General features: G+C 42.3%; 1 protein-coding gene across 3 annotated transcripts; it reads right to left on the reverse strand.

Moving 5' to 3' along the window:
- Window positions 1-633: 633 nt before the first annotated feature.
- USP22 (ubiquitin specific peptidase 22) lies at window positions 634-102952 on the reverse strand. Of its 3 annotated transcripts, none has more exons than XM_082199776.1 (14): window positions 102782-102947; window positions 74259-74391; window positions 61398-61511; window positions 60858-60902; window positions 56507-56608; window positions 26978-27147; window positions 23397-23544; window positions 20536-20641; window positions 19585-19743; window positions 12583-12709; window positions 9176-9267; window positions 5407-5469; window positions 2750-2899; window positions 634-1269 (listed from the first exon to the last, which is right to left on the reverse strand). In XM_082199776.1, the coding sequence occupies exons 1-14, from the start codon at window positions 102905-102907 to the stop codon at window positions 1227-1229; spliced, it is 1578 nt and encodes a 525-aa protein (XP_082055902.1). In that variant the 5' UTR covers window positions 102908-102947; the 3' UTR covers window positions 634-1226. The 3 variants fall into 3 exon arrangements, with proteins under 3 accessions (XP_082055902.1, XP_082055904.1, XP_082055903.1); XM_082199778.1 differs by lacking the exon at window positions 102782-102947 and adding an exon at window positions 72335-72407 and having other exon boundaries at window positions 74259-74393; XM_082199777.1 differs by lacking the exon at window positions 60858-60902 and having other exon boundaries at window positions 102782-102952.
- Between the last annotated feature and the right edge of the window lie 12228 nt (window positions 102953-115180).

Here is a 115180-nt window from a genome sequence, read left to right on the forward strand (position 1 = left end):
AGAATGGGAGTGATGTATGAGAAAATTAATATATCTGAGAGATAAGGGACCAATAAAAGCAGAGCAAGTGGGGAAATCCTTTGTTTACTTAGTGTCTGGTGTTGAGACAGAGGTGTCCAATAGTTGAAAATTAATTGCAACAGTGGCACCCAGTTACCAGAGTTAGCAGATGGCAGGTTTTTCGATTCCAAGTGTCTCCCGAGTGCAGTATTTCTTTGAGAGGGTGGAAAAAGACCCAACAACAACACCGTCCAGAGAATTCCAACTTAATCCCCAGGTTCCCCGCCCCCCACAAAAAAATAAACAATCAAGACCACTTTTACAGTATAAACACGCCAATTCATTCATTTTACTGATGGTTGCAAATATGAATTTCATTCTCGTGGGGAGGGTGAACAAAAGGGTGTGGAAATTAAGAAAATAGCTATTTATAGAAAACAAAAAAAGGGGGGGCTCAGACAGAAAAAGAATCAGTGCTGACACTTTTGATGAGCAGTCCCAAGGTGTCAGAAGGTTACCTGTGCAGTAGCAGCAGCAGGAGGAGGCATGCTGGGAAGCCTCGCATAGCATCGCGACTTCGGTTCCGCATTTCCGGACTTCCTTTTAATGCTTGCCGAAAAACAAAGAGCCCAGTAATTTCATACTGTATTTATTTAATAACTAAAATTCACAAATAAAAAGGTACTTGCAAAGTCCATATCATTGCGTCGTCCCAATTCTCCTCCATTTTACTGCTTTCAGACCCATAGGCATAAAAAAAATGGGCTTGGACTTTTTTTTTTTTAATTATAACTGTTGTATGATTGGTCAGTTGGAGCTGAAGCACCAATGGAGAAGATGCTTTATGGAGATGAGAGTACACCCCCCGGCCTTCCCACACACATTTTGGAGGAACGGAGGGAGATGTGCCAGCGCTTGGATTCCTCTGCTCCTATTTTCCCCACCCAGAGCAATCTTTGCGTTATTATATTTCTTCTTTCAAAGTCACTGACTGTAGCCTCTTTTACATTCCCCCCCTCTTCTGTCCCTGCAGGACTGCGTACACGATGGACATTGTTCGTTTCTTACTCCTCTAGGCCACGAGCCAGCGGCAAGCAGGTCCTGTCGCAGCTCAGTGCTAGATGTCGAATGGGTGTCTTTTCATTTCAGGTAGGTTTGTGTGTCTTTTCAGAAGGCTGCCATTCATTTCACTTCCTTTCATTTCTCTCTTGAGCTGCTGAAGAAGGCTACTCGTACTCCAGGAACTGTTTGTGATAGAACAGCAAATATCTGCAGGAAGATGACAAAAAGAGGAAGGACAAAGCACCATTTTAATGCTGTCTGCAGCAGCTGACTGACATTCCCATACAGCTCTCTCTCTCTCTCTCTCTCTCTCTCTCTCTCTCTCTGCCATGTTAAAAGCAGGACTACTTCTCACAAGGCAGGAATTATTCCAGGGAGGCAGCGACGCTAGCTCTCTTTCGTGGTCATACTGTGAATCTCTAAATAATTTAAAGCCAATGACTCATCATGGTATGTGCCCATTCTATTCTGGATCTGCACTAGACTGCTTAATGCAGAGACTGGTCTAGTTTGGTACCCAGAAAGGAGGCCTACAGGGCGAGCTACACAAATGATGATGCTAAGCCAATAGGGGGCATCCAGATGGTTAACATTGTGGCCATCAGGCTTCTGGTCTCTACAGTTGTTTCACTCTGGATAAATAACCAGCATTTCTCAAACCTCTAAAAGCCGTGGTACAACATTTCTGAATTAAAAACCAGCTCAAGGATTCACTTTGAGAGATACCGAGAGAGTAAAAAACGCCTGCCTTCGGAGGAGACCGTTCCCAAGATTTCAAATGAGTTCTTTTTTAAAAACTTGCAAGCTCACACATCTACCCTTTAAGCAAGCAGTGGGGAGAAAATGTCAGGTGTAATTAAGAAAACAAGAACAGGATGATGGGATCAATCTTATCATAGCCAAGAGCGTGGAATGCCAGAAGCGGAGGCAACTCCAGATTTCAAACTGTCATGCTTCTCCACCCCCACTCAATCCACCCCCCAAAATAGAATGCAGATCTACAGTGATAAACAACATCACAATATTTTGCAGCCTTAACAACATCTAGCAATGGATAGTGGCAAGAATCATATGCCAAACCAGTTACAGGCCCTGGATGTGACATGGAGAGTGGCAACCCCTGGGTGTCTTGTACAGAGGGCTTTGTATGTCACAGGTCTGCAAAGTGCAGCTTTCAGCTTTAATTTTTTAAAAAGCCAAACACACACAAAAATACAATTTCTACTGACATCAGCTGCAAAGACAAGCTTGCAAACGCATGTGATCAATGTGCATCAGAATCTTATTAACAAAAGGGGGCAGGGTATGACTTTTGGCATCTGGGGGGCGTGGCTTCTGCATTCTTGACAAATTGCAGAGTTTATATATAGGGACCTTTATTAGGTTCCCTGCGCACAACCTTTTAAGTTCCGTCGAGTATGCAGTTTGGATTCTGCTGGACAGAACAAGCTCAACCCAAGACAACATATGTAAGGGAAAGGCGCTAGAATCCCTGCTGCCTGTCCCTTGTGAGTGTATCCAAAAGGTCAGCCTGAAATCTGACTGCACAGGTTCCTCTCCATTTCTCCTCATCTGGAGTCTGCTGCACTTTACACTTCATGAATGTACCGAAAAGGAAATGATCGAAAATGGCATTTTGTGGCTTAAACAGGAGGCTGCCCTCCTCTGTGTTTTGCTCAAGACGTACCCTTCGCTGTCTAGTACATCCTTAATGCTAGCCTTGGTGATGATGGCGTCGTCACATTTGAACCACTGGTCCTTGTGTTGCCGGATGAAGCTGGTATAGTGCCCGCTCTCCAGGGTTCCTTGGTGATTAACTACTGCAAACAAGGAATACCTGGTGGCAAAACAAGTTGGGAGAAAGCACTTAGGTCAAGAGGAAATGCAGCAGCTATTTCAATCAATGTTACTTGAGTCTTTATAAAATACTTGCAAAAGCGGGGCATATCCACAAGGGTGCTTCCTGTGCTCTGCACCCGGAACTTTGGGAAATGCCAAGCGTTTGAAACCAAAACTATAAGAACAACTATTAATAAGAGATATGATGTGGAATATAACTCTCAAAAGTCTCCTTGTAAGTAGTACACATTAGAAGACTTCAGCACTGACTTGTTAATCCATGCAAAATTAGGTCAGCACAGCACTTACTCTCCTACAGTGGCCAACTGAATGACTCTGGGAAACGCATAAAACAGGACATGGTGGCACAAGGTCTCCATGTGTAAGGGGTCTGGGTCTTCAACTATGGGCTGAAGTAAATGGACTCAAGCATCTCACCCTCTGCATTGCCATTGCAGTTTCCAGAAATGGGAGCTGCTGCAGAGATTATCTGATGGCGCAAGGAATTTTACTTGGGCCTAGAATTCCACAATAATATACCAAATTATCTCCAGAGAGAAGGTCAAGTTGTTGTCAGACTAACCTATGTGCTTGTCTGGTTTCGTATCCCAGACTGCCTACCTGGCAGAAAATCAGCATTTTGCTCACCTGGCCGCACTAGACCCACCAACATTGATGCCTGGGTTGCTCCCAACATATAGCAGTTAAGAGGAATATTGCCCCTAAAGAATGAGGTGCTATTTCTTGCTATGGCTTCTAACGAACATTAATAAACTGAGGCGACACACATTTTAAGTTAATTATTTTTCACAGCCCCCCCCCACGCTATGAGAGGCAACCTGTGAGGTGAATTATAACTACTGCAACAATTCTAAGCAATACAGATAATGCTTATTTGTAATAAGGTTCTCCAAAGAGCACAACCTCACATCCTGTATCAAAAGCATTCACCTCTTTGCATTGTTGATAATGGGCTTAAAATGAGTTGGTTTCGAGTGGGATTAACATTGGCTACAATCCACAGCTAGACAGTGGTGTAGCGTGGGGGGTGCCAGGGGTGCCGGCCGCAACATTTGGGGGGGCGTGTTTGGCCGGCCCCCCTCGAGGAAGCGGGAACCTCTCCAAGGCGCAGCGCGCCGTCGGTGGAGGAAAAGAGCCACGCAGCAGCAGCAGCAAAGCCGGGAGGAGGAGGAGGTGGAGCGAGCCTGCTAATTGCTCGCTGGGAATTAAGCGGAAGGCTGCTCCGAAGCCTGGCGGCGGGAGGAGGTCTCTCCGCCCCACCACCAGCCTTCGGAAGGCTCCTCCGAAGCCTGGCGGTGGGGCGGAGAGACCTTCTCCCCGCGCCAGCCTTCGGATGGCTGTCCTGAAGACTTGTGGTGGGAGCAGTGGCGTAGTGTGGGGGGTGCAGGGGGGGCCTGCCGCACCTGGCGCAACATCGGGGGGGGGGGCGCGGAAGAGACTCGAGTGCTAAAATCCACGGGTTAAGGGGCGCAAATTACTTGCCTTGCCCCGGGTGCTGAGAACCCACGCTACACCACTGCAGCTAGGGAAGCACAGAGGCCAAGATTCATTTTACACAAAGAAGTATAACGATGCACCCAGCTTAGCCTGTCACTTGCAGATACCAGTCTCTACCCATTTACACTGCTTTCCTTTCACCTTTTAAATCTGGGAATAGCAGCTGTAGTTGCATTGCTCTGGTGGTCAACAGTGCAAACCCTTGCTTTAGAGGAGTAGGTCAGTCATTGGGCTAGTGCATGGGTGGGCAAACTAAGGCCCGAAGGCCAGATCAGGCCCAACTGCCTTCTGGATCCGGCTCGTGGATGATCCGGGGAGAAGCCAGCACACGTGTTCTTTCCCTCTTCCTCACACGGCGATGCCGCCGCCTCCTCCCTCCCTCCTCCTGGCTTCTCCCCGCCCTGCCTAGAGGAGGAAGGGGGCTGGGCTTTGCTGGTGCCAGCAGCAGTAGTGCTCAAGTGGCCGCTATTTTAAGCAGCCCCTCTCTGGAGCCCTTTTGCACGCTGCTCATCGTCCCTCTGCTGCCGCCAGCCCCTGCCGCTCGCAAAACACAGGTAAGCAGCCACCGGGGCTCGTGGTGCTCTTGCATCATCATTATTTTTTTTTCAAAATATAGTCCGGCCCCCCACAAGGTCTGAGGGACAGTGGACTGGCCCCCTGCTGAAAAAGTTTGCTGACCCCTGAGCTAGTGGGTAGACAATAGTGGTAGAGGCAGATACAGTACAGATGCTAAAATTACATAGCTGATAGAAGGATTTGGAGCCAACTGTAGAATTTGGTAGGTGGCAATGGCAGAGGAGGCAAACGGAAAAGGAACAGAAGCAAACTGAAGCATAAGACCTAGCTCTTGGATTTTTATTATCAGGGCTGGTATATAATGCTACATGCTCAACACACCCACGCCTTTCTACACCTCTGCAGGATACAGAACAGATTTCTAGTCCATCTCATCCAAGAGGGAGAGCCACAGAATTCAATACTACTTACTTATTATCATTGTTTAGACTATCTGCCGGCTGCTGGTACTGCCCATTCATTCTGCTCTCTTTACTACAGCAAAAAACAAAAACACACACAAATATTCAGAATCATTTAAAAAGACAAAGGGTTGTAAATAGTTCCTTGGTTTCTCTCAACAGAGTAGATTCCAAACGTTTATTTGTATTTATAAGGTGTACATCATATAAGAGGGTTAAAAAAATCTTCGTTCGTACTTATGAAGATGCTTCTCAAAAGGAGGAGGCAGGGGGCTTAATATAAACAGCCATCTGGAACTGGCATCACCTACCCATGTATCAACAGAACTTGGTATTTGCAGTACTAATAAAAAAACACCTATTGTGACTGGTGGGCTGTGTGGGAGGGTTTGTGTACTGCAAGGACCTGTACACCTCTCTCCACCTCTCCCTCTCTCTCTCTCTCTGTGTTACACCTTTCTGTATGATCTCTGCCATTGAGGGTTGCACAACTTAGGGTTGAGGATGGAAGGCATTGTGCTACATATGGGCAATACTTTACCCCCCCCCCGGAATGAATGAGAAATCATTTCCCTATACAGGCAGCCGCCCCCTGTTTATGCGGGGGTTCCGTTCCGAGGTACTGCACACGTTGGTGAAATCACATATAACTGAAACCCATTGAAAAAGCCTGCAAACACTCAGCGACACCCCCACCCCGTCCCTGTACTGCCCTTTTAGTGACGTTTCACAGACATCTTTATGACGTTTCTGGGTCACTTCCAGGTTCACTGCAATGTGCGTATATTGTGTGTATTGAACGTGCATAAACAGGGGGGCTGCCTATACAGAGGAAACAAAGGAGCACTACCAGGGTGGGAACCAAGTCTACTCCTGGGCCCACAGTGATCTCAGCCAATCAGAATAAAGCCGCCTCTTAATCGGCAGGGCAGGGGGAGAAATCATAATGTGCCCATTTATTTCCAATGCTTGCTCTGCTCACCAAAGCTTTTGCCTTACAAAACTGAGATGGACAGTGAAGGCTAAGACCCTAGAACAGCCTTTGCCTACCTGGTGACCTCTAGATTATAGTTCCCATCCGCCCCAGCATGTTGACTTATAAACCTCTTGCTGATGGAGAAGATGGGACACACTAAAAAGGCTAACACTGCTTCAAAAAAGAAAGAAAGAAAAAGTCAAAGGTTTTACAGACCGGGGATAGAAATTCATGCCAATGCCCCATGGTGATTTTCAAAGGGACAATGCCAGATTTCAGACTGCCTATGTAAAAACTAATCAACGTAATGATTTCATTTTTTAAAAAAGCAAGCACAGGTAAGTGAAATGCACCTGACATAACGAACCGTCTGATGAGGATATGTGTGTCTGGGAGATAAAATGCTTGAGGCCAAAGTACAGCCTTTTTTTACAGGTAATGTCCCCTCCTTATCTTTGAGGGAGGGGGAAGGACTGCTCCATATCCAGAATGTGGACTGGAGTCACATGGAAGCATCCTGAAGTTACCGTATTTTGCGCCCCATAGGACGCTCCAGCCCATAGGACGCACCTAGTTTTTTGGGGGGGAAATAAAGAAAAAAAAAATTATTCCCCCCCCCAGGTGCGGGGCTGGAAGAACCAGGTCGGGGAACAGTGGGAAGGCACGCTCTGCCTCCCCGCTGTCCCCCGAGCTTGTGGGGCTGGCGATGGGCAGGCAGCTCTGCGCCACCATCCAGAGCAGGGTGGGACTTCGCGCCCCGCTCTGGATGGCGGCGCAGAGCTGCGCTGGTCCCAGGACTGCAGGCAGCTCTGCGCGGCCACCGGGAGCGGGGCGGAGCTTAGCGCCCCGCTCCGGATGGTGGCACAGAGCTGCGCTGGTCCCAGGACTGCAGGCAGCTCTGCGCGGCCACCGGGAGCGGGGCGGAGCTTAGCGCCCCGCTCCGGATGGTGGCGCAGAGTTGCGCTGGTCCCAGGACTGCAGGCAGCTCTGCGCGGCCACCGGGAGCGGGGCGGAGCTTCGCCCCCCGGCTCCCGGTGGCCGCGCAGAGCTGCGCTGATCCCGGGACGGCAGGCAGCTCTGTGCCGCCATCCGGAGCGGGGCGGTACTTAGCGCCCCGCTCCCGGTGGCCGCACAAAGCTGCGCTGATCCCAGGACTGCAGGCAGCTCTGCGCAACCCTTGGAGCCGGTCTCCCGAGGGTTGCGCAGAGCTTCCTGAAGCCTGGAGAGCGAGAGGGGTCAGTGCGCACCGACCCCCCTCGCTCTCCAGGCTTCAGCAAAAGCCTGCCTTCGCCCCATAGGACACAGGCACATTTCCCCTTCATTTTTGGAGGGGAAAAAGTGCGTCTTATGGGGCGAAAAATACGGTAAATTCTAAAAAGCACACAGTGGGTTTCCCCCAGGGCATTTGGGAAGATCTGTAGATGTTGGATTACAATTCCCATCAGGACAAGCCAGCATGGCCAATGGTCATGGATGATGGGAGCTGAAGTCAAGCTGCATCTGGCGGTCCACTCACTAGCCACCCTTGTGGTAAATATAGGCCTCAAGAGGTTCCCAGGGTGCTCTGTTATTACCACAGAATCAGAGTTGGATGTTGTTTGTACTGTCTGGAAACGACAGGTGCTGTAAGGGTGGAAAATATAGTTTTGACCAATTTACACTCATTTAGATTTCTTCTTTTATGATAGGTAAAAGCAGTTCAGCAGGATGGCCAATGGATGGCTCTATCCACTCCAAACATGCCTCTCTCATTATCCAATCACAATGTTGTCATATATTTGATGCTTTGCTAAAGAAAGGAGCCCTGGGAAGCCTTTTGTGTTGAGATCATCCATGACAGATTTCATGACAATCTAAGACTAAGGATACTTCTGTGGAAATCCCAAAACTGAAAGGAAGAGAAAATTAATCCAATTCTTCACTGAAAAGAAAACCTTAATTGCATTAGCTCTCTTTACACTGCTGAACCACACTTGCTCTTGTTCATTAGCATATTTTATGTTTTCGACTATGGCAATTGGATTACTCTGTTTCACCAGTGAAACTAATTAATAAAGCTCCCTATGTAAGGGGTAGAGAAACCAATAATTTCAAACTTACGATAGATATGTTAGCTAACATCTAAAATGTTATTTTAGTAAAATAGGAATAGGAACCCAAAGATTTATGTGAACTTAAGTATCAAAACACTGACTAGTTTTAAAATGCAAAGTTTCTATCTACTTCTTCAGGAAATGGCTTTGAAATTGTCAGTAGTAGACAACAAGTGTCAGCTGCCACTAAAAAGAGTTTAACTTTCACTTCCTATGGGGCAAGTATATTTTGACGTGTCTAACAACTTATTAGCCTGAGCTTGTATGGCAGGAGTAATTTGTGAACATGCCTCTCCCTAAAGTATTCCAGCAAACAGAAGCATCAAGGAAGAGAGAATATATCTTGGTTAATTAGGATTAAAGCTAAACCAAGTATTCCACAAGTGGAAGTTTAGGTACTGATATTTTATTTAAATGACCTGAATGACATCTATGCCTTAAGGAAAGCGGGGCGGGGGGGGGGGCGGGGGCTGAATCAGACTCCTTTCAGTTCAGGAGTACTTTCACTTAATCAAGTTTTGAAATAAGTTTAAATTTCACCACCATAAAAACCCCAGTAACCAAATCATGCTGCAACTAGTTTCCAACCGGAAAGCGACATTTACTCATTTCTTTCTGCGTGCTGTTCCACAGAAGGGGTTCCAAAACTCTTTTTAAACCGTCTCCCCACACGAGAATGCTTTCTCACAAGAACAGGCCCTGGAACATACCTGGAGGCCATGAAAGGCGTCATGTCCAGCTCCAGCGGAAAGGAGACATATGTAGTGATCTTTCGTCTCAGTTTGGCTGAGTGTTCAAACCGCTAGAATAAAGAAATTAAGCATGACTTATGTAAGCACATCTCACTGGATAGTATCATTTCTATCTACCCAAGTCAAACCAGCGGACAGTAGGAGTAAACTACTGAAAAGGTGAGATCAAATGAGCAAGCCGCATTCTATTTCCACAATGTTTCTGTAGCGTCTCTTTTTCCAGCAGGAATTGTGACGGACGATAACAAAACGCAACGGCCTATGTACAATTCAAGTCTGTGCAACAAAGCGTACAGACTTGCAATATACAACCTTTAGCATGCAAGGAAAGATGATACATCTTTAAGATCTCAATCATTAGGTCAATAATGACAATTTGAATTTATCGTTTATCAAGTGCCGGGGCCAGCAATCCAAGTTTCACCCATTCAACAAGCTAGTAAGAAGTCATTCACTGTAATCAAGCATCTGTTTCATCTCAGATACACAGGTCAAGGAGACGAGAGCCAGTGGCGAAGCTGCATGCTCTGGCACCGGGGGCGTAGAACAGGCAGGGGCATGGCTGGTGTGTGTCCCGGGGGCCTGGTGCCCAGCATGGTGGGGTATGCACAGCGCGTGTCCGAGGGGGCGGCCGCAATAGTACCCCCCTCCCCGATAGTGCCGGGGGCGATGCGCTCCCCCTGCCCCTCTGCCAGTGAGAAGAGCAGCACCGGCTTCATAATACAAGTCTTGGGAATAGAACAGACGGTTGGTCTGCCATTCACACGTTTGTGTAGATGCTTCTCCCGTTATGAATATTAATGAGCAGGCTGGATTACTGCAATGATCATTGCTTTTGAAAATTCTACAGAAACATCAGCTGGTCCGGAGTGAGGCAGCAGGAGTTTTGTTGAGTATCAGCCCTTGGGAACAAGCAACGCTCAACTGACCTGCAGCTGCATTGGCTTCCAATTTGCTTCTGGGTACAATTCAAAATCCTAGATTTTAAAGCCTTAAACTGGACACAGGATAACTTAAAGGATCAGCTACTCCCTTATGACTCTGCTCACTCTAAGATCTGCAGGGGAGACTCTTTTCCACATCTCAACAATAGCAAAGGCATGTTTGGCTGGAACACACGGGAGGGTCTTCTGTGTGACTGTGCCCAAATTATGGAATTCTCTTCCCTGAAAAGTTCAGTTGGCTCCCTCTCTCTTGACCTTCTGCTGTCTGCTAAAGGTTATTTTATTCTCAAAGGCATTCAACCTATTGGGTTGAGTAGTTTTAATAAGCTGATCTGGTTCTCTAGGTTTTCATCAATTGCTCCCATCTCTGGTTTTGAAAGTTTAATTGCTATCGGGAAGTTTTTAATTCTTGATGTTTTACTATGTTTTTATATATGCTGTAAGCTGCTCAGAGTGTAGATGGGTGGGGTATATTAAATAAAATAATAGTGTTCCTGTGGATACTGCAATGAGAAAGCAGAGTATATAGAAATCAATCAATCAATCAATCAAACCATTTGTTTTTTGACAAGGGTTGAATTTTAATAGACAATAGCCCAGGTGCTACCCAGTGTGTCTGTATTGGCTTATAATTAAAGGTTTACTTCAGTATCAGTAAGGGGGGAAACGAAGCCAAAAAAGGGAAAGAAAAACAGAGAATTCTCCATACTGAAGTGCCACATCCTGACAAGAAATAAACAGAAAAGGAAGGTGGAAAGAAAGAGACAAGGAGAGATTAATTTCTGAGACAATGGGAAGTGTGATAAGCGCCACACTTTCATCATCATTTAAGCAGAATGCCACAGAAGAATGAGAGCAGGGAGCAAAAAGATGAATGAACTGTTCTTTAAGAAGGTGGCACCTCTCTCCATTTCTCGGAACTCCTGTCCTATTTACACTCTTTGTTAATTATTCGCAGCTTACAGCACCATAACAATTCCCTAGCAACAGATCAGGCTGTTTAAAAAAGAAGAAGAATCACATGGACTAGATATCCTTTTGCATTTCTCCTCATCTTTTTTCACAGCATTATTAACACTGTCAGAACATATGCCCCTCATAATGACTTTGTTATCATTAGTTAAGCTACAAATAACTTACAGTTTCATAATTAAACAGCTGGTGGAATTTAGCAAAATTACTTTCACCAGTGTCTGAATGCTGTTCTGATGCATGAAATATTAAATCTTAATTTTGGAAAGGATGGCACAATAGCTTGTGGCAAGAGAGCCTCCTCTGCAATTCAGCACAGATCTACGAATACTGTTTCAGTTTGAAACCAGACTTCTCTGTACTTTAGGTTAAGCGGGAACTAGGTGTCTGCACAACTATGAATACACCTGAAAGTGCAAAAAAAATAAAAAAAAATAAAAAATACAAAGGCAGGTTCCCTACTGTGGAATCTGCTAACTATCACAAGCATTTCCTCTTCATCCTATGACAAAATCAGGACATTCTGATTACAGTATCGGGAAATGCTGGCAAGTGCTGGGAGCTACTTGAAGCCCATCACAGGTCTGTTAAGAATGTTTTAAAAGCATATACCTTGCAAGGTGTACATTAAATGCTTAACAGACCAACATCCTTGTGGACACCCAATTGTGCATGTATGTTTGCTTGTCATTTGCATAAATCACACAATGAAAGGCAGAGAGCATAGTTGCAATAGCAAAAACCTCTGCCCAGTAGGGTCCTTTGGATCTGAGACTGGACCAGAAGTGGTTACTCCAATCCAGGGATTTTACAGCCAGCTGCTGGAAACCTTTGATTACGGCAGTCAAAAGATGTAGCTCTTTTGACCCAGCAACAACAGAAGGCCAGATTCCACGTATTTATTTTAGGTCTGTGGATGGCCTAGCCAATGCAGAGGCATCCTGCTGCAAAGGGAACCATGCTGCACATCCAATTTTCCACCTGTTCTTGGAGAGGGCTCTGAGACTTGAGCATGCAGAGTCTTGGATGGACTAGACTTTCATATCAGATCAGTGGTTCTCAAAACTTTTTTTTCTAGGCCACTCTTTCAGTATAAAGATTTGCTTGCTCAACACGGAATGTTTTATTAGAGATACATTGGAGAACACAACTAGGATTCTCCTCAGTTGTGCCTGCTCTCATTTTTAAAATATATCTATCCATACTCCGCAAAAAACAAAACAAAAAAAATTGGATACTATATACTATACTACACCAAAATGCTTAAATGTTTGATTGTCCTTGAATCTTCCCACACTTGCCATCCTCTCCTGCCATATCCACTGAGAACTATTGCCTTAGATCTTGAGGTTCTTAGATGTAGACTCAGATGTCTTTGGCACCCCCCAAAAATCTATCAAGCCTATAAGGGCAGGATTCTCTACCTGAAATCATGATTTGGTAACTTACTTTGAGATGAAAACAGGCCACAATGGGTAATTTCTTCATAGTGAGTTGTTTGGTAGATTCCTGGTAGCTATGGCAACCACTACATTTGATTTTGGCACTGCTTCCTAGATGTTCTGGCCTCGTAAACCTAAACAAATATTTTAAGAAAAGAGTGAACGACCAGCACCAGTAAATCATTTCTATTGCACCTTGAGTTTCCACTTACATCTCCAGCACAATTGTCGGCATGTTTATTCAGAAGTAGGTCCTATCAGATTAACTGGCTTACTCACAAGTAAGCATGCATAGGACTGTCAATATGGATGCTTACAGCAAATGGGCCACCGTGATCAAAGAAAGGCTAGCACTTGGTCATCCATAAAAAGAATAGGTAGCACTTTCAGCTCTTGGTTTCTCAGCAATTTTCCAAAAAGCCCTCAAATCCTGTTCCCCAATACATAACTGGCTCTTGGCATACGACCTGCTACTAAGATTAGTGTTTTAGAAAGTATTGGGGGAAATTATTGATATCAAAGACCTTTGTACAACCTTATGAAAAACTTAAGTTTCTTTATGGAGACATTTACCCACACTGCTAACACTCATGAAACCATAATTTTAAAACCACATGGATTCAATTTTGGTTCAGCCTCCAATTTGGATGTTTATCACCATGTGGATACCATGAGGAAGGGGAGACCAGCCGTTGGTCATCCGCAAAAACTGACTATGATGCCTCTTGCATGGCTAAGTCAACTCTCTTCTCCTTGCCCATTACTGCAATAACTGTGATGCAAAGTTAATGATGGGCAGGCTTGTGTTCGGTTACATGGCTACTATTACTATGGGATACTATCCCATAGTAGTTACTATGGGATTCTATGGGATTCTATCCCAAGTCCCAGCCCTGCAAAAGAGACAAGTGTTTGAGAAGGGGTGCTCTGCAAGAAGAGATAATGCATATAAGCATGGAAAATTGTTTCAAAATTTCATCTCGAGCTTCTTTTTCATGGTCTAATCTACAAACCCAAGACAACATGCTTGCAATTTTTTCCACTTACTCACACTGCAATAAACAGAGAACCAAACCAATCTGCTTACAAATACAGTTGCTCAAGGAGTCTGTAGTTACTAAAACACAATCTTGACAATTCCTACATGGGTGTTGATTACATCTGGGGTTTTTTCCTTTAGACTTTCCACTCAATGACCTTCTTCTTAAAACAGCCTTTGCCTTCTCATATGCACGCAAACTCTTTCTAAAGAGATGCAACAATTACCTTTCTTTTAACCTAAGTATATTTTAAAATATGCTTAGTATTACCAAACTTTATCTACCTTGTCTGGAATTTACTTCTGCTGAAATTTTAATTCCCGACTTCATAACCAGGCTACTTTGGTTGTTACTTTTCCTGACTCATTCTTTAAAGAAGCACATATAATATATAATAATAATAATAATTTATACCCCGCCCATCTGGCTGGGTTTCCCCAGCCACTCTGGGCAGCTTCCAAGAGAATATTAAAATACAACAGTCTATTAAACATTAAAAGCTTCCCTAAACAGGGCTGCCTTCAGATGTCTTCTAAAAGTCTGGTAGTTGTTTTTCTCTTTGGCATCTGGTGGAAGGGCGTTCCACAGGGTGGGTGCCACTACCGAGAAGGCCCTCTGCCTGGTTCCCTGTAACTTGGCTTCTCGCACAAGCCTTTATAATGTCCAAACTGTAAGACACCACTCAGATGCAGTCCCGTCTCTCAATGAAACAGTGGGGGGAATTATTCGTTTGCTTTTGTTTTTATTACATATTTTGTGTTTTTTATCTTGTATTTTTATGTTGTGAATCACCTTGAGATCTATGGATGAAAGGCAGTATACAAATTTAATAAAAAGCCTGCATCTGCAATGTATCGTTTCAGACTAGAGATGGGGCCTCTCACACTGAATGTTCCTCCTTCCCTTTATATGTCAAGATGACCAGACTAGAGCCCCTTTCTATATGGAGGGATTTTTTTTTTAACTCTTCTGATTTTGCAAATGTGACAAGGTGCACTTAACGCCTGAAGCACCTTCTCTAAACTGATCACTTGTACTTCTGTTCTGAAGTAACTGTCCCAAATAATGAAACGTGTTCGCCCAATCCACCGTGGAACTTGAGAATGAGGTTAACCCATGAACCTGCAGAAAACGACTTGATGGATATAATAAAATTACTCTTTTTCGGCAATGTGCTAGTGCAGTTTTGAGGTAACACATGATTTAGTGCTATGTGAAGGAGTATCAAAAAGCCTGAGCAAAGCATTGGGCTTGCATGCTCCTCCCTCATTTCTCCTCTTCCTGCACAGCTGAGAGGACAACTTCTGATGAGCTTTCAAAGATGTTGGGCTTAGTGTTCCGTGTGATTCAAGCCTCCTGGTTAATAACAAACAAGTCAGTATGATAACTTATGGTATGAAGTTTGCATCTAACCTCTGTCTGTTTTAACCCATGATTCCTGGCTCATGGGTAACAATGAGATCTTTGAAATGGAAAGTGATCTCAGTAGTTGTCCTTCTGGCTGCGCAGGAGGAGGTGGCAGCAAGGTTTCCATGTGCAAGCCTGGCACTTCCCTCGGACTTACTAAGGCATGTCTACATAGAGCTAAGCTGTGGTTTAATGTTATGCATGAACCAGTCTTACGGAACTTGCTTTGTCCAAAAGTTACCAGATGTACTCAGCTGAAGGTAGGCAGGTATAGAATGTCAAAGTTTTTAGATTTACCCAGCTAGAACTTGGTATTCCTTGCATTCTCTAGCCCAGAGGTTTTCAACCTTTTTGAGTCCATGGCTCCCTTGACCAACTACATTCTTTCTGCAGCACCCCTGTGGGGCTTAGGAGCCCAGTTATGTCAGCCCTTGCCTGCAGAGTTGGCAGCCTCTCACCCTTTTTCAAACACCCTCCCTTGTGGAGTGTTCCCTCAGCCTCCTCTCCTCTCTACCTGGGAGTACTCTGGGCAGCTGCTGCTGCCATCCCTGGTCTCTGAGCTGCCCCGCTCCCAACAAAGAGGTGCCTCCTCATGCTGCCCCACAGGGGCCTAGGCAGAGGATGCCCCCAGCCTTAGTGGCCCAACAGAGACTGGTCAAAGGTGAACGTGAGGCCAGGACCTCACCTTGGGAGGCAGCAGTGGCGGCAGCAGCAGGGCTGCTACAACAAACAGCTGTGCAAAAGCCTTTGAGAGGCAGAGATGTGAGTGGGCATTACAGGAGAGAGGGAAGGAAAGAGGGACAGAGGCCAGTGTTGCCCACAGCACCCCTGACCATCATTCAAGGCACCCCAGGGTGCCACGGCACACTGGTTGAAAACCACTGCTCTGGCCAATGCTGAAGTGGCTTCATGTGAAGCCTAATGATGATGTGGCCAGCATCACAATGCTGTTATAGAAGTATTTGGTGTGGGTGCATTCGAAATACTGTGTACAGCATTGGTCACCCATTCTCAAAAGGATACTATAGCACTGGAAAAAGACGGGGGAGTAACTAAAATGGCTAGGAGTTTGAGAACCTCCTTCTAAGTAATGACTAAAGCATTTGGGGAGGGGGGTTAAGTTTGGGGAAAATTATTACGATAGGGGCATAATAGAATGTGTGAACTTATTTATTTAAAAAATTAAAGAAGCTCTTCTCTATATAGCAAAGTTCTGATGTCCACTGCCATAGGACGTGGTAATGATAGTGGCATAGATACCTGTTTAAAAGGGCAGATGATCTCTTAAAAGGTATAGATATGGTTTTAAGTCATGACAACTAAATAGAATCTCACATGTTCAGATGCTGTGTACCTCTGAATAGCAGATGCCAGGGGAATACAATGGGGAAAGCTGTTGCCTTCAAGCCTGCTTTCCAGAGGCATCCCAACAGCCATTGTTGGGCATCGGGTGCTGGACTAGATGGAGCCTAAATCTTATCCAGAAGGCCTGTTCTTATATTCTTAGCTACTATGAAGGAGGAGAACTGAAGACCAAGTATTTCATAGAACTGACTAATCTGATGACTTGTTTTGGAATGTGCACTTGAGAATCCTGACAAGTGAGCAGGGACCTGCAGAAGGGGAAAGTATGGATATCTGTTTGCTAACACAAGTAGTGAATAAAGCAGAAAATCACCATCATACAGCAGTGGAGCATCTCTTTGGAGTGACTTTCCTGTAGCTACAGCAGAGAACTGCTTAGTGATGTCTTGATGCGGAAAGCCTAAACAGAAGGACTTCTGCAGCATTCAACCCGAGCTATGAATAATAATATGATGTCAGGACTAAGCCAAGGAGATATATGGAAACACCTCCTCACTCTCATTATTGAAATGGAAAGCTGCGGAACACAGTGGGGAGAATTTCCTGGATTGTAACCATGCAGAACTTGCTAAGACATGTAAGACTCCTCTGACCCACCACCTTATTTGGAGGTCAAGAAACTCCATGCAGTATTGCCTACAAATTCATGTATGTTGCTGGACAAATTCTTTGGCAAGGACCTTTTGAATCTCCTTGAGCAGTAGGTGGCTTCTCAAAAAGGGATGGAGATATAGCTGATTAACAAATTCAATAGTCTAGGCCTGGATTAATTTCTCAGCTCCATTGTTCAATGGTACAATCATCAGGATCGCTGGAATAGTGTGCCTACTCTGAAACCAGAACAAAACTTGCTTCTTGTTGGACTCTCCTCATATGCTGGTCTTCATTACATTTACATGTACAGAGAAGCAGCTTATGTTAGGCAAGGTGAAGCAATGTTTTCTTTTTCCATAACAAAGCAATCAATGGGCAGCATCCAAAAAGGTAGGTGAAGTTATGGGTCCTGCTGGCTTTATCCTCTTCATACATTTCATAGTTCTTTATGAAAGACTTGGCAATCCTAAAGTAAGGAATAAACTAGGATGGTTCTTCCTCTTTTAACTGCTCTGGAAGCTGTCAGCTGCAACGCTGGACTGCATTGTTGAGCTAAAATCTAAAGACTGTCTTGGTAGACAGATTTTGCTGCTCCCGTCTTCAGTACATTTCCAGCTTTTCCCAATAACTGCAGTTGATCATTACTGCTAGACTGTAAGGCTATCGGAATGACAGAAACATTGCTTGCAAACAATATGGACTTATTTATTTTGACAGGCTTCTGGTTGTTCCAAAGATGGCTATGGAATATGGGCTCCTATGAAAGAGTCCTATCTTTTCTCTCCTGTGATCATCTACACTTTGAGCTTCTAGTATTGCATGACTGCAGAATTGGGACTATTGAAAGGCTTGTTTGCCTTAGTGATATTGATTGACTACCTTCTCTAATTTTGTTCACAGAATATTGATTTATTTTATAAGTTGATATATATGTTATTACATTATTAGCCACATGTTGCCTGTTATTGCTTAAGTTCATCTGGAATAGTGGCAGGAAACCTCTAGCCAATGGGCCTCATAGAGCTCACCAAGCCTTCCCCAGTGGCCCAACTTTCTGGTGGTGGCTGTGTCATAATGAAATGCAGAATCAAGCAGGCACAACCCATGATTCATCCCTCTGTAGTGTGGGGTAGAGAGGTATAAATTCTCTGCTCAGTCCAGAGCTGCTATGGAAAATTTCCTCCTCCTTGCTCATCACATGAGAGAGGGAGGTAAATAAGGTGAAGGTTAAAAAAAGGTAATTAACGCCCTACTTCACAGCTGATCTGCATGTATCAGCTGGGGGTGGGGTGTTGGTATGTCCATGTGCAAGCACCCACTTTGGCCATTCTCAGCACTGACAGGTGCCCCCCACCCAAGGGTGGGCCATGGTTGAAAGATGCCCATGGACTGCAAAAGGTTCCCTACCCCAGCTTTAAGGGCAAGATGGCAGAAATATACACCCTATATCTGGCTGACTTTGCCCCCCCCCTTTAGGGTTGATTCCTACATGGGAATTGGAAAACCCACTTCCATTAAATCTTTGTAATTAGAGGTGGGAAAGGAACCCTGCATTCGCTATTTCATCACCCACCACAGAGACCCTGCTTTCCCTAGCTGACAGAATTAAAAATCCTGTTCCATTTATAGAAACGTGGTTTTTTTGGTGGGGAGGAGGAGATTATGTGTATTTCCTCACATAGGATCTCTGTGAGGATCAAGTTCCTTCAGCCTGGCCAATTATCAAATGTAAGGCAATATAACATAAATAATTTTCTTTTGCCATGAAAATCTTAAAACTCAGTTTTCCCCACTGCGTGCAGTATCACAATGAACTCTGTCATTTGGACCTCTGCTCTTCAGTGGTGAATTAGCTACCTGGAAACTTCTCTTGCATCTAGCTGTTCCACACTAGAAGAACTGAAGAAGAGGTACAGAAGAGAAAAGGAAGGAGACAGTGCTAGATTCTTTGCCCAAAGGGTACTGGGAAAACTGGCTGTTTTGCCCACCTATTCCTCCTCCCCAGCATCATAAACCCCTCCCTGTCCCTTGAGAGACTCTGTTTCTGTCCCGACAACAAGAATGTAAAGGAGTGGTTGGAAGTCTTGTGGGGAGCAGGAGCAATATTCCTATGTCAAGGTGTGCCCCTGATTCTCAGATATAGTGACGTCCATAATTCAACAGAATCTACATTAAAAATGTCTTGGAAGAGGAGAGATCAAGCTCTAAGACTCTTTTAGCCATCTGTTTCTCTGCCGATTATTCCGAGAGAGCATATTTTGTGCCAAATGAATCCGTATTTTCCGCAGTTTATACTTACAACAATGTGTGATAAGCAGTGTTGAAGCCTATCCATGGGGAAACTAACCAGTGGTCATCAGGTGGGACCACTTGAGTCTTGGTTACCTACCAGTTTGTCAGTTTATGCTACATGCTTAGATTTGTCCTGGTTCCTTTTTCTGCAAGTGAACCGAACTGCTCTGCAAGATGATTCAGCAGTTAATAACTGCAGCTGAGGTGCTGTTTTGCTCCTTGGCCATTTGCCCGAAAACTGCTGGTCTGCAGACAGCAGGAGGGGGAGTTAAGATTGCTCCTTGCTAAAGGCCGTCTGCCACAGTTTGTACCTTCGCAAGCAGTCTGTGAGGGTCGTGGTTCCTGACACGTGGCTCTCCCCATTCACCACACTGCCATCGCTGCCTGGGCTCAGAGGCCAAAACGGGGTAGAAGAACCTGGCAAGTCCAAACTGATGTCCCAGAATGGGTCTATCGTCGTGGAAACACCACTAGGGAGGAAGAGGAGAGACTGCAATCAAATGGATAAACTAAGCAACAGTTTGGGCAAAAATGATACATAGGAATGGTTGGCACATCCATTTTTTTAACCAGTAAAGGACTTGGAGTGATTCACATGACAAAAGTGAATGATAAAAAATATTAACAATCCTGTAAGTTAATGAATTCTGAAAAATTGTTCCTTCTTAAAAGTATGTATCATTGGATATTGACATAAAAAAATGTGTTCACAAGACAATTAAACCATGTAAAAATTAGGAGAGCTCCTTTTATGGTGCCTCTTATCTCAAAATTGAATGTGTGGAACAGCCCTTACTTCAAGGCTTTGTTTACTTGGGAGGGGGGTGGGGGTGGGGAGAGGTAGTACTTCACCTCTAGAGGGTGCTCAGACTACAGAAAGCACCTCCATCAAAACAGCTTCTTTTATTGTCAACTTTCTTTAAATGGACCTTTAAGAACCTATTAAAGGGCATAGAATTTTGCGGAATTTACAGCAATAGCCACCCCATGAGATATACTGGCAGTGGGAATACGATCACTTAGAACAAGTAGTCCATGGGGTTTAGTGGTACAGAATTCTGGCAGATCCAGTCTGGACCCCAGGAAAGTAGGGGGTGGGGAAGAAGAGATCTACTTTCTTTAAACCAGGGGAGTGTGAAGCACACATTCTTTCATAAAAGAGCATTGGCTATGTCATCTTGTGTATTCCATGCTCATCATTTCAACGTCAAGTGAGTTATTCTGTATTTTAAAATGAAATTAATTAACTCCATCATACTTACTGGCAGACTTGACAAGTGACATCGGACTGTAGTCCACCTGTGAAAATTTGGTCTATGATGCAGTTACAGTGGTTGGGGTTGTTGGCTTTCTTCCCATTATCGTCACCTGAACAAAATAAAATAAAATGGAACAGACTTTGAAACAAATCCCTACGTAATGTATATAGGCAGGTGTGCATAAAGGGCTCCATATACCAGCAATAGCACCTATAGAAAGTTCTTAGCCTCTTTGCTATTATAGAAAGCCAAGGTGAAAGGAAATGGGTGCATGAAGAATATGGAAAGAAAGGAAAAAAAAAACCAAGTGTGAAAGTTACCTCTATATTATTGTTCCTGTTGCACTGAGTTCAATCAATGCAGAGTGGAGAGTCAGTTAATCCAAAATGTACTCTGACAGAGCCCATAGTAGTGTGGGAGGATAATCTATTATTATTAACCAGAAGAATGGTTTGCCTTGGCCTAATTCAAGCACTGATTTCAGAATAGGCCACACAGCTGAGGTGGCTAGTGAAAATGACTACTTAACCCCACTTAAGAGGACCAGTGAGCGACAAATGTACTTCTAGAAACAAGCATTTCTTGGCAAAATGGTTATTTCCACTTAAGAAAACCACACATGCAATCATATACGCACTACCTAAGTGAAATTGCCAAAGTACGGTTAAGCAAGAAAAGAAGGCGTCAGCAGCTTTAAACATAGTATAAATTCTGTAGAATAATCTGGTTACCCTACCGTGTTCAATAAGCTAAAGGCAAGTTCTAATGTAAGAGCCGAGGCTAAGTTTCTTATTTCATGTTCTAGTCAAGTGGGATTCTCTCAACCACAGATAAGAGCAAAGTATCATCTAATCACTGTTAAAGCCAGGAGGGGTAAGGGATATGTTTAAACTGACTTAAACTGCAGGTAAGCCTAGTCAGGTGCAATGCTTGACCAAGAGATGAACTTTGTTAACAATCCTAGATCATGAGGGAACCCATCTAGCCATAACTATTACCTGTGACACAGCATCTACAAACTGGCATTAAGGTAGGTGGGGGAAATCTGCTTTATTGGAGGGAAGAAAACCATGACCCACTTCCAATCTCTTATATAGTTTAAAAAAGCATATCTCCTCTGGCTGCAAGTGGGTTGCAATATATTAAACCAGAAATAACCAGTTGAAAGCACTAAGCAGGTTAACAGATTTTAAAAAATAGACTCATCTTCTAATTCTATCAGAGTAACCCACTGCCACCAAAGTCAACCACAGTGAATACTCCATTAGGCAACATTAAAAATGCATCTACATAAGACATAATAGCAGGATGACAAAATCAAGTTTTGTAAGAAGATATTTTTGCATTGGGCTGATTTGGGATGGGCAGAGTTAAACTCTCTGCTGGACTATATTTTGCTTTTAACCTTTTTAAAAAGCATTGTTACCTGTCCCCGTATCACTGGAACTGGGGAAGCTAGAAATCCCACTGATTTGTAAGAAGGGCCAAGACCAGCTTGGAATACATTATTTTTAGTGGTGAATTACTAAATTTGCACAGCATTTACAAGTGAACTATTTTACTATGGAACAACTGTCAATCAAAAGGGATTTAACTTTCAGCCATAAGACACAGTCCGCTAAATTCTTATTAACACACAATAGGTTCTCTGTTCCTTTTTAAAAAGAAGTCATGCAAAGTTGCATTGCTGACTCAGTTGTGGAGTGGGATAGAAAGAAAAAAGCTGCACAGTATCACCTTGCTGCTTTGATTTCTCTTGTTTTGTAATGATTTTATATAATTTTAAATTTTAATTATTGCTTCTATTAATTATCTAAGAGGATCACTTTGATTCTGCTTCAGTGCAAAGAAACAAGACTTAATCCTTGCATCTGAAAAGCATTTCCTTCTCTTTAGGATTTCTGGTCCTCAGACAGAAGCCAACAAATGGCCTCTTCAAATTTTCACTGTCCATCAGGCAACATCCCTGCTGGATATGCTTAATAGACAGCCATTTCTGCCCACAGGAGGATAAGATTGCTCCCTTTTCAATTACCCAAGTCAATTAGGTTCAGCGAGGAGGGGGTCTCAGAAGACTATTTTGTAAGCTTGTTCACAGCAACACAGAAAGGTATTACCCACTCACTGGGCTTCCCATGGCATCTGGCAAGAAAGGGGGGGGGAATGAAATTACCACCTACTTGCACCTGTCAATATGTAAAGCAGCAGCAACAACAAAAAGGTGTATTATTCAACTGAAAGAAAATTATCACTTAAAGGAAAATGCTGCTCCATATACCCCAATACAGGTGTCAGCAACCTTTTTCAGCCGTGGGCCGGTCCACCGTCCCTCAGACCATGTGGTGGGCCGGACTATATTTTAGAAAAAATAATAATGAACGAATTCCTATGCCCCACAAATAACCCAGAGATGCATTTTAAATAAAAGCACACATTCTACTCATGTAAAAACACCAGGCAGGCCCCACAAATAACCCAGAGATGCATTTTAAATAAAAGGACACATTCTACTCAAGTAAAAACACGCTGATTCCCGGACCATCCATGGGCTGGATTGAGAAGGCGATTGGGCCGCAGCCGGTCCACTGGCCTTAGGTTGCCTACCCCTGCCCTAATATATCTGCAAAGGTAAAAACTGAAAGGGTTCAACTATGTGAGGTAGACCGGTTTTAAAAGCTCTGTGTGCCGCACATGATGTGGCCAGATGGATCCAAGTGAAAATTGTATTATTACACCTGTAATTAAAGTGTAAAAAGGGAAATGCTTCTCATATACTAGATGGAGAAGGAAACCTGGTTAGTGCTGAAATTGCTCTCATTTGAGAAGAGGCCATAATGGGGAAAACTGCCAGGAGAAAGCCTTACCTTTGCAGTGTCGATGTAGCACATCTAACGCAGCAATGAGGAACTCGTGTGCATCCTGTTGCTCGTACCCTGCTAAATGCCGTGCGTGCGTCCATACCAGGTGCAATAACCTATATGGAATGTGAGGAGATCGGTGCCCAGAGTAGAACTGCTCGGAAAAAGAATATAAGAAATGGTCAAATATTTTTCATTGGGATGGTTTGAATGCAATAATAAGCCATTGTTTAGTGGTATGAGAATGTGCCTAGCCTCTGTCCAAGCCTTTTTGCAGCTGAAAAGGTAAGTTCAGAAGCTTTCACTTCCATCTTTGATTAACTATTGTATTCAATGGTAAGTGAGTTCAGAATTTCAACCTCTGTGTCCGTATCTAACCCACCATCCCAAGCAATTTACCACCATATCAGAAATGTTTTAGGTTACCTAAACCATTTCTGATATAGCATCTTGGAATATTTCATCCCTGTAACAAATACAATCTTGGGTTTGTTTCTCACATGGATATGCAATGTCAAGTCAGAGCTAGCCTTTACTCTGCATTTTTTTATCTGGTACAGAATTCATGGCTGCCCTAGAACTTGGACTTTCAGTCCAGTTCATCAGCTGGTCTTGTCCTCAGCAGCCAACACGATTCAGGGTGTGCTAATCTGTGGTTGCAGAGCAAAAAATAAATGAAATACTCTATTATGGGCCAGGAATACTTGAGTTTGTGTGGTAATGTTGAACAGGCCTGTGCAATCCACACAGACAAGATCTGGTAGATTGAGCAGACAAGACCAATAGTGGGTCTAATGGTCAAGAAGGTCTTAAACCTTCTGCTGATCTTAAACATCTGCTGTCTTGCGGGGGATCTTTGGGAGAAGAAAAGGCTAAGGAGTAAACCCTACACAAACCCAGAGTTTGCAATCCTGCCCACCTGTCAAATTTAGCCTGTAGGGCCAATCCTCATAAGGGTCTGGCCCATGCAGTCAAAAAGGTTCCCCATCCATTTTACAGCCTTCAAGCCATAAAATTAATACATCTGCAACTGACACACAGCATGCACACCTTTCTACATTATTCAAGTTTTCTGGTGGTGAATGTGGTTCTGTTCATTACTGGGACTGTAAATTATGTTCTTATTGTTGTGCACCGCCCTGGGATCTTTGGATAAAGGGTAGCATATAAATTAAATTACTACTACTACTACTAATAATAATAGCAGGCAGTAGACATCTTGCTCAGCCATCTTTAGAGAGGGATAGATGGGGAAGTAACAGCTTGTTGTATATAACCTTATATGCAATTCAGTTAAGAAGGAAAGTTTGTTTTCTTGCACAGCTACCCGTATTTTTGGCATGAAACTACACTGCAGCAATGCAACAATGCACAAGCACTTTTTTTTATAAGAGGCAACTCTGAGATGCCAACGAGAATGTCACCAAGGGACTAGAGGCCGGGTGTGGTAACTGAAATCTGCTGACACTGCTGCTGTGACAACATAATTCAGGGAACTGCAGCAATAAAATTTGTCACTTCTTACAATTAGCCTTGGCACTATCCGGTCACTCTACCCAGTAGCACTTTCCATAATTACTTCACTGCAGCTACTGATTTTATATTATTTAGTGCTTCATTAGGATGAAAAGGAATCTTAAGAAGCAGCCTGCGCTAACCACTGGCTATTACCATGCAGAGGATGAAAATGTACCTAACCTGTATCTGAGCACAAGCCATGCTTGCAGGTGCAGCAATAGTGCCTCTACATTCCTTTAGCCCCACCCCCCACCCCAAAGGACTTCAGCTTGGATGCGATTCTTCATGTACAATATTTTCAATGAATAAAAGTAAGCAGACAAAGAGGCAAAAATAGATTCTACCCTTTGATGTGGAAAAGCAGTTCAATACTAGAAAAGAGAGCCAAAGGAAAGGTGAAAAGAGACCGGGGATGGGTGCCAAAGAACTGCTAACACACACATATACGGCACACCAAGATTTTTATCCCAAGGTAATCAAACAATAACCCGGCTAAGCTTGTGTGTAGCAAGAGCCCAACACTGTCTCACCATATAAACTACAGAGTACAGCGTGCCCAGCAGGATTAAGACCTTGGAAGATCCTATACTCCAATCTTAGGCTTAATTTCTCAAAGCTTCCTTTTAGGAATCACTGTTTGAATCTATCATCTTTATCCAGTCTCCATTTTCAGAATGGCAGCTGCCTAAAGAGGACATTTATCTCTCTTGTGTGTTGCTTGTCAGCGTGGCTGTGTTTACTGCAGTGGAGGGCTGTGGAAATGCCCTGCTTTTAGGAGAGTGGGTTTCACCTTCTCACCTTGGTCTTGGTTAAGGGATATACCTGACTAAGGAACATGGTGAAGCAGGGAGCCTGATCAACCTTAACTGTGGTTAACACCAGTGCCAATTAATTCTTTTAATTACAGGTAAGAATGTCCTACAATCTTGCCCGGTACCCCCAAAGTTTCTTGGCATAACCACACGAATATGGATGGAAAATAAGCCGAAAAGTCTTCCACACTGCCATCAAATCCTTGTATTTATTCTTGTTCCTTATACATCTTTATTTCAGAGATGAACTGTCAAAAAAGAACATTTCGTGTTTTTTGGTTTTTTTATATTTATTATGTTTTCAAAGGAAAAAAAAATTACATAAGTAAAAAGAATAGAAAAAAGAGAAAAAGAAAAAGAAAAATAGAAAAATACAGCAGCCATTCTATCAGGCTGCAGGCACAGCAAGAGATGAGGAAAAGGTTTACTTCATAGGCTCTGCTGAGACCCGCTATATTTGGCAATTCAGCTCCCTGAAACGCTTTCATTCCATCTCATCATTTGTAAGAACTACTCTTCAAGAACTATTGCCTTGCCTAAGATTTCTTTTTTCCTTTTCCCTCCTCATCCCCTTTTCTTTTTATGTCATGTCTTTTAAATTGCCAGCCTGCAGGCAAGGACTATCTTGGTTTTGTTAATTGTGTGTAAGCTGCTCTGGAAGTCTTTTCAGCTGAAGAGAAAAGTAGAAATGTTTTAAATAAATAATGGTAAAATATGGTTTAGCATTTCTGAACTGACAAACTCTGCTTTGTGATCAGCTAGTAAAACAAATTACAAATCACGTTTTCAAATGTGTTTTTGAATTAAGATTTGTGCTATTTGTTTTCTACATGGGTGCTATTTCTTTTTCTTCCTTTTTGCACCTTATCTTACTCTGTGCACTTGTAATTATGTACTTTTAATCTTTCAATAAAATATATATTTTAAAAAGAATTACGATTTGTGCTAACCAGTTTGTTAAATGAGTAGACAAACTATAGCAATGGCCACTGATGCACTGCCTCAAGAGGTTCCCGCACCATAGAGAAGGGAGTGAACTTATAAAGCTAAGTGTGGAGGGGGGAAAAATGAAGCTCTAAACCTCAGCTTGCCTATTATACATTACAAAGCTTAAACCACGGTTTAGGTTCTCAGCTATAACTAAAGCAACCCACAGTTTGTCTTAGAACCTAATCTGAACCCAAAATTTTAAAAGTAATGTTGCCGTGTGTTACAAATGTGTGAATGTACAAGTTATAAGCGGAAAGGATGACTCACCTCCTGAAAAAGTGTAGACATTTCACAGACCAGACATGAGCTGGGGCTTTGCATTTCACATTTGTGTCTGTCGGAGAGGAAGAAATCTCGCAGTAGTGGAGTGTGGGTAAGTGCTTGGACAATACAGTTCATAAAACATGTGTTCCCAAGATTGATTAGCCCTCTTAGACCTATTAAAACAAGCAAAAAGGGGAGATTTTGTTAATTGTTCTGGTTTACAAAATTGTAGTTTGCTTAAGTTAATTGATTTTTAAAATCGCCACATTCAACACACAGCTGCAAATCATGATTTTTTAAGAATCAAGGCTGATGATGTATCCAGTGATACGGTCCATTCCACAAGGGAGAACTCGTTTCCTCCTCTTTGAAAGTGACTTTTAATGTTCTTATAATCAAGTCTTTGAGATACAGCAAGCAAGACATCTATATAAAACAAAACATTTCACAAAATGTGTATGCCTCATGTATCGCGGCTACACGCACAGTTATGCACATCAAAATACTTTCAAATATTATAAAGCCTGAAAAGCCTTATTGCAGCTATATCTTGCACTGGGCTAATTAATCTAGAAACAGCCTCTCCTGCTAAAAATGGGCTGATAAAAAGCAGATACATGTTTGCTTTGCCCCTCACTGTTGTGCAAAGGAGCGGATGCTACCCAATGTGAACAAGAATGCTAAGTGAAGATTTGGTCCCTCTACAAATAGCTGAGGACAGTCTACGAAGAGGCAGCAAGGCTACATGGTTCTACAGCAGGCTTACTGCTGTGCTCCCATCCTTAACCCCCACTGGCACCAGCACTATGAACTCGATGCAGAACAAATTGCATCTTATAGTGATGGGTTTATTTGCTTTTTGAAATTTTGTCAGTGCTCTGCCTCCTGGCTCAAGAACCCTGTCCCCTTTCTTTCTTACACTTACACACACACCAGGAAGCAGTTGTGCCCCCTCCCACCATTAACACCCAAAAGTAACAAAAACTGTAAAACTACAAACTGCTTGAATTGCTATAAGAATATGTATCAGTTTGCTGCCGTGAGAGGATCACCAAAAACATTCAGCGACTGCAGGCATAAGGCTTTATTATGTTATTAAACTGCATCCATAGGTATCCACTGGCTTATTGTGGAGTAGGTGATGTGGGCAGTGGATTACACCCAATAGTATCTTGGAACTGCAGTCATATCTTGTAAATCCAACCATGCTTATAGAAATGGAGATCACCAAGTGGATGTCAAATTCTGGCATAAACATATCAAACATATATTCACTTGTTCTGCTTTTTTAAAAGGATTCTGAGAACCAAACACTGGAATAAGAATTGCTTAAGATTAGTGACGCTGAAAAGGACCGCGGCAATATTCAGTTGTGAACCGTTGTGGTTGAGAAATGGAACTTGCTATCTTCTCTAGTGTGGAAGTGCATTCCTTTACCTTGCAGTTGGGTTAAGAGACAGGGTATCAAAGAGAGATAAATTCAAATCCAGAACTTCGCCCTCCAACTGCCTCTGTCCTGTGCTACCCAGAAAGTTTCAAGAAAGGGAAGCTGGTACCCATATAACGAAGGGAATGGTGTGTTTGGATTTCATCTATATCTACAACTCGCTCTTTAAGGAAGGAAGGAAGGAAGGAAGAAAAAAAGAACGACAATTTCTCTCTCACACAACTTTATGTATTATTATATCTGTCAATTCTATGTATTTTGAACTATTGATCAAAGTACTGCAAGAACTCTGGCTAATGCCTCCACCTTGAATTGACAATCATTGCTTACATAATGCAACAGTTCTAGTGAGCTTAGTTTTTGCTTCTAGAGTAGAGATGATGCTGCTGCAGGTTCACAAATGTCTACCAGCCCATGAGGATACAATGTGATAGCACTGCTGAGATTGTTCAAAACACTAGAGGCTCTTGCAATACACAATAATGTGTTTGAAGAGCCCTTTAGCTTTCTTCACAAGGAGGGTGTGTAGCTTGTTGCTAGGTTACTGCAGACTGAAGACAGCAAATCACTGTGCTGGATTGTATACCGAGAAGCAGTCGATGGATACTCAAATCTTCCCCAAATCATTGCCATTAGCAGAATATTGCCATCCTCTCCAACCAAACTGACAAGACACTAGTTCATCCCCAAAGACCAGCCATTACCTCTCTCTCTCCCCCTCCTTCCCGGCACAAGTATAACCTCTTGTACAATGGTTTATTCTTCACTGTGGTTTATGGTACAAACATTGCAAATGCAGAAGCAGAGAACTGTCTAGTACAACAAGTTTTAGCTAATAAAAAGAGCTGGGGGAAGGCAATACTGCAGAATTCTATTTCTGTAACAAATCCAAATTCTTCAACCAGAAAATAAACAAGGCAATTAAAAATTATTTATCCAAATCTGGCGCATTTGCAGTAGTAGTAAAAAGGACATACAAACCAAATGATTGATGCAAAATGAGAAAGTCAGTGTAAACCCTATTCACATTCTCCCAGCCTTTGCTAGAGGTAGTTAGGCCTTTGTGCATATGTAGTATGTGGCAACAGCACAACAACCCAGGCTCCTATGACCCACCTACAAAGACAGTGAAGCTTCAGAGCCTGTCCTTTTCCCTCTCTGCCATACAGACGGCTCAATCACTTCCTGTTTTTATAGCATCTTCTGCCCTAATCTTGTTCTTGCAAAGGAGAAAAGGGCAAATTAGAAGCAGCAGCTTCAAGAAACAGGAAGTGATGGCATGATGTGCAAGAGGACTGTAGGTTAAAAGTCAAATAAGGCCAACCTTGGGGTGAGACAGAGAAAGAGCATGTTTTATGTGTGTCTGAAAGCCCATGAAATCATCATATTTTCGGTACTCAGGAAACAGCACACATTTACATGTTTTCTCCATAAGCGCTTAAAAATAAGAGAAGACTAAAGTTGACTTTCAAGAAACCACAAGCCCACTTTCATTTATCACCACCAAGATTTCTAAATCTCCCTTGACAAGTCATTTCCCATGATTACACAAACAAACACAGTACTGTACAGAAAAATATTGGCGTAGAGCCTTAATATAAAATGTACTTCTTACGTATTTTGAAGTGTTGTAAAGTGCTCTTAAGTAAAGCTTGTACAGATAGTTTTTGGCACATATTTATTCAACATTGTTTTATTATACATGCTGATGGCTACATCTGCTTTAGTACTGGTTGATCTTCTTGGTATCATTTCATTAAAATTTACACATTTAGCTTGCCCCACATCTAATGTAAGTTCATAATATTCAATTTTTTAAATTATCACAATAACTTTGTGAGGGAAGGCACAAAAGGTGGCAACACTTTTGCCCCCGCCCCAACAAGTGACTGCCAATGTGCAGGTCCTTTCGGACCCAGAAGAGGGCGGAACAGGGACATTAACAGGGCGGGGCAGGCTTATTTGAGCCCCACCGATGCTCACGGGGCTAGGAACGGAAACCCTGCACAAAATGTTCGCTGCCTGCGTTATTATTCAGTTACAGCACAATAAGTTAACCCTAAGCAATACAGATGTGCCCAAGATGCCACCCGATGAATCCATGGCTCAGCTGCTGTTTCAGTGAAGGCCACCTAGATCTAGGCTCCTCTGCTGTCCACTGAAATGCATTGCTTCAAACATGCTGTGATAGAAGGTCCACAGTTACAATCTGATCATCGTGGCAACGGTTGACCTGCTTTCGGAAGTTCTTCTGGTGTTCATTTTTGTTTGTTTGTTTTGTTTGTGGGATGGCAGGGAGGAACCTAAGGTTCTGATGGAGGTTCTTGTGGTCACATGGCAGTCCGATAGACTGGTCACAATGTAGCCTGTAACACACACAAAAACAGTAGAACCTTTAGACACCATCTTATCTCATCAGTTCATATTTAAAGAAGAATCTAGAATTAAAGGTTGTATCCAACTAAGCTGTTCTAAGTAAATCCACTGAAAGTAATGGAACTGAGTTGACAATTTCCATTCATTTCAATGAGTCTGTTCAGAGCATGACTAATGTTGGATACTACCCTAAATCTTGAACTTACTTGGGAAGGAGTTCAAACCTGGATTACAATAGGGAATCAGTAAGTAGAGGAGGTACAGCACACACTTTGAGACCTCACCTGAGGAGAAAACATATATTCAGTTAAGTTTAATATTACACAGCAGAACAACTGACTTCTTAAAATGACTACCATCCTTACCTTGGGGAAGAAATACAATCAAAATTCATGCTGGCAGTCAGTAGCGGGAATAGCAGAAACTCTCCTTACATAGAACTCCTGAAGCAGAAAGAAAGGAAGCCAAAGCAAAACTTGGTAATTAAACAAAATGCAAGTGTGTGTTGGTGCAGCACCGGTCTGTGCAATATACTTACGCCATTAAACTAACCACACTGTGCAGCCTATCACAGTAACCGTCAGAGGATTTGAAAGATGATGTTTGATGTCCCCTGCAGCCCGAGTAGACAAAACCATGTAAATATGTTTGCTGTACACCATCCATGAGAGTGCCATAACTGGAAACTGTAATTCCAGATGCAAGTTATTAGGAAGTCCATCTTTGCTTGCTGCCATTGTTCTCAGTCACAGGTATCTCTAGTGATGCTAATAGGGCTGGAAACATTCTGTGCAGGTAGTGGAAGGCACTGAGTGGGTTATGCTCAGGGCTTAAGCAATTTCTATGGGCTGGATTCAGCTGAATAGCTGTGCTAAATGGGAGCCAGAAAAACCAGTTATGCCAGCACAACCGGGGCTTCCTCCCCAATTGGCTGGTGGGAATCAGAACTCCCCCCCCCCCCAGAACAGTGTACAGGGGGAAGAGAGGGGAGATAATTCTGTCTGGCAAGCAGAAATACTTGCATTGGAAGAACAATTTACGGTAAATGGTGTGACGCTGAATTCCACCCAATTAGTTCACAAACTAATACATTTCTATGTTCCTAGGTTGTCCCCCAAGTATGCAAAAAGAGGAAGCCATCAATGTTAGAAAACACTTTTTCACAATACATAATCCTGGGAAGAGTATTCAATGAACCTTAAAACTGAAGGACTTCTGTTCTCAGATTTCAAAGCTAGTTCAAGAAAATCAGATTTCACAATCTGGGCTATAGCTGACTATAATAAAGTCACATAACTGCCTGCTCATTCACCTTTGCTACCTTATTTTAGCTGGCAATAGATCACTTAACACACTGAAGACAGGTACATGTTTTATGGCAGTCTGGTTCAAGTCCAATCATCATCACCACTTGCAGTCCATCCAATATGATTCCACAACAGAGTAACGACTGCTTACCATTTCCATTTCTTTATACACTATCAGGGCTGGTCTCCAACAAAATGCTTGCTGGTGCCTGTGTGCATCTCTGCAGTTGTAAATTAATTACCATGTATCTGTAAATGTTTTGATTTATGGAGTTATTCATGCAATAATCTGGAAGAGCATCATTTTTAGTCACCTGAATACATCATTCACTTGTTGGCAAGATGCAATTCTGTGCTTCTGTAAAGGATTCAAAAGTTTCAGCCATACACCAAATCAGACCACTGGTCTAGCCAAGTCATTCTGGGGACTGGACCTAGGACCTTTTGTATACAATGGAGATACTCTAGCCCTTGAATTATGGCTACCGCTACAAATTCATTATTCGTTTAGTTTCACACAGGACCATCAGACCAGAGACTTAAAAAGCTCAAGCTATTTCCTCCAGGGAAGGCAAGGTGTATTTAGTGATGTACTAAAGGCTGTAATTATAGGTCTGTTTACCTTATTAACAGCACCTTTTTGCTCCACTTGTGCAAGTATGCCCAGTTTCATAAATTTCCTATAGTTGAGATAAGCAGGGCAGTAAGTACGAAACATGACATCTCCCTGGCACAGTCCTGAGTACAACATAGCAAGGGGAGGGGAACGCGTCCATGGGTTTTAACTGAAATAAATTGAACAAAAAAAGGGTATGCTGTTTTATAAAAATTCCTCATGCATATAATGCTATTTCTCAACAATCATTTTTTTGTTTATAAAGATTTGTGTTGAACTTGTGGGTCCACAAATTCACTTGTCATGCTGGTGAGCTCACACTGTGCTTTACAGCACCGTCAAAGATCATTATGCCAAAGACAAAACTTTGCCCTCGGGGTCATGGCAACCTGAATTTTGGCTGGATACCAAGGTCCGCCAAACTTTGTGCATTCCGGGTAAACAGTTTAGACTTTAAAATGTTCCCAAAAAACTGCAGTCCATGTTAGAATAGTAATTAGCACGTAAGTTTCTCATGGGTTTATACAATTTAGGACTGCATTATGGACAATAAGACCTATTGTAAAAAAATAATTTCACAGCTGACTTTGGTGCATACGGCCCTGACAAAATATAACATTACATTACTAATTCCCTTTGTGTTCAATCAATTTTATTCTTCCTCCTCTGCATTATTCTGTTTAAATAACACTCAGAATTGGCATGACATCCAAACATATAGACATTACATGGCAACATGAATCAGAGGAGAGCAAGAACAGCTATATTCAGACTGGTAGGTATAAAGCATTTTGGACAGCTCCTTGTTCACTGATATCCACAATCACACAAGAAATCCACCAATGCATTGCCTCCATATTTCTCTTTTGTGGTCAGACATTTTCACCTTCTTCTTCCTTGGTTACAGTACAGACCTGATGTTCATGATGACTTAACCATGGTTAAACAACTGGAAGTGAGCTGTGGGGGGTCACAGGTTTTTCTTAATCACTACAACCACCACTAGGGACGCAGGTGGCGCTGTGGGTTAAACCACAGAGCCTAGAACTTGCCGATCAGAAGATCAGTGGTTCGAATCCCTGCGACGGGGTGAGCTCCCGTTGCTCGGTCCCTACTCCTGCCAACCTAGCAGTTCGAAAGCACATCAAAGTGCTAGTAGATAAACAGGTACCGCTTCAGCGGGAAGGTAAACGATGTTTCCGTGCACTGCTCTGGTTCGCCAGAAGCAGCTTAGTCATGCTGGCCACATGACCCGGAAGCTGTACGCCGGCTCCCTCGGCCAATAAAGTGAGATGACCGCTGCAACCACAGAGTCAGTCACGACTGGACCTAATGGCCCTTTACCTTTACCTTTTACAACCACCACTGGCCTTAATCAACCTTTACCAATAAAGTACACAATTGAATGAAGTAATGAACAACTCTACTATTCTTCGCAACAATACAACAAGGCTAAAAAGATGGTCACACTTTGGCTGATAAAATATTAAAGGGCCTAAAATCTGTAGAAAGTGGCTTGGAGATACAGCAGGCATTAAGTTCCCATATTCCAGCCCATACAAAGCCTTCTGCTAGAAACAGTGGAGACAGTTAAAGTTTGCAGCCCTCAGCAGCATTGTAAATCAATACTAGAGGAGCTCTGCAGTGACCTTGCATCTAACTGTGCGCCTTCATTTAAAATCAATCCCAAGGCAGTTTAACAGCACTGGACTAAAGGCACAGCAGGGTGAGCCTGCAAAAGCAGTCAGCTAGACAACACGATTTCATAACGTTGCTTAGGCTGTTCGCAACAAAAAAATGTGTAAAAGAATAAGCTTCTTCACCTTCCTCAGTAAATCTGAGAAATAAAAAGTATACCCCAAGTATTTAAGGCTCCATTCCATGCCTCCATGCTTCAGAAGCATTCCTGGTGGCCACCAAGGGCACAGGATTTGCATTTTTTGTCTCGGATAGCCAGGAGATGAGGATGCAGCATGCAATTCAAGAGACAAGACCAAGGATCCCTTGCAGCGCTGCCACTCCAGAACCATGCTGGACTTTGCAACTCAAAGGTGCCCCCTGTGAGCACACTCGTTAGAGATCATTCAGTTTGAAACTGGGATCTTCAGCATACAAATTGTGTGCTATGCCACTAAGCTACAGACAGTGTTAGAAATCCCCCAGGTGCCAATGCGTTTTGCGACTGTCACAGTTCCAATTGCGACCATATGGCGATCTCTGGATGCCAGATTGGCAACTGACATCTCCTTCTGGCTGCTCCCTCCAGCTTTCTTTAGCAGGTATACAGAACAGCTTATTTATTGCATGTATAGTCCACCTTTTTCTCCAAAAAGTACATGGTTCACGCCCTTCCTCAGTTAATCCCTACAACGACCCTGTGAGGTAGATTAGGAGGCTGTGACTGGCCCAAGGTCACTCAGGGGGTGTCATGACTAAGTGGGGATTTGAACCCTGATCGCCCAGGTCCAAGTCCGACATTCTAACCACTACACCACACTGGCTTCCTGGAATACTTCTGCTATGGGGCAGCTCTATAAATTAAGCAGGTAAATAAGTATGTGGAAAGCAAAATGTCACTTAGAGAAGGATGTGAAATAATTTCCAGGAGGCTTGAATTTGTTTTATTCGGGATTGTTTTATTTGATGTTTTAATTTGTTCTAAGCTGCTTTTGAATTCTTTTCTTTATAATATAAAGCGGTATAGAAATGAAATTAATAATAATAAAAAATCTCATTGCAAAAAATGAGACATTCCATTGTGGCAACCATAACCTAGGTTTAAAGTACAATTTGGTGCTTTGCTTTTTTATTGACGATTTTCCTAACACTGGGACTGAGAGGGTTGATACTGGTTTTTTTAAAAAACCCCGCAAAGATGGAGTGGGGAGTTTGCAAGCTTTGACAGAGGGAACCGTTTTGGTAGAAACACAAACAAATAATGACTTGCCCCGGGAAAAAATCAGGTTAAAATATTAAATGTGCAATAATAGTTGAGGAATATGTTGTGCTTCTATTATTACACTGAAACTAGAGCAAAGAGAGCTAAGAGAGATTCGTGGCTAGTTCCTTTATCCTGATAGTGTGCAATTGGCAGTAGCAAGGTTAGGAATAATGGCAGGGTCAATGCAGAGGTAATTAGGGTAATCCAGTCCTTTCTCTGACAACAAGCAGCAACAAGGCACTTATTTAGGGAGGGAATACTTATGTGATTATTAAGAACTTCAAGTGCCACTGAAAACACTGATCACTGTAAAGTGCTTCACTAAGAACCCACAAGATGCTCAAGGAAATCTGAGCACAGGAGTCACTCTTCAAGGCAAATGGTTAGTTCAGAATCACAACTGAAGTGCTAGAACATTTTGTTACCAAGAAAGCTAGATGGAGACAAACCCTTCCACAACAGTGCCAGAAGTAACCACCCCGAAAGCCAAAAAGGCATGTCAAAAGATACAAAGGTCTGAAAAAGTGCCTGTTGCTAGAAATCAGGCACTTCCAAACCAGTCTTGAGTTGGCAGGTGGCCTCACCTAAAAGGATACGTACATGTGCAAATAAGACGTAAGTGGTTGCAGACAGATGAACACAACTATGACACAAAATGAGCAAGATCTACGCCAAAATATACTGGAACTGGGAGAAAGGGTTAACTAGAAGGCGGAGTCAACACAATGACTTCCCCCCCTCTTTGGCCCTGGGAAGAACTTTACTTCAGGATGAGAACAGAAATTGTGTGGCGGCGCAGCGGCAGCCCCCGTTAGCTAAAGTGGTACCTCAGGTTAAGAACAGTTTCAGGTTAAGAACAGACCTCCAGAACGAATTAAGTTCTTAACCCGAGGTACCACTGTACCTGCGAATGGGGACTGGGAAACATATTGCCTTGAGTCCCCAGTTTTAGGAAAAGAATGAGGAGCCTGTGTTACTCAAGGTAAGAGAGAAGAGAGAGCCAGCTGGCCTTCTGGATGTCTAGCTTTATTTTATTTAATTCATTTCTATACTGCTTTATATTTAAATAATAATAATCTCAAAGTGGTTTACAATCCAGTTTAAAACATAAAATAGAACATTACGAATTATCAAAATAAAGTATTGCACATTAAGATCAAATACAAAATACACATTTAAAGCAGTATGATTAGCAGGAAAACTTAGAAATGTCACAGACAAAAATCAAAGACAAAAATACAGTGAAACTACACAAAACAGCATTATTGGCAACAAAACAACTCAAATAAGAAACTGCACCCATGCTTCCTTCACCTGAGTAACCTCTCCCAAATACACCCTTAGCAATTTCCCACATACAAACCTCATTCTCAAGCGTTCCTGCCAACCATACAGATAACACAGCTAATCCCCAGCCAACCATTTGTTGCAAAGCGTATGTCTGGTCGACAAAAATCCCTAGCAGCATTAAACATAATTTACAACTATCTCTTTCACCCACCTCCATTTAGGGCTATATCATACAAACAGCAACTTAATCACTCCCTCCCAAACATGGCCTCGCTCTATACCTCAGCTACCACAGTCAAGTGCAGCCAATATGCATTGAAAAGTGTGGTGCAAAGTTGGGGAGAGGAAGGGGTCCCCACTACCCTTAACAACAATGGGAATGGGGGTGGGCTGCAGGAAAATCCCAACTCCTCCTCCTCCTCCTCTCCAGAAAGAGTGTGTTCCTCTAAGCTGCCATCTGAACAGGACTGATGAGCTAGTTCCTAATTATTGCTGCGTTCAGACTATGTACTAGCTTGCTTCTTTTACTGACAGGTCTATCTGATACTTCCATGGAACCATTTTGCTTGTTTCAACAATGCTACCTATATGTTCCAACCTGCTAGTATAGAGAATATTATATGATTCAAAATTCTTCCTGGTACAGAGCTCTTCTTTTTCTCTGAAGCTCCCTGGGTGTGGTGGCTGCTTTCTGTTTTTTCGCCTATTGTTACTTATTTGTATAAACACGTTGCTTTTCCTTCCACGGGGCCAGAATGGTTTGTCTTGTCTTCTCATATTGAATGAGGTTACAAGGAGTGACTGTTTTAGACAGCAACTTAATGTATCATCCAAAACATCTATGGTTTACAACACCATATTATTCTGTTTTATAAAATACATCGATCTAAACTGGAAAAGGAGGTAGGGAATTCATCTACGAAATTCATACCCAGAGAAAAGCATATTTGAAGCAGAACCTGGAGCCATCCACTCTCAGACCTGACCCTTGGTTTCTCAAGATGGGTAGCTTAATCAGCTGTGCAAGTTATGAGCAAGTGTCCACACATTAAGCAGTCCTGTTGCAGTAGCAAACAAGAAGAATTTCCCCATCTGTTCAGGGCTGAACAAGACTACGATAAACTTGCTGAACTATGCAAACCTGGAAAGCAACCTAAAACTAAATCCTAAACCACCAAACCTGGATTATGCTGCACTATACACTCTAACCCAGGCATGGGGAATCTTTGGCCCTCCTTATATTGCTGGACTGCAACACCCATCACCCCTGACCATGGCCATGCTTGCTGGGGCTGATGGAAGCTGTAGTTCAGCAATATATGGAGGGCCAAAGATTCCCCACACCCGCTCTAACCTCAAACATGTAAAGCACAAGAAGCAGATAAAGAAGCTTCCGTAGAAATCCCTTGTGTACCGTACTGCCAAAAATCACTAGGTTATCAAAATTCCCGGCACAGTTCAAATTGTCCTATGTGTGTGCCTACATAGAGCAAGCCTACAAGTAGTATGTAAAGCGTTTATCCTCTTCTTTAACATCCTGGCTCCCAGCCTCTTTACTCCATGCTGGAGCAACTCACAAGCTGCATGGAAAGGCCTCAAGGTGTCAGCGTAGCTGTCACTTAACTTGGCGTCCATGTGTAAACGCTGCAAAGCGCACCATATCACAGCTTAGGAATGGTTTGGGTGTTGCTCAAAGAGGGACACGAATCAAAACACTGCATGCCTTAGAGGTCTGCACCCTGCATAACAAAAAATTCCAGTGTCAAAGACAGCTATACAACTGCATAAAGACCGTAATGGTAACTGCTACAATAAACTATTATCTATGTAACTGATCAGCCAGCACTTTTGACCAAATGTGGTAAGGCTGGCCTAGCTAGTAACACCTTGTAGCTCATAAGCCTATGTAAGGGCCCAGCTGCAGGAACTGCGGGCAAGTTATCATACTGGAGTTGACACTGCAACATGAATACTCGACTGTAGGGCTGGTCAATGTTAGATTTTCAACACTGCAATGTATCAGGAACCAAACATCGTGCTTTGGCGATAAACCACAATGTTGAAGCAAGCTGCACTGGCCTCAGAGAGGCACAGGGTGAAACTGCCTCAGCTCTCACTGCGGGTGCTGAGGCGCTTTCACCCCAGTGCCTTGCAGGCTGGGGCCAACGCAGCCAGCCCCAGCCTGCTGCTCAGATGGGGGGAGGGGCGGAAAGGCTCCTGACCCCAGCTGAGTGAGCCCTGATGTCCCTGCCACTCACATGCAAGCAATAGGGACCACGGGGCTCCTTTCTGAGGCTCGCTTGCCCCCCCCCACTCCCCAAAGATGAACCAGGCAGTGATAGCTAAGTGCACAGAGCTCACCAGGCTCCGTGTGTTTGACTGCCTTTGCCCGTGCGGGGGTGCTGCCTCTTTTCTCTTGGGGTGGTCATTTACCCAGGGAAGAAAGACGCAGCCCACCCTTCCAGGTGAAGCCCACAAGGTGTGGCTGCTGGCAAGCCCTGGGCCTGGCAGCATCAGCAGAAAGCATAGCAGCAGAAAGCCTTTAACGGAGGGTCAGGGGCTTGGTAAAACTGCTTGGCTGAGGCAAGGGCAGTGCGTGCTCCTCAGCCAAGCAGTTTAAAGAGGCGGAGGGAGGAACAAGTTGTATCGCGCCTCGCCAATATATCATCCAGGCCTATTCTAGTGAGGAGAAGAGACCACTGAAGGGTTGCCTGCAATACACACAAAGGTTCTTGAAAGTCAGCCATGGAAAAGCTGATGCATACAACTTGGCAGGTGCTGTGTGGACTGCATCAAATCGCTCTGTATGGAGGCAAGTGGTCGGCATGTCCCCACTTGCCACACAGAGCATACTTTCCCCCCACCAAAAAACCACCACCACAAACCTTTCATTTGGCAGTTCACAGCGGCCCAAATGGCTGACTGCATGTAAAAAGGCAAAGGTAAAGGACCTCTGACAGTTAAGTCCAGTCACGAATGATTCTGGGATTGCAGCGCTCATCTCGCTTTACTGGCTGAGGGAGCCACAGACAGTTCTTCTGGGTCATGTGGCCAGCATGACTAAGCTGCTTTTGGCGAAACCAGAGCAGTGCATGGAAACGCTGTTTATCTCCCGCCAAAGCGGTACCTATTTATTTACTTGCACTTTGACGTGCTCTCGAACTGGTAGGTTGGCAGGAGCTGGGACCGAGCAATGGGAGCTCACCCTGTCGCGGGGATTCGAACCACCGACCTTCCAATCGGCAAGCCCTAGGCTCAGTGGTTTAGAGCACAGCGCCACCCGTGTCCCTTAGGATGTGCATGTAGGACCTTCCTAAAAAGCAACTTACAACAATCTGCAGATCATCACTTGTTCATACACACTAGCCACAGTTTGGGCATATCTGCACACAATTGATGAGTAGAAATACCTGTTACTGACTCAGCTAAGTACTGTGCCGGGAGGAGAAGCAGCGGTTTCAGAGGAGTGAGGCTACAGAGAACATGTAAGCACACCCTAAGTCTTTTAATTCTCATCTAAACATAAGAGAAGTGGGGGGGATGACGACCGAATAATATGAACTGTCTAGGCGATGAGACGCTTCAACTAGATTCTGAGGTACAGAGTAATCCTTTACTTGAGATATACCTTTCCTCCCACCCACATTGAACAAGTGACTCATTAAAAATCATAATAAAAGGCAGGTGTGGTATAGTTAACATTGTCCTGGGTGCACAGATAATTGAAGACAATTCTGTGACTCACTGATTTATCACACAGTTGTTTCACCAGTTAAGTGAAAATATCTGCGTCAAAAAGTTGGCTTTATAACCGATGGCCATATGTAACTGCCAAGATTCTTTCAGTGCTGCCTTAGCTCTGGCAGAGGAGGAGATCTTCAGAAAGCTTCCCAGCAGTTTCCAGAATGCATGAGTACCACCACCGCCACATGTGAGGCTTCCAAAATCCCCCATAATATCTAGTAAGATCCATCCCTTTAGGAATATTTTAGTTAGGTTAACAGTCATATATCAATATTTCATTTGTTTTAAAAGAAAGTAAGTACAGCTAAAGGCTTCAAGCATATGCCCCTAGGAAGAAAATAATTGGAACAGATTGCAGATTAAATTATACCCCATTGTAACATACAAAGACACTCCTCCTCACTTTCAAATCCCCAAGTTAGCTGCTAGGGGGTTATATGATTAAGTTGTTTTCTATGTGAAGTATATATCTTATAAAGGGTAAATGCTGTTGTGGCTGAATTAATCAGACTTTCTCACAAACAAATTTCATGAAGTTTAAATCTCACTCGGTCTTCAGGAGTCAGCCAAAGCAAAATTCCCTTCAGCAGGACATTTTTTACTTCAGTGAATCTGATGCTTGTAATCTTCAATTTCATGCTCTGCAAAATGTGTATGAGTAAATCAAGTTTGCTAGTCCTTCCTGAGTAGGATTTCTTCTACTCAGATTAGACATCCAAAAGTGAAAGAAGCTAAAGAGATCTCATCAACCACTTGATTCCAACAATATGAGACATGCACTCCTGAAGAGAATTTAGTGTATTTTTAGAGGATTAAGATTGGCCTAAATAGAGACATCCAACCATATTATACAGAGAGGGAAATCCTTCTTTCCCCCAAGGGCCAGGAGCTGTGGGGAGAAAGTTGTGGTTGGCATACGCCAGCGGACTTTGAGGAATGTAAACCTGAACAGGGAGGAAGCAAATTCAACAGGAGAAATTGGCAAAGAGTGCAGCATGGGTACTTCCACAGGTTGAACTGGAGATTTCTGTGGGTCACACATGGCCCATGAGTTGCCAGGTTGTATATTGTAAACCTAGAGCAGCATTTTAAAAAGGATCATCAACTGAACCCTTCAAGCAGACCACTTACTGTGTAGTATTTCTGCCAGACAGCAATTGCTCTCAGCAGTAGAGGTGGAAGGTGGCATTAACTCTCTTTTTCAACATTGCAAGGCTATTCCGGACAGTTTGAAACATTAACATCTCCCACATTCCACTGTTAGCAAACTGTCAATGTTCAATAACGTTTGCCATTGGTTTGTGGGTTTGCTAGTGCTGGCCTTTAAAGCCTTGAGTGGCTTAGAACCAAATTATATCAGAAACTGCTTAGTCCCATATGAACACTCTTACCTGTCTTGGAGGTCTTGCTCTATCCCATGTACTTGTGAGAACAGGTATGCAAGCAGAAGAGATGGTTACAGAGAGGCTGTGGCATTCCTACTTCTTGGTGAGGTAGGAGACCTGTGGCCCTCCACTATACAATAGCACATGGCGCCGAGCCAAAAGGGCACAAAATAATAAAAAATGAGTTATTGTGAAAATAATAAAAATATGGGGAGCACTTAATTTTGCCTTTGCTCAGGGCACCATATTACCAAAGTCCGCCCCATTGGATGGGACCATAGCTCAGTGATGGAGCACATGCTTTCTGTGCAGGTGGTTGCACATGGAATCTCCAGTAACTTCAATTAATAGGGCCTAGTATCAAGTGATGGGAAAGATCCCTGCCTTACGCCCTATAGAGTTGCTACCAGTCAAAGCAGACGGTACTGGGTTAGATTGAGAAAGAGTGGGACGTCATAGGCTGTTTCCTACGTTTCTAAAAATGGTTCATACATGAGTCATCACAAAATAAAAATCTGTCGCAAGATCCAGAACTAAATTACATTGTATATGCAAGTGGATGCTACACTATTTGTTTTCCTAGGGAGCAGCTTACTTCCCCGGAGTAAGGAAAACAAGATGCAACAAAAAGGAGAGCAGTTTTCATTCTGAGTACATTGCAACTACAGAATTAAGGTATGCATTGTGATTAGCAAACGTATTTCAAAAAGGATTTTGAAATATGTACTTTAAACTAGATTTTGCAGACCGAATATTCATCCATTAGAAGGCACACCAGAATGTCTTTATTCATTTCACTAGATATCTTTTGTGGGGTTTTAAATAAAAATGATTGTTACTTGTGTTCCAAGCTTTAGGGGGTGTGATGAACAAATGAATGTGATGAACAAAAAAATTGCAGCAACAGAATTTATAAGTTCATTTATGTAAAAGAACTACAGATATTCTCAGGACCTGGATATCACATTATTTATGTATGCCCCCTTTCTATGCTCTCAAGAACTCAGTTTCCAAAAATGCCCAAATCCAAAACTGGAAGTGAGAAACAAAGCCACTGCTGCTCACATTCTGTATAAAGGAAAAACAAAGTCTCAAAATCAAACCAATCCGGTATGTGCTCAAATAAATAAATAATTCAAAACTTCCACAAAAGCCAATGGTTACATAAGTATAACTCTCTTGACTGAAATACAAACAAATGTTATGAGTGTGTTTTGCATTCATAAACAGTAAAATCTTGATAACAAGCATGCATTGGAGGCTAAATCAGATATAGAAAAACAGGTAGACAAGAGAAAAAAATGAACCAGTAAAACTGTAAACCAACAAGCAAGCATTTTGTCTCTTTTTACCGTACACAGTTCTAAATGCCATAATATAGGGAATGTCGGAAGTTCTTCATAAAACAGGGGTGGGAGAGGAAGCAAACATTCAGAACAGCAACAGATCCTATATAACTTAGCATCTATGCCACAAACGTTTTGAAGAGTTAATTTCTGAACTTGTGATTTATCATCCAATCCCTTAAATGGAAATCTGTAAGTAACGTCACTAAGGCGCATGATCACACCAGACATATGAACATCATTAGGTATTGAAAACCTAAGCGAACTGCATCCAAATCACCAGATTAGACACATCCCGTTAGGCAGCAAATCTGGGAGCTTTGATTTGACTAAAATTTAACATCAACCACAGATTTCTAGAAGCAACAAACCTCTTAGAACTCTGAAGCAGCTGTGTGATTTTTCTTTCACAGATGGCTGGTACAATTGAGCCTCCTGGAGCAGTCTGCTTTCAGAAAAGCTTTCTGGCCATTTATATACATGCCTTTTTCTTTTCTTTTTTGGAGGGAAAGAATACACATCAAGGTTTTAAATTCTCTCATTATTACTGTATTAGTCAAAGATGACAAGCAAAGGCCCAAGTATTAGAAAGACCGAAGAGATAGTGGTAACTGAAAGCACAAAACTACCTTTCTGCATTTTTTAAAAGTAAAATGTTACGGTGCTGTCAACTTCAAAAAGAGCAGTGTTTAGATCTTTGTATCTGCTGTAAAAAAACCTGGTCTATTTTAAAACATTCTCGGTGAATAAAAGAAAGGTTTTTTTTCTGTCAGTTGATTCTACTGGAAAAACTTGAAGTATTTACTGGTACAGGGCTTAAAATGTGAATTTTACATTTATTTTATAACCAAAAGTCCCCTGTGAGAGGGTGGTTTTGCTAGTACTGCTGTAAAACAGTTTATGCAAGGAACTCAAACTGTTTTCAGAAATATGGATAAGCCTGCAGTTTGGTCCGGAAAAAATCGGTCTTAAATATCCTTACATAATTTGCGTAGATATAAAATATAAATTTCAGCAATCTGAAAGCAAATCAGTTAATTAAAAAGGTTAATTAGGAGACAGCTCTAATTATTCATTTCCCAGTAAATTTAAGCTATACTACGCAAATTAAAAATATTTAGGCAATATTTTATGGCACTCTTGACTCAACATGTGTATTCTAAGTCAAAACTGGAGATAGCAAAAACCACTTTCAACCATGCTTGTTAAGACTGCCACTTCAGTAAAAAAAATTACCAACACTTAGCCCACCCCTTTTAAAATTTGTAACCAAACCGATGGTTCCTTACTCTAGTTCACCAACTGAACTAGATATTGGAAAGCAAAATAAACAGGCAAAAAAGTAGCACATTTTCTACTTTTAAAAGTAGGCAGTCTTCCACATCTTCCCAACATCTCTACTTAGGCCCTTGTGTACAGAAGCTCATGCATAGTTTATACAATACTGAAAGATGAAGCAGTGTTTCTGGTTGCTGCCTAGAGAACCAGAAGTAATTTCCAGGCCACTGTTCTGCACACACTCCCTGCCTGTGCCACCTTTATGCTGAAGAACTATTGCAATATTTATTCCACTCATGCTTCACTCTCAGGTCATGCGGCCCGAGTGTCACACAGCTGCAAAAGCCACCTGCCACTGTTTGTGTTGCCATTGTCTGTGGCATCTACCCCAGATCTCATCATTCTTCCTGAAAAGGATTTGAACTCCTTCCCTTTTCATCCTCTCTCTCTCTCTCTTTCTTTCTTTTTTTTTGGCTAAGTAAAACAACAACAACAAAAAGTTTCTTCTCGCTGCCTTTTTAAAATTATTTTTTCTGGCAACAATGCAAATGGGAATCCCAGGTGGCTCTAGCTAATTACCCATGTGCTTTGGGAACCTAATGCCACCTATTGTTAATGCAGCAGAGTCTTCAGCCACAAAGTCACTTCATATGCTAATCAGAGGCAGGCTGATCCCTAGCTAATACCTCAGTCTGTTGAGGAGTACTGATCTTATGGAGGAGAGGGAGGGAGGAAGGGAGGGAGATGGTACAAAAATATAAGTTGTGCGAGGAGTCCAACAAGAAACTGAATTTTCCTCCCTCCTTCCCCTGCTTCTATCACTGCTGTTGCAAATTAGTTTGAACATTAAAAGAAAACAGGAAGAAAAATAATAATTCTGTTTCAATCAACTTTAGAAAACATTCAAGAGTGATCCAGTCAAAACATTTTCAGTCTTCCAATTCAGAGTATGCAGAGGCTGTCTGGTATGCCACAACAGAACAATTAAGCCTTAGACTGGAAGCCAGGGTTCATTCAGAGCCATGTCTATAAAGCTTGTTTTATATCAGCTAACCAGCTATGTTTTGTTGCTTTATGCTGTGCTCCTCACTTGCACAATTTTTGCTTATGTGTGCAGGGACCCGGAACATAACCCCTGCATAAGTGGGGGAGGGGGGATGCCTGTATTTCCTCTACGCAAGCAAAGATAAAAGTACGCCATGTGTGGAAACAACCTGTGTATACTGTCACCAAATGTTTATAGAAGCCACAGAATACTATGGCTTCCAATCATTAACATGCAGGGAAAAGACACCTTGCTAGTACTTCACAAGAATGTACATATTCGTTTCCTCCCCATACTTGTAAGGTGGTCCCTGCCTGTTTAGAGGCTTATCTAAGTCCAGCTTCCTTTCCCTACAACAGGGGTTTTCAACCCTGGGGTGTCTTGAATGATGGTTGGGTGCCATGGGCAACACTGGTCTCTGTCCCTCTTTTCTTCCCTCTCTCCTCTTATGTCCTCTTGCATGTCTGACTCCCAAAGGCTTGCACAGCTGATTGCTGCAGCAGCCCTGGCTACAAGCTTCCCAGGCGAATGGGGGCTGGCCAGGGGGGGCTGGTTGCCAGGAGCTGAGGCGGCCTCGGAGTAAGCAAGTAAGCATGTGAGGGAGCCCAGCCAGCCCACCAGCCCTTGCTGCTGGGAATGGAAAGACCAATGGGAGGCCAGGCAGGCACTGTTCTCGCCTTTCTTGTGCTTGCTGTGTGCAATGCCTGCCTGCAATGCCTGCCCACTGCTGCCATTGCTGCTTCCCAAAGTAAGGTGCTGGCCTCACATTCACCTTTCTCCAGTATCTGTCAGGCCGCTAAGGCTGGGGACATCTTCCTCCCAGCCCCTGGGGGGGCAGTGTGAGAAGGCACCTCTCTTTAGGGTGGGTGGGGAAGCTCAGAGACCGGGGGTGGTAGTGGCTACTGCCCAGGACTCCCGAGGAGAGGGGAGAGGAGGCTGAGAGAACACTCAACAAGGAAGGGTGTTCAAAAAAGGGTGTGGGGCTGCTGGCTCTGCAGGCAAGGATTGACATAACTGGCTCCTAAATCCCACAGGGGTGGAACAGAAAGAATGTAGTTGGTCAAGGGAGCCACGGACTCAAAAAGGTTGAAAACCTCTGCCCTAGAAGAATTAGCTAGAGACCTCTAGTAAGCCAAGAGGCAAGGCATGCGGACAACAGATCTCTCTGACAGCTCCCTAGAAACTGGTACAGAGGTATCTGAACCAGAAAACAGCAAGCAGTCGTGACCATAGCATTATCCTTCATGAATCTGTTCAAACCGCTTAAAAAACCATCTAAGCTAGTTGTAGCCACCACATCATTTAAAATCAAATTCTGTAAGGTAACTACAGTTGGCATTCATCCGTCTCAGGAGACAATGGAAGAGTGCACCTTCGGGGGATGAAGTCAAACCGTTGGAGAGTTACAGGGCCTGCTGTGGCTGTAGAGACTGATACAAGAGAGGCATGTTTTGTTGCAGCTAGGGCAGGGGTCTGCAACCTTTAAGACAAAAAGAGCCACTTGGACCCGTTTCCGAAGAAAAAAAACCTGGGAGCCGCAAAACCATCGCGACATTTAAAGCATGCGTGCCACTGCCCTCCGATCTGACAGTGGGCGGGAAGGTGACGTCGGGACGGTGCGTGACTAACGCACGCACCGCCCCCATGCAACGTCACAGCCAGTACAGCGCCTGCCACAGTGGGGAGTGTCGGGGTGCACAATGCGCCTCCTCCCCTCGCTAGTATCCACCCCGGAGCCGCGGCAAAGGTGTAAAAGAGCCACATGCGGCTCTGGAGCCGCGGGTTGCTGACCCCTGAGCTAGGGCAAATGAAGGTATCTGGTTGTGCTGGTGCAGGTGTACCAAGGTGTCTCTTCTTTCTGCACTCCTCCCAGCGGTCCTTCCTCCTCTGGTCACTGTTGCAGATACACAACCTGACTGATCATCTGCAGGCACTGTCGTCATCTGCAAGGGGATTCCCACATGGTGAAGTTAATGTTGCCAGACTTCATGTCACATTTGCGGACATCTTTGTAACACAGAGTTGGTCTGCCAACAGGCCTGGTGCCTGAAGCCAGCCTCCCACAGAGCATGTCTTCCATTCTGTGTAAATGACCAAGCCAGCGTAGACGTCGCTGAGACAGGAGTGCAAACATGCTAGGAATGTGAGCTTGGGAGAGCACATCTTTGTTTGAGACTGTGTCCTGCCATGTGATGCCCCAAATCTTCCTGACACAGCGCATGTGGAAGGCTTAGAGGCGTCACTCCTGGCAGGTGTAAGCTGCCCACGTCTCAGTACCATAAAGCAATGTGCTCAACACAGAAGCCTGGTAGACATTCATCTGGGCATTGATCATTAGCATCCCATTCTCCCATACCCTTTTGGAGAGGCAAGCTGTTGCTGTAGCCGCCTTGCCAATACGGATATCCAACTCAGCATAGATAACTACGCATCAACCAAGTGTCACACAGCTACGCATTATGTGAAATACATATTTTTGTCTCTACTGAAACTCCTCCCCTGCCCTTTAATTTCATTGGAGGACCCCACATTCTAATGTTAAAAGAAAAAACCCTTCTCCTTACTCACTTTCCCCCACACCATGCATAATGCTATAATTCTTGATAATGTCCTTCCTACTAGCCTTTCTTTCTAAACTAAACAACAACAATAACAATAACCACCTCCAATTCACAGGAGAGGTACTTCAGATTTGTGAACAGCATGTCAGCCTTCCCTGAATATTCTCTCGTTCTACAAATTCTAAGATTTTAACATCTTACAATGTGACAACCAGAACTGTATGCCATCCATGGTCACATCTGTATAAAGCCATAAATTAGAATTTTATTTCTGAACCTTTTTTCTTACTTTCCCAAGCATAAAATTTACCACCCGTACCACTTGCCACACATCAGTTCTCATTTGCATGCCATTCACCACAAGCAATATATCTTTCCAGTTAACTCGAGAAAAATTGTGTTATCAGCCAGTTTGGCCATCTTACTGTACTCCCTGAACCCCAGATCCTTTAAAAGGCAATGGCCCCAATACAGATGTCTGGGAAACCTCACTTCTTACTACACATTGTGAGGCTTGTCCATTTTTCCTACTCCCTACTCTCTGCTTTCTGTTCTTTAACAGTTACTAAACCATAAGAGGACCCATCCTCTTATCCATAACTGCTAAGTTTATTCAGAAGCCTTTACGTAAGGGACTTTGTCAAAAGCTTTTTGAAAGTTCAATGACTGTACAGTCTTTGGCCTGGATCACTCCTATCCACATGCTTGTTGACACTTTCAAAGAACAGTAAAAGGTTACTGAGAAGCTCTTACCTTTACTCATGTAAATAAGCATCAATCTGCAGGAAACAGGCATACAGAATTTTAAAGAAAGGTTACAGGAAGTCCAGCATTTTGAATTTTCTATTTCAAAGGTTTGAACCTTTGTGAGCCATTCTGACCCAACAGGCAGTATAGAAATGAACTGTAACAATAACAGAATGCTCTGAAGAGGGAGGAGTGTGCATGAAATAGGGCAGGTAGATTGCCAGATGAGTGCTCCTGAGCTAGTCTACCCACACCAACCAGTACATGCATAAAACTTGATGATGAGGTGTACTATCAATGTCACAAGCACTAAACAACAAGCCACCCAGAGTACATTTATGCAACCTCATTCCTTATGACATTTAATCTTTATAACTGCCTGATTTCTTTTAAGCATTTCCCAATAATATTTAAATTTTCTTGGTTTGCAGTGATAGCAATCTCTGGTAAGATACTTTGCATTTTCATTGCAACAAAATATTGAGAAATGCAATTTCCTCTGGGGTTCTGTTGCTCTTGTGGACAATAACTGGATTACCTGCAATATATGAACAATTACACTTCAAACCACCCTCTTCCAAAATAAAAGGATTGTGATCATTTCTTACATTGCCTCTTCAGTCTGTAACAATTACTATACTTTCAGGTGATTGGGGGGGGGGGTAGGGGGAGAATCAGACTTGCAATACTGGGATATTCAAAAATTCAGATTTAAGAAACACTTATGCACAGCTAAGCAGGACATAGGAATTCAGCTCTCGGATAAAGAATAGGGAAAACCTGTTATACAAAATGGGCTTTGTTAACAGTTTCAAGTAATAAAAAGTTGATCATGTAATTTCCTGTTCATAAGAATCAATCAAAATTTTAAGATAATCAATGTATTACTGGACATTTCGAAACGGCAAACTTTCTTCCAAAATTGAACAATAGGGCCTGTAGATATTTTTAAGAAGCTGATGGACCAAACATGACAGACATAAACATAATGTCTCTAGCTTGCCAGGGGGGTGGGGGGGGAAGATTGAGAGAACACCCTCTGCCACCATTGCCTTCCCAGTCCCACTTCAACACCCCTTTTGCAGAACACAGCTGGCTCTAGGGAAAAGGGCCATCTTGAATACTCTCCCCGCCCCCAACGGTAAGGGAAAGAGCAAACAGCAGAATGTACAGCAGCACAGGAGAGAAAGGAGGATGGGTGAAGAAGGACTGTTTAGCCAAAGGAGGATGAAACTCTCCCCTCCAACCTACCATCTGCCCCCAACACTCCACCTGTGAAATTTCATGCGCCTTTGGGAAACCTATAATAGAGTCTACACAAGGAAATATACAAGCCTAGAATGTGACAGATAAAGAAATAATGAGGTAAAGGGGAGGAAAGCATTTCTTCTCAATTATTTCTTACCAAAAAGGATTAAAACAGATTCACTAATGCCTACTGCAGGCAAGCCATGTCGTCTGAATAGCCAACAATATATACAAACAAACACATGTGGAGGGGCTGTCCAAATAACAGCAATTTGTATCTGTATGCAATGCCGATGAATCAGTATGTAAGATAATACACTGAGAAATTGTTGGAAGCAGGTATGTATCCCCACTTCCCTCAAGAAAAGTACTTTAGTGGAAGAAATCATTTTTTTTCCTGTCAAATGTAGCCCTAAACCCCCAACTCTCTGGGCACATAGTTTTAGATACTTTTAAATCTTGACACAGACAAAATTTGAAGGCTCAGTAGAAGACATTATTAAAAAACATGCCTTCAGAAATAAAGATCAGTCATTTCCCCTTATGCTTTGAATTTCAGGAGCTCCCCCCCCCCTTGCTATGGCACAGAAGCTTTCATGGAGTCAAAAGACTTTTCAGAGGCACTAAGGGTTGAATTTAATGTCTTCCATCTACATGTACATTGCAGGTTGCCAGATGGAGCAATCCTCCTTTCCCTCCATGCACCGTTCAGGGGGTCCTCCTGACACACACACCTGAGGCAATTTGGGAAGGCACAGGACTAGAAGAGAAGGGAAAGTCCATGTGCAGGGCTTCCATTAGAAGGCTGATTAGGTGAATCTCTCCCTAAATATTTTTAAGGGCAGCAGAACACAGTGTGGTAAACTGCAAATCTCAAAATAAAACTTTCAGCAATCAGTTAAACCATCTCCAAACAACTTGACCATTCTTGGGGTACATGCACATACCATCCCTGCTATTCAGTATGGATGGAGCTTCTGTTTTCTATTATATGTTAACTATTTCTTTGAACCTACATCGTGTATTTTATGCATTGTGACTTGCTTGTATTTCTGTTGATTATAGTTTGATAATTATTTATTGTACTTTCTAAATTTCTATTTAATTATTATTTGCTGATATTTTGAGAGTCAATTTTATTGTGTACAGTACTATTATATTCTAATGGATTGTTGAATGTTACTTTATTTTATATAAGTTGTTTATTTTAAACCTATGTTTTATTATGGTGTTTTTTCTATTGGATTGGATTATTATGTGACCTTTGATGTATATTTTGTTGTTGTAAACCACCTTGTGTATAGCAATATAGAAAAGCGGTATACAAATTAAAAGTGGAATGAAATGAAATACATTTTAGCCACACAACCCCAAAGTTACACATGTGAAACTTTTTCATTATTTATGCAATAGGCTTCTAGAAACAGACATTTCAAAACATTAACACAGTATGGCAAAAGCAAGTATGAAGCTGAGGGGAAACTTGTTTCCATATATGTAGGTTGAAAATGTGCAGTATTATTTATAAAGAGCCAGCAACTAAGGACTATACAAAGAGAGGCAAGCCCTGCCCACAATTATACAGACAAATAAGAACAGGAATTGTAACACCAGAAAGGAGCCAAAAGAGATACCGGGTTAGCAGAGAGGATTGATTTAAAATGACAAGATGTTTGATTTAAATCACATTTCCACCGATGCTTCCTGTCTTTTCATATATTTGTACAATGGTGCAAATCTGACCACTAAATCATGTTAATTGACACTGTTTCTCACAATCTTATATGAATACAGGAACCTGTACACTGGGAAATTTCATCTTTTCTTCTTTCTAGTGTTGTTCTTTTCTTTTCCACTCTGCCTTGGTCCACCCCCACCCTCAAAAACCAAAACAGCAAAACAAGAATGAAACATATACTGGACTGATATGTAAAAATAAGATAGGGGCAAAGTAGAGTAGCTAATTTTCATCAGATCAAAATTAAATACCTATGGTTTGTAAATATTCATATTTGAGAAACCATCTGGAAGAGTCATTGATTCAGTTTAGAAATTAACTGTAAGGCTAACAAGTTTAAATCAAGATTTAATATTAACTTAATTAGTATTTGAGAAGCTTTGTATATGAAAAAAAGCTTTGGGGGAAAAAATCTAATTTTAAATATAAGAAACTATTTTTAAAAACATTAAATTTTATTCACCCTGTTGGGTAGGTCTGAAGAAAAGGAGATTAACAACAAAGAAAGTGACATGGATCTCTGAAAATGCTTATCTTTGCCCCTTATTTCTTGGGAAATAGATGAATAAACCTTAGAGTCTATCTTCATCAATGAACCACCAGAATGAAGCAGATGTGTAGGTGTCAGCAAAAGTTGAAGTGATGAAAAATAAACAAAGGTGATATACTGTAAAAAAAAAAAAAGGTAGAGTAAGAGGAGACAGACTAAAGGAAGTTAGGAGAGAGAGAAGAATATGACTAAAGTGAGAAACAGAAGAGCAAAGATAGAAGAAGTAGTTGAAGACAGAAAAAGACAACTACAACAGCTGGTCTTGTTCGCACATAACACAGAGCCAAATCATGGTTTAATGAGAACAAGCCAGTGTGTGAGTTTCCACTTTCTTCCTCCTCTGGTTCTGCTGCTGCTGTGCTACCTAAAACTAAGCCATAATTTGGCTTAGTGAGACATACAAGCCCAGGTTTGAGAGTTGTCTCCCCAAAATAAACCATGAACCCAGGCTCACATGTAATGCCAAGTGTTGAAACAGATAGTCCTATCTGAGGACTTTGATTCTTTTGGAAAATGCCAATGAGACACTGTGCCCCATAAGTGCTGAATGTAACCCTCATCTTGACATCAACATAGAAAACTGGGCACTCAATGGTTCTCGACTCAGTTGCCATTAAGTCAGGCACTTGGCTGAGGTCAGCGTACATGCTGCTTACAAATGTTTACAGACGCAACTGCAATGACAATAACCACAAATGCCAAATTACTAGGATTATTTTACAGGAGGTACTTTTGCTGAGTCACATGGAAGGTTCTAACTCGGAATTTATTTATTTTTAAAATTAGGTCTATAAAGGGCTTTTATAAACCTGTGAGGTACGGTTGACCCTAATGTCATTTGTAGCAATGTTAAAAGAGAGAGTAATCGGTCTATGATGAAAACGAACAAAAACTTCTTGTCATGCCCCATGATCCTTTCCCATGAGACTAGGAAAAAACAGGTTAAACATCTGCAGACATGACAATAAACAAATAAATTCAAACAGCATTTTGCTACTTTGACCCTAGCAACTTGTGTGCATGTTGTTTCAGCTTTGTCGGTCATTCCACAATATGAGTCAAATTGCCCCCAAAAGATGAATGAATTAAAAGCACTGAATTGCCATAAAACAAAGGATGGGGCACTGAAGTATTACATGGCATAGCTATGCACTATGTGGAGCATGAAGACTGGCACAAAAATTCTTTCGAATATTGTCGAGTGTTGTCTAGATGCATTTAATTCCACCTGACGGCAGAGGGTCAAATTCCCTCGGTGCAAGGCAGCTTGCAATGTGAGCTGCTTTGATGGGGCTATACAGCTCTCAAAGACTGTAGATTGTTAGACAGACTTTTCACAGGTAAATGCAGAGATATCTTTTGTGCAAGTTGTGCACAGAAATGCTTGCTGCTGCAATCTGTAGCTCAGGGTAGTAATGCCACACTGGAATCAGAAGGAAAATAAAGCAGGGTAACTGTGTTCCCCTCTTAAAGCCGCACACAGAGGAATATACAGGAAGTAGCAGCTCTTTTGGAACTCCTCCTTCCCAAAAAACACGAGGATGATGGGGCAAGCAAGTGTGCACTCAGCCCCACAAATCCAACCGTGATTAGTGCTGCAAGTCCATTGCCAGAGGTGCTCAATCTACACAGGTCTTGGCTGGTGATAAAGGTACTATTTGCTTTAAGACCTACCGGTATCTGTTCTTGGGACTTTAACATAGGAACACATCCAATCTCAAGAAACCTGAGTCTATCCCATAGTTTGAGAATGACTGGGCTAACTTTTAAAGAGCTTGTAAAGAGAAATTAAAGGATAAGTGATTGAAAACAGAATAAGGACCAATAATTGAACACAGCTGCATCACCCACAATACTCATGAAAAATGAAAGGGCATTTTTTCAAAATTGTGTATACTGAGTGACACACCAACACACACACACACGCACACACACTCCAAAATCACTTTTGTATTTTTGGCAGAAGCTCTAATCAACCCTGCGCTTACCATCATGTAACTTTGCAGTGCATGTGGAGTTCTAGCCAGATTGCCATAACGAAGCTTGGGGTGCCTGTTCCTACTGCCACTGAACCTTTGCTCCACCACCCTGCCAACTCATAGCTTAGAGGAGGCACAGGAAAGTTATTGTTCATTAGCTCCTGCAACACTGATAGCAAGGACAGTTAAATATTCTCATACAACCCCAGTCATTCCAGACAACCGACCATGCTTGTAGGGACTGATGGAAACTGTAGTTCAGTAATATCTGGAGAGCCAAAGATTCTCCAAACATGCTCTATACAGTGTTATGTAGAATCTACATCATAGGTCGGCAAACTAAGGCCCAGGGCCTGGATAAGGCCCGCCAGGGTCGTAAATCCAGCCCGCGGAGCTTGCCGCCCGCTCGGTTAGGTTTAGCTCCAGGTTTAGCTCTGCGGAGAGGTACTTTCCCAGGACTACAAATCCCAACATGCTCTGAGGTTGCTCGGACTTCCATGACGCTGGCCAATCCGAAGCCTTAGCAACCTCAGGCCTCCCCTCCACTGCCGGTTTGATGCAAGCTGGTGGCGAATAGCGACCTTTCCCGAGGCTTGCTGCTCCAATTGGGGCGAGGAACAGGGCATGCTAGCTCCGAGAAGTGAGGAGGAGAAGTGAAGGGGTGAGGAGAGAGTCTGCGAGGAGGGAGGAAGAGGAAGAGGACTCCTCTGTGCTGCTCGGCAGTGGCACATTAGCAGCATGGTCATGGACACCCCGGGGTAGGGGCCCTTCCCGGTGGGGTGGCTGTGGCCCCTCCATGCAAGCTGACCCAGCGCCGGCAGGGTGCCCCCTCCCCAGCTTAGCCTGCTCTGTCTGAACACGGTGAGTGGAGGTATCTCAGCCGCTCTGTCTCCGAAGGAAGGAGGGAGGGAAGGCGTGTGTGTGTGCGGATGCACACTGGCCAGCCACAAGTTCTGAGGGACAATGAACCAGCCCCCTGCAGAAAAAGTTTGCTGACCCCTGATACATGCACTGAAGAAGCTGGGTTTTGCTCACCTATCCTGCTCTTAGATTGTCCAGCTGTTTCCATTCTGAACTCAAATAGTCCCAAATCCATGAGTTTTGTTACCCTCTGAAAACTGGGGATATTTTTGTATTAATTGGGCTCTTGAAAAAATGTCAGGTGTGCCTTATTAGGTGGGGCATGTAATTGCAATCCTTTCCCCATCCACACAAAACCTTTAGACAGTTATAGTCAATTCTACACAGGGCACAAATGACTGACAGGCAGATCATCCATTATTTAAAAAGGGTCCAGAAGTAAAATTGTTTTATGCAAATCCTCTTTTCCTGGAAACTTCTAGTCATACCTGCCTTTCAAATTAGCCCTTCTTTAGGTCTAAAGTGAACATACAAATGATTAAAGGATAGAAATATGAAATAACCAAATTATATAATCAGTGAAGAAATGCAGAAATCTGAAGAATTCCTTTTGAAGTCTGTCACAAGCTGAAGCAGGAAAAAAAAGAGCCACATGTTACACTACAGTCATAAAGTTAAGCAAACACTCTGATTTGGCTGTGTGATTTGTACCCGCACAACTCACTTGTAATGGAAACTGCAGGATTTGAAACAGGATAAGCAAAACTCCAGAAGCTTTTTAGATTTTCTCCTATTGAGTCATTACATTTTCACACATTTGCTCCTTAGGATTAGTGTAAATAGAACTCAAGTCTCCTGCTCTGAAGACTTCCAATGAAGATTCATTGTCTTAAGTATTTTAAGTGACAGGGGAGAGGACTGAAGTCAAAGTGCAGTCAAAATAATGGGGCAGATCAGAAAACAATAGAAAACAGATATGTGTTTAAACCTTGAAAAGGAAAAATGTTATACTGAAACATGGATACTGAACACAGTACTGTAGAATGGCATGGAAACAGAAGACTCTTGCTTACCTATGGTGCAGTTTGTAGTTATTTTTCTCCGCTTGGGGTTGTGTCGAAGCAGCTCTAACTCTCGTTTGGTTGGCTCCCACGTTGAATACTTCTCTCCAATACCTGAGCAATGAAGAGAAATAGATATGTACTTCAGAGGGTTGCTTGAAAAAGAGCTACAAGGGTACACTGAAACGTAAACTGTACCATCCATTAAGCTGGATTCCCCATACATATTACCCCAACAGTAGGCTTGCTTTTCTCTATAGTTCAGAAAGGCAGCAATTGACCTTCACACTATGTTCCCATAAACATGTACTAAAAGCACACAAAGGCAGCTACTTGTATAGAATTCCTACCCGTTTCCAAGTAACAGTTCTCTCTCTACTCTCCACCCGCAACAATGGGCGAAAAAACCTTCAATTAAAATCACAACAACAGATTGCCCTTCATGTGGGAATTTGTTTCGAGCACCCACCATTCTTTTTGGGTTCACAGAGGTCATTCTGCCAGCACAACTACTCATTGAAGCTAAATACAAATGGGCTCAAAAACAGCCCCACTGTGTCCAGCTCTGTTCAATAAAATATAGCAAATACAGCAAAAAAGCAACCCAACTTCTTAGACAAGCTACACACCTATGTTTAAAAGACATAACATAGAATCAGATATGTAAGATGGGATACCAAATAGTGTATTTCCAAAGAGAGAGAGAGAGAGAGAGAGAGAGAGAGAGAGAGAGAAAGAAAGAAAGAAAGAAAGAAAGAAAGAAAGAAAGAAAGAAAGAAAGAAAGAAAACAAACACATTTTGGGATGTATATATCAAGGAACACCTTGTATTTCCTTGAAATTGTCACTGCAGACTGGATCTCCAGAAATATATGTCAGGACCCAAAGAACCATAAATTAAGTTATATGACCTGAAGGCAGCTTTAGATTCATCCTTCTCAAAGAATAGTCCCCTATGGATGGTAAAACAGCTTTGAAACAGAGACGTTTCAAAGGCCATTCTGCTGATCAGTATTCAAAGAGAAATCAAAAGATTTAATCTGGCTAGCATGAACCCCTTGGGTGAGTCGAAGCAGCTCTTTGGGTTCCAGGCTTCAGTTAATCTACATGCTCCTGAAAAATATTTAGATGCACTGATTTTAATGTCTTAGGGCAGTTATCACTTCTCAACAAGAACAATAAATAAATAAATACCACCCTTATCTCAAAGAGCTATAGCTGAAAATTTGTCATTCCAACAAAACAATAATGCTTGTGAGGAAGAAAAGCCACAGTTTGAAGAGATTGTTCTTTAGAAAGGATGCTAGCAAAATGGACTAGATGCAGGAACCAAGTGCGCAAGATTTTTAGTTTGAGATACTAAGGGACCAATAATGATCTAAGAAGCAAATCAACAGAGAAATGTGCAAGACTGGCTACTGTTAATCATAAAAGAATTTGGGTACTATTATGAAATGCACTATTGTAAAAACGAGCTTTAAAGCCAATTAAAGTTCATCTTGTTCTGTGTGGAATGCATATTGCTCATAGTGGTAGTACAGAAAGCAATCAAGCAAATGCATTGTGCAAGACCAGGGTAAAACGGGTGGTAAGCATGTATAGCAGGCTTCCTCAAACTCAGCCCTCCAGATGTTTCTGGCTACAACTCCCATGATCCCTAGCTAGCAGGACAAGTGGTCAGGGATGATGGGAATTGTAGTCTCAAAACATCTGGAGAGCCAAGTTTGAGGAAGCCTGATGTATCGTGTGCTGTGAAGTGTAATAGTTATTTGATATTCCATTTTTTAAAAATGTTTTTAAAAATATTTTTATTCCAATATTTTTTCATGGTTGTTTTTTTAATTTAACTTGTGCACCACATTGGGTGCCATTTTTATGGCAGAGAATATGGCCAAAAAGAACTCCACATAAGTGATCTTCCAATAAATGGAATGTTCCTCATGTGAAATTCAACAAAGCATACATCCCATCATCATCTTTTTCTCCTAACAATTGAAGAGAATAAGAAAAATAAATATGACCCACAAAAATAAAGGGAAAACTAATTTCCATGAAATATTGGGCTAGGTGGCTACAGTACAGTGTTTCAGTACATTATACAGTCTGCATTTGCAATGATGAATGAGGTACCATTACAAATACGTACCTACAACACAACTACTTAGCCAGATGCTTCTTGCTGGCATCTTCACTACAGCATTTAAAATTGTCCATAAGCACATATACTACAGAAACTCATCTGCTCCCACAACCCAATGCTGCTTTAACTAATTGAAAACATTATAAATCTAATATTAAGTTATGCTACAGTTAGCATGAAGGAGTTAACCTGTTTATCAGCCTGTTAAAGAGGCTTCAGAACAAAAATTATAAACAAATATTCAGTATGTAAGGAAAGCATGTATTAGGGCAAATCAAAGAGAAATAGGCATACACGTTTGTGTGGATTAGTGCCCAATTACTTAACAGAAACAATTGGTCAGCTCAGTAACAGAAAAATAACCACACAGTTATTTACATGGACAAATATTTAGAGCAAAACAGCTTGGGTTTCTAGTTCTCTTTAGAAAATGAGTTTTGTTCAGTTTTAGAGTGCAAGCCAACTGTAATGGCACCTTAGGTGGTCTCCTATTTCTCTCGGGAAACACTTAAAACAAAACAAGGTGCCACTCAAATAGGTAAGAATGCTGATGCCAATATTTTAGCAGATATACAACTGCTTTTTCAGCACATGGTCTGTTGTGACATAAAATTAGGTGGATTAATATAATGACAACAGTAGTGACTAACCTAAAACTAGAATCACAGAAACTGACAGACTGAAAATGATCAAAGAATACTGTAAGCTCAGTACTCTCCAATTGCCAGTGGCTGCTTCAGACAGAGACTTTTAGTAGTGTTAACCACTGAAGCATTCAGGGATTGGTTCTACAAATTTACAGAATTTAAAAGGAATATAGAGATAACTGTGTGTAGCTAAGGTTTTTCTTCTAAATGATAAAAACACCACACTTTGAATATAAAACTGTCATTTTGCAACGTAAAATCAGAGTTGGAAGGGACCTTGAAGGACATCCAATCCAAACCCCTGCTCAGTGCAGGGTCTGCAATGAAGGATGAGACTCTAGCATCCATGGAAAATGCCTATCCACAGAAGGACAGCCATCATCCTCAAGGCAGCCTGCTGCACTGTTGAACAGCTCTTACTGCTTAATAGTAGCAAAGCATTCACAGAGCTCTCCCTGAGCATTCCAAACAGTTCCAATGTATTAGGAAAGCTAGTTCAGCATAGTGGATAAAGGGCAAGACTTGGATTGGAGAGACCTAGGTTCAAATCTCACCTAAGCAATTATGCCCACTGGGTCACCTTATGGGTTAGTTAGACAAATAGTCTTAATGGGCTATAAAAAGCTTCCTCTATAATTTATCATTACAACCTTAAATTAGATGAGTATTATCCTCATACCGCAGGTAGGTGTTGAGAGACAGCAGCTTAATGGAAGCCCTAGTCTTATGCTTAGATGATTAGATCACACTCTTTACCACTACACTAACATTCTACATTCTCATGTGCTTCAATTCTAATTCTTAAAATACTATTATACCATCGTGCAGCCAGTAATATAAAAATATAGTATTTACTTGAATAAAAGTGCATTTTTTTGGCCAATATCAGCTGAAGTCTAAGTAATATTTACACCTATATTCCATACAAGCATTAATGAGACATGGCTGCATGTCTAGTATTGGGCTATCAATGCCAGACTACAAGTCACCAATTTATATATTTTGTCCAGTGCAGCTGTTTTGCTCTTTCAATTTAATTACTTCTTGGGCCAAAGACAAGCGCATATTAACACATTTAACAGGTTATTTGATTACCATACACAGAACACAAGGTTTAAAAACACCTTCACAAATATTTATTGTTGAGTATTCTTCAGCACTGTTAGTTACCTTAAAATGAATTTTGCATGAAACATTGTATGCTATGATTTTCTTGTTCTCAAATCCACCACTCTCCCCCCCCCCTTTCTCTGCCTGAACTACTTCAAAATATTAGTAGTCACAATTTTGGAGATTGACACAGAGGTTCTTTTAAAAATGCTTCAATTTGGCCAGAACAATGTTTAGTTTTGCTTTCCTCTCAAAAAACGAAAGGCATATTTTGGAGTAGGTCAACCATAGAAAGTTCATGCAAAGGTTTACCACCCTTTACCTCCTGATACACATTCTCAATAACAAGAAAGCAATCTATAAATGAAAAAGCGGCATTGTAAACCATGATTCTTGTCTTAAAATGGCAGATAATCAGCAAAGGGACGCTTGTTAGTGAAATGCGTCGCCAGGTCACACTTCTTACCTGTCATTGTACACTGGTAGTGAGAAACCATTGTTGGGGTGAAGGCTAAAAAAGAAAAAATTAGGGAAAGCAAACTGAATAACAAAACAAATGTGTGTACATATACTTGTGTGTAAATAGTTACAGATATACATACTATATGTGTAAACAGAGTGTGTGCTTATAAAGCTGGCACATTCTATGAGATAATCACACAGGGATAGAGGTGACACTTTGTAGGAAGGGAACAGATTTCTTTTCTGCTATGCTTAAAAGTAGATTTATTCTATCTTATCCTTAACTTTGCACAATCACAAGAGAAGGGGTTACTTCACTGAAAGTAAATTTTAAAAGTGTAGGTTGGCTGAAATTTTATGAGGTGTGCATGTTAAGCAGTCTAGCCTCTGAAGATAAATAATCTCTACATTTGTTGCTCCTACAACTTGCATTGGTACCCCATTTCCCTATTATTGATTTCTACCTTTTGATGGGTGGGAGGGCCAGGTATAACTACGAATGAAAGCGAGCATTCTTTCAGCAGATACTTAAATAAAATCAAACCTTGTAGCTTCCAAGCCTTCCGTTGTTCTTCTTTGGCAATTTGTTCCATATCTTTGTCGTATATGTAATCTTGACACATAAAGCAGTATATACCCCCATACAAAAGGTCTATGGCTGCAGAAACATAAGGTGGTTGGGAAGGGGGTTGGAGAGAGAAACACACAAAAATTTAAAATTTAAAAATGTAGGCATTGGCTTCCATAATAGCATCTACACACATATCCCCTGACCTCAAAAGGGGTAAGAACAAAAATACCAAATGTTACTATGCCACATGATACTTTTAACGCCAACAACCTTTTCTACAAACAAGTATTCTCAGACAAATTAAGGAATGAACATTTAAAATATATTTCTCAGATTCTCCTGGTAGTTAAAATTATTCCGCAATTTGCTGGTGGTTTTGCTGTTATCCTATGTAAAATTTAAGAGAATCCATGAGCCTTGGACCAATGTTTTTATGGTGCTGACAAGCACTACATCTGTGCTTTTTACTGTACAGTCCATCACTGTTCGGGGTGGTGGTTTGGGGTGGGAAACTCATGTAAAATCAAGCAAATGCAAGAAGATCCGTTTTAATTCTACTGGATACGACTTTCATCCAGACACTATGGAAAAGCAAATAATTTGTTCAAACGTGTGCTCTCTTTCTCTCTTAGTCTGGGGAGGGGTGTAGCAACCAGAGCAGTTGTTGCCCACAGTATTCTGTTCAAAATGTTCTAAATATTCTAAATGTGCCCACATGTCCACAGATGTCAATAAAATATTTACAGCTAACAATGTGGGTGTACATTTCTGGAACAATGCAGAATGAATAGTCCACCACCTAGAAAATGCTTCCCAAACTTTTTTGGCTACTACTCCCCTTGGTTCCAATAAACTCATCCCCAGTGCTTTCTACCCCACCCTATAAAAAGCTTTATTCAAAATAGTGGTTTGCATGACCTACTAAGGAACATTAACAACACAATTAAATTAAATTCAAAACAGTAACAACTGCACATTTGTTCCAAGTCCAATTTAAAATCTTTAATTTAATTAAATCAACAAAATTAATGAACTTGATCCAGCGATACCAGCTTCTCAAAGTCTGGTAGTCATTTACACCTCCAGCCCCCACTGCCACACTATCTTAGCGACCCCAGTTAGAGTAACTGGACATGAGAAGGAGTGATTAATGCATATCAGTTCAGCAGACTTAGTCTGTGACTCATCAATCTGTTGGTGTTCCTTGCTTGGTATTACGTCTTGTATTGCTGAGTTTATTTAGAGCACGGGTGTCAAACATAAGGCCCGCGGGCCAAATCCGGCCCGCCAGACCTCGTCATGTGGCCCGTGTAGCTGCCGCCAGCCACCAGCCTTCACCTTTTATTCTCGCTTTTTTTTTTTACACAAGAAAGCCACCTCTTCAGCGCATGCGCGGCAGCCTACAAGCCAGAGAACGTCTGCCCTCTAGCGGCGCCAGCCGTTCTACACAGGAAACCTCCCCTTTACATGCATTCAGGAAACCTCCACTTGTTTTTATATTGAGCACATGCCATCCTGTGATGTGACAGATCCAACGGCTGCCTGAACCCTTCTCTCCTGTACTGTAAGTCCTACAGATACAACCGGCCCTTTGAGGGTGACCAAACTGCTGATGCGGCCCCCGATGAATTTGAGTTAGACACCCCTGATTTAGAGCAAGGGAGATTTTTTTGTACTTGTATGTATCTGTATCTGCAAAAGCATAAAAACTATGTCCAGAACTGTTTTCCTGATCTTCTGCAACAGAAAACTATTTGGACCTTAAGCTCCTTCCTTGTGGTGAATGGTACTGGGAGCAACTTCCTCTGTGAATCATATCAGATTCTCAACAATATTTTGCTATCCCAATCCTCAAACAGCTCTTGATATCATATACTTCTTTAGTGTTCTTATGTGAACTTCAAAACCTACAGGGCATTCTTATACAAAACAGATTCAATCTAATTAATCAGCTGGTTTTTATCTGCTAATACTTACTTCTTGCTGAAAAGGGAGGTTCCAAAGTTGCCCTCTAAAGATGCACTGAACTCCAAAAACAGAGCCAAATCAGTCTCTTCCCAATAAAGACAACGCAAGCTATTTACATTTTTTACAGATATTATATACAGAAATCCTTAAGAAATTTCAGTTCAGACTGATGTAAGACACATAAAAAAATTTCTTGCATCAGTTCCACATCCTAATTTGGCTTAGATAGGTGCCACACTGACCCATAAAAGATGAGTACCAGGATTTCAAACCTCCCATGGGTGGCTGCCAGTGTGTTCTGTCTCATTTTACAGATAAATGCCCTCAGCTGATAATTAAGTTGACAGGGCTAAAAACAGATACAGTGGTACCTCGGTCTACAAACAGCCCTGTAAATGAACTATTCGGTATATGAACTCTGCAAAACCGGAAGTAGGTATTCCGGTTAGCGAACTTTACCTCGGTCTACTAACAGAAGCCGAACGGTGGAGGGGCACCAGCGCTGGGAGGCCTCATTAGGGAAAGCACGCCTCACTTTAAGAACGGCTTTGGTTTAAGAGCAGACTTCCGGAACGGATTAAGTTCGTAAACCGAGGTACCACTGTATCTAATTCACACATGCCAGAGGTACAGTAAGCCTCCTCCATCAGAACAAACCAGGTTGACTTGAATGCAATGCCTGCATGTAACAAGAGCTAAATGAACCTCAAGATACAAGTCCAAGCTATTATAACCTCCTTTTTTCTCATTTTGTTTTGAAATAGAATGTGAATCACAAATATCCAATTTCAAATCTTCAGGTATAGCAGCCCTGAATTCTGAAGGGCTTAATGTATGCGAGGGTTCAGAGCAGTATCTGAAAATATCTTAAATTAGATTTCCCAAACCACATTTTGAGAGAAGCTGTTCTTCCAACAAAGCCAATACACAGTGTTTTAACGGTGGCCAGATACCTTTCATAAACTTTATCTTTAAAATAGACCATTGAAAGAAGTACCACTACAGGCATTCCAAGTGTAGATTGCTGTTACTTCTCAACATTAGTAATCATTATAAGACTAACCAAAGTAAGTTAGGGATATTATGTATCTTAAATCTTAAAAGATGACTATAGTAACTAACCTACAAACTAAGGTTCCTATTCCTACCATTCTTGCTTATTATCAGTGTAGATTTAAAAAATAAAATGCCAATTTTAACTGTTGCATAGAATATGGTACTTGCTTATATAACAGTTACATACAAATTAACTGTTGCCATAGCAATAGGGTGGGTGGATGTTAGGAGCCTCATAAAGTGATATCTGAATGTTATATTTTAAAATAGTCAGACATTTTCAAGTGAATTATCATAGCCCTTTATATATACATTATACTACAACTTTATATTAAATCAAGGAAACCTCTGCAATTAGTTTAAATTTAAAAACAGAAGTCAATTATTACAAAGTCCTCCAGTATGTTATATGCAGTATGTGGAGATTTGAAGAAAAAATTGGATATTTATGGCTCTCATTTTATTATAATCCTGCCTCATGAAGAATTTTCAAAACAAGTTGGAACAAAACAAGATGGAAAGGTGGAACAAAGGCTGTTTTTTAGCTTGCAATTACTTTAACTTCTTCCATTAAGACCTATTTAGTACTCAATATCTCTGAATTGACACCAATTTTGCAAGATGATTTTACCCAAGTACGTTTAGGGACTACGAGGCCAAAGCCTTCATCAAGCCTTAGAAACCTTTTTCATTAGCAGTACATGTGACAAGACAGCTTTGCTAACAGATTCCCTGGAAGCAATCAGTGAGATGGCATCTCAAAATACCCTTTCCCGTCTAACTTTGAGGCTCATGATACACATTGCAAAGTCAATCACTAACAAACTGCATCTGCACATTCCCTCTCATCTGCTCTCACACATCGCTGTACCTGCAGCTATTATCCCAGCCACTTATTGGCTGAGACTAGCAACATGAATTTCCTCATGCCTCAGCTCCTCTCTCAGAAATAACAGCCAATATTTTGGTTGGCTGCCCCACTTCTATAACAATGTGCACTGTAATGTCCAACTTTTTTTTTTCAAATGAGGGGTAAAAGGTAAAGGGATCCTTGACCGTTAGGTCCAGTTGTGGATGACTCTGGGGTTGTGGCGCTCATCTCGCTTTATTGGCTGAGGGAGCCGGCGTACAGCTTCCGGGTCATGTGGCCAGCATGACTAAGCCACTTCTGGCAAACCAGAGCAGCGCATGGAAACGCCGTTTACCTTCCTGCTAGAGCGGTACCTATTTATCTACTTGCACTGTGTGCTTTTGAACTGCTAGTTTGGCAGGAGCAGGGATCGAGCAACGGGAGCTCACCCCGTCGCGAGGATTCAAACCGCCAACCTTCTGGTCGGCAAGCCCTAGGCTCTGTGGTTTAACCCACAGCACCACCTGTGTCCCCAAATAAGGGGTAGGGGTCCAGATTTTCAAAATGACTATAGTGCCTCCTGCAAGACAGATTTTTGCAAGGCTTAGGTGAGCACATTCTATAGACAATGTAATATAAGCTCCTGTAGTGGGATATATAGAAGCCAAGGACACAGCAGAAAAGACCCTGTACGTTATGGGTGTGATCCCCAAACAAGCACATATTGGTTCTTTTCTACTTTATGTTCTTCTGTATATTCTGTTCTACTCTCTTACAAAGAGGGCAAGCATTTGAACTTCATCCTTCCCTCTAGGAACTGAGTTTTGTTTCCCCCTTATTGTAAGTACTCCATTATAGGATGGCCCCCACAATTTTCTATATATGGGGTGTTTCTATATATGGGGTGCTCAACAACTTTGGCTCCATCCCTCCAGCAAAAATCCTTGCTGTGCCCTTGCTAGGATGTTTCATAGTTGGACAGGGATTTGAACCTGGATTTGCCACATCCAGTCACTAAACCACATTGGCTTTTCAACAGAGCAAAGTGCTACTGTGGTAGGACATCTAACCATCTGGTGTCAAACACAGTCACAGATAGTGGATCTGAAATAGGAATGAAGTTTCCTCGGGATTCAGGATTCTGCTGTTGAAAACTGCCTTAACTGTCTTGCATTCTGGCAGAAGAGTTCATCTATCAACTGTATACTGCCCTTCACAACATAAAAATACAAAATGAAAACACAAAATGCATAACAAAACAAAAACAAAACGAACCATTAACTCCCCTCTCTCTCACACACATTTAAAAAGCCCTAGAATCTGCCACATGCCTGGTTGAAGAGTAACATTTTTGTCTGGTGCCTAAAGATATGTAATGAAGCTGCCATGCAGGCCTCCTCGAGGAAAGCATTTCACTGCACGTAAGGCCCATTCCCACATTGCCACCCTCCAGACCTTTTGTGGGGAAGGCGCCCAAGGAAGGGCCTCAGATGACCACAGGGTCCGGGTTGGTTCATATTTGTGTCCATTTTCCTTTTCGGACAAAAAATCCAAAAGGGGTTCCACATTCAATGTCAGCAATAGTTTTTCTCTAATTAAAAGTATCAACTTTGCCTCCAACAATTTCAGAAACCATGCCTCCATATTAAATGGTAAATGTTTCCCTCTTGGCACATATAAGAGTCTCTCCACTGTGATCAAATGTTGAGATAATATTCCATAATTCTTTTGTATCCATTGGTTCACACCCAGTTCTGTATCTTCAGTTCCCATCTCCTGTTATATCTGCCATGCTTTCCCCATGTTATCTATGAATGACTGTTCCATTTGTGGTCCTTCCATTCTTTTTCTGAAATCCCCCCCTCGCCCGAGATTTAATAGCTTTATCCTCTGGGATTACTCTAAATTGTACATGGAACTCTTTCCCTCTCTCAATTCCATCAATGTCAGATTGTCCAGATCTTTCTCCATCCATAACTTCATAGTTATGCATAGTGGGTTCTTCAATTTCATCAGTTGTCCCTTCTAGTTTTGCCATAGTTCCAGCTCTCAGTCCTGCCAGTTCCTTGTCATCTAAAGCCTCTATGTCATATTTGATTCCATTTTCCATTTCATTCATCTCTGGTTTAATTTCATTCCTCACTTCATTGACTGTTCTTTTAGTCTTGTCAATTTTTTACCTATTCCCCCCAAGCCTATATTGTTTCATTGAGAGACATTGTTTGCTCTGTCATCATCTGCTTAAGAACATCCACAGTAAGCAAGGACCCTGAAGATCTCCTGTTTTCTACCTCTTTTCCCCCCTTCTGCCTTTTTTCTTATTTTTTTCTTATTCTGAATGGGGAGGCTATTTTCCTGCTTCACTGAAGCTATTAGGACTTCTGTCCCTTAATGGCTCCCATCACTTCAGCAGCATCACAAGGTTAATTCCATTTCCATGGATATAGTGTCAGTTGGCAAAACTAACTTTCAATTTCTTAAACACACTTTCTTCAAATAAAAAATAAAAATGAAAAATAAGCCACTTAAAGCTTCACAGAGATTCTCCTTGTCCATTTAAACTTTCTCATTTCACACCATAAATCCAGCTTTTTGTCACTTTTACTCAATGCCATAAGCAGTAGCTTTCTTTCCTTCTCCTTCTTTTATTATGGAAGGCAGTTAACTCACCAGGTGGCGATTCTCACTAACAGACGCAGAAACTCTTTTAGGTTGTAAGTTATCCTGTTCCAAAGATGATTAAGAAAGCGAGGCATTTGCAGTCGCAGTGCCCATATTAGGGCTGCAGGGTGTTTGGGTAAGATGGTGGCTTCCAGGCACTGAACCCACAGGACAGGAAAACAACCCTCCAACAGTCTCTCTAAAGTGCGAAGAGCAAATTTTCAAGCAAACAAGAGGGGCAATCCCTTCATTTCAACTTCTTTGTGGAAGTGAAAGCTGACAGCAAAACTTGTATCTGGCTATCATCAAATACCATGCTGCTATCTCCATTGGTAAGGAACAAAAAAACAAAAAACCTTCCGTTTGCCTTGGTTCCTCCCCCAGAAAAATGTACCTAACCATTTATAATCACCCCAGCAGTCGCTCCACCAAGAATGAATCAGAAGCAACAATTCATCAGTCTGAACAGAAAGATTTAAAGCCATCCTGTGAAAGATGGCAAGTGAGTAAGTCCTACCAGGCATGCAGAGGCAAAGAAGTACATAAGAAATGTATCTGTGACTGGTCTTCTGGGATCAGACAGGTAGCTACCAAGGGACCTGGAGAAAAGCATTCCTTTGTGATCAAGAGTCCACAGGTTAACAAATGGATGCCTAAAGTCCTTCAAATTCCTTGAAGTCAGTGCACTTCTTTGGGAGGAGGGTCACCTACATCAGAACCAACTCTTTCCAAGTGAGCAATACAAACCTAATTAAAAGGTATTTGAAAAAGAAGAGGTCTGCAGTGTCAATCTCCACAGAAAGAAACTGGAGGTGTTTAAAGATCACAATACTGCCTTGTCCATTATACTGATTGCTGCAGACTTTCAGTTCCTCTGGAAAATGTAACATAGTACACACACCCCCCCAAGAAAGTTGAACTAATTTACGATTTCTGCTTCTCTCAGCCATCTATGGTTCCAAATGCACCCAGAAACTCATTATTTGCTTATTTACAAATGTGTATGTTAACTACACTGGAATATCCACTTTCACTCTCCCATACAATAGAATTGATCTAACTACGGCTCAGAAATTAAGCACAGATGCACAAATCACTGTATTTACAAAAACAACATGCATCTTGGCAGCAGCTCTTATATAGGTCTTGCGGCACTTTGCAGTCTATGTAGAGAAAAAGGAAGAGAAAGAAAACATGAACCTCCTGCAGAATTTCATCTCAGTTGGTTATTTTTAATGACTAATTCACCTTGACTACATTCAAAGTAAAATACCCTGTTATTAGTTTTTGTTGTCTCTTATCCCATTTAGCCATTATGGGCAGTTCATAGGACAATTACTATGGAGCTGAAACTAACAGGAGCCAGTCCTATTGTTTCTAACTCTTGAGTCGAAAGCTATTCTATTCTGTTTCTCAACCTAGCCCAGCAGTTCTCCAGGGTCTTGGAGAGAAGCCTCTCACACCACTTGCTATTCTGGAGATAGCAGGGACTGAATTAGAGACCTTCTGCATGCAAAGCATGAGGATTCCATACTCCCATTTTGATCCTAATTTATGATATTTTCTGCATAGCAAATCCGGTACACAGTAAACCCGGCTCAAGGAGCACTCCAGTTGTCCGCCATCACTGAAGAAGTAGCAGGTGGCTGGAGCGGAGACCATCTTTTCAGTCCTATCAAACATGCATTCCTTCTCAGAAAACAAAGATTTTGCCTCTATCTGCTATGCCTTTGAAAATCCAAGGAATTAATATTGCAGTGTGGTCCAGCAGGCCTAGGGCTACAAAATGAGACTCACAAAGAAGAGGACTGCCACAGGCTGGTGTCTCACTGTAGAATACAGAAGCCTATAATTACCTTGTCAGCAACTTGCATTCTTTTTTCAATCAAGAGTTGTATTCTGAACTGATCAAGGGCTTGGGGGTGGACTAGCTCCACCCACCAACTCACCTCCTACAAAGCATATGCACCAGCAAACGGATCCAAGTTCTTTCTGCCCAGGAGGAACAGTAACAGATGCTTTGGCACAGTTCTTCCTATATGCACCTCCGTTCTGACTTATACACACAGGACAAATTTAGGTTGCTTTTAAAGGCCATAGAAATCAAGGTGTTAGAGAGTTCTAACTATATCTCCGTTTTGGAGAAAAGTAGTGAGATGCATAATACTGAATGGAAAGGGAAACTTGTCCTCAAGCTCAGGGGTTACACGCTGTGGGTGGATTTCATCCCTAGTACATGCAAATACATCATTCTGCAGCATATATGTAGCTGCTTCGGCTAAAGCTTCACAATTTGTTATCTGGAGCTTCAGGTTCTGCTCGTCTCCATGGAGACTGATGTAAGCTCAGCAAAGTCACTAAGTGCTTCAAAAATAATTTCAGTTCATTTTGAGATGTGTATGCATGTAACATGTTTTTTTTGGGGTGATCAAATGGCATTCCAACGGTGTTGTTTCAGGCACTGCTGTTAAGAATATTTTCATCTGACATTTCAGGGCTAGAACACATTAAAAGAGTTTCCCCACTCATAACCTTGGCCAGAAGGAATTTTTAGAATAAGTTTTAAGACTTATATGCACTCTAAATACCATATTACTACCATATACAGTAGATCCCAGGCAATTAATTGTAGCAATTAATTAGACCACACACTTTATCTCTCATTCTCTCCCATTTTTCTTAAGCTAACGGCCAGTTCCCATTGGATAGCTTCCTTTACCTCCAATAATCCTCTCCCCCCAAAAAGTTACAGGTATGTCACTCTTATTCCACTTGGTTGCAGATCTAAGCATCCCCACACTTTGCTGCTGTATGTTGGCACCACCAATTTGTCAAGCAACTAAATAATAATCATTACATTTGTAAAAAGTATTTCTTTTAAAAAAAACTGTAGGTGGCAAGGACCATCTTAAGAGGCACTCACCCCTCACTCCCACGCAAGAAGGAATGCCTTTGCCAAGATGTATGTCTGCTGTGATATACAATATCTTTTTAAAAAGTATGCTTCCTTTCTTCAAAACTTCTGTTAATGATATGTAAATTTATGCTAATTTAAAATGAACTTAAACTTATTCAAGTAAGATTTCTCTGATCATGCAACAGCCTCATTTTTCTCATACTGAAACCCACATGTTACCCTCAGAGTATAGGTCAAGGAGTTCAAGGAGCCACTGGCCAATGGGCCTGCAAGATCCCATTTAAGGTAATAGCAGCACTGTAAAAAATAATAATCATGAAGCAACACTGGGAACCTCTTCCCCGAGCATTCCCAGAACAGGTAGGTGCATTCTGGTCTGCCTGCTCCTAATTCCTGCAACTGAAAAAACCCCTTAGCTGGTGAAAAGAAACACACACATAACTTTTAAGAATTCTGGCCCTCCTATTATGGTTTCATTGTGACAACTCCCATGCTATTTTCCAAGCCACTACAAGTTGACTGCATTTGATATATATGAAGCTCCCGTATACTGGATCCGATCATGCTCTTTCTAGACCAGTATGTAGAACATAAGAAGCTGCCTTATACCAAATCAGACCCTTAAGTCCATCTAGTACTGGCTGGTAGCAGCTCTTCAGGGTTTCTCCCAATCCTCCCTGGAGATGCCAGGAACTGAACCAAGGACCTTCTGCATGCAAAGCAAATCCTCTACTGCTGTGCTATGGTCCTTTCCCAATATTTTCCTGTATTCTCTAACCGGCAGTAGCTCTTAGGGGTCTCAAGACAGAGGACTGCAACCAAGCAATTGTTCCCAGCTAATTTGGATACTGTAATTTGTCCTTGAGAATACAGTGGTGCCCCGCAAGACGAATGCCTCGCAAGACGAAAGGGTTTTGCGTTTTTTGAGCTGCTTCGCAAGACGAATTTCCCTATGGGCTTGCTTCGCAAGACGAAAACGTCTTGCAAGTTTGTTTCCTTTTTCTTAACACCGTTAATACAGTTGCGACTTGACTTCGAGGAGCAACTCATAGAACGCGGTGTGGTAGCCTTTTTTGAGCTTTTTGGTGATTTTTGAAGCTTTTCCAAAACTTTTCCAACACCGTGCTTCGCAATACGAAAAATTCGCTAGGCGAAAAAACTTGTGGAACGAATTAATTTCGTCTTGCGAGGCACCACTGTATCTCAGGAGTTCCCTCAGTATCAAAAGTTTGAAAACTAATGTACTTTAGAAAGGATACGGCATGCGTGCAACCATGCACAAAATGTGGGCAAAATGTCTGACTTTATGCATTGATAATTAAGTGAACAGGTAATTCAAGCTTTGTGGTTTCAGTTAAGCCTTTTCAAGATGTATAGTAAGAGTAAGAAGTACTATATGTAATAATTATTTAAATAATAGGGCATTTGCATAGACATTGATAAGATAATATGACATACTGTTTGCTGACTCCTACCAGGCTGAGCATCTGACAAGTCTGGGAAGGTGAGGCAGTAGATGGAAAGTTTTTAACTAACGAAGTAAATACATGACAATCAAAATTCATTTTTTAAAACACTCAAAAACACCTTCAAGGAGGTTGTCTATCCAAGTCACAAATACAGAGCTCATACATTAATGCAGGCCTAACTGAAAGGCCTGCTAGGTGAACTGAGAACATGTTTACTTCTTTATAAATAAAAGGGATTTAAGCATTTTAAAAATGAAGGTTTTCCAGGATAAACCACCAAAGACCATTTGATTTTAGGCAGGAAATTATAAAATTTAAAAGATATCAAGATCCAATGGAATTAAGTGTCTGACATTTTCTGTTAAAATCAAGAGATCAGCTTTGCAACTGTAACACTCAGGTACACCAACATCTTTCATGATTACAAAAGAGCTTTGCATCATAATAAAATGGAAAACATAAATACCACTCTCCTTTCCACTAACTAGAAAGCAGTTAGTTATTTTATATCTCTCTCTATATATATATGTGTGTGTGTGTGTGTGTGTGTGTGTGTGTGTGTGTTTGACTTATTTATTTTTAGCTACCTAGCCTCAATTAATCAAGGCCATAATTATAGGGTAACTATAATGAGAAAAAATGAGTGGGTTGTTGTTGTTGTTGTTAAGCATTCCCTAAGCAACACCCTCTGGAAATGACCATCCAAGTAGGATTGGAACCACTGCAAAGTGGTGCCACCCACCCCTAGTTCGGACAGTCACTCCAGCAGAATGCCGTGGTCGAGGGTATCGAAAGCCGCTGAGAGGTCAAGAAGAATTAACAGGGACACATTTCCTTGTCTCTCTCTAGGCAGGGGTCATCATACTGATCGACCAAAGAAGTTTCTGTGCCAAAACTGGGCCTAAACCCCAGTTGAAAACGGATCCAGAAAATCTGTTTCTTCCAAAAGTGCAGTGCCTGGATCTGGTCTGCAACCACTCACTCCAGAACTTTGCTCAAGAAAGGGAAATTAGCAACTGGCTGGTAGTTAGTTAGGTTTTCCAAATCCAGGGAAGGTTTCATAACAAGTGGTTTTACCACTGCCTCTTTTAAACAGGCAGGGATCACCCCCCCCCTTGAAAAGAGGCACTGATCACCTCTCTGGTCCAGCCAGCTGTTCCGTCCGTGCTGGTTTTTATCAGCCAAGAGTGGCAAGGATCTACAGCACAAGTGGTCGCCCTGACCAATCCAAGCACCTTGTCCACATCCTCGAGCCTTATCAACTGAAACTCATCCAACACAACAGGACTAGACTGTGCTCTGGGCACCCCATGAGATTCACCTGCTGTAACAGCACAGTCAAGTTCTTGGTGGGATGCAAGCGATATTATCCTCAAAATGCTTTGCAAACAAGTCACAGCGAGATACAGTTGGTTCTACCACCTCCTTTGGGCCAGCCTGTAAAAGGCTCCATACAACCCAGAAAAGCTCTGCCGGACGACATAATGAGGATGCAATGGAGGCAGCAGAGTATGCCTTCTTTGCGGCCTTCACTGCCACTAGGTAGGCTCGATAATGAGCACTTACCAGAGTTCAGTTGCATTCATTCGGATCTTCCATTTGCATTCAATCTGTCTCCCAGCCCTAAGCTCTGGAGTATACCAGGGGGCCAAATGGGCTCCATGAAGTGGGAGCAGGTGCTCAGGGGCGATTGTGTCAATAGCCCAAGCCATTCGGGTGTTCCAGAGGTTGGCTAGGGCTTCAACAGAGGTGCCAGTCATATCAGCCAGAAAAACCTCCATATGAAATATCCTCTATAACCGGAAGAGTCAAGTTGTCTGGGTTCTGATCTAAATGTAGTATTTTCCACATTGTAAAAATCATGCATTAGTAAACAAGCAATGCTATTGCAGGAGTCTAAAAAGATTGCTTACCTAAGTTGTGTCGCTTTGCCTTTGCGTGATCGTGGATGTGTTTCTTTGTAAAACAGCCAAAGAAAACACAGTACAGGCAAGAATGAAGTCTGTTCAGATGGGCACCACACATATGACAGATGCACGACTTTGCCTGAAATACAAAGATGATATTCATTACAAATAGCAAATACTTTATTGTGTAAGTTCATCCACTCTCTGATTAGGTTTGTAAGTACTAACATATGTGTGACATTTATTTCTACTTTCCAGTATTAAAATGAGCCAGACTGATAGCTAGAACTGAATTATCCATCCAAAAGAAGAAGAAGAAGAAGAGTTTGGATTTGATATCCCGCCTTTCACTCCCCTTCAGGAGTCTCAAAGCGGCTAACATTCTCCTTTCCCTTCCTCCCCCACAACAAACACTCTGTGAGGTGAGTGGGGCTGAGAGACTTCACAGAAGTGTGACTGGCCCAAGGTCACCCAGCAGCTGCATGTGGAGGAGCGGAGACACGAACCCGGTTTCCCAGATTACGTGACTACTGCTCTTAACCACTACACCACACTGGCTCTCAAAAGGGATATGCAGACAGCTATTATGCATGTTTTTCCACTAATGAAACACTTTTATAAACCCGTATCTCTGTTGGTCCATCCCCATTTATTATGGCACAGATACAATCCAAAACAATGCCTATCAGAACAGCTAGAGATTATTAGAAAGTGGTGCAACATCCTGTTAACCTTCTGCTAGCCAATCAGATGTCTTTAGTCAATTAAGATTTGCAAACTGCTAAAATGGATAGCTAAGCAGATAAAACTCATCAGATGAATAACTTGCTTATTTGTTTATTTATGCAGCTAAAGTTGCTGGAGAAATATTCTCTGATGCACTGAACTCTTATTATAAAGATGTGAGAAAAGACAGAAAAGACTTTTTTTGATAATATAAGGAAAGAGTTCCCGCCACTGTGCTGTAACACAACACATTTTAGACTAGCAAAATGTCTCTTATATGTATGATGGGGATGAAGGATGTATTCACATGCACAACAAACATATATTACACACACAGTTTGCCAGCGAAGGCCTGGCCACCTGCTGTCAGGGATGTTGATTTGTTTTAACCCCCACTGCAACTCCATCCCCAAGTATCCTTTTTATTTTAGTCCATTCATGGATGATGACCATTCATTCCTACTGAGAAAAGAAAGAGGTACATACAGAAAAATCACTGCAGTGGAGGTTAGACATGCTTTCTGTTTCTTTTGATCCCAGCACTCAATTCAGGATTAGTCTCCTCAGCTGTGTCACAGTCTGTTTACTTTGCCCCAGAGAAATGTGAGAGTTCCAATCTGCATCTCTTTCCCCCGAGTTTTACTTTCTGGATATGTTAAAATATTGGGAACTGGGTTTTGTTTTGTTTGCACTTATTATTCTATGTCTACCAAAAACCCTTTTGTCCCCATTCCATTTGCCAAGATTTGTACAGAAGTCAGAAGGTACCAATTTAAAATTGCATGCTGGTCTAGACACACAGACTTTAGGAAATGGTTAGGTATTAAATTCAGGTGGGAGGTTAACCATTTAAGCACTCCATTAAAAAACCAAAACCATTTAACCATTGCAGCCAACCAAGTTCTGTTCAATGCAGACGCATTTAAACTAATGGACCTAAGTTAGTAATGTCTGTTAATTCCAATGAGTCTACCCAGAGAAGAACTTAGCTGGATAAAACACTTTAAGTCCAACTTTGACTTAAGCATCGCATCCAAGCTGAGAGGTGAAAACAGATCCACTTACAACAGCTCCCAGGGTGGGAGGCTGGGAGAAGAAAGGGAAGTGACTGGGTGAGCTGGGAGAGTTCACCCCTTTCTGTGTGAGACAAGGGTTAAGATCTACCTTTGAGAGAGCACTTTGCCTTTTCTTCCCTCCCCTTTCTTTTTCATTTAGATTAATTTGTTTTTTATTGTATTATGAAAAAGCGTCAATATTTTTTAAATGGAAAACCGATCCTCTTACAAACCCAAAACCACACATCTATTTTATGGATTATTTTTAAACATAGATACAATTCCAACACTTATTTACATAAAAGTTGCAAATTTCATAATGCATCAATACAGAGCTGTAATTCTTGGGTACAAATGGCTAAAATATGAGCAATCTCTCTGATGAAAGGCACTATGTCAACAACTCTTGACAATTTTGTTTCTAATTTGATTGTACAGAACACAATGAGGCAACAGAAAAGAACCTACTTTGTAACAGGCACTCAAGAATGACTAGCAGAAAGTGACATCATTTTGTTCCTGGCAGTCTTCAAAAGTAAAAAAAAAAATGTGAGAAATAAGGACAGGAAAAGGAACTCCCAAGGAGGGTGGGCTAAGTAGGTATAGGCAGGAAGAAGTTGGGCTTATTCTAAAGAAATGTTACTAACCTGACATTTCTCAATGAACAGTAGACCATTTCCATATTGAGAATGCCCAAGAATTAGAATGCCCACTCACATTAGAATGTTTGGAAACATTCTATGACATCACAGCAGACTAGTCAATGGCAAGTAAGAAGCCAACGTATTAGTAGAGAGGCAATAGCCATTCTGACCTCACATATATAAAAAAGCAAATTCTCAAACTTGCAGGCAAGTACTAAGCAAATGTTTTTGTTCAAATTTCTATACTGCCCTTCATCCGAGGATCACAGGGTGGTTTGCAAAATAAAAACACAAAAATACATACAGTGGTGCCTCGCAAGACGAAAAGAATTCGTTCCGCGAGTCTTTTCGTCTTGCGATGTTTTTCGTCTTGTGAAGCACGGTCCGTCGCAACTGCGCCTCTTCAAGCGGCTTTAAAAAAAAAAAGCGCAAGACGTTTTCATCTTGCGAAGCAAGCCCATAGGGAAATTCGTCTAGCGAAGCAAGGCAAAAACGGAAAACCCTTTCATCTAGCGAGTTTTTCGTCTTGCGAGGCATTCGTCTTGCGGGGCACCACTGTACCATTGTAACAAACAAAAACAATACTCTCCCCCCGCCAACATTTTAAAAGGCCATAGCTAGTTTAATTAGGCAAATGTTAGTTATGAGCCAATATGCACCAATGTGTCAGAAAGCAGCTTGAATGCTGGGTTAGAGAAACTGTCAGCTGCCTTGGATAACTATTTAACTGCCAAAATTATTCCGGGGAGAAGAGAGGGAAGGAATAACACCTGGTGAAGCAAGAACTCCTGTTCAAATGAATGCTAGCCCCGCCGCCTAAATGCCAATACATGTGTTGACTTTGTCCCTGACTGGTGTGAGGCCAGCATCCTTTCAAGAAGACCTAATACAGATGCAGAGATTGCATCCCCATGAAGGTAGTTCTTCAGTCAACCACTGACTGCAGCTAAGAGGCAAGTAGGCAGCATGTTCTCAGAAGCCCTTTCATGTGTGTTTTGTTACCAAACACCCGAAAGAGCGCTAACAAATCTGTTCCTATTCTAATCAAAGAAAAAGCTCTTCTGATACCAAATACTGCAAGACTTACAATGATTTATTACTAGACAGACACTGAACTCAACTGTATTCTGTAATCTTAAACACGTTTAAGCTAGGAGTCCTACTGATAATGGTTTCTGGGTAAACAGGCTTAACAACAAGGTGCAGTTCTAATGATGCAATTCTTTTTCAAATCACGACTTTTTCAAAAGCTCAAGGAAGTTTGGGAAAAGATAGAACATGGCAACATCAAGGTGGCTTATGAATCATTAGCCGGGAGTGTTAAAAATATAGACGGCTGCTATTTCTGACATTCAGCATTGCGACTCACAAAACTAAAGTTTAAAGAAATTATGCAAGCCTGTAACACAGCACTTGGGACTGAGATCTTAATTTTTCCAGCTGTTGACAAATAGCAATGTTGTTTACTGGTTTAACCATCTAGAGTAGGGGTGGGGGACCTTTTCCAAAGAGAGGGCCACACTCCCTTCATGGGCAACTTTCCAAGGGCCACATGCCAGGGATGGGCAGGCTCAGATGCAAAAGTGGGTGGGTGAGATACATAAGTGGGCAACAAATGTGATTCTTACCTTTGTACAACAGAGATAATTTCAGACTTGTGGGGGATTGGGAAATATGGACAAAACTGAAGTTGTTATGGTTGGGCCGAGCTGTTGTGGTGGGGATGAGGGTTGCTGTGTTGCCGGGGATGTTGCTTTTGTGTCAAAAAGTGCAAGTTTTGGATGGGAGGGATTGTTTCAGGAGGTGGCAGAGGGATGTTCCTGGATTGGTTTGGCAGGGCAGGAAGCCTCGAGTAAAACTTAAGATATTGACGGATGCTAAAGAAGGAGGTGGACCTGCCCTGCCAGACACCTAAACTTTGTTGTGAATCATCTGCTTTTTGCTGGCTGAGAGAACGGCTGTCTCTTAAAAGCACTGAAGTGTTGGATGAAGTTGATGGACTAGACGGAATTGGCGGAAAAGACTGGCAAGATCCGAGACCAGGGAGAAGAGTCGGTGGAAGAAGACTGGGAAAAGTTTAAAGACTATTTATAGAAATATTGTAAAATTAATGAATGTTAGAAGAATGTTGGAATGAAATTATATGGCTTCAGTAGAAATGTTATAAGGAATTAAGCATAAATAGATTAATAGAGTATTAAAGGAAAATAAGGTTAAAAGGTGTTAAGATAATTATAGGATAGAAAACAGGGGAAGATGGTAAGGAATTGCTGAAATAATTAATAGAAGTGGAATACAAAAAGGGAGGTGTGAGGAGGCCGTAGAAATATGGGGAAAAAAGATAAGATATTGGAAGTTTTTTCTTTTTTCCTTTTCTTTTTTCTTCTTCTTTCTTTTGATGTGTTTTTAAATTGTTTTTGTTTTGTTAATTTTTAATTAATTTTGTTAATTTTTATGTAGTTTTGTTAATTTTTATGTAGTGTTTTTGTATTATAATGTATTGTTTTTTCTTTTGTAAGTGTTTAAATTGTTGTAAAAGCAATAAATATTATTATTTAAAAAAATAGAAAATGCTGGGCTCTTAAATAATAAAAAATATTCACATAAAACCTAAGGGTATTATCCTACAGTGAACAGCTGGATATAAGATTCCAGTGTATCCTACTAGAAGAACTCAACACTTTCCTTTACAGGAACGAAGCTGACAAAGTCTTTGCTGCATGGAGAAGATAGTGAAAGTAGACTGATGTACCTATGAACTTATCTGAAGGTTTTCTACGTTAGCGATGATTAGAAGCTCTCTTTCCCATTTCATGTTGAATTTTAGTTCTACAGCAATAAGCTATACTAAAAAAAAAAAAGTACCAAAATACAGAAGGCATATGAAGAAAATACATTTCATGTCTAGGTTCTCAGCACTAAATGTAACTAAACTTCTAGCACAAAGGCACAGAATGGGGTAAAATAAGGAGAAACGGAAACTTATGTTTACCAAAGCTTTATTGGACTGTACATTTAATTTTTAATTCTGTTTTGTACACTGCTTAGTTTTGTTTGTTATAATATACTTTTGTTTTAGTTTAGTTTTTAGGAAATTACTGCCCATTATTGTTGTATGCTTACGGTTTTTAAATGATATTTCATTATATTAAGTATTATAATTTTTCATAAATAACGTTTCTTATATTGGTTTTCATCAACACAATTATAGCAAGTTTACTTTAGAAGAGTAAATTTCAAAGGCTCAAATTTCCACAAAAAAAGTTCTCTAGTGTAGTGGTTCAATAAACCAATTCCTAATATAAACCAGTCTGATTATGGGGGGGGGGAGAGATTTTTTTGTAATGTTTTGTAATAAGTTAAATAATAATGTTCAACCTTATGCTATTTTTAACCAGCTGTAAAATTATGAGTGTTTCTTAAGACTTTTTGGTTTCATTTTATTTACTAATAAAAACAATGAGAAAAATAATAAACCAACTCCTCTACGATGAAGAACCCTTGACAATGTGTGAGCATATGTCTAAATAATGGCTGAACAGCTGCATCTCTGTACGAAGAAACTTCTTTCTTTACAAGCTAGGAGAAGATGAGAAATTGCAAATCTCTCTCTTTTCAGGAATACATATATACAATCATAAATACACACACACACACAGCCCTACTTATATTTCAGAATGCCGATTTCCCCGTTTTCTGCAATGCACCACTGCAGTAGCCAATTTCACATGAGAACAAGATGATTGCCAATACCGCAGTAGTGTGTTCTAAGATAGAGTATAAAAATCTATTACTTTACCTCATTCATTCCCCTGTGTCAGCAAATCGTGAAAATGTTTTTAAACATTCTATTAGGTAATGCATTGATCTAATCTTCAGGGACACGTGACTTGAGAAGTAATGCAGCAGGCAAGCTAAGCAGCCTAGCTAAGCAGCCCTGCGTACCTGACATTGTGCAGGGTGTCTTATTCAATGCTGCCCATGAAGCTAAGATGTTATTTGCAAGGTAGGAACACACAGTGAATGAAAATTTTATTCTTACCAGGGATTTGCGGGGGGGGGGGGAGGAGGAGGAGAGAGAGAAAGGAATGTATGTTTGGGGTAACCTGCCCTGATACTCTGATGAAAAACACTAGTTTCATTAACTAGAAACCCCAAAATTTGGGATCCCCTCCAAACTGGTGCCAAAGTTTTGCAATTGTTTTGCAGTGTGAACCCCACAATTTCCAGTGTCCCGCAAACTTAGGAATTGATAACTATGACCCCTGGTTTGGGTATCACCCAAAAACCTGACATTGTCCAATTCACTCCAAACCAGTCCCAAAGTTTTGAATTGTTTTCCAGGGAAAGCACCATGTGTTGCAGTGCCCCCCAGGAATTTGAATTTCCTACGGCTGCATTCACTCAGTGGGTTTCTCCCGTTAGTTTCAATGATTATTAAGCTAGCATTTCGGTTGCATTTTCTAATGTTCTTTTCTTGCCTTTTCAAGTTGAATCCAACATCTTATCACACATGATAACACATTTCAAGACATTATTTTAAGAGGAGATGATGGGAGTGTGCATGGGTGCCTAAAAAAACCAATAGTTTTGCAGGCAATTGGGCAACATTGGAGTTGAAAAGACCAGAAAGGCCACAAAGAGAGTGGGTTACAGTTTTCGGGGTGCTGAAAAATTATTGCAAAACTTTGGTACCTGTTTGGAGTGAATCAGACAGTGTGGGAATCTGAGTGTTGTTAACTACAGTGGCATTAACTAGAACGCTCAGTTTGATGCATTTTTGTGGGGTGCTGCAAAATGGGGGGTTCAAAAATGCAAAATGATTGAAAAACTTTGGCACCAGTTTGGAGTGAACCAGGTTTTTCAGTGATACCTATGACCAGGTATCCCCAGCCTGCGGCCCTCCAGATGTTTTAGTCTACAACTTCCGTGATCCCTAGCTAACAGAACCAGTGGTCAGGGATGATGGGAACTGTAGTCCAAAACATATGGAGGGCCGAAGATTGGGGTTGCCTGCCTATGACTCTCTGAGTATCAGTTGGGGCGGCGCTGAAAAACGATTGCAAAATTTTGCCAATGATTTGGAGGGGGTCCCAAATTACGGGCTTTGCAGTTGATGGAGCTGAAAATACTCTTAAGCACAATCTTTTCAGAAAAAGAAACTTAATGGAAATGTAGATCAAAGCTTTAGCAACTCAATGGTTCTTATGTAGGCAACTGTAGACCTCAGTTCCCTTCTGTTTTGTTTTAAGCACTGTAAGCTGCCCACAGAAAATGTGAACTTAATTAGTCCACATCAAAGTCACTTCATTCCTGCTAGCAGCAAAGATAGCTGCAATATAGATCCTCTACAACATGATTTATTTATGCAACATGAGGGAAAGTCAGAAAAGGGGGGGAAATGTTAACTCCCTCAGAGTCAGTTTCTTTTAAAAAAATAAAATGTCCTGTGCGATTTAGGTTAAACTCAAGTATAAGCCCACATCAGAATCACTGCAATTCTGCTAGCAGGAAAGATCACTGCAGTACAGATCCTCCACATGATTTATTTATGCAGCATATAGTTTAGACCGGTCTAGGAGTTAATTGTTTCCCAATTTTCCAGTCCTTAAAGTTGTCAAATTATGCACAATTCTTACCAGTGGTCCAGTTCTCACGTCATGCTAAATCAAAACATTTTGTGTACTCCTGGAGAGACTCTAGCCACTTTGCTCCTCCTCAGTCATTCTGCTGCTGTGCTGCACTGAGCTAAGCCCTAATTTAGCTTAGCACTGGGGTTTGGAATCTCTAGCCAATCTTGGCTCACCAAGGGACAAATTGGACCTACAATACCATTTCCCCCAAATCACACCCACCCGTCAATCAGTTGATATCAGTTGATGAGCAGGGTCCAATTCTGCTACATGCTGCTTTGCCAGCATGTTCCCTGTGGGGAATGCCCTGGCAAAGTAGACTCCTCCAAAAAACAGGATTGAATCCTCCATTCATCAGCTGATCAGTACATTAGAGAATGAGTGTTTCCAGGATGGACCTACAGTCATATAAGATACATGCCACTCATTGGTACCCTGGACAATGCAATACTTAATCCTTTAAAAATCTTTTTTAAGGAGCGCCTGCAAGATGTGAAATCTATAAATGTATGAAGCGAAGGAGTTTTGGAGACTAAAAATACTATCAGCAGCTTCATTTAATGCATTTATTGTTAGAAGGTCTGCACTAAGTGGGGTTCTCATGGAGTTTGCATGAGAAAAATTAAAACACTGGCAAAAACTAGCCAAAACAACGAAAGGTTAAATATTTTATGTTTAGCATCACTTCATACCCTGCTGGTATTATCTCCACATTTTCCTATCTACTAGACAGTAATTACATAATGCCACCCCCAGAAATTAGTAAATTATAGTGTTTTCATTTATGGACACTTTGCATTAAATGCCAAAGCATTGCTTAGTTAACTGAAAACAAATATACAATCTCCCAAACTGCCTGCTGGGATTAATGGCTAAGAAAAATTCCCAGCAAATGTGTTTCTACAGCAATTAAGTTTTGACTTTCTAAAAAATACTATGCATATGTACAAAAACACTTGCCCACATTCCTAATATACTGAACTATTTCAAATATAGTACATTTAAAAAGCAACCACTACCATCACATGAACATTTAACACAATGCACAGACCTTCTAAAATCTGTTCAGCATCCAAGACCACAAAAGCCAGCATCTAATTTCAAACATCATGCAGCCTACTTACAAAACACTGCTTTTCATTGGTGAACAGTAGGATTAATGCTACTCACACTAGGGAGATGCAGTTCAACACTACATTGCACTGATGGAAGCAAAAGCCAAGTCATCTTCAGAAATGAACATACAGCTTATTAGATGCAAAAGGGTAGGAGAGGAGAAGAGCAAGCAAGATAATGCAGAGGGCACACTTAACGTTTTCCACTATTTGGACAGTAGTTTAAGGACTCTTTTGAAGCAGTTTCAGGGAGCACGGCTGTCAATTCTCTGTGTCAAAACAAGCTGAATTTCAGTCAAAGTGACCGATGAAAGCAAGAGCACTTTTTTTTACATCAGAAAGTCGTGTGTCTGTGTGTGTCATTATGGAGTGCATCATGTTTTGACCCTATGCAAATGAGATAGTAAGATTCTTCAGGTTTCTTTTTCAGAAAATATTTAAATCCAGCAGGACCTAGTGAGTGGTCCAAGGTCATCTGATTTTGCAGAAGTGCTGAAGCTAAGCAGATGTTGACCTGATAAGTCTTCTTGGAGGCAGACCCTCACCCTTCTGCATCGGAAACATGTAGCAAGCAATCAGGCTGTAGTGATATCACCCAATATTTCCCCTGAAAGAATTGTGAATTTTGAGAAGTTGATCAAAGAAAGAGATGCCATGTCCAGAAACTTTAATTCATGCACTATTTTCTCCTATAAGTGAAAGCGTCTGACTGCCTCAGCTGGAGATTCTCAATTGAAGACCACAACACCCTAGTGGTCCCAGGCCCTAAGGAAGTTAGATTGGCTTCAACCAGAGTCAGGGCCTTTTCAGCACTGGCCCCAACTTGGTGGAACGCTCTGTCTCATGAGACCAGGGCCCTGCAGCATCTGATTTCTTTCCGCAGGGCCTGTAAGACAGAGTTGTTCCGCCTGGCCTTTGGCTTGGAGCCAATTTGATTCCCTCCCCCCCATTTTCTTTTTTCTTTTCCTTCTCCTGCAATGAGGCTACATTTTAATATTTTAATGTTCCATTATTTTAATGTTGTATTTTATTTTTGTTTTTAAGGTGTAATCATTCATCTTGTTTTTATTATTGCTTGTAAGCCGCTCTGAGCCCGGCCTTGGCTGGGGAGGGCGGGGTATAAATAAAAAATTATTATTATTATTATTATTATTATTATTATTGAAGCTAACTTATGAAGAGGCTTGGGCATCTCACTTTTGCTGTTTCTAATATTTTGCATATATGCTTGGGCCCACTGATTCAGATAGTATTATATCTCACCTCTTCTCTAAGGAGCTCAGGGCAGATTACCTAGGGGTTCTTTCATTTTATTCTCAAAGCCACCCTATGTAGCAGTTAAAACTCAGACATGACAACTGCCTTGAGCTTATCCAGTAAGCTTTGTGGGTTAGTAGATTCTGTATTCCAACTACTGTACACACAGTACACTTTCCCCCTAGGAATCAGCATCTGAAGGCCAGATTTGGCTACATTAATGCAATCACCCTAATCTGCCTGAGGCATGTGGAGGGGACGAAGACGAGGACCACGGCAAGGCAACTTTCCCCTCAAAGTGAGCTAAGTATATTCTTACAATCAGGAATAGGATAATCACTGTTCATAAGTGTGCCATGTCAGTATAGGCTTCCAATATTATTTCACTTGCTTCTTGGATGCAAGTTATCATCAGAATAAATTGTTAACAGATCCCTAAAATAATATTCACTCACCTAGGAGTTAAAAGGGGAAGCTGATTAAAAGCTACATCCTGAAGTTCCAAAACCTAAACTCTCACCTTCATCATGGCTACCTGACATAAGAAAGGCACCACTTACTAAATAAGCAGAATCTTTTCAATGTGTTTGCTTTTAAAAAACAACTTTATCTTGGCAGCTGAAATAAAAACCTTAATGTTGACTCCTCACTGGAATCCAAGCCAATCGACTTTTGCAACTACTGTATCTCAACAGAAATCCTTGACAACCACATGCTTTTTATGGACAATTCTGCAGTTAATGTTGGTTTGTTTATTTTACTACATTCCTTACTGGATTGTTATTTTAACTTCATAATAAAGTCTTTTTTAAACAAAAAACAAAAACAGTTGGTCAATAAATAAATCCTGGGATACATAAGAGTACCAATAGTAGTATACTATCATAAATTATTCTATACAATAGAATAAACTTTTCAAATAGGTTTAATTCTCCTCCACCCCTTTTCAGAACAGCATTCTGCAGAAAATAGCTGCCTGCAGTCTTTCTGTAAAGGTACCTGCTATTTAGTCCACAAAGAAAGTGAGAAATCTGCATTGCTGTCTGACATTTTTCCTTGAAAAATGCTTTTTAGGAATGCACTGGGAAGGGTGGCATGTTTCTAGAAAATGAAGCTACTAGTCTTTAAAGGGAGGCAGGGGGATGGGACCCAACAAAGCAGCTGTCAGAGCTAGTTCTTGTTCAACTAGGGTAGATCAAGGCCAAGTCATTGGGGGAATGGACTGGCAGTCCATAGCCAGCAAGGAAGAATGACAGCAGAGTCTGAGCAATGCCTTTATGCATGTAGTAGAGCAGCGTACCCTCATGCACCATCCCATCCTGCATACAAATTAACATGTGGCTCATTTTAACAATCCATCCTCAAAAAAGGAAGGTGGGAAAGAACTGCATGTGCCCCAATATGTGTATGTGTTTGTGGTGATGCAGGTCTCCCCTTCTACTATTCATATATATATATATATATATATATATATATATATATATGCTTTCGTAGATTTTCACGGGTACAGGAATGCAGGTTTTGGTGTCTTCGGGTGTCTTCCCGTGTAAGAGTCGGGGTGTCTGTGCGACGTTTCGACGAGGTCTCACTCGTCATCTTCAGGCTGGTGCTTTCGGCTTCTTGTTACTGGAACAGAGCAGAATCTGGTGTTTGAGTTCCTATAAATACTGTTGAGGGGTGTGGTGTATAGCCTCCAACGTTCTGGGCAGAGAGGAAGTTCCTAGATTAGTGTGCCTCTTCTTCTTTTGTTCCTTAATTACTTGAGGGATATCTTGAGTGATTTCATGAGTTATATTCTGAATACCACTGGGTGGGTCATTAAGTGTAGATTAGTTGCTAAAGCTTTTGTGTCTTGACCTCTTGAGCTTGTGAAGAGTTTTTCTGAGAAGATGGCTGTGCTGCATTTAGTTGTGCTCTGGCTTGGCTTCGTGTATAGGGGCGAGCTGTGGTTTTGTGCCTTGTGCCAGCCAGATCTGTGTAGGGATTGCAGGGGGGTGCAGCATCCGGAGGTGCCACTATAGTTTGGCTACTGGATGGAGTCTGTAATATGTCTGTGGAGAGGGTCTGGGTTTGGGTCTGGTGTGGTTGATTGGTGACGGTGTTCTGTGTGCCTCTGGTTCTGGTGTCGGTTTTTGTCGGTGTTTCTCTATCTCGATGGCTTCCATGATTATTCTCTTGTGGTGATGTTCCATGTTAAAGAGCAATTTGGAATCTGCAAAATTAATTTTGGAACATCACCACAAGAGAATAATCATGGAAGCCATCGAGATAGAGAAACACCCTCACAACATGAACAAGCGTGACGACACGTCCCGCCTGCCAGACATCTGGAAATTAGCCCTCCCCACAAAAACCGACACCAGAACCAGAGGCACACAGAACACCGTCACCAATCAACCACACCAGACCCAAACCCAGACCCTCTCCACAGACATATTACAGACTCCATCCAGTAGCCAAACTATAGTGGCACCTCCGGATGCTGCACCCCCCTGCAATCCCTACACAGATCTGGCTGGCACAAGGCACAAAACCACAGCTCGCCCCTATACACGAAGCCAAGCCAGAGCACAACTAAATGCAGCACAGCCATCTTCTCAGAAAAACTCTTCACAAGCTCAAGAGGTCAAGACACAAAAGCTTTAGCAACTAATCTACACTTAATGACCCACCCAGTGGTATTCAGAATATCACTCATGAAATCACTCAAGATATCCCTCAAGTAATTAAGGAACAAAAGAAGAAGAGGCACACTAATCTAGGAACTTCCTCTCTGCCCAGAACGTTGGAGGCTATACACCACACCCCTCAACAGTATTTATAGGAACTCAAACACCAGATTCTGCTCTGTTCCAGTAACAAGAAGCCGAAAGCACCAGCCTGAAGATGACGAGTGAGACCTCGTCGAAACGTCGCACAGACACCCCGACTCTTACACGGGAAGACACCCGAAGACACCAAAACCTGCATATATATATATATATATATATCCCTCCAGAAAAAAAGGTCATTCAAGACAGAGGAGCACTAACTCATTTAACATATGTGCCATATTTATTCTGGAAACACTATTGTTACTTTGCCTCAACAGCTTGTTACCACAGATAAACCATTTTGCTGTGGCTGCAAGTCAACATTTAAGGAGCTCAGAAAGAGGCAGGAATACATTGTTACAATGGGCTATGTTCACTATGAATCTAGTACAACTATCCCTCATATATTCTTTAGAATTAAATCTATTGTATTTGAGCAGGGGAATGTGATTTCTAATCTGGTCATGTCTGGGGTGCAGGAGAATATATTTGGATGCAGAAGCTGCAATCCAACAGTTCCAAGGCAAAGGAGGAGATTTCTATGATAGAAGAAAAGAGGTATGATAGAATAGTTGCTTAAATGGTCAGACCACCTTTTGAGAAAGGGTATACAAAATACATTAATAATAATAATAATATTAATTTATTATTTATACCCCACCCATCTGTACCTTAAATGACAAGGTTTCAACCAAAGCATAATCTTATTTTTGTGACTGTATTTTTTTGTAACTGTAGTTTTTAAATCGTTTTTCATGGTGTATTTAAATTCTTGTAACCTGCCCTGGGACCTTAAGGAGAAGGGTAGTTAATAAAAGCACCAGCATGCTTAAGGTATCTAAACTGAAGCATTATGGAGCCTAGAACTAGTATTTAGACCATCTAAGGAGGCCAATTCTAAAACAGTCAGGAAAGAAACCATCCCCTCAAAGAGCACCAACAGAGGGATTGATTGCCTTTAAGTGAAAAGAGATTCCCTTTGCTTTTGGGAGAATAGCTGAAACAGTTAATCTTTGCCAAGTCTTAAGCAGGTCCTATTCATGCCACCAGTTGTGGTTTTTTTTAAATCCATGCTTACACATGCACATACAGATTCACCTTTCTTTGTTAGGCAATAATGTTTATAACATCATGTTGTAGAAAGGACTACTAGACAGAAGAGTTCAATTTGGCACGCTTGTATAGCTGTGGAAGCACAAAGCGACAAGACCAGCAGCATGAACAGTTACAGAAGGACTCTGCCATGTGGCACAGAACCAACTCTGCTGGCTGGTCTACACCTCACTGCCCTGAACAAGGCAGGGGATTAAAGTGTTGGTTGCTGCCAGAGCACGGCTGTGCACCAGGCTTTCCTTGCCTGGCAGACAGTCTACTTGGAGTCATTGCCAGCTTACAGAATGTCCAGCAGCCTTCAGGCTGTTCCTTTCTACAAAAGCAACACTGCTATGGCAAAGCAAATATCAAAAGTGGGTGCTTCAAAACTAGGACGTAAATACATGCTAGCATAGTTTAAAAAGAAGACAAAAGAGGTTCCACTAGTATCATGAATAGTAATTTTTTACATCCAGAATTGGGGGGAGAACTAAGCAAGACAATAAAGTAGTACACTTACTATTTTCCCTATTAATTCTGAAGAGCAACAACAAGGTCCAAATGCATTGTAGAAGCTAGAGAACCTAAACCATGCTTAAGAGGGACTATCCTTGTTCAAAAAGAGTTTCTCTGTAGCAATATGAGGAAAAAGTTCTCAAATGCATGATCAATGAACACTGAAGGCTCAACATCAAATCACCAAGTGTAGTTTCTGTAGCCTATATCACTCCTCCAAACGACCCTTAGTCCCTCCTGCCTCCTGCCATTTTCTTCCTTGACATCCATTATCTTAGCCCTTGGCAGGAATTATGAAGTATAACAAATGCAGTATTTTTCCAATTAGCAGATCTACACTAAGGGTTGTAGGCAAACTAATTTCTACTCAGAGTAGACCCACCGAAATTAGCGTACTTAAGTTGGTCACATCCATTAATTCCAATAGGTCTACTCAACTTCTAACTAATGGTGAATACAGTTCTAAGCATGCAAGCAGCAAATATTTGTAACGAAGGAGCACCATGGCAGGAATGAACATGCAGGCACCTAGGATTTGAAATATTTTTTCAAGCCTGTCTAATATAATTTCACTTTCGGCGTGAGACTGGAACAGACAAATTGGTATCAAGCAAAGGTTTACAGGTTCCCCTAGATATCTGAGAGCAACAGACTTCACTGGGTCCCCCTCCCCGCCCCTTTCCAGTTGCCCTGAAGCATAAAAACAACAAACACAAAAGAGGCATTCCCTCTCTCTCTCTCTCTTTCCAAACACACACACACACACGTCTATATGTATACGTATATATATTTATATATACATACAGTGGTACCTTGGGTTAAGTACTTAATTCGTTCCGGAGGTCCGTTCTTAACCTGAAACTGTTCTTAACTGAAGCACCACTTTAGCTAATGGGGCCTCCAGCTGTTGCCACGCCGCCGGAGCACGATTTCTGTTCTCATCCTGAAGCAAAGTTCTTAACCTGAGGTACTACTTATGGGTTAGCGGAGTCTGTAACCTGAAGCGTATGTAACCTGAAGCGCCTGTAACCCAAGGTACCACTGTACTGCATCTGCTTCCAGAGTGCACATTTCTACTAAAAGAATATTCCTATGTTTTGACATTCTCCTCTTCTATACAATACTGTATGCATAAATCTATGTAGCTTTGCATGTTCTTTGTTATAGTCTTAATATTTTGCACACAAAAAAGAGCAAAAAAATCTGAGGTAAACGCTACAAAAGGCCCAAGAAGGAATTTATATTGAGTACTGCATGGCAAGCCAACAATTTAGCTTGCTAGTCATTTTCATAATGGTACTACAGTCCACAAACAATGAATCAGGTATTCTAGATGCAAGGTTCTGCTACAGTGACTGGGCTAAACAGTGTAGCTCGCAACAAAGGAAGTAGTACTCTGAAAATGAAAAGAATTCACAATATTCCCGATATACAGGCTAGATACATGCATCTTTTTTGATACCACATCAATAAAGAGATTGGGAAGATTCAGAGGAGCAAAGAGGTTGATTAAAGAGTCTATAGAATGCTGGACAAATGATATAAGTAGATGAAACCAAGTAGGTTTGGCACACAAAAGAAGCAGTTTGAGATGGCAGGGGGAGATGTGAAATCTGATCTTCAATTATTTAAAAGGCTGCCATGAAGATCAATGTTTGCTGGTACTATCAGTGGCCCTAGAGTGTGTACAGAAAAGTAGATTTAATATAAATTATTAGTAACTGCTTTCAGAACCGGGCAATGTAACAGGTTGCCTAGCAATCTCATCCACTGAAGATATTTTAAGTAGCAACTAGGTAAACAATGGGGATGAAACAGAAATGTTGCAATGCCAAGGACTGAATTAGGGAGACCTTGAGTTTCCTCAAACTCGTAAGAATAGTCTTTAATTCTCAACTTATTATACTAGAATCTACATAGTATCTGGGATGCGGGTGGCACTGTGGCTTAAACCACAGAGCCTAGGACTTGCCGATCAGAAGGTCGGCGGTTCGAATCCCCGTGACGGGGTGAGCTCCCATTGCTTGGCCCCTGCTCCTGCCAACCTAGCAGTTTGAAAGCACGTCAAAGTGCAAGTAGATAAATAGGAACCGCTCCGGCGGGAAGGTAAATGGCGTTTCCGTGCGCTGCTCTGGTTCGCCAGAAGCGGCTTAGTCATGCTGGCCACATGACCCGGAAGCTGTACGCCGGCTCCCTCGGCTAATAAAGCGAGATGAGCGCTGCAACCCCAGAGTCAGCCATGACTGGACCTAATGGTCAGGGGTCCCTTTACCTTACATAGTATCTGGCTACTTTATTCCGGCCTGAAAGAGTACCAACTACTCTGGAGACTGATACCTTTGATATGCCACATCTCAAAATCTTCACATATTACTGTAACTTCTGGGAAATGTTTCTGAAAACTGAATTGACATCACTGCTGATTCTCAAGATTCCTAGACAGAGGAATGTTAATTTCAAACACCATTAAACCACAGGCAAGGCAACCAGAGAACAGATGAGAGAAACTGAAATAGAATGTTCATTAATGTTGATTAATAAAGTTCACAAGTTCACATTTATCAACAAATTATTCTATGTGAACTCAAAGCAAAGCTTGATTATAGACTAATGTCTGTTCTTTAATGGGAGCGAATATTTAATTATTTGTACAGGACATAGCTAAGGGGAACTGCCCTGCGAGTGGTAGTTACACATAACTCAAGTCACCTTTCAAATTGCCAGAAGCAAATCAATTCATCAGAATTACAGCACATTTACTTGTACATGGAAACAGATAAAAATATGCCTAGACTGAGGCATGAATGGAATGTGCTATTTGAATTAATGAATCATACGGCTTTAATTTTTTGTAGGTGTAGATCTAACTGCCCCAGCACCAATGCAGATGTGTTATTCCATATACATCTTCCAATTCTCTCATCTCCTTTTACCACTTTACAATTGCTGCAGATGTATACATTGAAGTGATTGTATCTCAGTAATATCACTGACCAACGGGGGTGAAATACAGATCACTATCCCGACACTTACTAATTGCTATGCTTATCCTATGAATCAGTTGTTTATATTCAGAACCCCCATGTCAAGGAATGCAGCTCCACCTAAGCTTGTGATCACTGCAACTATGCTCTCAGGCATGAAACTTAAAGAAGTGCACTGCCATAAATGTATTTCCTTTTGCTTCTTCATAGTGGAGATGGGGATCAATGCTGAACATGTTCAGCAACTAGCCATTTTCTGATCCATTGTCTTACTTTGTCCAGCTTCTGAGATACTTCACACTAACCAGTAAGCCCCTGCCCAATGGTTCATGCGCACATAGGATTTTCTCATTTTCTTGAACCGTGAAACATTATGCTACATGTACAGCCAACTTCTGTGTTAACAGGAACCACTCTCACTCCAGATTGCAACCCAGTAACCAAGAGATATATGTTGCCATACAACCTGACTTCTTTTCCCCACCCCTTGATGCATGCCCCAGTGAAGACAGTGATACACAACAGCTATAATGGAGCACATGGCTATCAGCTGTGACAAAGCCTCATGCATGCTAAAGAGGGATGCCAACATTAATGTGTGGAACCAAACACACACAACCCTTTTGAAAGTTAAATTCTTTTTTTACCACATATTGCTAAGAATGTGAAAGGCTACCAGTGGGGTGTGTGTGTGTGTGTGTGTGTGTGTGTGTGTGTGTCAAATAAAGTCACTTCGTATTATATATTTGGCCTATAAGCTACCAGATCTGGTCATTCCTGTGACAACACAAACGGCTTTTGAAGCTGCTTCGGATTCACTATATAGTGGTACCTCAGGTTAAGAACGTAATTTGTTCTGAAGGTCCGTTCTTAACCTGAAACTGTTCTTAACCTGAAGCACTACTTTAGCTAATGGGGCCTCCCGCTGCTGCCGCGCCGCCACCACACAATTTCCATTCTCATCCTGAAGCAAAGTTCTTAACCCGAGGTACTATTTCTGGGTTAGCAGAGTCTGTAACCTGAAGCGTAACCCAAGGTACCACTGTATAGTACAGGAGCTGCTATACAAGTCAAAGAGCCACTTGGCCACATGAAACTAGTTACATGGTTATTTGGGTCCTGACTAGATCTTTCTTATCATTTATTCTTCTCAGTAACCATTGATTTTGCCTCTCTCCTCTCTTGACCCCTTCCACTAGGGTCTCCATCCTTCCAATGGTACCTAAGTAGTGTATGTTGTACAGACACACTTGCACTCTACAACCACCATGACTGCTGGACAATCAGTTCTCTCATTATAGTCATGACTCATGACCCTGGACAAAATCTCATCAATAAATTTTAGTATGAAAATACTTACATGTCTGGCAGTCATATAATTGGTACATTTGCATATACAAGTCATTGAACAAGGAAGCTATCATTTATATACTGACATTTTAAAGCATACTTTTAAATAGGAAATGAAGCAGACAATCAAGGCTCAAAGCAGAAGGGTGTCTTCTAAAGTAATTTGTACTGCCTATGTTAGTGTACAAACATAGCTTATTTTTGTTTCTTGTGACATTCATTCTATTATTTATTTTATTTTAAAGTGAGACACCCTGGAAGGAAACCAGTCTTCAGGAAATGTTCGCAGCCATAGCATCACAATGATTCTAGCCTTTAACGTGGTTAATTATGGAACACATTTTAGCATTTTAAGTGTTCCTCTCCAGGCCTCTCATAACAATTGACAGACAATTTCTCATACCTCTGGAGTGTTCTCCCTTGTTGCTTAAAAGAGGAATAAGTGGCAGCTAGCAGGACTGTACCCCATTGTCACAAATGAAAGGATCTAACAGAAACATTAGTGGAACAGGAAAGAAGCGGTCCCTGTTTGTTCCTACTCTTTTTCTCTTTCCAAAATGAAATATATATTGTTTAGCCCTACAGCATGTCACACACAAATACTAACAAGACAAAAAGTACATTTCAAGCCACATCTATGCGGAGCTAAACCTTCCACTATAGCCATCAAAATTCTAATTTCTCTTTAATTGTTCAAATAACAGTATCAAATATAAAGAAAAGCCTCAAGTAACTGCTGGAGAACTTCAACCAGAACTATTCCTATCAGACTAAATTCAAGAAAATTCTTTTCCTTTTAAAAGAGTATAAAAACGCAATCCAAGTATATCCCCCTATTTAATAAAATAAAACCAAGGAATTAAATGATGTACCTATCACTCATATCTATTTACTTATATAATTTTTCCTTCTACTAATTCATTTTGGGTGGCCTTGCTCTTCCAAGCAAAAGGAGATTAAAAGAAAGGCAAATTAATCCTAAATTAATTTAGAGAGTGCTCCTAAATTTAAAAAAGGGACGGGTTGTACTTCTACAAACCTCACTACTAGAGGGAGTAACAGCTGAATATATCATGGATCTGAATTTACTATGACTAGATGTTTATAAGTTTAACATTAAGGGTAGTAGCTCAGCTCTACTCAGAACAGATTCATTGAAATTAATGGACCTAAGTTAGCCATATCCATTAATTTCAAGGGGCCTACTCTGAGTGAGAATAGCATTAGATTTCACCCTAAATTTAAGTAGACAGCAAAGAATAAGAGTGGGTGATACATAATCCTCAAGCTAGGTAATGTGTAGTGAGACTACCAATACAGTTGTACCTTGGTTGACGAACGCCTTGCGAGTTGAACGTTTTGGCTCCCGAATGCCACAAACCCAGAAGTGAGTCGAACAGACTTCCGGAAGATTCCGTTTGACTTCCGAGGTACCACTGTATATAGGTTCTCTCTTTACATTTGAAAAGATTATAAGACTAGAGATCCAGAAATAAAGCATAGTATAGCCTACATCATGGGTAGGCAAAGGTAAGGCCTGGGGGCCAGATCCGGCCAATCACCTTCTAAATCCAGCCCGCGGATGGTCCAGGAATCAGTGTGTTTTTACATGAGTAGAATGTGTCATTTTATTTAAAATTCATCCCTGGGTTATTTGTGGGGCCTGCCTGGTGTTTTTACATGAGTAGAATGTGTGCTTTTATTTAAAATGCATCTCTGGGTTATTTGTGGGGCACAGGACAGTGGACCAGCCCCTGCTGAAAAAGTTTGCTGACCCTTGGCCTACATGATTTGTGAAGCCACATTTTCCCCCAGGAGCCAACTACTGTTCCAAGTTACAAGGTATAATTCCATACAGAACACAAATGAAACACAAGAATTATCTACTGATATCCAATAACATTTCTAGTATTTCCTGAAAAAGGTTGCTTGGACAGGCCCAATCTACAGCTGGTATAGAAAACAAGTCAATTTACTCCTTCAAATATTTGACTGGTAAAGTAACATAGCATCAGTTTCTTTCATACAATTCTGTTCACTATTAAGTTTGTTAACGAGGTTGAAACAATGCAACTAAATTTTAAGCTGCTATTATCAAGAACTGGACAAACAAAGTGATGCAAATAGAATTGAATAATGCAAATACAGTGGTACCTCGGGTTACAAACTTACCGTAATTCGTTCCAGAGGTCCATTCTTAACCTGAAACCTTTCTTAACCTGAGGCTCACGTTCGCTAATGGGCCTCCTGCCGGCGCCACCGCGCAATTTCTGTTCTCATCCTGGGGCAAACTTCTCATCCCAAGGTACTACTTCCGGGTTAGCGGAGTTTGTAACCCAAAGCATTTGTAACCCAAGGTACCACTGTACAGTTGAATGGCAACAATATTCAAGAATCAAATAGTTCTTCTTGGGTTTCATTCAGAAGTCATGGGTTAGCCTAAACATGGAGTTGCCAAAGTAGTACATATGTACTCCATGGACCCTTGAGGACTTCCCCTAGTGCCCATTAAGCCTCTAATTCTCTCTCCATTACTTTTACCTCCATAATGAGGTACAAAGGGTGGTTACTTCCCCATTTCCATCCCTGAAAAGCACATGGAGATAAAGGTGCAGAAGAATGGTTCTCTTTCTCACTTCTTCAGTTCATTTCAAGACTCAGATCAGTACCTGAGTAAATGAGAAAAAGTGAAAGAAGGAAGTAGGAGTGAAGGGAGAAAAATGAAGCAAGAAGGCCAAAGGTGGAGTACAGTAGAAGTCAAGAGAGAAGTGCCAAAGAACATAGAAAGATGGTGTGTGAGAGTATGCATCAAATCTAATAAAACTGGTCCTATTGAAAATGCATAATTTCCCACAAGTTCCCACCCCCACCGCCCACATCCAATCACAGATCACGTCTATCTCCATTGAAAATCATGGATATTATGCTTTCCAGCACTGCCATGGTGCAAAAACAGATTAGAGACACAGATCCTTATGAATCCTCACAATTTTTACAAGGGCTCTCTTTAATACCATCACCAAATCATGTCACCTCTGTGGGCACAGGTGGGATCTGCAATTTGTTGGAGCTTCTATTGTCATCCTATGTAAAATTCATGAAAATCCATCCTGCTCTTCTGTGTTTTTATTTTTGACTATGCAGTGCAAACATGCAAGCTTTAATTTGATGGTAGTGTTTGGAGATTCTGTTTAAAACCTTGCAAATTCAAGAGGAAAGAGGAAAATTCTACTGGAACTAGTTTTTTACCCATACTCATGGAAAAGCAAAGAGTGTGTATGCATTCTCTTTTTCTCTGTTGGGAAGGGACGCGAGAAACAACCAGACTGAGGAGTATCCAGGGCACTCTTAAAATCCAAGTGTGCCCATGGGTCCAAAAAGGTTGTCAATCTGTGGACAATCAAAAATGTTGTTTAAAATGAAAGCTAACCACGGAGAGACAGAACATTTGAGGCAGAAGTTAAGAGCTTTTAAAATACGATACCTGTTCCTGAATAAAACTTTCACTAAGGAGAAAGGAGCACTTATTTATGCCTTTACTATCAGACAAGAGTATGTTGCAACTAAAAAAAGGTAGATTGCTACCTCCATACGGGTACAGTGCTACCTCGGGTTACAAACGCTTTGGGTTACAAACTCCGCTAACCCATAAGTAGTAACTCAGGTTACAAACTTTGCCCCAGGATGAGAACAGAAATCGTGCACCGGCGGCATGGTGGCAGCAGGAGGCCCCATTAGCTAAAGTGGTACCTCAGGTTAAGAATGGACCTCCGGAACGAATTAAGTCTGTAACCCGAGGTACCAGTGTATTTGACAGTTGTCAGGCGCTCAGATGCTCCATCAAATAATAGGTAAACAATCAAGTGGCATTTTAACCTTATTTTTCATCAGCTGCAGAAATACAAGAAACCAAAACATCCTGCAGTGCTGAGAGTACAAAGCACACAATAAGCCTCCCCAGGAATTATTTCTTTACACTATCAGGGACAGTGTCACATCTGTCATAAGCAGATTACCAAAACTCACCACCCATTCCAGAATGAGAACAGACATGTCCTGCAAGTTATAGGCAGATTTGACAAATTAACTCAACTTGCTCATTTCCAGTCAGTTCTATTTACGTCACTCTTCTGATAACAAAGCGATTCAGAAACAAGTCTTCAGAATCCTTAAGATATGAAGATGTACCAACAGCAACGTAAGCCTCAAAAATCTGCACTGGTAGAAAATAAATTCCCAATGCGATATTTGAGGATTCAAAATATATTAGCCATTTCTTATTAAACTTTGGTGCCAATTCATTCCCTTCCAGTAAACTCGCAAACCATCAGATACCTACCATTTGGCCAAATATTTCCCTAACCCCCCCCCCATTACATTCCTACTGCACTTACAACAAAACTGAACATGTTAGTTTCCTGCTCTTGACTTCAGATAGTCAGATTTTTAGCCTTATTGTGAACTGTAAAGGCTAGCCAAATTCAATAATAAAACAAGAATTATATACAGGCAACTCCCCTTTTATGCAGGGCTTGCGTTCCGAGGCACCACGCACATCCATGGGACATATATAAGCCCATCCCACCCCCTTCTGGTGTTAAAAATGGCACACGTCAGTAGTCGCACAAGTGCCAAACACGTGCAAATGTGGAGTTGCTTGTGTATGTTTCTCTCTCTCTCTGTGTGTCTGTGTGTGTGATCTAACAAGAAAGCATGTATAATACAGCTGCCTCACACATTTCAAGATGGAAGCACACGAGAGGAAGTGGGCCCACCTCTTGCACTCCAGTGAGGAAAAGGAACTGAAGTCCTAAAAAGCACAGAATACCATCACACCACCAACCAGCTAAGCATGACTATACAGCTACTGTGAAAATCACTTGTCAAGTAAAGAGAAAGAAAAGCAACATGGAAATAGCTGGAAGCTAGGCAAGAAGGTGGAGCACTGTGAGAGAAGAAGCAAGTATATGCATGTGTATCATGTACAGAATGAAGAAGTAGCAATGGTAGCAAAGGAGTGTTCTTTGACAGGTGTAGGTAAAAGAACACAGCCATTGTTACAATAGCTTCTGCAGAATCAAATTCTGTTGAAAGTAGCAATGTTTGTTTCCATTTTAAATGAATGCTTTAGAATCATTCAGAATTGTGGTTCTGACCTCAATCAGTTTTTGTCATTTTTAAGTAATTACAAAATAAACCATGTACACAACAGTACACATACCAATTAATTTCATTTAAAACCATTTCAGGTTTGGCATAATTTAATATAACACTTTGTTTTGCTGTTGTAAAGTCAAAATCATAGTCTACATATACAAAGCTGCTGATATTCATGTCATTTTGTAGTGCAGTTTAGCTATGCACATTTCCCTATAGTAAATACCAGTTACAGCCATGATTTATTCTGGCTTATGCAAGTCCCCTCCACAACCTCTGCAACAGAACTACTACTCTTGTCTCATAAGGATATATCCATAACTAATCCAAAATAATATTTATAATATGCAGTTAAACTGTGCAATACCAATGTCAATAAAAATCTAAATTCTGCATAGAGCCAAGGTGCCACAACAGGTCTGAGGAAGGGGTTGTTAAAAGAAACAGGCCTAGCTTCTAAACAAGCCTTGTAGATTTTATATTGATAGTTCATCTAACATTCAGGCCACTGAATTACAGTAGCTGTTATGTGCTTTTAGTTAGGCAATCCTTTCACTTCTAAAACTTGTAAAATCATACCAATCTTACTATGTTAGATACACCAAATGTCCACTTAGCAATTCTTGTTAATTTCTAATTAAATATTACTGGCCCAGAACACATATGAAATAAAACCGTCTTGATTGAGACCTGAGCAGTTTCCAGATTCTCAAGCTACAAATAACTCTCAATTTACGTGCGTTTAACTTGTGCACATTCAGTTTCACGTGCTTGGCAGAAATAATTTTAAAAATTAAAAAGGGGATGGAAGTCAGAAACAAAATACTGTGGCAATCCCACCCACTATAGCACCTAATGTGTTTTGACGATTTTGGCTTTATACAAAATCCTTGGAAAGTAACCCCTGCATAAGTTGAGTGTCACCTGCACTCAACTCTTGTCTTGCAAAGAAGATTATTAAAAATTCTATTCCGTTGCAGTTTTTATTAGTAACTTGCAGTAGTACAAAAATTAATGCGGAAAACAGCCTTCTTTCTCTGTAATAAAAACATGAGTTAAGAATTTAAGACCAAAGCTGCATTAACTGGTGGCAGCAGAGGAGAATAATGGAAAGGAAAAGTAGCAACATAGTACAGAAACAGCCTTTCAAAATCCAAGGCAATAAGCAATGTTGGCAGTCCAGTAGGGAAGCAAAAATTGACACTTTCTGCCCCCTGCAGTTTGTATTGATATCTGGATTTTTAAGATGCAAAGCCTGGAAAGAAATAAAACAGGGAAGCAGATATCAAAAAATCAAATGATACAATCTTTCAGTTATTTATTGGATAGTCCATAGAGTAAAATGTAATTTCGAAAGGCTGTGTTCCTTTGACAAGGACTGTTTTTAATTACTGAATCTTATAGCATCAATACTGCTGGAGACAGATGTTGGCAATTGTATGTTTCCTTTCCCATCACTGAATCTTCAGTGCCTGACTTCAACCATCTCAGCACCCATTTACACTATTTTTCCTTTCCATTTTTGCATACCAAGTAGAATAAAGCAGTAGAAGTCTCTCCTACGAAGAATGGCCTCCAAAATAAACATCTACTGACTCCAACACTGCAGCATCCTTCTAGAGAACAGGTTAGCTATCAGGCTACTTGAGCAGAAAATGCTTCCTCTTCATCAAATGCATACGTATTTTATCCCTCCACCCCACATGATGAAATTATGGGTGTAATCAACAAAAGGCAGCCTTCCCTGAAATTCCAAAAGTTTGGCTTTAGTGCCCAAGCTTACAAATGAAGAAAACTATTAAATTATGACAGTTTTAAAAAGAAAAACCTCAAATTAAATATTGTGCAAGATCTCTAAAACCGCCATTAACATTGTTCTCTGCCTCCAACATTATAGTAAGAACCATTATTGTATTACTTCCCTCAACAGGGTCAAAGTACTTCAAAAATTATTAGTGTAAAGAAACGTGGTAAGATTTAGAAACTCATTCTTTTGAACCATCCCAAAAGGTACAAAGCATTGCCTGGCCGAATCCTAAATGCAATTATCTGAATCTGCAGCACAATGAGAGGTAGAAAAACTGGTAGAAGAACTGTAGCCCTTTGAAAGGCAAGCAAATATTCATATCTATGAATTTTACCTATATGAATTATGATTTTTTCCTATATAAAAGAACTAGCAAAAAGTGGTGTGGGCTAATATATTTTCCCCTGTGATGCTAGCTTTCTATCTTCAGGAAAGGGTTGGGGGGGCATGCAAAACTACCCCCTCCCCACAAAAACCTGCAGTCTGAAGTGGTCCAGTCTACTCTATCATCCCATTCTGCTGCATATGTAGACCAAGTCTTGGTAATTTGCAGGCAGGTTTTAGGGCCTAATTGTGCATAAAAACAACAAACTCCCAAAATGCAAAATCTACAAACAGCTAAGTAATCATTAGGTATGAAACACACACTTGTAGTAGCTGTTATTTTCATGAAAAAAGCAGGTACACTGATACTCCTTGCATCATCAACCCAAGAGAAATGCCTGCCTCACTGACACCAAATCAGAAACAGTAACCACCTAACCTTCCCATATATCCCCTCAAATAGTCCTCCATATAACACTACACAAATCTAACATATGTCATTCTCATGTAAGCCACTGGCATAAATCACTATATTCAGTTGACATAACAAAAATTAACTCAAGCACATCAGAATCTGAAATTTGCTCATTCCTGACACATAGATGTTTGGCACTGATTTGACATCTAGAATTTATAAAAAATCGTATTTTTCCAGTTGTTTATGTTTTGTACCATTGGTTTACTAATTGTGTTGTTTCTCAGTTTGCAAAACTTGATTTCATCAACCTCTACATGAGGTACTATGAGTAAGACCCACTCAGAAAGCTGTTGGAGACTAGTGGAGAGGGAAAGAAGGAAGGGGGCACATAGGTAAGAGAGAAATGTTTACAGAACTGAATTATCAGGAAAGCAACAGAGATAGTTTTTCTTCATTGTAGTTATTTACTTTGAATTCCCTCTAGACTAACTATGCAGTGAAATTAAATGTGACCGAAGCACTTCCCATCTCTGTGTATAAATTCCATTTTCCCTCACATATACCTTTGGTCGCCCCTAACACACTCAGATGCTGTCCCATATGATTTTTAAGATTATTATTTTTTAAAAAAATTCACATGCATCAATGGTGTGCAGAATCATTTCCACCTATTGTGTCCTTGGAAACAGGACTTGCTTCCTCTGCCTGCCTAGGAACTCCAAGTCCAGTCACAGCTTCTACCCCAATAACTTGCTCAAACCGCAGGGCGACCTCTCCACGCCCCTCCGACTCCCCCAACCCCACCCCTTCCTCTTCCCTTCTGCAGCCTACACCCACCCACCTTTCCGACCCCCTCCAAACCATCCTTCATAAGTAACTCAGCTCGATAGAGCCACTCGCTGGGGGCAAGGATTACAGAAAGCCACTTCCCCCTTTTTCGGTGTTCCTCCACTTAACTTTTTAAAAAGGCAGCTATTTCCGTGTCAAACACAGCCCACGACTGAGAGGGGCAGTCTGAAGAAAATGCTTCAGCAATGCCTCCCCTACCCGCACACACACACAAGGGGGGGGGGAGCCCACAAGTGCACAAAAGCAGGCCGGACATGCTATTTTGCCCTGTCTGGGCAGCTCTCACTTCTCCCTCCCTCCTGCTCTATCCCTCCCCTTCCCAGGCGTGCTCTGCAGTTGTCCGATTCCGGGAAACCCTCACGCCCTCCGACACCCACAACAGGAAAGGAGGCGGCGGCTGCTTCGGCCACCCCCATATTTCAAAGCCTCGACGTCTGGGGACAGGGAGCCCCATCAGCATTCTTTCTCCTGCTCTCCCCACGGCCGAATAAAAGCGGGTTTAGGGGCAGGGCAGGCAGGGCAGAAATTTTTGACAAGCGATGCGGGACTGATCCCGTGGGGGGAAGAGCTAAAGGCATATTTTGGAAATGGGGAGGGGGGTTTAGAAGGAGGAATCCTGCCCCCCAGCGGGGAATCGCGGCAACCGAGAATTAAAGGGAGAATCTGCCTGGACCGCTCCGTGCCGAGCCTGCCCCGCTTTTGCTGCTGGGGGTCCGCATGGCCATTTGCGCGCCCGTCGCTCTTTCCACACACACACCCCTACCCCAAATCCGCTTATTGCCCCCTTACCTTTCGCTTCCTGGTCTCGGCCGACCCGCTCCACACGAAGCACTGGTAGATCACCCTCAGGTTCTGCTTCCAGTTCTCCACCTTGAAGCCGGTCACATGGCAGCACCCGGCGGCCGGCGGACTCATGTCAGACCCCCCCACATCAATCCGCCCGCCCCGCCGGCACGGCTTCTGCTAGGCTGCGGGAGGAGCAGGAAGAAGCAGACGAAGGGGGGGGGAGGTTGAGGCGGGGGAATCCCAAATCGGAGCTGGGTGGGAGCGAAGACCGGGAAGGGGAGCCGGGACGGGAGGGAGGGATATTGTCGGGGTGGTGGGGACGACAGGGAGGGGAAGGAGGGGGGTCTCCTCAGTCCGCCGCTGGCTGCTGGCTCCTTCGTCGCTGAGGGGGGCGACTGCGGGCCGCCACCCCCCTCAGGGCTGCTGCGCGGCCTCCGCCGCCCCCGCCGACTGCAGTGGTGGCGGTGCGCGGAGGGGGAGGGGAGCGGGCGGCGTGAGGCGGAGGGGGGGGAGGGGAGCGGCTCCTCTTCTTCCTCCTCCTCCTCCTCCTCGGATTCCTCCCTCTTCTTCCTCCCTCTTCACTCTCCTCCTGCGCCTCTTCTTCTCCTCCTTCGCCGCCGCCGCCTCCTCGCCGCCGCCGCCGCTTTCGCCTCAACCCCGCCCCGCCCCCGGCTGCTCCGAACAAAGCGCCGACGCCGACGACGCCACTGAGGAGGCAGAGCGCCACAAAGATGAGGGCAAAGAGAGAGAGAGAGAGGCGGGCTGAGGAGAATCTTCGCCGCCGCCGCCGCGCGCTACCTCATGGAGGCCTCACGGGAGAAGGAGGAGCGGGGACGAGGGGGAGAGAGAGAGGGGGAAGCCCTGGCGGCGGCGGCGGCAGCGAGGGGCGCGATGTGCCGCTGCTGGGCGGCCGGCTCGGAGGGGTGTGTTCTTCGCCTCCGGTTCCCCCTCAAGTCAGTCAGCCTCGCGAGCTCGCCGGGGTTCGTGTCTCTTTAAATCTCTCTCTCTCATCTCATTCCCTTTCTCGCCCCCCCCACCCCTTTTCTGCGATGTGTAATGGTCTTCTCCTCAAAAGACGGAGCGAACTCAATCGAAGCCCCGCCAGGCCCGTAGCGGGACAAACCAACTGGGAAAGGAGCGGGGGTGCGGGGGGGGAGAGAGAAAAACGAGAGAGAGGGAGAGAGAGAGAACAGCACTTCGCCCATGAACCGCAAGGAGGCCCGGCGGGTGCGGCCCTATTGGTAGCCGTCGGCTTATGTCCCTCCCCTCTCCCGCTTCCCATTGGCCGCCGCCGCCTTCCCTTACAGCGGGAGGAGGCGAGGGAAAGAAAAGGCGGGTTCGCCTGGGCCCGTCCCACCCTCGGGCCCCGTTGATTGACAAAGGAAGTTGGGAAACCGAAAAGGAGGGGGGAGGGCAAGGGGGGAAAGGAGCACATGCTGCGGTGCGGGGTTGTGGATTGGAGGGGTCGCCCGCCGCTCTCACGTCACCGGGTTGCGGATTGGCTGCGGAAGCGATGTCAGGGCAAAGGGGCCGCCTTCCCCCAGGCAGCAAGCAGGATGTGCGGGATGGGGGGGGGGGACACAGAGCGCCGTTGCTGTCATATCCGCTTAACTTTGCAGCTTCTCTGTTACCCCAGTGATTCCTTACAAGGAGGGAGGAGCTGAGCTGGATGATGAGGATGATGCTTAATTAGCCCTTGTCAAATGCCCCGTTTTCTTCTTGCCCGGCTCCGGTTCTGCAGATTCAAACCTCAGCCCTGCTTGCCGACACACCAGTGCAGCCGCTGCCCCACCGGAGCAAGCCCTGCTGGGCAATTGCGTTTCCTCCACCCAGCTGACCTTGCTGCCTCCTCCCCTGTGGTTCTCCACGTGCTGTTTTTGCGTTCTCCTGGGCAACTCTTCCTTCACACGAGCAATGGAAGAGTAGAGGCTTCCCTCCCTGCCGTCGCCGCTGTGCCTTGCATTTGTAAAATCTAAAGGATTTTCTTCGGGTGGTGTGAACATATACAGTAGCGGGAAGAGCCGTTTCTCCGCCCTCCTGAACCATGCCCCCCATATAGTAGTTTCTATATACTTTGTGTATATGTGTGTGTTTGCCTATAAAATACAGGAGTGCATTCGGAGTTAATAAGGAAGGCAGCAAGGTTCTTGTTCCGCAGGGGTAGGAGTGTTTAGTGCATTGCAGCAAACAGCAAAGAGTATTTTAGGCAAAAACTTTTAACACAATTTTATGATGGCATGCCTTCATGGACTAGCACAAAGTTAGTGCCTGGGGCCTCCAGTGGATTGAGGGTTTAGGGGTGTGATTAATAAGATGTCACTTGTGTTTCAAAGCCCTGTGATATAAACATACAAAGCTCACTTTTGCTGAACCAGACCTTTAGTCCATCTAGCCCTCTTGTCTCCCCTGACTAGACGTGGCTGTCTAGAATCTCAGGTAAAGGGGGAGTGGGTTTTCCCCCCTAGCCTGCCACTGGGCGGGGGGTCCTTTAAATGCCCAGGTGGTGAACATTTTCCCATTTGAGGGCCACATTCCAGTGGTGGGTTAAGAAGCAAAAGTGAGCGGAGCGACATACATGACTCTAAAATTTTTGTAGTAGACTAGATGCCAGCCCTACAAAAGTCAGCAGTTCCAAACTTCCGATCGATAAGCACACCATATCTCTTCATCCTGGCACAATTCAAGGACATCTTTCAGCCTTGCAAAAATCCTCAAGGAGCGTGAAGAGCAGGGCCAGTGAAGGATGTGGTTTGGGGAAAGTCCCAAGGTCTGGAAAGAGGCACGTGGGTAGGGGCTGAGGATCCCACCCCTGCCGTAACTGGAGATCATATTTTTCCTTGGACGTTCAGCATACAAAATGATGTGCTTTGGCACCTCCACACATTTCATGTACAACTTATTAGTATGCCAGCTACCCTCCAATAATGGCATATGCCACAGGTGGCGTAAATAGGGCTGTTTTATTTTCATAAAATAAAATAGAGACATCACCTTGCCAACAAAGGTCCGTATAGTAAAAGCTATGGTTTTCCCAGTAGTGATGTATAGAAGTGAAAGCTGGACCATAAAGAAGGCTGATCGCCAAAGAATTGATGCTTTTGAATTATGGTGCTGGAGGAGACTCTTGAGAGTCCCATGGACTGCAAGAAGATCAAACCTATCCATTCTTAAGGAAATCAGCCCTGAGTGCTCACTGGAAGGACAGATTGTGAAGCTGAGGCTCCAATACTTTGGCCACCTCATGAGAAGAGAAGACTCCCTGGAAAAGACCCTGATGTTGGGAAAGATGGAGGGCACAAGGAGAAGGGGACGACAGAGGACGAGATGGTTGGACAGTGTTCTTGAAGCTACCAGCATGAGTTTGACCAAACTGCGGGAGGCAGTGGAAGACAGAAGTGCCTGGCGTGCTCTGGTCCATGGGGTCACGAAGAGTCGGACACGACTAAATGACTAAACAACAACATTTTCATAACACTGAGACGTGGGCTAGGATGAGAAGCTGAGTACAAGCAATACTTTTAAAACACTTCCAGAGCACTCAGGATTCTGGGCTCTGTAGTTTACCCTTCGCAGAGTTACAGTTCCCAGCAAACCTTAACAAACTACTTTGGGACAGGCTCGCTCTGGAAATGAGGATAGCACCAACTATTCAATTTTTAATTTATTTATTTTTAATCAACCAGACTACCTCAGAGTAGCATTGTTGTACATTGTTCCTGTTGGCTGTACAGATGGATTTGTTGTATTGTTATGAGTTTTTGAGTGCCAGACCCCTCTAATCCCTGGATCCAACAAGTGCTAAAATCTAATCAAGCCAAGCTAGTTTCCTGGTGAGGTGATAGCCTGGGTGATGAACCATTAAGGGGGTCTGTGGGAGACAGCAAATAGGTGGAGATAAAGCCAGAGATTGCAGAGGTAGCAGTGATGTGACCTAGAAGTAAAGCAGAAAGTTTGAGAGAGGGTCAAAGAACAATATTTGATTTCTGTTTGAATCCAAAGCTGCAGCTATGGCAGAAACAGGAACCTTTGGGGTGTTGGTGCTATGAAACCCTCCATCACAGACTCAGGTTGTCTATACATGTAAATAAACCATATAGTATAAAGACACCACAGTCTTCTCTGTGCCTCATTGCCAAAAGGAAACACGAACCCAGGGTAAGCGCCTGGAACCCCTGGAATCTTGCACTGCTCAGAGATTAGGGTGGCATGCAACAGTGTTTTTTTGCTTTGGATTTTATTTATTTCCTCTTTGTACACTACCACAATGTTTTAATGAAGCATGGTTTGTACATTCTTTAAATAAATATAAACAATCCGTTTCAGCTGTCCTTGGGTATGCTGAGATCACCAATCAAGTCCCTCACCTCACCTGCTAAATACCTGTATAGCAGCTGGCTATTGAATGCAGGAGAGCAAGCTAATAAAAAATGTCAGCAGCAACCATTCCTGGAAAATACAGAATGATTGCAATGAACTGAATAGATTGCCACCATGCATTTAGTAAAGAGCAAGTGTGCTCAATTTTATTTTTTTTTACAGGGTAGAAGAGTACCAGCCAGGGTAGAGCCACTCCCTATTTTGCTTGGCAATAGCTGCCCGGTTCCATATTTGTTGTGGCTGAGATTGTAAACTTAATACACGTCCCTGGGAAGTACATCTCACCAGGATGTATTTCTGAGCAGGCAAGTATAAGCTTGCACCTTCAAAGTACAGCATTTCTTGTGAGCGCTGCAGAGGTCCATGCGACTTCTACTTTCAGAATTGTTCCAGGTCCTCACCCACAATCTTTCCATACACCGAGGTGTGTTTCTGCAAATGCCTGCCTGTCATTCGAACCCGTCCAGTCAAGGCAAGCGTAATACTGCTGAACAGCCGTCAAAACAAAAAACAAGGGGGAAACAGTGGCATGTTTTTGTCACACAGTTGTCACATTGCAGCCTTCTTCCTGTTTATTTTGGAGTCTGCAGGTTTGTGCTTGTTGAAGTTACACCTGGGCTCAGAAAAAAAATTCTACCTTGCTGAGGCAGGCCTAATGTTGGGGTGGCGGAGGGAATATGGGGAGGCAGCAAATCAACACCATTAGGCCTTGGGAAACCTACTGAAGAAATCCTGAAACTACTGAAAAAATAGCTGTGCTTTAGGAGACAACAAGGCAGATGGAAGCGGCTTTTATTAATTCTGCCTCCCTCTTGCACCACTTCTACAGATGACTGTTCCTTCCCAACACTCCTGCTAGGCTCCCAGATCAGGTGTGAGGCTGGCTGGAGTGGAGAGAGGCAGAGGTACACTTAATCTTAGACTCTGGACTCAGTGCTTTTACTTGGGGGAAGAGCTCTTTAGATGGTAATGTGGCCTCACTGCGTTTGGGGGACCTTGTGTTCCTTCTGCTGAGTGGAGCCCTGGACCTGCGTTCCCCAAAAGCGTGTCCTGATGGTGCTATGGGGAGAAACGACCGGTGCAAGGATGTTGTGGGGGTGAGAATGACAGCATCAACCACCAGCTAATTCTTCCCTGCAAATGTGGCTTACTCAATGTGCTGTTTGGCTACGAAAAGACCTCTTTGTGAGGAAGCAGGTCAGTAAAAGCTCATGCAACGTTTGTGATGTTAACTCTTTAGTCAAAGGAACAAACAGCTCTGGATGCTTCTTCGTAAGCCTTCGTGATTTGTCTAACACTGGAGGCAGGGAGCAGGTCTTGTGATTAACACTCTACCTTTTCGCCCATGAATCGAACACAGCATCAAATGATGCAAGATACCAGATTCTGGCTACAGAGCTAGATCTTCTTAACTCGATACTGATGGCAGCCTATCTGATCCAAAACACCTCGTCACCTGAGGAGGACATTCCAAACCCTGTCCCACAGCACAGTAAAAATAGTATATTGTGATTATTTAATGGTGTTAATTAATCACTTTATACAAAAGGAAAAGTTTCAAAGCTGCTCGACAAGATAAAATACTACAGGTGAAACGATTTTAACCAGAGAAGTTAAAACAATAGATGCAAAAAGACATAAACTGCTCAATCAATAACATATTAATAAGGAAAAGCCTTTGCAACCCCGTTAAAGAAATGAGTACCATCATAGGGGCCCACTTAATTACCAAAGGTCAGAGAAAATGTAAATGTCTTAACCTGGCGCTTGAAAACTTAAAATGATGGTGCCAGCCGCGTTTCCCTGAGGAGAGTATCACAGGAAAGGCCTATTTTTGTGTAGCCAGAAGGGCTTCTGAGAGAGACGATGGCAGCATCCATACCCACCAACATTTCTCCCATGAAAATAGGGATGTCCTATTCCATAACAACAACAGCAACAACAATTTAAAGCACATGACTCCTCCAAAAGAATCCTGGGAACTGTAGCTTCCCTCTCACACAGCTACAATTCCCAGGATTATTTGGGGGAAAGCAATGTGCACTGAATGGACTTCAAATATGTGGTGTGGATCTGAGGCCATGGAGCATTAATGCAGCCTGGAATTTCCCAGCGGTATAGTCAGAACAGGACTATAGTCAGAACAGGACTGCTTGGCAGGGGGTTGGACTCGATGGCCCTTATGGTCTCTTCCAACTCTATGATTCTAGGATTTGGGGGCAAGAAAGCAAGCCCCATTCACTGGAGCAAGCAGTAAGACCACCAATCTCAGCAGCACCTGCTTACCGCATTTTGAAACAAGTTTGAAAGAAGATACGCATTACCATTGAAAGAGGCACAGGACCAGACCCTCTAAGCGTCCCTATTTTCCAGGGACATCCCTAATTCAGAGAAGCCATCCTGGTTTCTGATTTGATCCTGGAATGTCCCACTTTTCCTTAGGATGTCCCTATTTTCATTGGGGAAATGTTGGAGGGTATGGAGTTATTCAACCCCCGAGTGGTCTGAAGGCAATCCTGTATAGGGAAGTTTTTTAAATGTTTAATGTTTTATTATGTTTTTATATATGTTGGAAGCTGCCCAGAGTGCTAGGGCAACCCAGTAAAAGGTGTGGGGTATAAATAGTAAAATTATCATTATCGGATGGGACATCCCTATTTTCATCGGAGAAATGTTCAGGGTCTCAAATTTCCTAAGTGCAGCTCTGAAACTACATGTGGAAATGTGTCAAAGACCTGTGAAATGCTAGTATGTGAATAAATATCAGGGGTTTCCCCCCTTCCTTTTTTTTTTAAGCCACACAGAGAAGAGAGCATACAAAACATGTGGTTAAAACAGCGACCTGAGGATCAGGGGTCCCTGCACTGAGCAGTCTCAGGCTATCATGTTGCACACCTGCACAAAAATTATTCCCCCCTCCCCATCTCCACAGGGAGGCAAACAACCGCCCCCCCTCCCAGCTCCAGTAATCAGTAAGTCTTAATTCCCAGCATTTAAATCATTAGCTTTCAGGATTTTCCTGATTAATGAAGGGAGCTGGGTTTCACTGAGCAAACCCATTAAGGACTTGCTAATGCATGGTTTGATTTCACTGCCTGCAATTGAGCACATGGTTCCACAGTCCTTTGGGGACCACAGCAATTCAAGCCGGGCTCAAGAGGAATCTCCAGACATCCAGGTCTCTCTCTCTCTCTGTGTGTTTTAATTCAGAAAGTAAATTCAATTCAATCTCTCAAACACACCAACTGTCCCTGTGTACCAAGGACAATCCCCCTGATTATGTGGTACCAATCTCTGAATTGATGTCCCTATCAGGTTGTTGTTGTTGTTGTTGTTGTTGTTGTTATTAATAATAATAATAATTATAATAAAAACCCATTGTTAGCATGCATCCATTTCCATTGGCTTCCTTTCTGCTTTGTTTATCCAGATAGCAAATGCTGCCTTTAAAATCTGCAGGCACTTCTGTGCATGATTTTTGAAGCTTTATAAAGCACTTGGTTGATTCTGTATATTTTTATATATCTACATTGCTATGTATTTCTATATATTAGATGGACTTGATTTTGCATAACTTACTTTATGGCCGCTTTAAGATAAATGGGGTGTGTGCGCTTAGAATGAGGAGGCCTCCAGATGTTAGTGGACTCCATCAATCCCAACCATGGCCAGTGGTGAGGGATGATGGGAACTGTAGTCCAGCACTTTCGATAGGACCACAGGTTCCCCACCATTCTTTAAAGCTGTTGTGGTAGCTTTGCTATGGTCAGGTGTGCTGTGATTTCATTGCTGTTTTATTTGCCACTCAATACACAACACACAAACACTATAACGGTCTGTGTAGGGTGTCCTGCTCAAATCAGGACCCTTTCAGGGGTGTGGGATAGGGCCTCACTGTAAAGTTAAATATAATATGTAATTGAAATATGGAGTATGTAAAACTAATAAAGATTATCTTTTTTAAAAAAAGCTATGGTTTTCCCAGTAGTGATGTATGGAAGTGAGAGCTGGACCATAAAGAAGGCTGATCGCTGGAGAATTGATGTTTTTGAATTGTGGTGCTGGAGGAGACTCTTGAGAGTCCCATGGACTGCAAAAAGATCAAACCTCTCCATTCTGAAGGAAATCAACCCTAAGTGCTCACTGGAAGGACAGATCCTGAAGCTGAGGCTCCAATACTTTGGCCACCTCATGAGAAGAGAAGACTCCCTGGAAAAGACCCTGATGCTGGGAAAGAATGAGGGCACAAGGAGAAGGGGACGACAGAGGACGAGATGGTTGGACAGTATAATAGAAGTGACCAACATGAATTTGACGAAACTCTGGGAGGCAGTGGAAGACAGGAGTGCCTGGCGTGCTCTGGTCCATGGGGTCACAAAGCGTCGGACTCGATGGCCCTTGTGGTCTCTTCCAACTCTATGATTCTATGACTAAACAACAAAAAGCCCTTAACAATTCTGAATCAGTTTTCCTGCGAGTTTGCCTTACCCCATATAAACCCATTCGACCACTTCAATCTCCTGAACTGACAGTGTGACAAGTGCCGGCTAATATGTGTTCTGCATTTGTAATAAATCTTTTTTTTTTTATTACAGCAGCACCTACACATTAGAACTCCCTATTGACACCAGGTAGGCACCTTCTCTATACTCTGTACAACAACTGCTTAAAACATTTTTGTTTAGACAAGCCTACCCAGATCCGTAGAATCTTTACGATTTTAGATTATTGCTGGTTTTTATTTTTTTACAAAGGTTTGAAATAGTTGTTTTAAACTGGTTTTGCCAATAATTTTCCTGTTTTATTCTTGTTGCAAACCGCTTTGACTTTTTCCCTGCAACCACACAGGTTTTATGAAACAAATAAATTAAGAAAGGAGGCAGGCAGGTGGGGACCAGCTGAGGCTGGTGGTCTTGGGGCAGCATCCTGGCTGCGCTGAAGGTACAAGATGCACTTTAGTACGCAAAAAAACAAAGGCACTTTCAGAGTAAAGGGAATAGGCTGTACGTGCAACATACACATATAAAGCAGACACCCACACAATCTGGGGAACTGTAGTTTACTCTTCACAGAACTACGATTCCCAGCACCCTGAAGAAACGACATTTCCTAGCGTTCTTTGGAGGAAGTAATGTGCTTTAAGTGTCTGGTGAAATCACAGCCTTGCTGAGCAGAAACGGGTGTGCTTTGGGGCCCCCATGTGCTATAAGTGGTGCATGTTCCATCATTTGTGAATCATCATCCTTGTATAACAATCTTTGCCTGATTATGTCTCGGATCATCTTCTTGGTGCTAATATGATAGTCAATTTTTTAAAAATCAAAAAATCCAGACTTTTATTTCCTTGCCACAATGATCCTGGAGAGAGGAATAAACACTTCTGGCCTTCTTTGCGGAGGGAAAAGAGACCTGAAATCCGTGGATGGTTGACAGCAATCCATTCCAACGCCTTTACCTGCTGGAAGCATTCGTGAAAATCAATGCAGAGTCTTGCAAAGGGGAGGGAGGCTGCAAAACAGGAAGGCACATTGACCTTGAAGAGGCACTCCTCTCTTGAATTTAAAAGCAGATACAAAAAAAAACCTCTAGCTGCTAGTTTAAATTTCTTTAATCTTTCACAAAGAAAGAGGCAATGGTTGCCTTCCTGCATTTTTAAACTTCCCTTAAAGGCCTGCTGCCACCATCAGAGGTTGGGGATGGGGGAAAGGTTCTTCTCCCCCTCCGCCGTCGTCTTTGAAGCTGTTTCCTTGTGGGAACAGAAAAACATGGAAAGAATTCAATCCCGTACCGCAGCAAAACAGCATCGATACATGCTTTGAAAACCAGAGCTTTAAAAAGCAGGCTGGCGTGTGGGGTGGGTGGGTGGTTTGCTAGCTCACCGTAGCATCCAATTATACCTGTCCTCTCTCTGCAGCATCAATAAGTATCCCCCCCCACAGGGATGGTGTAGGGAGGCAGAAGGGGGAGAGAGCGAGATCTATTTATTTTTAAAGGCTCGCTGGGAAGAAATAGCTGCAGTTGAACCACGGATCCAAAGCGCCATCTCATGGGCAAAGCGCGCCGCGCTTCCTCGCCTGGATGATGCCTACACTCTCTGCAAAGGAAGGTTGCGGAAGGGCGGAATCCTTGAGAAAACGCTCTGCAAGGCTGAGCATTTTCTGCAGCTCAGGAAATCCGTCGGCAATTGTCTGGGGAACGCTGCGGTGTTGTACGAAATGAAGGGGAGCTTCTCCAAGCTCCGTCAAAGGAGCTCCGTTTGCTCAGATGGCGTGAGGTGATGATGCAGTGGAGAAAATGGGAGAGGCCACAACAACTGCAGCCCGACCATACAGACATAATGAATGTGATGCTTATGAATGTGTCTGTTTCACTGTCTGCACAACCAACGACGTGTTGTAATCAATCGCAGTTTTCCAGTGCATGGCTGATCTTGCCGTGTTTAGTTTTCACCTCCCACAGTTGTGGCTGAACCCTGGTGGGGCAAGGGCTGGTGTCTCTTACTGCTCAGACATTGGGTTGCTGCATAAAAAATACAGTGGTACCTCGGGTTACATACGCTTCAGGTCACAGGCGCTTCAGGTTACAGACTCCGCTAACCCAGACATATTACCTCGGGTTAAGAACTTTGCTTCAGGATGAGAACAGCAGCAGCGTGGCGGCAGTGGGAGGCCCCATTAGCTAAAGCGGTGCTTCAGGTTAAGAACAGTTTCAGGTTAAGAACGGACCTCTGGAATGAATTAAGTTCTTAACCCGAGGTACCACTGTATGCTTTCTGCTGCCTTGTTATTTTCATTTTTAAGTGAGTGTTTAGGCTGTGTGATAGGTAAAGGTAAAGGACCCCTGGACGGTTAAGTCCAGTCAAAGGCGACTATGGGCTTGCAGCGCTCATCTTGCTTCAGGCCAAGAGAGCCGACGTTTGTTCACAGACAGCTTTCCGGGTCATGTGGCCAGCATTACTAAACTGCTTTGGCTCAACGGGACATCGTGACGAGTACCAGAGCACACGGAAACGCCATTTACCTTCCCGCCGCAGCAGTATCTATTTATCTACTTGCACTAGTATGCTTTCGAACTGCTAGATTGGCAGAAGCTGAGACAGAACAATGGGAACTCACTCCGTTGCGCGGATTTGAACTGCCGACCTTCCGATCAGCAAGCCCAAGATGCTCAGTGGTTTAGGCCATTGGTCCAAGGTCACCCAGGGAGCATCATGGCTGTGCAGGGATTGATCCTGAGTCTACCCACTCTTAGTCCAACAGCTCTAACCACTACACCATCATACTGCCTGAGAGCAGCCAACCCACTTGAGGGATTTTAGGTACTGGACGATTTATGCCCTGCATATTTTGCTTTGCTTTAGCAGAGTTTCCAGTTCTAATTGTGAACATCGTTGAAACTAGAGGTTTGCTCCTGAGTCAGTGCAAGTCCCAAGGCAGCTATGAGCACAAGGCCAGCTGCCATATGGAGCATCCAGCTGGGGGTGGGAGGAATGCCCTGGGGGAGCTGCAGTTTCAACTTTACAGACAGGCAGGTGGCAGTGCTGGGCTGACAGCAGTTATCTGATGCTAAGCAAGGCTGAGCAGCAGATGTGACGCTGGTGACCATGAGAGGTGGGATATCAGGTCATGCAGTGATCTGACAGAACTGCAGGATGGGGAATACAACCCTGTAGTAAAGATTCTGCTCATTCCTGTGTAGGGCTCGGGTGTGGGGGGCTCTTAATGTTTCTGTGGACAATTATTGGTGATTCAGATAATTAGTCCAATGTTCAGAGTATTTTATTGAAGTGAGAATTGAGTGGATGGAGTGATATGAAGGGTGTAAAGAGATTTGTATCTGACGTTTCATCCAAGGAGTTTAAGGAGGCATACATGGTTCTACTTCTGCATTTTATTCGCCGAGATTAAGGAAAAGGAAACTGACAGGCACTGCCACCCACTGAACTGTTGTAGGAACAGTAGGAAGGCAGGCAGGGCAGACTGAGGTTAGTGGGGCAACCTCATTTGTCCTGATTGGCTAGCTTTC

The sequence above is a fragment of the Podarcis vaucheri genome (genome assembly GCF_965113315.1).
Source record: "Podarcis vaucheri genome assembly, chromosome: 14".
NCBI classification, from domain to species: domain Eukaryota; kingdom Metazoa; phylum Chordata; class Lepidosauria; order Squamata; family Lacertidae; genus Podarcis; species Podarcis vaucheri.

Bases quoted from the DNA above. Each gene is read 5' to 3' on its own strand.
- USP22 (XM_082199776.1), bottom strand. From the start codon at position 102,907: ATGAGTCCGCCGGCCGCCGGGTGCTGCCATGTGACCGGCTTCAAGGTG. The intron at 61,512-74,258 runs GTAAGCAATCTT...ATGTTTCTGCAG, and splicing joins GGCAAAGCGACACAACTTAG to CCATAGACCTTTTGTATGGG. The intron at 27,148-56,506 runs GTAAGCAAGAGT...TTGTTTTAATAG, and splicing joins AACTACAAACTGCACCATAG to GTCTAAGAGGGCTAATCAAT.